This window comes from Paramormyrops kingsleyae, chromosome 13, assembly GCF_048594095.1.
Source record: "Paramormyrops kingsleyae isolate MSU_618 chromosome 13, PKINGS_0.4, whole genome shotgun sequence".
In the NCBI taxonomy this organism is placed as follows: Eukaryota; Metazoa; Chordata; class Actinopteri; order Osteoglossiformes; family Mormyridae; genus Paramormyrops; species Paramormyrops kingsleyae.
In genome coordinates, this window is record NC_132809.1 from 27,524,530 (window position 1) to 27,648,342 (window position 123,813).

The 123,813-nt window shown below is 44.3% G+C and overlaps 2 protein-coding genes and 1 long non-coding RNA gene across 13 annotated transcripts; 2 read left to right on the forward strand and 1 right to left on the reverse strand.

Moving 5' to 3' along the window:
• The first annotated feature begins 7,337 nt into the window (after positions 1-7,337).
• Positions 7,338-21,238, forward strand: LOC140578282 (uncharacterized). The gene is made up of 4 exons (XR_011982369.1): positions 7,338-7,714; positions 19,254-19,424; positions 19,684-19,876; positions 19,960-21,238. It is a non-coding gene; the product is annotated as an uncharacterized lncRNA (long non-coding RNA).
• A 24,116-nt stretch (positions 21,239-45,354) lies between these two features.
• LOC111850549 (polypeptide N-acetylgalactosaminyltransferase 18-like) lies at positions 45,355-94,084 on the forward strand. Of its 6 annotated transcripts, none has more exons than XM_023824545.2 (11): positions 45,355-45,866; positions 73,241-73,433; positions 75,591-75,757; positions 80,481-80,664; positions 83,230-83,427; positions 83,813-83,927; positions 87,589-87,774; positions 88,315-88,452; positions 88,969-89,064; positions 92,122-92,286; positions 93,426-94,084. In XM_023824545.2, exons 1-11 carry the CDS (start codon positions 45,614-45,616, stop codon positions 93,570-93,572), a joined length of 1,842 nt encoding a protein of 613 aa, XP_023680313.1. In that variant the 5' UTR covers positions 45,355-45,613; the 3' UTR covers positions 93,573-94,084. The 6 variants fall into 6 exon arrangements, with proteins under 6 accessions (XP_023680313.1, XP_072554603.1, XP_023680315.1 ...); XM_072698502.1 differs by having other exon boundaries at positions 45,355-45,495; XM_023824547.2 differs by lacking the exon at positions 45,355-45,866 and adding an exon at positions 45,872-45,962.
• Positions 93,605-121,494, reverse strand: LOC111850526 (uncharacterized). 6 transcript variants are annotated; one of them, XR_011982320.1, is made up of 5 exons: positions 121,146-121,470; positions 120,321-120,365; positions 119,121-120,152; positions 96,306-96,353; positions 93,605-93,655 (listed from the first exon to the last, which is right to left on the reverse strand). XR_011982320.1 is itself a non-coding variant. In XM_023824492.2 (4 exons), exons 3-4 carry the CDS (start codon positions 120,121-120,123, stop codon positions 118,813-118,815), a joined length of 1,176 nt encoding a protein of 391 aa, XP_023680260.2. In that variant the 5' UTR covers positions 120,124-120,152; positions 120,321-120,365; positions 121,146-121,469; the 3' UTR covers positions 118,486-118,812. The 6 variants fall into 6 exon arrangements, 1 of the variants encoding a protein (XP_023680260.2); XR_011982317.1 differs by lacking the exons at positions 93,605-93,655; positions 96,306-96,353 and adding an exon at positions 118,486-118,965 and having other exon boundaries at positions 121,146-121,466; XM_023824492.2 differs by lacking the exons at positions 93,605-93,655; positions 96,306-96,353 and having other exon boundaries at positions 118,486-119,732; positions 119,868-120,152; positions 121,146-121,469.
• Between the last annotated feature and the right edge of the window lie 2,319 nt (positions 121,495-123,813).

The following is a 123,813-nucleotide window of genomic DNA, read 5'->3' on the forward strand; positions in this document are numbered from 1 at the left end:
GATCCTGTGCTCGGCAAGGCGGTTTCACTCTTGGGCCCTTGAGCAAGGCCTTTAACACCCAGCTGCTTCATGGACTGCCTGTTCCTGCTTTCTCCATTGTACTCTGATTTGGATCAAAGCATCTGCCAGAATAAATAGCACGTAAATAATACACCATGCAAGTGTTGGAATGTATTTCTTATATGTTACTTAATCTTTTTTGAAATTTCTCTCAGTTATGACAAGAGTGCTACAAAGGATCATTTAGATTTGATTGATCCTAATTTAACATTTTGCAGTTCATTTTGTTGCCAGCTAATAATAACAAAGGCCTTAATAGTCCCCAAGTCAATACAATGAGCTAATGAACATATTAGCAGTGAAATAAATACATATGTAATTGGCCTGGCGGTCCGTGGGGTGGGTGGCACACATCATCAGCCGCCCACAGTCTCGCTGTACAGGCTGCGGGCTTCGCTCTGCAGAGGGCCAGGATCAGAGGAGAGACGTCATCTTCTCCTTTACACTGCAGCACCCTAGTGTTGTTTTGAGCATCACCACGGAGACCCTGGGATGTGATACTTACAAGATGATTTAGTTAGAACTGTGCCAAGGACTCAACACTGACCAAGCAGCTAGCAGGCAGGAAGTTACTGTGCACAGGAATCTTGGTTACTTAACAGCGCAAGAGGCTGAGAAATGGCAGATGGTGTTTCAGTACATCATGTAGTTGATTAGAAAAGTCATAAATAGCACTTTTCAGTTGTTTTGTGGATTCACACCTGAATGTTTTCTGCAGTTAAGGTTAATGTGCCTTACTGAATGGTATGAGAGGAATGCTGCTCATCGGATTGGAACCAGTAACCAGCTCAGCAATAGCCGAGCTCTGTGCTGTGTCAGTGCTGCTCCTGGGATTTGAACCAGTAACCACCTTGGTGATAGCCAAGCTCTGTGCTGTATCAGTGCTGCTCCTAGGATTTGAACCAGTAACCACCTTTTCAATAGCCGAGCTCTGTGCCGCGTCAGTTCTGCTCCTGGGATTTGAACCAGTAACCAGCTTGGTGATAGCCGAGCTCTATGCTGTGTTAGTGCTGTTTCTGGTATTTGAACCATTAACCACCTTGGCGTTAGCTGAGCTCTCTGCTGTGTCAGTGCTGCTCCTGGGATTAGAACCAGTGACCAGTTTGGCGATAACTGAGCTCAGTGATGTGTCAGTGCTGCTAATTGGATTGGAACCAGTAACCAGCTTGGTGATAGCCGAACTTTGTGCTGTGTCACTACTGCTCCTGGGATTTGAACCAGTAACCACCTTGGCAATAGCCGAGCTCTGTGCTGTGTCAGTGCTGCTCCTAGGATTTGAACCAGTAACCACCTTTTCAATAGCCGAGCTCTGTGCCGCGTCAGTGCTGCTCCTAGGATTTGAACCAGTAACCACTTTGGTGATAGCCGAGCTCTGTGCCGCCTCAGTGCTGCTTTCAGACCCATGCGACCTTGCCTTCTGGTTTGTAGAGGATAGGAAGCCTCTCTTCACTTCAGCATTGCCCGTTCCTGCTCCTGAACTGGAAAGCCTTAAGGAATCTGTTGAGAAGTTAGTTTATGTGGACTTCAGTTCCTTCACTTTCCTTTACCATTCCAGAGAAAACCCCACAGGGTGGTTGCATCAGATCTTTCTGGAAATGTCTAATTTCCTGCCAAATAATCGGAGAAATTGTACTGTTATTGTGCCACTCATTCCGTCAGGGTGTGATAAAAGCTTGCTTCGCCACATTGCAGCTCTTTTCTAACTCACACCCAGACTACGTACCATGGCACGCAAACAAGTCTTTTTGTACTGTGTCATTCACCAGCTGATGGAAAAACAAGCTGTAGATGATAAAAGCTATAATGCCTTTGCACCTCCTGTCCTTTGGCTTAATTACTACACTTTAGGAAGAAGGGCTACACTGCTGATGAGTGGAACCCCAAGCAAAAGTGGGAGAGGCTGCAATCCACATGAGGGCAGAGCCTTGTGGGGACATCATGGTATGTTAGATTCTGTCTTTGGTCTGACCAATCTGGGGCCTCTTGTGGAACCCTCAGTCAGACGGGTTGGGAGTCATTTTGATGGGAAATCGGGTTCATGTTGGCTAGAAGGCGACTGAGTAGCTGGCCTCTAAACTGGACTTAGGAGTTTACTGAGTGTCCGTGTGAAGAACCACAGAAGATGTGGTTATCTGAGAATAGCAATTAAGCAAGTAAAGGGTTAATGCTGAACCATGGTTTTATTAATCTAATAAAACCCAACAGGCAGAAATAATCCATTCAGCAGAAAAAAAATTATGTCATAGTCAAACCATTCTCAGTTTTTGTTCATTTGTTCCATCTGTTTTCTCGGCAGGCTGAGCTCTAGACATTTTATAGATATTTCATTGTGGTGGTCCCATGTTCTTTCGTGAAGCCTTTGTGATGGATCACCAGCTCCAGCCAGAGTAGAAGAAGAGCGCGCGGACATCGTCTTCGGCTCCTAATGCCACAGCGTGTCTCGCCCTGGAGCAAACAAAACAAAACAAAACAAAACAAAACAAAACAAAACAAAACAAATAATTACAGTGTCATCTGCCCAGCTCTCTGAGGTGGTCTCTCAAATGAATGTTACTTACTGCCCATTAGACATTATATCATCTTGTCTTTTTAAGGGAGTTTTCATTACAATCTGCCCCTTTATTTTAGCCATAATTAATAGCTCATGAACTAGTGGAGTTGTCCCTTCCAGCTTTAAACATGCAATCGTGCAACCTCTATTAATAAAACCTAGCCTAGACCCCAATGACCATAAAAACTACAGGCTCATTTCCAAGCTAACATTTATCTCCAAGATACTGGAAAAATTGTGTTCTCCCAGATCACCTCTTACTTGAACAAATCTGAAATCTTCGATAAATTCCAGTCTGGCTTCAGAGCTCTGCATAGCACAGAATCTGCCCTGCTGAAGGTACTGAATGACATTTTACTCACTATCGATTCTGGTTCTTGTGCAGTCTTAGTCCTGCTTGTTATAGTGCGGATTTTGACACAATTGACCATGACATTCTTTTAAAACACTTGGAGGTGGAAGTTGGTTTGCAGGGCCCAGTGTTAAAATAATTTACCTTCTACCTGAGAGAACGAAGCTTCTCAGTCAGAACAGGTAACTGTTCCTGATCCTCCACCCCCATGAAATGTGGCGCCCCCCCAATGTTCAATCTTAGGGCCTCTTTTATTCTCTCCATACATGCTCCCCCTTGGCTCTGTCTTTGAAAAATACAATTTTTTGTATCACTGTTATGCAGACGACACAGTTTTACCTTCCAGTTACAGCCTGTGTGCCTGTAATCACAAGGTCGCCGGTTCAAACCCAGCCTCAGCATGTCTGCGGGTCCTTGAGCAAGGCCCTTAACCCCCAGCTCCCTGGGGGCCGCTACAGGTGGCTGCCCTTTGCGGACAGCATGCTCCACAAAGAGCAAGTTGAGGGAGGTGTAAAAAGAATTTCCCCATGAGGGACAATAAAGGATTGATTATTATCTGCTCCTCTCGAAGAACCTGCTCAACTGCTCGGATGATATTAAATACTGGATGGTGAGGAACTTCCTTCCACTAAATGAAAACAAAACTAAAGTAATTATATTTGGCCCCCAAACTCTGCCATTAGCCTTAGCAGCTCACTTAGTGCCCTGTCAGTATATTTGCATAGTGAAGTTAAAAACCTCAGTGTATTTTTGGGTAAGTCATTGAATTTTAACAAACAAGTAAGAATCTTGTAAAGGGCAGCTTTTATCATCTCAGAACTATAGCCAAGTTAAAGCCGATTTTATCTCATAAGAAGGGATGGACATAACTGGTGCTCAAGTATGCATTCACCTTTAAAAGCGATACGTGCAGCAACCGATTGTTGTAACAGCGCAAATATGTACGTATTTTATGTGCATTTGTGCCGGTATGACAAGAAATTATTGTGCATTTTAACTTCTACACCGCAAATGAAGTACGAATTAGCGTACAAAGGTTAATATGCACGGTAATTTCTTGTCATATCCCCCCTGGTCGCTTAGGTCATCCTCACCTCAGCTTCTTTCAGTTCCTCACTCACCCCTCAAAACCCAAATGTACCCAGGCTTTCTCTGTAGCTGCCCTTAGACTTTGGAATAGTCTCCCGTCCTACATAAAGTCCTGCTCTTCTATTGATGAGTTTAAATCTAAATTAAAGACCCACCTATTTTTTCTTGCTTTCAACTCAGTTTGAGGTTCTTCTATAGTGTTTTGTCAAGTCCACTATTGTCACTTTCATTTTTTTTAGTAACTCTTTTATTTATTTGAATTTTTATTTTCATTTTATTTATTTGTTTGTTTTTTGTTTATTTCATTTTCTTATTTCTTGTATGCACATTCTCATGTTATTTTATTTTTATATTTTATATTTCACCGTTACTCATGTTATTTTATTTCTGTATTGTACAAAATATGCAGTATTTGTCAATTAACTGTTTCCAAACTGGAAAGCACTTTGGGTTTGTTCTTTTTAAATGTGCTATATAAATAAATGACTTGACTTAACTTGATTTAGTAGTAGTAGTATTAGCTGTAATAGCTGACCTGCACTCTGAAGCCATCACTGCTCATGTCCTCAGAGCCATGTCTGCTGAGCTGCTGTCACACTGACAGAGAACATGCCAGGCAAGCTGGAGCTTGTGCTCAGCCCGAGTGTCTCTCCTTTGCTCTTCATAGACTAAACATTCTCCGCTTTCCTGAATGTACAGTGTCAGGTGGGGGAGGAAGCAGCTGCATTCTGGTTGACTGCACTGGCCCCTGTTTGCCCTTGTGTGCTTTGCTTCTACGCTGCCAGTTTCTACCTGCACTTCATGGTTCCCCCAGCTGCAAGTTCCAGCTCTGAGAACCATTGCTGCACCCCATGGTTCCTCCCACCTCGATAGAACCTTCTTTAGATGCCAGGAGTCCAGAAAATATCATTATATCCCAGTAACAAACAGTTCCAATGTGCCAACATTCAATGTGTGTAAATGTTGTGTGTATGATGTTGTTGTTGATGTTGGACAGACAAACAAGACACCAGCCACATCTTCTCATTTGTTCACTTAATTATCCATTTACTCAATGTCATAGTAATTATTAGCTCATTGCTGTTATTTAATATTTGTTAGTATTGCACTTGCTTTTTTTTGTGTCAGTAACATCAATTTCATTACAATCATACCATCCATTCAGTAACACGTTACATTCATAATGCATTCTTCCTACATTGATAGAACATTCAGTTTACCTTCATAAGACATGGATAGAACATTCATAAACAGCATGTAAGTATACCTTAATATTCTAACATACTTTACCAGCTTCAATATACATCAATAACAATAATTATATGATACAAGCAGTAAAATCATATGATGTTTGTTATTGATAAACATTAAAGCTGATAAGGTTTGTTAGGATGTCAAGATATACTTCCATGTTGCACTCTCTCTCTCTCTCTCTCTCTCTCTCTCTCTCGTGGGTGACTGTCACAGATCCCGGTGAAGTCCTAGCAGACCATGACAGATGTCACCCATGGGGAGGGACAGCCGTGTGCCATTTGCATGCTCCGGGGAGGCAGCATTTGCGTGCCCCCCCACACTCGCCACAGCACGCATGCGACAGCTAAACCGGTGAAGATGCGCAGCAGGGCTGGTTCCTCGTTCCGGAGGCCCGAGGATGACACTGCGTACCGTACAGGACTCAGCCTGCCAGGGCTGCGTGAGGACGACGGCCGCCTGTAACGTCAGCCTCCCTCTCTTCACACGTCTTTCTACTTCTTGCTCTCTTGAATGCTCTGCCACTTCAAGGCCGGTACATTATTTCCCACAAATCACTGCACCTTTCTAATAAAAGGTCTTCAAAGGACTGATTGTTCCAAGTGAATTCAAGAGCCGATATTTCACTGTGAGCAAAAGGTAATGGGCTTGGTTATGTAAGACGAATGGGGCAGTTCTCTCATGCAGAGGCATTTTAAATGGAAAGTGTTTAATCCAATATGCACCTATAATAGTCTGTCGGGGTGATGTGAGGCTCAGTGCTTTCAGAGGCTGTGCCTGTGCTGGGAGGATCACTGAGTGATGTCGCTGTTGGGTCCCTGAGCAAGACCCCTAACCCTCAATTATTCTAGGGCATTGGTCTCCAACTTTTTATTACAGTTAATGCCACTACAAAGAAATTCATCTGGGAAGCTATGAAGATTTTGCCGGGGGACTGGATATTTTTTGTCGAGGAGGGACCTGAAAGTCACAGTCCCATCTAGTTGGTGGCAATAGTTCTATGGACCGCCTGCCCCTGTTTTCTCAGAGAAATTTACCTTGCTTAGACGTTGAAGGTACTGTGCCTGTCTGAGCACTGATATTAAGGACACCAGTTGGTGCTCAGTTCAAGGCTACAGGAGGTATCTACCATAGTGGCACACCAACACCAGGCAGCCCCCATCCACTGCATCCCCTGTCATTATTTCAGGGGCCTTAAACAAACACTGTTAATCTCCTCATTGATGCACACAGTCGACCTTTATAAAATATTTGTTATGGGAAAACAAGATGGAATGGGCACGCTGTTCCTGCAATCACAGTGGTGACTCCACAGACGCATGCTTGTGAATCCTTGCCTTCAATACCTCACGTGACTAAACCCCTTCTTTTTATGGTCATACTAAAACACAACCAGCAGATGGCGCCAGTATTCCTCCTGAATGTCAACCCTGGCAACTCAAAGTAAAACTTGATGGTGCTTGAACACAACCCCCCCCCCCCCCCCCGCCCCGAAAATGGGCAGCTGGTCACAGACCTTTTTTTTTTTTTTTATTGCCCACCACCACCACCCCAGACTTTACAGCAGGAGAGGATCATGCAGTACTGTGCTGCATTTGTTACATGACAATCTCAAAGGTGATTAATAATGGTCATGAGCATAAAATATGAAATATTCAATATAATTGCACATTATTTAAAGAAACCTACGAAACTGAACTGTTAGGCCATTCTCATCTCATCTGCCCAGAATTACGCTTTGAACTCTTTATCTTTCAATATTTATGCATTTGTAAAAAAAAAAAAAAAGATCAAACAAAGATCATTGCATTTGCTTAGGAGGAATTCCCTGTTAGACAATCGCATACATACTGTCGCACCCATGAATATTCTCGCTGGGGTAATTCACTCTGCCATAGCTGCTGCATCTATAGCCAGGCACCAGAGCCTTTCTGCAGAAAGAGCCCCCTAATTATATGAATGACTGGAGGCAGAGGGCGCTGTTATGTAATATGTTCTGATCAAATATTTCACAGAAAGAAATGACAAGTTGAAATGATTCCCTTAGATTCACTTAGGCTCATTCTCACTGTAATTCGTCTCGTAAGTCGGGTCATGAACCATGAAAAATGCCGCCCCTAATGTATCGATTTTCAAAGGAAAAGCGCCTTCCTGTGGAGAATCAATGTTTGCAGGGCAGAGGGAGCAAATTAGCAGAACCGGAATGTTTTTCCGCAGAGCCGTTCCCACAATTAAGTCCACACAGGAGGCGTGAAATGATGTCGCCGATGAAAGAAGGGAGTCTATTACGACAGCAGTTTGCTCTGGGAATTCTGCAGCTGGTGGGAGGAAGACGTGATCCGGGGACGGAAAGCTCACCATACGGGGAAAACCGAACCTGCGGATCCCACGGCCCCCAGCCCGGCCTAGAGGTAAATAAAGCCTCTCTGTACATCACAAACCAGCACTGTGCTGCTAAATAACTCTCACTGGAGTTTCACAGCGCACTGCATTCTGCCTTTGACCTTTAAAGCCCAGTTATTGATTCAGTATGGAGTAGAGCTATTGTGGAATGCAGATCACTGGCTGGTGAGCGTCACATGACGGTCCTGATCTTGGGACCTCCTGCTGTAAAGTAAGGTCTCTAGCAGTCCGATGGTGATAGAATGATGCTGATCTCTATCTCCTTGAGCAAAAACAGCAAATACTTTAATTACTGTTGCATTAGGCAGTTGTCTGTCTTACAGCTATAATTCCAGGGAGACAATAGTGTGTCAGGTGATAATGCAAGTGATAATGCCAGCTATCTCTGAAAATATTCCTCCCCTGCTTTACCATGACTCTCATTGACTCTCAGTGACTCTCAGTGTGTTGCTTAATAGTTTATGCCTATGCAAGTTAAACGGGACATTTCATTCAAACCAAAGCACTGAAGGGCGTTTGCAGGCGAGGCATCGAAAGACGGTATCAGCTTAACCTTGGTGGCATTAGAACAGTGCCGTCTCGTTTTATCCACATGAAGAGGCACAGTGTGACTGTTTATGCGATGAAGGATGTATTTCCTGTGATTTCGTGTGAGTTATTCAGGAAGGTTGCTAGTGAGCCCAGAGAGTACCCTGACCCAAGGGCAGAGGTGTAACGTTCAGGTCCAGAAAGTAAAAATCCAGACCAAGGTTTTGTTTCAACCAACCAGTTGAGTATAAAGAGTCACTTTCACTTACACGATTGCCACAAACTTCCAGAGCACTGAGCAAGACCCCAAAAGCCCAAACTACGGTTACGACGCGTCCGTGATCTGAAGGTTGCCAGCTGAAATCCCATGACCCATTGAGAGATTCTGTCATCGGGGCCTTGATCAGGGACTGTGTGACCCTGCCTTCTCTAATGTGTGCTGCCTTAGATAAAATCAGCTACTAAATAAAATTTCAAAGGTAACTTTAAGTAAAATTAATTTCATCCTAAATGAAACTTTCGAATAGGACAGTAAAATGGAATGTCGTAGCTTTCAAGGAGGGATTTTAAAATTAAAAATATATTCCAGGGCTGTTAAAGGTTGAAGCCATTAAGTGCACCTTTGAATTAAACCCTGGATGCCCTCTATATCATCATCTGGCCCTTGCATGAAATCTCTCTATTTTATCAGAGTCTGAGAGTACAGAGGGAGATGAACCAGAGCTCCTATTTACACTTTGTTATTAGTTTGGTTTCTTGTTATATCTCACTCCCGGGGGGCTTAACCTCAGCTCACAGAATAATATGCAGTGGAGCTTCTGATGCACAGATAGGGAGACTCTACCCCATGGGGGAGGGTTTGGGGAAAAATGGACACAGGCTAATACACTGGCAGATTTGTGTAAAGATTATGGGTATTTGGTCCTTGGTTGCAGTACCCTATATTTCCATATATTTCCAGCTGTCCCAACCAGTGTTGTAGGGCTGAGATCACTGGGAGACATGGAGGTGCAGTGATGGAGATAGGCAGGCTGACCCTCAGGTACCCTGCCTGCTCTTTGTTTTACTCTAAATGACAGTCATGACCACTTGTGGATTGTTAATTGAACAGTTAACAACCACAAACACTAGGGACTAAGTAAACAAGGAGAGACTAGGACCATAAGCAGAGCATCATTCAACAAAGGCGCGGGCAGAGTAGACTATAAACAGGGACGCAAAGCAAAAACAAAGATAAACAATACCAAAAGCTAAGGAATAAATAAAACACAGGCCTCCGGCCAGCCTTGAACCCATGACTGGATGGGTGTCAGCTTCTGAGCCGCTCATTCATTCAGGGAAACACACTAGGGACTTTGGGCCTCAAGACAGAGGAGGGAACAGGATGGTCAGCGACACCTGTTGGCCAAACAGGGACAAGACAGGCCACCTTCTCTGACATGATCCACAGAGAGGAGGGCAAGTTTAAACTGGTCAAGGATGATAGTCTGGCTGATGTGGAATTTGATCCTGCATGGCTACTGATGATTGACTGGACGGCAGAATCTATCATGGGGTCACGAGGCTGACAGACAACAGAATCTGTCACCGGGCCGTGAAGCTGACAGCAGAAGTTTCACCTTTGCTCTCATGAAGCTGATCTGGGCAGATGGGTCAGATTTCAAACATGACAAAAACTGAGGAAAGCGATTCAATAACAACTGTCATATTTTTAGACATTTTGCAAGTATTACAGTGTGCTGTTAGGAAATGTGTTATTTACTCTGCTTCATGAAATATGAATCATTCACAATTACCTTCAATTTTTTCCAAAAACAAGGATTCATCTTGACTTGCCTGATGAGATCAAGCATGATTTCATTCATGCTTTATGACAGTGAGATCAGTATTACTCTGACAACATGCTGAACCTGAGCTATAGCTGTAAAATACCATAATGTGAGTACAGTATAATGGCCGCCGTTTGAAGGCAGGGTGAGGCGAAGTAGTGGGAGACTCTTCAGAAATGAGTGATGCCCACTGACCTCTGAAAAACACCCAACCTCTCTGCAGACTCGGCCAAAATGCCCCCAGTCAGCACATTATAGCTCCTCTGAAAGGTAGTTTGTGCTATGGAAGGACATGGTTGTCACGGCAGGGGATGGATCTGACGGGAGAACGGTGGCGATCCACAAACAGATTAACAAACAGAACAGCAAAAGCGAAACAACAAAATAACAGGACCGCAAAGGGTCAAAACGCAAACAAGGAAAACAATAACTAAGCACAAGGATACAAAAGTAGCATAAGAAGGAAACAGGGCAACACAGGGAGCAGGATTATAAAGGATTATAGAGGCAAAATACCAAACACACAGAAACATGACTACAGTGACTAAAATGCACTGAACACAACGAATAACAAGGGGCAGGTGCCGCTATACAGAACTAGGAGCAACGAGGAGCAGATAAGGACAGTCTAATCCCCTATTATTCAAATCACGGTCCTCGAGGTCCGAGCACTGCTGGTTTTCCAGCCTTCCTTTATCTGTGAGCCAGGTGTGAAGCCACTGACCAATCAGAATCAGTAATTATTAAAGTAACTACCTGGGAGAACTGAAAACACGGCCTGGATTTGGAATCGAGGTCCAGATTTGAAGAACCCTGGTCTAATCACTTAAGGAACAAGACAACAGGTGGCATAAATTACAAACACAGATACTAGGGAACAACCGACAAACACCGAGGACTAACACCAGGTACCTGTACTACAAAGCGGGGTTACTGGCTTATCGGGGTAGCTTGTCGGATTTAAGATAGCCTGGGCAAAATGTAAGTGAACGAGTATGAAGTCCATTTAAACTGTGGTATCTTAAATCCGACAAGTTACCCCGATAAGCCAGTAGCTGCGCTTCATAGTTCAGGCCACTGCTGGTCAAACGGGTAGGAGACATGATGGGCAGGGTTGGACGGGCACTGACCCTGACACTCACACACTGAAACTCGGCTGCAGCGTTATCTTTTCAGGCCTGTCAGTTGTGTCCTGTGTGAAATGGAAGCTATAGCTCCCTTAAATGAGACAGGGCATGTTAGGAGGTGGCAGGAAACTTCAGACGTGAGTCTGTTATATTTGGCCTGGAGTCTGCTGGCGAAATTCCACCCTCCAGCCAGCAGGTGGGGTGTTTCACACAGCGGCTGTCCGAGGATGAGGAGTCACAGGTTAAAGTTGTTTCAGATGGGCTGTTGGTTGTATGGATTCTGTCCACCTTGCACCTTGATTCTCTGAAAAAAAAAGTCTTTGTCTCCTTACTTTCTCACTGTTTCTTGTGGTGTTGTTTTGTTGGGGTACGTCTGCTCTGAAAGCCTGGATAGGACCAGGGAAGATGTGTTCTGATGTCAGGTGACAAGACCATTTATCCACTTAACCTGTGCCATAGTAACAGTTATATAAGACCCCCTGAAATACACCTCCTGACCACGGTGCCTGAATCTGCATCCTGCTGCACTCCTTCCAAAAATCCTGTTTTCCCTGTGCATCTCTCTTTGGAAAACTGGGAAAAAACTAAGGGCAAACATAGAGCAAATACGGTGGACTGTGAATGACGTACAGAGACATGGGAAATGGGGATGAATTAGATCTGCAGAAGACGCAATATCAGGGACAGAGGAAGGCCAGGGAAATTTAAACTCTATTTAAATTCATCCAGCGATTAGAAACCCTAGTCAGTCATATTCCTCTTATTGTTCAACAACATTGTTATGAAGTAGAAAAATATCTGTATTCTAATCCTTTTTAAGAAAGCTAAGTGCACCACTGCAGGAATCAGTTTTAGGTTGGTGCTATTTCTGTGAAACACAATGTTAGTCCGTAATTTCATATCTACAGGTCAAGGGTTATTAGAAATGTGCATAATTTTTTTCTTTTACATTCCTGTTTTTTAAATGTTATTGGTCTTTCTTTTAAATACAGTGTCTGCAGCCTGTCATTGTGATGGTCACAAAATGTCACAGACTCACAAATATGCTGGACCAAAAGTAAGCCATATATGGTCCTTACTGGTGTGTGTTAATTACTAGTAATGCTTTATGTAATACCAGAAAAGCCATTTATATACATTTGAATTATGTGACATGGCTTAGTTCACGTTTCTGGACCAATGCAAGCAGGAACAAATACATCCATACCATGAGCAAATAGTGATGAAAACCTACCTGTTTTCATTGCTATTTTATGTAGGTTTGGTTTCCACGATTACAACAAAGCAAACACAATTACCAATGTTGCCTTGACTCTTGCATCAAGGGGAAAATACGGTTTCATTTAATGGCAGCTCATGTAATTGCTTATACAGGCATCACTCTTGCTGCAAACGCGTAAAATGAAAAGAAAATTAAAATTAATATCATATAGGCCTATTGATTTGTCCTGCTAGTGAAATTATTATGCAGAAAAGCTAGTGCAGTTTCTTGATAAAAGGAATTTAAAATGTGTTTTATTTGAGTACGATCTATGCAGGAAATGCATCGCTATGAGTTGGTAGTTATTTTCTGTTTTTGTAACATTTGGATATGGAATCAGATTTGTGCCAATATTATCAAGCAAAACTTTTTTGACATCAAGCAAAAACAAGGCTTCGAGAAGAAAAAAAACTAACTGAAGCAAAAGAAATGTCATCTCAAAAGTAAAATTTATAACTTGCAAACACGATTGGTCTTTTGATAATGTTTTCCTTTGTGTACGCTGCCAGCTTTCTCGCTTGCTCTCCCTTACCTTTTGCTTACAATTCTGACACAAACTTCTCGCGTGGGCGGGTTTTTTCAGGGACGCGTCCCCATTGGCTAATAAGTTTCAGCGCCACGGACATTTTTAATTACAGTTTTTCCCAATTGTTTACACACATTTTCTGAAAGCATGCCTCATATTGTCAGAACTCTACACACAAATCAAAAAACACACACACAATGAGCAAAACCCTTCAATTCTCCTGCAAAATGAAACTTTACATTCAAAACAATGTAATTTCTTTTCAAAATGGTATTTTGTTTTCAAATGACACACACAAACCATCATATGAATAGACATTTATAAGAACCAGTTGATCACTGATGTGCTTAATGTAAAACACTATGACCACTTCTCCATTCCTCATAATGACTTACTGTAAGCCTTTTTTTGTTCAGTAACAAAAAAAAGTTACACTTACTACAGATAGTACATAGGCCTACATAAGTGCACTGTAAAATATTTGAGAATATTGTTTTTATACAAAACACACAAATACACGGTACCAAATGTATTTTACTGTATTTTTCCCACAAAAACAATGTACAGTACACAGTGTTCATGCCAACCAACACAAAGTTGCACATACCGTGGTCTACATATACGAACAGAAGAATTTACTGAATACAGTTACAGTAAAAAAAAAAAAACTATGCTGCATCCTCTCTTCTGTTTCGGTCTGGCCACAGCACCTCATCCACATCACAAGCAACGTTTGCCCTGGCCAAGCAGCGGGGGAAATATCGCCTAGCATGGCGAATCCAGCCATGAAAAGCATCAACTGCTATATCTCCACATGCATCGTCCATAGCTTGGAGAAGGGGTATACGTGTGTGTGGATTTCGGTCATGCACTTTCCATCTCCAGGCAGAAAAAAATTCCTCAATAGGATTGAGGAATGGAGAATATGGAGGGAGATAAACAACTAAAAAACGTGGGTGGGCAGTGAACCAGTTACGAACCAGAGCAGCCCGGTGGAAACTTACATTGTCCCAAATGACAACATACCTGAGCTGCTCTGGGCCATCCATCTGATCTGGTGGAATGAGTGTGTTGTGTAGGATTTCCAGGAATGTGATCAGATGGGCAGTGTTGTAGGGGCCAAGGGTAGCATGGTGATGGATGACACCATGGTTGGTAATTGCTGCACACATTGTGATGTTTCCACCACGCTGGCCAGGAACTTCAACAATGGCACGCTGGCCAATGACATTCCTTCCCCGCCTTCGTCTTTTTGTGAGGTTGAATCCAACCTCATCAATGAAGATGAACTGGTGCTCCACTGCAGCCACCTCTAGCTCAAGGACTCTCTGAAACACACATGATACGTAATACAGACTTGGAGTGGTCACTATTGTGAAGCACAATCAGAGTATGGTTACTGTACAGTACTGAAAAAGGTATACTGTGATTTATACAGTGTTGAGAGTATGCATCAATTGTGGGATTGTATGGGACTTACTTGCACATAGTTATATCGCAATTCTTTGACTCTTTCTGAATTGCGTTCAAATGGCACCCTGTAGACCTGCTCCATCCTCAGATTATTTCTGTGCAAGATAAGCTTACCCTATCCATATTTTGAAATATATTGTTGTTTTCTATTATTTTTCTTTGTATTTGCCGTAATGTTGTGGCGTTATTTTCTAGAACCATGTTTATGATTTCAGTCTCCTGTTCAGGAGACAGAAGACGCCCCCTGACCACCTCGTGTTGGTAATCTTTCAGTTCTGCAATACAAATAGTATAGTGTAAAATACTGTAAATAGGCCTACTCTGTAGGAATACAAAGTAGGAAAACATTTCCCAAATACTTGAAACATACTTTACAGTATTTTCACAGTCTACAGAACAGTCCACAGGCAATACTGTACTACAGTAATGTACTCATTGAGTACAGTGAGATTTCTTACCTATTCTCATTTCGGAAAGTCCGGATGATGGATGCTACAGTGTACCTGCTCAAATTTGGCTGTACTCTTTGCCCAGCCTCCCTCACTGTTAGACCATGGTTGACCACATGGTCAACCAAAGTGGCTTTGATCTCATCAGAGATTACATTCCTTGGCCTTCCTCTTCCTCGTCCTCCCCGTCCTCCTCCTCTTACTCTCACTCCTCTGGCTCTGCCTCTGTTTCCAACGTTGGCATCCATTGCTCCAAAACTGAAGAGCTCACCTGTTGCCCTTTTATAAAGCTCTGATTTCTAAATTGCAATTATGTGTGACAGGTGTTTACCCATGTGATGAGTTAGTATGCAAAGTAGGGCAACTGACTGTACAATTTTGAATGACAGTGTGTTCCTTGTGAAAACAAGAGATTTTATTCATGAAAATTGTGCCAAATTCAGAGAATTGTGTTTAGTGTTTTGAAAAAAGTGTGTTTTAAAACTGCAATTTGAGTGTAAAGCAGGAATTGTGCTTGTAGTTTAGCAGAATTGGTTCAGGGGGTTGGTGCATCAGTTACATGTTGTAGTCATTATATCTCAAGTACAAGTAATTGTGTGTAAACAACTAAGAAAAACTGTAACAGCGGGACTGAACATTCGCTACCCACTAACTAATTTTTACTGGATCCGACAACAAGATTAACAAAGTGTAAATGTTGATGCTGTTTGTGCTGCACTATACATTTTATTGTGCTAAATTAGAAGTGAAGTTAAGCTTTTGCTATGTAATTTAGCTTTTACCTATTTAACGTTAACTAACTTGCTAACGTTAACCTTATTTTCCACGCGTCCCTGAAAAAACCCGCCCACGCGAGAAGTTTGTGTCAGAATTGTAAGCAAGAAGTCAAGGAGCGCAAGCGAGAAAGCTGGCAGTGTAAACAAAGGAAAACGTTATCAAAAGACCAATCGTGTTTGCAAGTTATAAATTTAACTTTTGAGATGACATTTCTTTTGCTTCAGTTAGTTTTTTTTTCTTCTCGAAGCCTTGTTTTTGCTTGATGTCAAAAAAGTTTTGCTTGATAATATTGGCACAAATCTGATTCCGTATTTGGAGTGCAGTCAGGCGGGCAGTGGAGAGTGGGGTCCTACAGCCCAAGCTGAGTCACTTTATCTCGCAGAGTAGTTTCTCCTGGCGCATGAGCAGACACCTCACAGAGAAAATTCAAAATATTCATGCACGCAGTTTGACGCTAAACGGAATGAGTATGAAATGGAATGGAAGACTCTGAAAAGATAGTGAGGACATAAGAAAGAAAGAAAAACAGGCTAATGAACCACAATCAGCTACCAGCCGATTGAAATGTATTACATGTGTGACTAGACCAAAAATGTGCCAGGCTTTGGGTTTTGTTTTCAATAAAAAAAAAATAGCGGACTTCTGCATTGAATTACTGTCCAATCATCTGGAATTCCTCAGTATGTTTATATCTTGACCCAAAAAGAGGATCACAATCATTATAATAGAATACTGTATATAGCGCAGCATCAAACCGAAGTCGTGTATCAAAACATGCAGACATGCTCACATCTGGTCTATGCTTCTCCTCAAATTCATGCCCACAGTCAGTGAAGCATCTGCTGTTGGTCCAGTGGGCTGGCATTCTGGGCTGAGAGAGGATCTCTGAGAGAGAGATGGAGAGAGAGAGATGCATTGTGATACAGTGAGAGCATCTTTCCAGCAAACCCACCTTCTCCTTTGTGCTTCTATTCTCTAATCTCAGTCGATAGGAGTGTTTTCAACTTTAGGAACGCGTCAATTTTTTATAAATTGTATTGTCTGTGCCGTGAAGACAGATCTCTCAACAGTCAAAGACTCCTTAATTGGTTAGCAGACACTTTGGGCACATCCGTTTATCTTCCATAATCGCTGATTGGGTGCCGCGTCATAGTGGGGCTGGAGCCGATCCCAGAGCTGGGGCCCACTTCAATTAGGATGGCGGTCCATAAGGGGGGGCCAGGCTGGGTGCAACTCGGGCAGGGAACCAGTCAGTTACTGGGAAACCCACCGAAACCACTTGTTTTGGACTGTGGGAGGAAGCCAATGTGAACGCAAGGGACAGGAACAGAGCCCACAACCTTCTGGGTAAGAAGTGAGCCCATTTGAAGGAGTACAACTGCAAGTGGGGCAGGGTTACGGTCTGAGGTTTAACCCAAAAAACATCACTCATCGAAACACAGTCAAAGTGACTACAAAAAAAAAAAAGAACTTGAACTAAAAACGTTCAGGGTTGGGTTGCCATGGTTACCATATGGTACCGGGACTAAAAACATTTCACTCTTTAGCCCTGTACACCTTCCCCTGGAGCTGGGCCAGCAACCTAAAGGTTAAAGCAGCAGGCCGTTTACCATTACTGCATGCTTCCTGCTACACCCGTTATCCAACAGCTAATCTCATTTCTGATGTTTAAAATGCAGCCCTAGCCATCCGCAGGGCTCGCAAACTAAATGAAATCTAGAATTAAACTCCCTCTCGTTACTATGAGGAGCGGGTCAGCAATCTATAAAGCGGGGGCTGAGGGTGCAGAGCCTCGAACAGGAAACCCAGCAGCGGCTGTTATTGTTCAAAAGATAAGTTCTCACGGAATTAATTTCCAGGCGTGTGTGTGTGTGGGCGTTCCTCACATCCTGCACATTGATCCCATTCCTGAGTTACTGAAGGGGGTCGGGGAGCTGCGAGGGCACGGCCTGGGATGTGAGCAGAGATCCGGCTGGGTCCTTTCAGGTCTCTACGCGGGAGATGCATAATTAACACACTGCTGCTTTGATTTGTTTTTCCAAGGCCGCAAACACGGCTGCGTGTCGCATGTGTGCGTGAGCTCTTGGCCCTGACGGAAATTAGGTCACAGGAGTATGTCCCGTTGATGGGACCCCTCCAGCATCTGCACTCAGGGGTAGGTCTGTTGCTTCTGAGGCCTTACTCAAAATGCCCCCCCCGAAATGTTTCAAGTACCACATAAATAGCCTAGCTAGCTGATTAGCCAAACATGCTGCTTCAGCATCTCCTAAATAAGGAACACGTTCATTTAATATTTAGTGAAGTGACCATTTGTAGCCAACAGGGGGCCAAACCTCGGGGCCCCACACAGATGTGTGGGCATAAATTATGGGGGGATGGGGAGGTTGTAACCACCTCAGTAATTAAAATCAGCCGATACAAACCTCCAGATCCCTTTAAATGGGTAGAGACCTCAACTCCCCCAGTGCTCAGCCCAAAGTTATGCCCTTGGCTGCTGCTGTCTGGACTCACTTGCTTAATTACTCAGACACAGCTTCAGACTGTAAAGCAGTAGCTTGTTGACCGATGACCCCCCCTCTCCTTTGTCATGGATTTTATTACTGAGATTTACCTCCATCCCCTCCCCTGGAGCAGATGGGAATCACGTGGAGTTTCCAGATGGTGTATCACCCACCGGTGACCAATGGGGGCGCTCTCTCTCTCTCTCATCAGTCTGAATGGATGAACAGCATTTTAAAGGGCTGCGGCGTGTTTGCTATTGATTGAGCTCCTCCCAGCTTTACAGAACTGCAGGGTTCCCCAGTGTGACTAATGAAATAACGGCCAGTAGGGTGACCACCTGATCCATGTCGGGGGGGGGACGGGACGCTATGAGCTACTTCAGCTTTTACAAACTACTTTAAAACTGAATGGCTACTGTTCTTAGCTCAATAGTTCAATTCTTCTTTGGCTTTTGCTGGTTCGTTTCCTTGATTGAAAGACCTACTATTTCACATTAACGTTAGTGACACATGCATGATTATAGGACACTGACCAATCAGCACACAAGATCTCAGTGCTAAAGTGAAATCCAGGTCTTTTTAATTGAAATGGTAGTTTACAAACCCTGTCCTAGCTCAAAGTGCCCCCCCCCCCCCCCCCCCGACATGGATAAGGTGGTCACTCTAGGGGCCAATCAAACGGGGGGTAACGGGGGTGATGTGGATTTAGTCAGGGGCAGGCTTGTTGCTCGTGGAACCCCACAAAAAATTTTGCTAAATAAATAAATAGCTAACAGCTCACTAGCTGGTTAGGAGAACACGCTGCTTAATCATCTCCTAAATAAGGAATCTGTTTATGTAATATTTAGTGTAGTGACCGTTCGTGGCCAACAGGGGGCCCAAAGCTCAGGGGCCCCACGTACAGGCTGTAGCTGTGGTAAATGCCACCACTGGGTTCAGGCCATCTGTCCCCTTTTCTACCCCTGGTCTTGTTGTCCCATTCCCAAAGTTCATCCTCTTCTCTGCGATCGTGATTCCAAATGGCCTCTTCTCTTTTTCCATCCTGTATTGTTCTGCGTTGATCTGCATTAAATCAGTTTCAGGCCAGTCCTCGTCGCCATGCCGACCAGAGCAACTTGTACACACATCTGACCTTGGGGAGGATGAAATGGGCTTCTGAAGACTCCGCAGACGGCGAGGTTACCGTGCCGCTTATTTCTGAACGGAGACGCAGAGAATTTCTTCAAAATATGTCTGTTTATGTCGGGGTGAGTCAGGGGTCCCTGGATGTGCCAGCAGAGCTAAACCACAGCAGAAACTATTGGAAATAAATATACAGTATAGTGTCTAAATAGGATGTCTGTCCTGCACAGTTTGAGGAGCGGACCATCTGTGATGTACCCTAAGGTGAGGTACTTAACCTCCGTTAACCAGCATTGCGTTGCTGCTGTTGTACCCTCAGGAAAGGCAATTAATTGAAATGATCTTGTGTCAGCTGAACGAATAAACCATCTGGTCCTTTGGCAGGGTTGTGCTCGGCCTGAAGATGCCCGCAGCGGGAAGCGGGGTCGTCACGTCATGGCTTGGTAGTCGCAGACCGCTTCCGATGCGGTGTGGCCGCCGTATCGCAGCCTTACGCATGCCGTCTCCCGTAGCGACCTGCGTAAAGGAAGACGGCGACATCGTCTGCCTCAGCTATTAGCAGGATTTTTTTTTTCTGGTGTGTAATTATGTCGTTTGAAATAAGTGAAATTGCGAATAGGATGCCATGTGAATAATACTTACCATTTATCATCCCCCCAGATTACTACAATCCATGTCTCGTACTTCAATGTACTTCAAGCTCTCCACAAGTTAGTAGCTGTAGAAGAAGGCTTCTCCAGCTCCAGTCCTGGAGAGCTACTGTCCAGTAGCTCTTCTTTTCTACCTGGCTTCGGTTCTTAGGTAAATACCAGGAGTTGGAGACCCCCTGCTCCTGAAGAACTAATTACCATTTTCTCTTATGTCGTGCATATCTACTAATGTGCAAATTCTGGCTCCATTGCAGTTTTGTGAATTATCTGCTTTTTGACCAAAAAAAAAAGTGAATGTAAAAACTTTTTTTTTTTTAATTTGAGTTTTTCCATTAAAATGTTTTATTTTGCAACTTCAAAAATGTGCAACACGTAGGACGACAGAAATGCCACTAGTGTTAGCATTAGCATGATGTACAGGATGCATGGGGCCAGTATGCATGGGGGGGAAATATATTCAGGCTAAATGCTTTGATCAAGGGCACTGAAATAGCTTTCTTCAGGTTAGTGTCCTTCACCACTGCGCCACCTGCTGGTTTGTTCCTGGAACAGCGACACACCACAGCAAAGCCTAGCAAAAATCAGGTAGTGCTTCCCAGGAGAGGGCAGAGAATTTGAAAACTGAGGTAAAAGTGACGTTAAGAATCAAAAAGTATCAGGTGAAAAAACTACTCAAGCTTAATGTTACTTTTCAAGTTAATTAGCAGATGATTCATTTCTGAACCATCAGGAGAACAGCAGGGTGAAACAATAGCTTAATTATGAAACTAAATTACACAGGGAACCATCAAGTAATTAGGTAGCTAATTCATGTAAAAAATCCTAACTCAATTTCAGCAAACTTTATTGAAAATGGCCAGAAATAGGCTGACCTTTAGTTCAACTGTTGATGCATGTATGGTTGGTAAACGAATGCAAAATGAAAGATGAAACTAAACAAAAAGAGGAAACCACAGCTGCCCTTTGGTAAGAAGTTTGGTAAGAAGTCGCAAGGATTATATTCCTCAAAAACACCAAACATTCAGAATCTATATCTTGTTTCTGGTCATTTGATTCACCCCCCAGGCATAAACTATCCCTGAACCCCCCAGCAAAAGTCAGTGAAATAAACGTTAGTCAACTGTTTGAAGGAAGACACGAGACCTACAGTAACAATAAAGCACAAAAAATAAATCAGGGGAAGAGCAAGTGTTACACAAAGTAAAAATCACATTCTCTCTTTGCTAATACAGTTTGGGGGCTTTGGGCGGGGATTATGTAAAGTGCTTTGAGACAATGTAGTTGTGAAAATGCGGTATAAAAATAACATTGAATTGAAATAAAACTGAATTGAATTGAACTTTGTACATCCAGCTTCTATAACGACCAATGCAGGGCAGTGAGTCTGGAGTCTGCCGTGGAAATTACAGGTCAGGAGACTTGACAGTGAAGCAAAAAAGTATCCAATTGTGCTTCAAGTACCTGCAAGCAGCTGCTCTTACCCACCCTTGGCGTTTCCTATATGATTATCAGGATAAATTAAGGTGAGCTCCAGTTACCTTCATGCATCTCTATGGTAACGCCTTGGCCCATAACATCGCTCTGCTTTGACGACCATGGGTTGCTATGGGTACCATACAGCATCAGAGATGTGTTTAGCTGAAGTCTGTCCCAGTGATTATACCCAGAAGTGCTATATTTATGCAATGCAAACCCAAGAGTCAGTGCTGGACTCTGCTGTAGTATTAATGAATTGTTGGCTTCTGTTGTTTTTCGATGAGTGGTGGTGTTCACCATCCCTCAAACCATGCGTTTGTGTGGGCACCCCAACATTTTCCCCCTGTTGGCCACAACAGTCGCTGCACTATAGCTGAAATGAACACGTTCCTGAAGTAGCATGTTTTGCTAACCAGCTAGCTAGCTATGATCTTTCGACTCTACTTGCTGGATATTTATGCAGTTTTTGAGACATCTGGGTAAAGGGTTTTGGCAGCGGGCAGGAGGGGTTTGAGAGAGGCCCCAGAAACAGCAAATCCACCCCTGCATATAAATCTGCTTGACTGTGTCCGAAACTCATTTATAGTTCGTTTATAAAGCCTTAAGCAGATTGGTAGACCTGCCAAGTAATATGTGCTTGATGTGCTGTCAATCAAGACAGAGGCACCTGAGCAGTCTGGGGTCCGTGGTGCTTTAATTAACTCCAGATGGCATAAATCAGGCCAAAGGCATCAGGCCTGTGTTTATACGGTGATACATCTCAATATCACCCTCCTGTACTGCAGGGGATTTATGCGAAGCCCGATCCAATCATCTGTGGAGGAGAACTTTCTTTCAGGGATGAGATTGGTTATTAATCACAGTTCCTCCACCTTGTATACAGAAAGTGGTGGGAGAGCGGTCACATGTCCTTTCAGATTACCGACGGCATCTGTGTACACCTGAGCACCCGGCATCATCACAGCCACATTTCAGGAAGAGTCCTCCTGTCACACGTAATTGGAATTGCTTTAGTATAAATATTCATCTGTATGAGCATGAAGCTATGAAGATTTGACTTATGTGTCTGCAGCTGAAGAACATGAGGACTCTTTAATAACATGCTTAATAGAGTGATAATAGAGGAATCCATGAACAGGGAATTACTCAGCTGCTGTTACTGTTCATCTGCACAGCCCTGCCTCTTCTAAAGGTACTTGTATTATGAACGGACATTGAATGTACATATGCTATTTGCACAACTTCCATTGCCATAATATTTTGTAGTGTCATAGCACAATTTATATTTTGCTTTTAAATTTACTTTTTTCTTTACATATAGCACTCAGCAACATCATTGATACTGTTTATCTGGGTAGCAAGTGTATATTTGCTCAGAACAAAAAACGCACTTTAATATTAGAACATATGCAAATTACCAGTAGCACAATGAAAACTAACAGGAATTTCTTGTTCACCAATAAGTGACTGATGTCTTGTTGGATGGTTAGATGAACACTGCTTCAGTTCCCAAACCTCAGCTATTTCACGTATTGATTAAATTTCACCACCAGCACACTTCATTAATTAATTAAACTAGGTTTAAAATGTTAGGGAGGTATTGATTAGCTATATGACGTGTGTTATACGCGGGTGTATTGGATGGTTGCTGCAAATCCTGGGGTGACTTTAGGAGAACTTATGAAATGGATAAGCTGACACACACTAAAAGACATATAGATTTACATCAAAATGAAGATCATTTCGGCATAATTTTCTTTGCCTGCCTAAGACTTTTGCACTGCGCTGTATTTATTACTTACTTATGTTATCCTTTGTTATAGTTATTGCATTTATTAACATCTTCATTTCATCTCATGTTGTCTGATGTTTGCGATGGCCTGCACATGTAAATGGTCGTTAATAATCTGAAGTGATGTTCTGCAGCAGTTTTTGGGATGAGGCGCTTCACCTGCTCAAGTGACTCTTTCAAGTATGGGATGGACTCAGAATCCGGATCGTTAGGAACCTCTCATTCCCTCTTACTGCATCATGGCACTTTATGTCAGAGGTTATAAGGCATCTCCAGCTTCCACTTTCCCTGTGATCTCAGGATTATTAAACATGATGAAGTAAACCAACAGCAGCTCATGGGACACTGTAGTGAAGATTAAAGACTCATGGGGGTGCTACAGTGATGACTGAACACTCATGGGGGTGTGGCAGCAATAACTGAACACTCATGGGGTGCTGCAGCGATGACTGAACACTCATAGGACTGCTGCAGCGATGACTGAATACTAATGGGGGTGCTGCAACAACGACTGAACACTCATGGGGGGTCCTGCAGCGATGATCGAACACTCATGGCGGTGCTACAGTGATGACTAAATGCTCATGGGGGTGCTGCTGCGATGACTGACCACTCATGGGGGTGCTGCAGTGATGACTGAACACTAATGGAGTGCTTCAGCAATTACTGAACACTCATGGGGGTGCTGCAGTGATGACTGAACACTCATGGGGGTGCTGCAGCGATGACCGAACACTCATGGGGGTGCGGCAGTGCTGAATGAATGCTCATGGGGGTGCTGCAGCAATGACCAAACACTCATGGGGGTGCTGCAGTAATGACTAACTTCTCATGGGGGCACTGCAATGATAATTAAACACAGGGGAATAAAGGCTGAATGGTTGGATGACTGAAAGTGTCACGGCACAAAACACAAAAAACAAAAGGAGGGCAAACCTCTGGAAGGAACTAAGACTTTGGAACAGAACGATACTAAACACTAGAAAACAAAAACTCAAAAAGAAAAAGAGGTGAGACCAGCCTCAAACCCATGACCACCAGGCTCAGTGTGAGCTGCATGCTCAGCCCACTGAGCTGTGGCGGTCAGAGAAACAGGAGAAACACACAAGGGTTTGACAAGGAATGACAAGACGGGATGGCCAGTGACACCTACTGGCCAAACAGGGAAGAGACATGAAGGACAGGACCAGACAGGACAGACGCTGACAGAAAGGGAGCAGAAGGACTGGACTCTCCTGTAATCACACCGGTGTTCCAGTAGGAAGGACATACAATACAAATCACCCTGTGAGTTTCTCATTTGGATGATGTAGCTTAGGGAATCAAATCAAACCCGGGGCTGATGAACGGCACATACCTCACTGTTGGACATTAACACAGTCCTGTTTAGTTAATAGTGTTTAGTTCATTTCATTCCCCCCCCCCCCCCCTTCATTTTCTGTTTGGATCCATAGAGACAGGCTTTGTTGTAACCAGAAGTGGACACTCTTTCACGTAGATGACTGGGTGGTTTGCCTAGTCCAGCCCTAAAGGATCCTGTGTTTTATTTTTAGCTTGTCCCACACAACCTGAAGCCCCCCAGAGTCCCAAACTCCCTCCACACTTCAGCTCATGCTGAGACCTGAACCACACAGCTGTGAGAATGAAGGAGGCCAAAGATTTCTGAAGCTACACATGATGTTTGCTGAGGCACCAGCTGCATGGACACCCAAGATGGTCGCTGAGGACTGAAAGTACAGCAATGTGACCCACAAGCATCCTACATCTCTGGGAGCAGCTGCAACTGAGCTGGGAGGTTGTGTCAGGTGAATACCTGCTGGGGGGGACGTGTCTGGTGAATACCTGCTGGGAGGGCGTGTCTGGTGAATACCTGCTGGGAGGACGTGTCAGGTGATTACTCTGCTGGGAGGGCGTGTCAGGTGAAAACCTGCTGGGAGGGCGTGTCAGGTGAAAACCTGCTGGGAGGGCGTGTCAGGTGATTACCCTGCTGGGAGGGCGTGTCAGGTGAATACCTGCTGAAACCTGTTATCCAAATTCCTCGTGTTTGAGATGTTAAAACTAAAGGGCAGCTTTTCAGAGGAATCTAAGATTTAGAGACGATTTTCAGCTGAACAGTGCTTTGCTATTTTCTGTTTCTATTGTGTTCTTATTTCAAGTATTTACAGAAAAATATATGATTTAAAACACGAGATGAGAAACATCAAACTTCACTCTGCCGCGACACACAGGCGTGTTTAAAGGCCCAGGGAGTGTCAGCCTCACATGGGGGACTTTAAACAGATAAACCTCAGTCACCATGGTCCCTGAGACCCTGCAGCCAGCGTGCTGACGGCGCGGCACTTAACACTCGTGCTGCTTTAACACTCGCCGCACGCAGACCGGAAAGCTGTGAGACGGGAGATTATGTAAGCTGGTGTCGCTTCCTGGAGCTCAGCTGCCGAGAACAGCAGAGAGGCAGCAAATAAACAAATATGGAGGAAGAGGAGAAAGAGAAGGAGGAAGAAGAGGAGGATGAGGAGGCCTTGCACAGCATGGGGTACATTACTTGTTTTACTAATATACAGTCACAGCATGATGCAAGTTAAAAAAATGGGGGATATGCATGCAGAATCTGCATCATGCTTATTCAGCCAGCAGGTGGCACTGTGGTTAAAGAACTGGGCTTCAATGACCAATTAAAGGTGTGTTTGTTGGAGGGGGGGTAGGTTCTGCAGAATTGTCACTGATGTACTTTTACATGAATTGTATAAATATTGTCATATGCTAGACCATGATTCATGGTTAAAAAGACTATAAATTAAAAATTTTGTTTCAAATTAGCTCCATTTGCCATCTGAGTTTATAATCATCCTAGTCAGTACCAACGGAGAAAAGCATTTCTGGGTGTGAGTGAAGGTTTATTATATTTTGTGAGGTGACCTCATCAGACGTGAGTAAGAAGAATGAATTAGTCCTGCAGTTCTGTGTGCAGTGCAGCCTTTAGGGCGGGAATTACCCTCCCCCCCAAACCCACCATGTGGTGGAGGCATCGGGATGCCAGGGTGATAGTCTGAAATGTGGCCTCCACTCGTGTGAGTGTGTGAGACAGTGCAGGAGCTGAGCTCTCATTTGTCTGGTGACTGGGCTCGAGAAGGGCTATGGTTCAGGTTAGGCTGGGAGCACTGGATCAAGGTTACATAAGCGTCTGGAGAAGCTTTCCCCGTGGTGCAGGACGCCTTGCCGGGGTGCTGATCAGCGTGATCAGTGGCTCATTCCTCTGGGGGACACTGCAGGTCGTCGCTTTAATAAGGCCGCTGATTGTTTCCATTCAGACATCATACACTGGAAATGTGAGGGGAGACGAAGGGGGTGCAGAGCCTGAAACGGCTTTATGGACTTTCTGTGCTGTTTGGCCTGATTGTAGCACCTCTGCGGGGAATTTTACAAAACCCCACCCCCTACAAGATAACTTTCCTGTGGGCACCTTTCACACATACTCCTGTGTCCCATTACAATTAGGTGACCCAGAATTAAACAGTGCTTGTCCATGGTTGTTCAAAACAGTAGTGATTGATCATCTGGGTCATCTGGAAGCATATCAGGCAAATTCTGCAATGATTTGGGTCTAATTGTGGAAATACAGCTATCAAAGGGATGATGTATTAGGGACCAGCCTGTTAATGTGGCCGTCAGTCAAGTGAATATTCGCGACAGTGCAGAAGCTGAGCTCTTATACATCTAGTGATATTATTGCTAAATAACCAGAGACCAGAGATATATTATTATCTACCAATGTTGAGGATTTCGGTCTGTTCTAGGTATTTACAGCACCTCTATGTTCAGACCTGAAAGTCTCTCAGGATTCGGGCAGCTGCCAAATGAATAAATAAATAAATCTGAATTTTGTTTCTTTGCCAGTCTTTGTAATGTCCACTGAGCATCTGTAGTCATCTTGTAATCACTATATTCTCTCCCAGAATGCTTATTTGCATGTCCTTATCCCCATTGCATCACCTTTTCATTGTGTTTTTACTGCTCACTTATTCTTATATTACAATGTTTTGTCTTTTTTTGCATTGCTATCTGTCTTGTATCTCCCTGCCGTCTGTCCTGTATCTCCCTGTCGTCTGTCCTGTATCTCCCTGTCGTCTGTCCTGTATCTCCCTGTCGTCTGTCCTGTATCTCCCTGCCGTCTGTCCTGTATCTCCCTGCCGTCTGTCCTGTATCTCCCTGCCGTCTGTCCTGTATCTCCCTGTCGTCTGTCCTGTATCTCCCTGCCGTCTGTCCTGTATCTCCCTGCCGTCTGTCCTGTATCTCTCTGCCGTCTGTCCTGTATCTCTCTGCCGTCTGTCCTGTATCTCCCTGTCGTCTGTCCTGTATCTCCCTGCCGTCTGTCCTGTATCTCTCTGCCGTTTGTCCTGTATCTCTCTGCCGTCTGTCCTGTATCTCCCTGTCGTCTGTCCTGTATCTCCCTGCCGTCTGTCCTGTATCTCTCTGCCGTCTGTTCTGTATCTCCCTGTCGTCTGTCCTGTATCTCCCTGCCGTATGTCCTGTATCTCTCTGCCGTCTGTCCTGTATCTCTCTGCCGTCTGTCCTGTATCTCCCTGTCGTCTGTCCTGTATCTCACTGCCGTCTGTCCTGTATCTCTCTGTCGTCTGTCCTGTATCTCCCTGCCATCTGTAATGCATTGCACTGTTTGTCCTCTTGTCCCCCCCCCCCCCCATGCACCTGCACTATGTCATAAGAATGTCACTGTTCCTTTGAAACAATGAGGCAATAAATCTTGAAACCGAATGGCTCAACATCATCAAGGTCATTGTTCACATTTAGTGTTGAATTCAGGAGTTCGGTTCCATTCTGTAGCCAAGCCATGTGCTCCAGCAGGGGGCCTCAGTAATAGGTATTGGAGGCTTGTTGTTTACCCCGAGCCAGGCGTGTAAACACAGACCGACATGTCAGGGCAGCCTGTCAGATCCCGTCTGTCTTTGTCACGGAAAAGGTCGCCCAGTGGCCTCGACAGCTCGGTGAAGTCGGCATCACATCAGAGGAACTGGGACCAGGAGTAAATTTAAAGGCACTGGGGGGGACAGTGTGGACCAGCTCTCTGACCTGCACTGTACAAACGGATGAGTAGAGGATGAGTTGGTAGAGTGTAAATATACTTAGTATGTGGCTTTATGCTTTAAATTCACCAGCTATGCAGGAATGCCGCTTGTCAAGGCTGGTGTGTCGGTCACGCACTCAGTCTCCATGGCCCCCTCAGCCCGGGCCCTCGGGAGCCCATTTTCCATATGTCTTTGTAATTTAAGATTCACACCATTAAAGCCTGTTGTTTTTTTAAAGACTGATGGATAGGAGACTAATGTGGGCCAGCATTCGTTGCTAATGGACACAGGAGAACACAGCTTCCTCATCATTTCATTTAGCAGATGCTTTTATCCGAAGCAATGTGAGATAGAGAGAACGGGGTCAGACAGTCCCTGCAGCAATTGGGGGTTAAGGGTCTTGCTCAAGGGCCCAAGAGTGAAACAGTCGACCAGTGGATTCTAACTGGTGATGACCTGATCACTGGCTGGGAGCCCTAACCAACTGGGCTGCATGAATGACCAGCTAAGTGGTACCCTGAGATCAACCAATAGAAGACAGCAGGGCTCGTCACCTCTCACGCCGGCAGGCCCCGCAGAAAGCCTGCCTCCTGCTGGTCAGGGACGATGTGTCCATCAGCACCCTGGGGCTCCTCAAGCTCCCGTTCAGCTGGAAGTGATGTCACCAGCCTTCTCCCAGCATCCCCTGCTTTGCCACCAATGAAAAAAAGAAATATCCAGGCTGCCTGCATTTGGCAGACGTCCTGGCATGAGTCTTTGAGGACCTGGTGGAGGATTTAAAACTCTCACGTTGAAAATGTGCCTGTAACAGCAGCCAGTGGGGATGTGGAAGACCAGCCCTTTCCAGCTATACAGCCAACAACTGTGACTTAACTGTATTCATTTATAGAAAATATTAGCACACAGCACAGGCCAAAACGCAACTGAGCCACACAGAGGCTCTTTATTAAAGGAGCCACAGACAGCAAATATATCTTTTAGTTCTGGTCCAGTGGTTGTATTAGAGAGATCAAAGATAATTTTGTCTGTGTCTGAATTGCTAAATAACCAGACTGCTTCTTCTGGAACAGAAACACCGAAACCCATGTGGACAGACGAGGAGCCTTTACTGTTTAACATCAATGCTGTTGTCCGTTGTTCAGTTTATGGTTACCATGCGATAACCATGCGGTCGGCATACAGTTGCCATGCTGTTGCTCTGCAAAGAGTATATGGTTACCATGCGATCACTGTACGATTGACAAGTAATCACCTTGTTGTGGTCATCATGCATTTGGCATGTGGTCAACATGGTCACCATGCGGTCGACATGCGGTCAACATATGGTCACTATACTGCCGGCCAGCATGCGAGCAGCTCTCTCAGGTTCCTATTGTCTCCTTCCACCATCTCTCTCTGTCTTTCTCACATTGTTTCCAGTCAAATGCAGCACAAATACCCCAATGGAGTCAGACCAGGGCAAGTGCAAGCGAAAGCCTCATATTTATAAACTGCTGCTGGACAAACGAAACATGGAACTTGTTGTTTGAACTTGGATCTCCAGAGATTTTATATTTTCACACTGCTCATGTGGCTTTGGCCACCAGGGCTGGTGGTTTGAATGATGATGGGTTATCACTGGGACCAGAGGTACAGTAAGTCTTTATTTTGGCTCAGGGCGTGTGAGTGAAATATAATAAAATACAGCTACTGCAGCAGAGAGCAAAGCCCACCAAGCAAAAGCATGCTGTGTAATGCAGAAACCTGGCAGGGATTCGATCCTCTGATCATCCTTACTGTGAAAATGCCCAGAACTATTCATATTCCTGCCAAGAATGTGAAGGGGATTGACGGGTATCGAGTTTCGTTCCTCTAGAGAACCTCACTGTGCACTTTTTAATGTTTTTGAGCCAAACTTTTCATTGACAGGAATGAGGTTTTGTTGCATCCCTGGGAAGCCAATTCGGTGCCCCTCCCATACCCTGATTAAGCACAGTGGCCTTAATTATAACATCGAAATGAAGCATCTGTCACATCTCAAGTGTTTTTGTTTCTTAATTGGAAACATGATTTCAAAGGACAAGCACTGGGCTAGAGGTTAGAGGTGGATCTGATCGGAAGGTTGTGGATTTGAATCCCAAGCTTGGCTTAGTAGCTGCATTTCTGTGAGGCCCTTGAGCAAGGCCTTTAACCCCCCCCCCCTAAAAAAAAATACTCCAGGGGTGCTGGGTGGATTGCTGACCCTTTGCTCAGACCCCCAAGCTTCACTCACCTCACCTTAAAAAGAACAGCATGATGGGATATGTGAAAATGAACACATTCCACTGTAGCTGTACTCATACTTGTAAAAAAGGCAAACAAAGCCTCATTTTGAGCTGGACACATGGAATGGGTGTCTCTGTCATACCTCAAATCAGGTGCAGTTATGAGCGCTACATTTTAGGCTGAAATGACGTCATATTGCCACGATTCAAAATTGCATCCTGAAGGGCGTGAGGGAGATTGAGGTATTTAATTTTGAAAGTAAACATCTATGGGTGAAAATGAGCTGTGTCTGTTACAGATTGCAGTGTTCAGGCCCTTACACTCAGTACCTATCAGCCAGAGAGCCAGGCTGCGTTTAACCACATCGAGAGCAGCCCGAGTCATAATTAAACGAGGGATTGTGCTGCTTATCGGCTCCATGCAGAATCCGCCGGCGGGCAGCCAGGTGGGCAGATTCGCTTCGCCTCGGCGTACAGGAATGAGGCTTCGTGGATCTCCTTCGCAGTCACCTCCAGCAGGCTGTGTCATATCAGTCCCAGCCTAGCATGTTGGCCTCGTGTCCCTGTGATCTTCCTTAGAGCACTCTAGAGCAGTGTATCCAAATCCGGTCCTCAAGGACCCGCGGTCGGTCCACATCTTTGCTCCCTCCCAGTTTCCTTCCGGACCGGACTGGGAAGTCCCTGAGGACTGAGTTTGGGAAACGCTATTCTAGAAGTCTGTGACCCAACCTGAGCCCAACAGGCCCCAACAAAGTATGGGGTCTCAGCCTGGGTACGAGTTTTTTATGTTCATTGTCAGGCTGGGGTCGGGCTCTGATTTTTTTTAAATGTGCAAATTGCTTTTTGTGCTTGCTGGGTCCTTTGCTCATTTGTGGTTTCCGTACCCCCCCCCCGGCACCTCCTTTCCTCTCTCATCTCCCTGCTACCTTGCAAACGTTCTATGGGAGAAACACAACAAAAGCTTTCAAATGTCCCTGTATAAGCGTATGACTAATATTTACACAATTTTGGGTTCAGATCAGGTTTGGGCTCTACATTTTGGTAGTACTGTTCCGGCCCAGTCGGGTTCAGTCTCAAGGTCTCAGGTACAGGCTGGGCTTTAATTTCAGGCCCGTACAGGACTCCAGAGCACTCCCACATCCACAGGTCAGATCCAGCTCACTGTGGGGTTGAATCTCATACCTTTTTTTTTCATAAATTTTATCCAGTTTCTTCCAGCTGCCATTAATGTTCTAAACTCTAATTGGAAAACCAGCTCCTTCGTTTGAAGAGACTCTGAGAAATGAATCAAAGCCCCGTCACTGCTGCTTACGAGCACAACACGAAGCGGGAATAAACAGCACCCATCCGTCATTAATCAAAACATAAATGACAGACAAACGAGATGCTCTCAGACCGTACACACTTCTCTTTGTTGTCTGAGGAACGAGTGGCCAGAAGTTCCATTAACGCCTTATCATGAGATGCACATTCGCTGCTGGCCTGCCTGTCAGACCCGATGACAGCGCCCTCCCCCTGCAGCTCGGGAAATTACCACCCGCTCAGCCGGCACGTTTTCCAGCTCGGAGTACGTGTTCGTAGAGCCTGACTGGCGAAGCGATAGCATGCTGTGTCCTCCAGGGGGCCCCCACCGCCCTTCCCTCTGGGATGGGAAGCGATTCTGTTTCTCGGTGTGATAAAGACACGCTCTGCCTTTTCTGGTTCAGCTTTGATTACAATCCGCCTGTTAATACATGCAGTCCCCAGAGATCTGTACTAGATAAGCAGTTGGAAGACGGATGGATGGATGGATATCTTCTCTGGTATTGCAATATCATTCAACACAGATGGGAGAATTAGATAGTCAGGGGGTGTGGGGTGAGTGGGGCCTCACAGCCAGCCTGAGAGGGAAGGTCATGTGACCTGGAAATCATTAGCTTCATCCACCCCATGCCTGTGCTCTATAAGTTCTCTTTAGTTTTGTTTTGACCCCATTAGCCCAGACCCCATACCAGACACCTGCCCAGTGAGCTCTCGCTGTGAGATCTGATGTTGATAAATGTCAACAGCTCCTTACGGCTTTCGCTTTATTGACTGTTGGAATGACTTCTTTACGTTTGTGGTCCGAGCAGAATTTTGTTGGCCCCTTCTGTATCTCAGCTCCTGATTCCTGAAAAGGAAAACCCCAAACTGCAATAAATGTATCCCTCATTGTCCAATAAACATGTAATGTGGCACTTCATCAAAGATAATTCTTATCTGACAATGGACTTGATTCCTTAGAACCATCTTTGACAATCGCTGGTTTAAAATTTGGAGACACTGGACACAAGTCCCAGGGCTGGGGTTTCATGTACCTGGGTATCTGTTCCGAGCCCAACAGAGGAGCGCAGGGGCCCCGTTCAGACCCTGACACAGGAGCGCAGGGACCTCGTTAAGGAGGTCAACAGCAGTCTGTCATACTTTCTTTCTCCATTTTGACCATAAGTGGCATTAATCACTGCATGAATCACTGCACAGCGAGTGTCCACTTCTACCCCTGATGATATGTAATGGAGAGTCAAACTCAGTAGGCTCATCAGGTAAGCAGGACCACAGTCGCTTCCTGAGGGAATTGATGACAGCATTTTACCTCAAGGGCATCTGCGGCGTGCCTGGCGCGCTCTGAAAATCATTCCCAAGTTTTTACTGCTCTGTCATTTCCTGTGTCATACTTATGAAAGCAATGTTCTCTGTTCCCCAGAGAAAAACTCCCAGGAATCGTGGATTCCCAGTTGCCAGGAGGGTTGGGAGGACTCCTGGTTTCATGTTACATCTTAAAGACAAAGCAAAGTAAGAAATCTCCAAGGATCTTCCCTCAGTATCACCACCACCTCTAAAGGGAAGCTTGGGATAGGAGAGAGAGAAGCAAAGTTTTATTTGCCATTTGTACAAGTACATTAGTATGTGCTTTTTGAATCTGATGATCTAATCTGTCCCACCCCAGCTGTGTGACATCGCTGATGTGGTACATCACCACAGCGACGACCTCCGCCGCATCCCCATCATTCCCAGGACTCGATCCATCGCCCCTGATGCAGGATTTATTGTGGGCCGCATGTGACTGATTCTCCTTCTCATTCTGGATGCACAGCTGAAATCACACTTTTACTCTCCTTCGTGCTAATGATTTGCCCAACTCAGATTCCACTCTAAAAAGGTTTGTGGTTTGTTTCTTAATAATTTAGTGCCTCAAAACATCAATTGTGGAGATTGAATTATTCATACAATAAGAAGCAGGAATCTGCAGAAACAACTTAGCAGATCTTTATTCTCCCAAGAAAAACAGCCCACAATGGCTCTGGAGGTGTTGCAGCTTAAATTGGTACAGAAGGAACGTGTCCACAAAAAGACTGTTATGGATGTGGCCCTTCCCTCCACATAATACCTTCAATAAGTCATATAACTCAAATATGGAATTTTATTTCTGATTGAGTAGGAAAGAGAATCATTTCACTTATCTCATGTAAAACTCTATTTAAACCACTAATATGAGCCAGACAGCATAAAATATAACAGCATACAGAATTGAACCTCTGATATTTGAACAGCCTGAGTTTTTAAAACGTTTTTGTGCAAATTGAACTGTGATAGTGTGTACTATCCATTTGCCATGTCGATGCTAATCACTAACATTTTCCTTAGTGACTCGCATCGTTCAGTTAAACCATGATAGAGCATTGCGTCAGATAGCTTGGACGAACAGACAAGAGCAGCGGCAGTGTGAACACAGATAACCTCTGACCCCTTGGAATGCTTTGTGAGCAGGCCTATGATTGGCAAATGGTGCTCCAGATGGGCATATTGAGTGAGGTAAGTATGTAGTAGTCAATATGGGTTCATTGTTTTTGGGGCCCCTAGTGTAGTAACTGTTTGTGGCCAACAGGGGACCCCCAAACCTCGGGTCCATCTCCACTCAGGTGTTTGAATCAGATTGTCTCACATTTCTCTTGGGTAGGTTCCTGTTACCCCAAAGCCAAACCTGTGCAGACCTAGAACCATGTTTCTCTTCTGTGAGTCTCTTTACTCTTGAATAGATAGATAGATAGATAGATAGATAGATAGATAGATAGATAGATAGATAGATAGATAGATAGATAGATAGATAGATAGGTGGGTGGGTGGGTGGAGCTATGGATGGATGGATGCACAGAAGGACAGACTGATAGATAGATAGATAGATAGATAGATAGATAGATAGATAGATAGATAGATAGATAGATAGATAGATAGATAGATAGATGGGTGGGTGGATCTATGGATGGATGGATGCACAGAAGGACAGACTGATAGATAGATAGATAGATAGATAGATAGATAGATAGATAGATAGATAGATAGATAGATAGATAGATAGATGGGTGGGTGGATCTATGGATGGATGGATGCACAGAAGGACAGACTGATAGATAGATAGATAGATAGATAGATAGATAGATAGATAGATAGATAGATAGATAGATAGATAGATAGATAGAAAGGACTGTGCAGATTTACAAAGTAATAAACAGTACCAATATTTAAACGGAAAACAATAAGTGTATAAATAATGTCAGACAAACACCTCCCTGCTGCAGGATCTCTGTATCAAACAAACCACGTGGCCTCAGTCAATGCCCCACCATCGGCCTCCTCTGTGAGATATTCAGCTCTGTTTGTCCAAGAAGGAAGCAGAGGCTGGTATTACACTAGCCCGAGAGGGCGCAGGAGGGCTCCGCGAATGTCTGTAAGTGGGGTACCAGAAGAGGTATCCATAGCTACGCTCGACCGTTTCCTTCATTAATGGACACAAGTGATGCACTGAAAACCAGACGATGCAGAATTTGTGAGTTTCTGCAACTGCAGATAATGTAAGAACAATGATTAGATTTTTCTGTGAATGAAATGCAAACTGTGTTCCTATAACTTAATTGGTTTTTAGTATTTGTACATAATAAAAGTCAGTGTATTTTTGGATCAATCCAGTTAATTGTCAAGGAAACTATATGAAATGTGAAGTAAGGTAAGCTATTAATATCTATCTATCTATCTATCTATCTATCTATCTATCTATCTATCTATCTATCTATCTATCATCCTTCTACCCCTATATCCTGGTCAGGGTTGTGTAGGGGGGATGGGCAATTATAAGGATTAATTTAAATAACATACAGCAATCAGGTTACATGTAATGATTACATTAATTTGTAGTTCCACGAGTACAAAATGCAGCACATGTGCAAACGTCCTGCAGGATTAAACCTGCAAACGACAGCTCTACAGGTCAAACTGTACTTCACAGGTGAGCTAAAGACACACTCTGTGACTGGACGTCCACCACAACTATGAGGATGTGACATGTGACCTGAAAGGTTGAAACTCTCTCTTCATTGTGACAGGATCTGTACGGATCGCTTCTTCTAGAGTCTTCACTCCAATTAAAAGCTGCCTGCAAGCATAAACGGGTTTGGGGTCTTTGTCAGTGATCCAGGAGGGGCTGAAGCTGCACTGCGACAGTGCTGTGCATAGGTGCCATCCGTGGGGCCGTCTGAACGTGATTTCATGCCTTTGTTGGCTCTTACAGCTTTTGATGTGTTTCTGTCTCTGAATGCAGCCCTGAGCAATAGACCCTATAAAAAATCAGATCAAAGCCAGCTCCTCTCAGTTTCTCCCGTTTTAAAAATCCTCCTTATCAAATCTATGTTACATCTCAAGTGTCACCTGGCCATCCATCCATCCATCCATCCAACTTCTAGCTGCTTGTCCAGTACAAAATAATAGTGAGTTTATTTTGGATCAATTCACACTGCCAGACAAAGGTTTTTGCACACTGAGATTTTCTACATTTGCATGTTTCTCACTTAACATTTACTAAAAAATACACTCAGAATTCTTTGCTAACAAATCTAATTTACAGTATGTTCACCATTTGAGTACCTTTTTAGCAAGAAAATGTCATATCTTTGATTTATCAAAGTAATCTCCTCTAGCAGTTATAAAAGCAGATAAAATTCAAAGCATTCCTTCTACAAGGGACATTAAATATTGCTCTGTTTCATGGGATGAAAGAGCTAAATAGTGTATTTATAGTTAAAGGACAGCCTAAAATTTTACTATACCGTCACCACACAACCAGTTAATATGATGTCAGACTTTATAAAAGAAGCTTGTTTATTTATTTATTTTATATTTTCATTCACCCAGCTTTCCGGTGCTTAACTATGAAATAAATAGAAAAGTTCTAAAAACTGGTTAAAAACTTTTGATTTAATTGTTGAGTTAATTGTCAAGGAGATAATATGAAATGTGACATAATCTGAACCAGTAAAACATCCATCCATCCGTCCATCCATCCATCATCTAAGCATTTGTCCTGTTTAGTGTCTGGGACACCTACAGCAATTATTTCAAATTACATACAGAAAACAGCTGAAATTTTAAATATATTTAATAATTAAATCAGTTCAGAGTTCATGTAGAATAAAGTCTGGCACATGTACATACATTTTTGTTTCCTCTCTGACTGCAGTTGTACAGTATAATTGTAATGCTGCCATCATCTACCTTCCAGCTACTAACCCACTGCAGGACAGTGAGTGGTCTGGACCCTAACCCAGGCAGCAGAAGGCCGGGGGCTGGGGGGGGGGGGGGGCTCGGGGGGGGTGCAGTCTACATGGGATGCCAGCCTCTATAATACTAACTGCTTTTAAAATCTGTGTTTTGCTGTTACTAATCGATTCAATTTATTCAATGAGGGCAAACTATACACACGTGAAAGGTGAAAAGAGCATTATACAAAAATAGATGTTAGAAATTCGAAAATAGATGTTAGAATAGGCACTATTAAAATGAATTGTGTTGTAGTGACTCACTCTGCTAGATGCTACATTTCCCCTGCTTCCATCTCACAAAAACTGAATCAAACACATTCTTTCATGTAGCTGAATATGTCACTATAACCTTTAGGTATGCGGGCAGTGTCCTTTATTACCATGCATTTCTATGCTAAATGCTGACTTTATGTGTCAGAAGTGTTGGCATATAAGCATATATTAACCTTATGCAGGAGTCTCTCTCTGCCGCCTTGAAACGTGCTGACTAAGTACAATACAGAGATCGCTGAAGGCATTGGGTTTTTTTCTCATTGTAGAGCTGCCTGGTTCTTATGATTATAAAATCATCATCTTTGTACAAGCCCACCAATTTACCCATGAATACTGTGCAATATTTTAAAGAAAGTCGTTAATGTTAATTACCTTGCTGAAGGTACTACATTAATTCCCTGCCTGAGATTTGAACCTGCAAACAAATCACTATCCAAAGAACGGACCCCGAGAACCAAGAACCTTAAAGCTGTTCTGTAACTCAGTAAAAATACATTATACTTCCTGTATGGTGAACTCCTCAGGATTACAATACCATATCTGAGGTACTGTGTGGCTCATTGGGTTAGGATGCTGTTCTTGTTAGTGGAAGGTTGTTGGTTCATATCCCACAGTTAGCAGAATCATTTCATCATCTATGTAAAAAGTCTCATTTGGGCTGCTGATGGCAACATAACAGTGCTTCTTTTTTTCAGGTGGACAACTATGAACCTCAAACTGCTTGATGGCCTACTCTCGCCTCCCAGGCTCTGTGTCAAGACCATCTCACCCCTGTTAGCGATCAATACATAAAATCCATGGAACCTTATGTTGCCATTAAAGTGCCATGAGAGCTTCAGAGCTCAAGGATACCGCAGGAGGTCTGGTTTACTCCAGGGTGGCCATTACAGAAGTAATCAAATAACTGATTAAAGAGCTTAAAGCACAGAGAGAAGCCAGCATGAGACAGACTTTAGTTATTCGCTGCTTCAAACAATCACACTCTCTTGCTGTGGTCTGTACCCGACATATCCAGTGAAGGACAGAACCCTCTTCATTTTGGAGGACTTTGTTGACTTTGTTGGGCCATTTGTTTGTTCCCTGGACACAGACCTTTGTCCTGACTTGGTCAGCTGGTTAGGGAATAATCACAACGTCATCTAATCTACATATACAGTTTCATCTACTACTCTTTTAGATGTCTAACAGGAGTTGCTGCAACTGTGAAATAATTGATGAGGTCCTTCTCTCTCTCTCTCTTGCACACACACACACACACATATGCACACAGGTTTGTAATTATATCTTTGTGGGGACTCTCCATTCATTTCTATGGGGAAAACTCTAACCCCAACATGTCGACCTTAACCCCTACCCGGCCCTAACCTTAACCATAAGTAACCAAAATACGAGAATTTTGGCATTTTTTGTTTTTTGATTGCACTCACAGATCTTTGTTGGGACCTGAGAAATGGTCCCCACAACATCAGAGTAACAGATATTTATTACATTATGGGGGACACACACAAACCTAATCCACACACACACACACACACACACACACACACTTTACAGGAACCACAATGCCTGTTTATGCTTGTATTTTATTCACACCGTACAATATATGGCCAAAAATATGTGGGCACCCCTATTAATTAATAAAATTACCCAATTAAGCCACACCCACCGCTGACACAGGTGTATAACTAAGCACAGTCATGTCATCTCTTGCAACATATATTAGTAGCAGAGTAGGTGGTTGTACAGGAGCGGGGTGACATTCCACATGGCGTCATCATAGGACGCCATCTTTCCAACACGTCAGTTTGCCACATTTCTGCCCTGCTAGAGCCGCCCTGCTCAACCACAAGTGAAGTGACAGTGAAGGTCAAAATGTCTGGGAGCAAGTTCAGCTGTTAAGTGGTAGGACATACAGGCCCACAGAAAGGGACCTGATCACCCAACATTAACATCCAACCTGATTGGGAGCAAATCCCACCAGCCAAGTCCCAACATCCAATGGAAAGCCTTCCCAGAAAAGAGGAGGGCATTGCAACTTTGCAACAAAGGGTGGACCAACTTCATATTAATACCCTGCGTTTCGGAATGAGATGTTGGTCAATTTGGCGTCCACAAACATTTGGCCATATAGTGTAGGTGATTTCTGAGAACAGTCAGAAAGCTTCAGTCATTTTAAATGGGGGTGTATTCAATTCTCAGGGACACCAGAACAGAAACAAATGAACAAATTCCAGGTTTGTTTCACCATGAAACTCTTTTCACCATGAATTTCTCTGAGTATCTGTATATATGCAGAGATACTTGCCATTTGTCTGGTCATGACATTTTTTCCCCTTGTAGCTTCACATAAATAACTGAGGAATGACGGCTTCCCCAGCAGCTGCCCAGTGGAGACCCAGCACATTCTGCAGAGGGGGGTGGCATTTGACCCTTAACGTGCTGCTCTGCCCATTTGCACATTGGGAAATGTTAAAATGGCACGCAGGCTTTAGTCTGCAGTGGACTGTGTGGCCACAGGGCTGTGACACAGCCGAGTGAGCATTGATCTCCTCTGAACGTGTCATCCAAGGAGAAGTGCACTGGTCTCCACCCCCTCGAGTTTGTGCTGGTATGGTGCAGTGAAGGGAGACTTATGATGAGATAATCCATTTTAATATGGGGGAGGGGGGATTACCCAATAGCAATAAGCAACAATGACTTTATCTGGGCTTTTAAAGACAGAGAATGTTCACATGTTAGTGTATTATTATCTATTTTGTGCAGATGTAAGCAGTTATAATAGGTGTTAAGGGCTGAGGGGTCAGCTTGTGGTCTGGTGTTTTGATTTATTGGAGGGTTATAACCCACCTTTCCCCCAGTAAATATACCCCCATAGTTGCAGGGGTAGGTGTCAAAGGGGGACAAGGGGAGATTGTAAGTGAGAGGGTGATGAGGTAGCGGGGGGGGGGGGGGGGGGGAGTGGAGGCGAGGGTTACGGTTACAGAGGGGGTGAAAAGAGAAGGTGAAGCCCAGCTCAATATCTCAAGGTGAGCTAACAAGGGACCGTGCCCCCCCTCCTCCCCCCCAACACACACACACATACACACACACACACACACGCCCTGCTAACCCAGTCCCATATGCCTCACAGCACCGTTGTTTATCTTCATTACCGGGCCTCTTTACCTCCCAGGCTCATTTTATGAGATTCTTCAGAAGCTTTTCTCACTGAATTGTGAGAATTTTACCACCATATACTTCAGTATTTATCAGTATTTAAACAAACCCCATTTCCAGAACAGCTGGGATATTTTCTAAAGCACAATAAAAATCAAAAATCTGATTCATTAATTCATGTTTAACTGACAAAGGTACAAAGAAAAGATTGTCAACAGTCTCACTGACCAACTTAATTGTATTTTGCAAATGCACCCAAACTTACAATTTTATGGCTGCAACACACTCAACAAAAGTTGGGACAGAGGCAAATTCACCATTGTGTTACATCACCTTTCCTTTTAATAACACTTTTTAATCATTTTGGAACTAAATGCAGCAATTTCGCGACAGGAAATTTTGTTTATTCTTGCATGATGTAAGACTTCAGCTGCTCAACAGTCCGTGGTCACTGTTGTCTGACTCTCCTCTTCATGATGCACCATACATTTCCAATAGGAGACAGATGTGGACTGACAGCAGGCCAGTCAAGCACACGCACTTTGTGTCTTCGAAGCCACACTGTTGTAGCCTGTGCAAAATGTGGTCTGGCATTGTCCTGCTGAAACAAGCATGGACGTCCCAGGAAGAGACGTCACTTTGATGGCAACATGTTTCTGTCTAAAATCTTAATATTCAACTCAAACTCAATGGTACCTTCACATACATGCAACTCACCCATGCCATGGGCACTGATGCACCCCTATACCATCACAGATGCTGGTTTTTACACCTTTCCCTGATAGCCACCTGGATGGTTGGTTTCATCTTTGGCACAGAGAACTCGACGGCCATTCCGAAAACAAGCTGAAATGTGGATTCATCTGACCATAGCACATGGTTCCACAGTCTTTCAATCCATCTGAGATGAGATCGGGGCCAAAGAACTCGCCTGCATTTCTGCATAGAGTTGATGTATGGGTTCCTCTTGCATAATTCAAGTTGAATTTCTGCATGCAGCAACAGACTGTGTTAAATGACAATGGTTTTGTGAAATACTTCCAAGCCCATGTGGCAATTAATATTTGTCACAGTAGCATGACGGTTTCTTAGGCAGCGTTGCCCGAGGGTTTGAAGATCACATGCATTCAACAGTGATTTCCAAATCCAAATTCTCTGAATTTTTTCAGTGTTATTTACAATCACTCTTGCAAGACCTAAATTCTCTACAATCTTACACTGAGGAATGTTCAACGTTTCCATTAACTCACAAATTATGACATTAAGGGATGAGCCACAACCCATCCCAGCTTGCAAAGACTGAGCCTTTGATGGATGCTACTTTTATACCAAATCATGATACCTCACCTGCTACCAATTAGTCTGCTTAATGTGGAGTCTTCCAAACTGGTGTTACTGGAATATTCTGTGAACTTATTGTAACTCTGTCTCGACTTTTGTTGAGTGTATATCAGCCGTCACATTCTTTGCATATATTTGCAAAATACAATTAAACACAAAATGCAATTCAACACAAATACAATATAATAAAAAACAAATGTTTTTGTTGCATTTTAGAAAATATCCCAACTTTTATGGAAATGGGGATTTTTAATGTCTACGCTAAAGGTAAAACTACTTGCAGAGAAACCACCTACACAACATACAGTAATCTGTACTTGCTTAATCTTACAAAAGTTCTTACAAAGATTTAGCAAAAGCTTTGCCACAGAAATACAGAGAAATATTGCACTTTTTATTCAGAAATGCTGTACATCTGTTGTCGGGGACCTAGAGGCTTCCCTGCTTTTTCAAGCTTATATTTGTCAAATCAGTCATCTGCTCAAGGGATTTACATATTTTGAGTTAATGAATGTGAGTGATTTATATCCATCGACTATTAAGGAATTAACTGACAATAAAAGTAACATTTTTTATGACTTGTCAGTAAGAACAGAGAAACCACCTACACAGCATACATAAATATGTGCTTGCTTAATCGTACGCATAGTACTTTCTGCTTTTTTCAGTCCCTGGAGTAAATTATTGCCCATAAAATGTCCTGGTAGGTGCTGACTGTTGAGCGATACAGTGTCAGACAGGCAAACTATCCTCGAAGATAGCAGTTACAGACAGACTGACGTGCTAACCATGGCTTAGAGCTTCGACATATACCTCCAGCAGAGCTCCTCTCACATCCCAAGGGAAGCTGGAGACATCGAGCCTGAAAGGACGATGTCCTGGGCCTCCAAGGCTGAGGCAGGTGTGTGAAGTTGTGGCCATAAGGTTCTTGGTGCCTGTCGCAGTGATAATCCCCAAGCCCAGTGGTGGACACCAGCAGTAAAGCTGTCGGCCTGAAGAAGGAGGCCTTCTGACAGGTGCTGAAGCAAAAACTCAGCTGTGGAAGGAGTTTGGTGAGGCCATCGAAAATGACTTTCAGTCGGCCTCCAAAAGGTTCTGGAACACCATCAGGAACCTCTGAAGGGGTAAGCAGGGCTTACAGGAGGGATGGAGCGCTGCTGACCTCAAATGGGCATATAGTCAAGCGGTGGAAGGACTACTTCGAGGTCCTCCTGAATCTCACTGACAAGCCTTGATACTGGACTGTCTTGACAGATATGCATCTGTAACACTGGGTGAAGGTTGGGGACAGTGCCTTTGGATTGGCAAAGGCCGAGGATGTGTTCCATCTTTAGGGGAGAAGAGCTCAGACATTGAGGAGGAGCTCAGAGTAATCCATGCCTCCCTAGAGAGGTGCTTCGGGCATGTTCACTGGGAGGAGACCCCAGGGCAGAGCCACGACACGCTGGAGAGATTATGTCTCTTGGCCAGCCTGATAACGCCTTGGAATCCCACCTGAAGAGCTGGAGAAGTTGGCTGGGGGGAGGGAGGTTTGGGCAGCCCTGCTCAGTCTGCTGCCCTCGCGACCCAGCCTTTGATAAGCAGCAGAAAATGGATGGATGGATGGATGGATGTATGTATGGATGGATGGATGGATGTATGGATAGATGAGCCACTTGCTGGTATACTGGAGTGTGAACAGTAAGGATCCATAAAATTCTGGTATTGTTCATGGGTGCCTGGCTCGGTTTTAAACATTGACTGAAGAATGATTGTGTCATTTTCATATAACAAGCTTACATTAACCATATTTTTTTCATATTTTACTCAGTGTTGGAATACTGGCATGCAGTCGATATAATTGGGAAGTTATCGGTCTTGTTTACTAAATGCCTCATTGTGTAAAACACAAGATATGTTGGCCTAGTTCTACCATTTCTGTCTGCCCTAAAACCAAAAGCAGCGTACTCATCTTAAAAGGCCATACAATCTGATAATGGAAGATTTTAGCCAGTCATTAGTGCTCTGTCACTTCAATGTGAGGACAGAATAAGCAATAATAAATCACCGGGCAGTCTGACTTGCCAAGCCATGACATCACTTTTAAATGATAATTAGCAGCAAAGAAAGTTTTCCTCATCATAGCTTATAGTTTAACTCCATCCACCAAGGGTGATATTTTAATCATTTTAAATTAGCAGTGGATTTCTGTTCGGAGCCAAGTTACCAAGAAGGGGATTAAAATGTCTTACATATTTTTAAGCACTGAATTGTACTGAATTGTTTGATAGATAAACGCAATTCATGAAACACAGCTGATGCATACGTATACTTATTCACAAGTCTACATTCTGATTAGATGCTTAATGCGAATATACGGTTTTCTTTAAAATTATGTATAAAATCAGCTCGAAAACTCCCGGCGAGACTATAATGTGTAATGCATACACGTAACCGATTCCTGGTTAACTCATCAGTAACTGGGATTAAACAAATATGCATGTAACTAATAAATGAACAGGAAGCGGCCACAATACCCGGCGTGATTATATATAGGCTACCCACGGCTGGATATAAAAAGTATGCCTTTTCAGTTCCGACACGTTTATAATAAACACTTAACTGTTTGTTTGGCAATTAAATGTTTAATTTAACACTATTCTAACAGTGTCATTTATCCATCAGTGCCCCTACTTAGCTTTCCTCGGTGCTTTTCCCGTCTCTGTAATAACGTTAATCCGAAAATATGTGAGTCGATCCAAACACACTGCAGCGCAATTACGGTACTAATCTGCACAAACGTTATTGGTGCTAAAATCTGCACTGTGATTCTCGGCCAAACCTCCGTGAAATTTCCCTTCAAACTCCAATTAATTGTTTAATTATTTTTTAATGTATTTTAAATTATAATTATCAGCTTGATGGGCGGTAGTATTTATTTGGGTGATTACCGGCGAGTCTATTGGCAAGAAGCATATTATAATTACTTTTTTAAACAACAGAAAAACAAGCTGGGATCGTCATATTAAGCTATGTACGTACATAGCTTAATATGACGATCCCAGCTTGTCAATGTCAAATATTAATAGCTTGTTAATAGCAGTCTCCTAGTGCATTCGCTCTGTCAATCTCCGGGACAAACACGATCAGATCTGGCAAGCCAGGCAGATGCAGCTGAGGAAATTTCTGTTAACTTCTCACAGATTTTTAGAAAAAAATCTGCTAGACATGCTTTGTCCTTCGAAAAAAATAGTACTTCGGAGTAATTATTTATCATTATAAGGTCCTGGGAATAACGTGGTTGGAAAAGACACCCCCGACTCTTTATTGGCTAGCCTAGTCTCCGCGCACACCTCTGATTGGCCAGAGGCTCAGCGCACGCGTCTGATTGGCCAGCGGTTCCGTATTACTTGCATCCCGGACCGCGCAGCTAAATAGTCTACATTTAGTTAATAGTGGTTTGCTTTGGAAGGCTGCTGATCTTACATCTACCAGCGCTTTCCGATGCCCCCCGACTGCTGCGCTTCCCCCCCGTTGCGAGCTCCGTAACGCGCTGATTACAGAGTCTGCCGGGGTCACACTTTCTTTCCCCAGGTGGGGTGTATGGACTCTGCCGATGCAGTAACAGGGTCTCTGGCTGTCCGGTTCCGTCCACATGAGCCGGGCTTCAGGCTAACCGGGGTGGCTGTCCGATCGGCCGGGGACTTCATGGATGTATTTGGGGATGGCTTGCGCCAGGAGAACCAAAAGTTTGGTGTCGACGTGCGTGATCCTGAGCGGCATGACCAACATTGCGTGCCTGCTGTATGTCGGATGGGTCACTAATTACATCGCGAACGTGTACGTCCGGACCCCGGAGCCGGTACCGGAGAAAAAGGCAGATGGGGGTGGCAAAGGAGGGGAAACTTTACGGATTATCGAGAGACTTAACCGACTCGAGAGTGTGGTCAACAAACACATTCAAGGTACACCTTTCCATCACCATTATCATCTCCGCATGTTCTCCTTTACTGGACGCCAGCGTTTCGTCTTCAGTAGTGATTTGGATACTTTCGGTAGGGGTAGGTGTTATGAAAGTGCATCTTCATGTTGTGAATATGTAATGTTAGGTACATCTGTGGTGCTTAAACTATGATTCTCCTGTTTTAAATTACGATCAGGTCCTCAGTGCGCTGTCGGAACCCGCTCATATGTGTAACGAGATGCCAATAAGCAGATTTATCCCAAACAGATTGTTTAATATTACATTATCATAACAAGCCTGCATCCGATTTGTTCTAAACATTCGTGTTTAGTACTTACTTATACTAAACTTGTTGGGTACTTGTTAAGTTAGATTTAATTTGTCTCTGTTGAAGTCACGAGTAATGCCTTTGGGGGGGGATACGCAGTGTGCCTGGTGCTTTCCTGATCCGTGGTGTTAATAAATGTGAGGTATTGTAATGCAATCGGAGTATCAGCATGTAAAACTAAGCGTAGCACTTTCTGGCCGCTCTACACTTGTACACTTTGGTAGAGAAATGAGTGATTACTCACCCCATATTGTGAGCATTGGTCTGCTCCTTGAGCTCTGGCTTGCTTGTGCTTGTGCTTGTATTTGCACTGTGCCCAGATTTGAGCTAAATGCAGGGAAATCTGTAGGACTAAGTCCTGGCTGAATCCACTGGCTCTTGAAAAATTCTTCCTGAAAGATTCTTTTGAAAGGTCTGCACATGTCTGCTTACCAGTGACTTAAAACGGCTGTCCTCATCATTTTTGTGAGGCAGTCAGGTCATAGTATGAGGAGCAGGTGCGTTGCCATCTGCAGCCCAGCCACTCTGGAAGGGTGTTTATGTGATGGCTGTCTGGCCGTTGGCTGCCACACATACATGTTAAGTTAGACTCCCGCTCATCTTTCCTACTTTGCTGTTGCGTAACAGCAGATGTCCCCCATGGCATTGTGGGAATGTGAGGGAGGCATCGATGTCTGCAGATCTTGGCCGATGGAGAGATGCAGAGGTGAGCAGGGGTCTGCCTGAGCCAAGCGTGAGCTTGCTGTGAATTTATTTATTGTTTGGTTTTAGTCACTGCATTTTTTTGCGTCTCCTTATGCTGCTGTTACTTATTGATTGCATTCTTTCGCTGCATTATGTATATAAACCTTTGTGTCCAGCCCCCCTGTTTCACACTGTCATCTGTTTTGCATGTTAAGTCCTGCGCAAACCCTTCCCCTGTCACTGCAGTCTGTATGCCACACTGCATTCCTGGGGAAATGTTACTTTGTACCACTGTATACCTGTATATGGATGGTATGACTGCAACACGGGTCCACGCTGGGTCTTTCTTGGAATGGCACTGCGGGTGGCAATATTAGCTCACGCCCCCCCTCCCCTGCCCAATGCCCAATAGCACCTCCCAGCCTGTCTATACAGTGAAGTCCAGCTGTGTAACTGATGATCCATAATGCTTGTGAGTGGGAAAAACCGTCATTTAGTGCAGTCTGGGTGTTTCTTTTTTTTTTTTTTTTTTTTTGGCTTCAATATGGACTGATAGTTTACGGGTGCGAATTCCTGAGGCTCGTTTGAGGAGAAAACGTGCTCCTGCGCTCTAATTACCAGTGCTAACCGGGTGAGCATCTATCTCCGGCCTGTTTTTCTGGCGTCGGGTCAAGGGGCACCTGGATGTGCAGTTAATGAAATTGTGTGGTGTGGGTGGACGACCCAGAGTGAGCAGTGGGTGGTGTTCCACGTCCTTTATAGGAAACAGATGAGCTCCGTTTAGTACTGATGTTTTATAGATCTTAGCATCCGTGGTTGAGGCATTTATATCGTCCCGTAGTGTGCTGTGCAGAATCTCGTATTGGCATGTTGTGATTCGGTCTCCACATGCTGTGCAAACATGGTTCCAAAAAGACACCGGCGAGTGACACAGTAGATCAGCCAGGTACCTCATTTTCAATTTTTGATATTTGCCTTTTCTTTTAAAGCTTGATATCCACAGGGAATCTTGATCTAAAGTGTGTACTCCTATACCTATTGTGAGAGCACTGATGCCATCCCTGTAATCTGAATCAGGTCCTTTGGTGCGTAATGACTAATGGATTGAGGGCGGCTTAAAATGTGCCCGTATAGAATTGTACAGGTGTGTAACTCTAATTCATTATCCCCTCCCTCCCCACAACTGGGTGTAATGATGCCTGCCGCAGTTGTCTGTACCACTGGCATGGGCTGCTGTCCCTATGAGATTTTCAGTGGTTGCACAGTGCTTATTTTAACATTCAGCATCCTTGGTGGGCTTGTGTCAGCTGGCGGCAGATCTGCCGCCTGTGGTTCTGTGCATGTCAGGTCATCTCGTTAATGGAGCCATGACCCGATGTGTCATTTAGCTTGACTTGCCTGACTCTGCACTGGACATGGGCAGAGTAAATGTGGTCTTTTTCGTGTGCATGATTCGTGACTGCTGTGTCAGATTTCTTCTGGCTGAGATGTCTTCATGGCTTCCTGCATTTTATTGCCGAGCGTAGTGTGCTTTATGGCTGAGCAGGAGAAGGCTCTGGACAGCAGGCTAGCCTGTCGTACTCGGCACAGGACTGAGACACACCCAAGGCGCTCCTGGTACTCCTCCTGGTACTCCTCCTGGGTTGGGAGCCAAATTCTAAACCAGGGTTATTCAAATCACGGTCCTCGAGGTCCGAACCCTGCTGGTTTTCCAGCCTTCCTTTACCTGTCAGTCAGGTGTGAAGCCACTGACCAATCAGAATCGGTAATTATTAAGCTAACTACCTGGGAGAACTGAAAACAAGGCCTGGATTTGGAATCGAGGACCAGATTTGTAGAACCCCGCTCTAAACGGAGAGAAGGTGCAAATTCAGCTCCTTCACTGGAGCTGCTTCTGCGGAGGAGGATCCCGATTTTAATGTTTCCTGACGGGCAACCAGCAGCTGTAGGGTTTCTGCTGCGGTCGCGGCCTAACAAAGGGTGGCAGATCGTCAGCAGTGACCCCCACAGGCACAATGGGGGCTTAAGCCTCTTATTAAACCCATGCTGTTACTGTCATGTCCCTGGAGCAAGATGACTGGTGTCCAGAATGAAGTATACATTTTTTTTTTCTTCTTCTTCTTCTTCTTCTTCTTCAGAATTGAGGTTTTAACCCTACATTTATTTAGTAGGCACTTATGTAAAGCAGTATACTATTTGTTTGCCTTTGTTTATTTAAAGCAGGATCAGCCAGTCCCTGGAACAATTGGGGGTTAAGGGCCTTGTCCAGGGGCCCAACAGTGAGCCCAACATTTCGATCATAGGCATAACGTTCTACCTTGTTGATCTACACACTGCCCCTACTCTTTGGTGTATTTAATTTATGAGATGGACAACTGACTTTAGCTTTCTTTTTTTTGCCGTCTGGCATGTTTGTGTAAGGTATGGATGGTGTACTCATGTTCTGCCGTGACAGCATCCAGTCTCATACTGTACGTTGCCTCAGAATGATTGGCACGATGGGAGAAATGGCAACCGAAATGGTACCCAGCTCCCGCTGGGCTGTCTGAAGCACTCGCTCTTGACCCCGTCCACCTCCTCTCAGCTTGCTGGTGACTCACGTCTGAAGGCCGGTATCTGGAGGAGAAGGCACAGCATCTCTCTGCAGGAAGCGGCCGGCTCGTGTGAGCCGAGGAGTTATGCAAATGGGCCTTCAGATGTTCCCTTGTGTCTATTGATTTAGAGGAGCAGTATATTTAAACTGCCGTGGAGTTCTGCCACTGGGAATGCGTTTTTAAAACTGCTGTGATTTGAAATGTAGTCTGTGTGCCAGTCCAAGCGGCAGTGCCTTCTCCATGGACGGAGGGAGGGAATTCCTCCGGGATTGGTTATACGATGCGATACATCTTATTTATCTTGGGACTGTGTGCCAGGCTGCTTGTGTAGAGTCTGACATGAAGGGTTCCTCCATAGCACATCTCTAAGAAGAGCAAACCTCGAGCTGTCTGTAGGGCTCCTTTGGGGCCTTGGACCTGCAACCTCTTCCTGAGGTTTCGTCCTTCATGCTAATTACAACGGGGCTTTTATGGCTCCATCCATGGATGGCTGGGGGTGTTGCGGCCATCTGTTGCTTGCCCCATGGTTGTGTAACCTTATGGGCCTGTGATCAGCGCCTGGCTTCTTCCCTCCATGACGGTGTGCTCCATCTGTGTCGTAGCGGCGCCACGAGCGAGTCCTTCTGTAGGAGAACATGAGGGCGAACGGTCTGAGGGTCTGTCGCAAAGAGCAGGCGAGAGGAGGCGTTGAGATGTGGAGGAGGTTTAAGGGGTTTAGTTGGGTTGGGTGGCATGGGGGATGTCATCTGGGTTTTGGCTGACAAAAGGAACACTGATTGGATGGGTCTAGCAATGCTGAGGTATATGACGACCACTAGGAGGCGCTCCTCCTGTACCCTAAATCTGCCGCCCTTTTAGGAATACGGTCATGGCTCTGAGGATCTGTAAAAGCCCCGTGACGGGTAGAGGTTCTGTCATCGCTCGACCATTAGTGGAAACTGACCTCTCTTCCTTAAATTTTGAAAAACTCCATAAGAACATAAGAACATAAGAACTATACAAACGAGAGGAGGCCATTCGGCCCATCGAGCTCGCTTGGGGAGAACTTAACTAATAGCTCAGAGTTGTTAAAATCTTATCTAGCTCTGATTTAAAGGAACCCAAGGATTCAGCTTGCACTACGTTATCAGGAAGACTATTCCATACTCTGACTACACGCTGTGTAAAGAAGTGCTTCCTTAAATCCAGTTTGAAATGTTCTCCCGCTAATTTCCACCTATGGCCACGAGTTCTTGTATTTGAACTAATGCTGAAGTAACTATTCGGTTGAACAGCATCCAAACCTATTAGAATCTTATAGACCTGGATCATGTCCCCCCTCAGTCTCCTTTGCTTGAGGCTGAACAGATTTAGCTCAAATAACCTTTCCTCGTATGACATTCCTCTAAGACCAGGAATCATTCTTGTGGCCCTACGCTGCACCTTTTCTAAGGCCGCTATGTCCTTTTTAAGATATGGTGACCAAACCTGTACACAATATTCTAGGTGAGGTCTCACCAAGGAATTGTATAATCTTAGCATTACCTCCCTTGACTTAAACTCCACACACCTGGAGATGTACCCCAACATCCTATTGGCCTTTTTTATTGCTTCCCCACACTGGCGAGAATGAGACATGGAAGCATCAACATACACACCAAGGTCTTTCTCATAATCAGCTACCTTTATTTCAGTAGGTCCCATAAAATACCTGTACTTTATATTTCTGCTCCCTACATGGAGTACCTTACATTTGTCTATGTTAAATTTCATCTGCCAGGTGTCAGCCCAGTCACTAATTAAATTAAGATCCCGCTGTAGCTGCTGAGCCGCTAGTTCAGTATCTGCTACACCACCCACCTTGGTGTCATCTGCAAATTTCACCAGTTTACTGTATATATTGGTGTCTATATCATTTATGTAAATTAGGAACAAAAGTGGTCCTAAAATTGAACCCTGCGGTACCCCACTATGAACGCAGGCCCACTGTGACATCGAGCCTCTTATAACTACTCGCTGCTTCCTATCCGTTAACCAGTTATCAATCCAAGTCGCTACAGTTCCTAAAATACCTGTCGCTTTGAGTTTAAGTGAGAGCCTCTTGTGGGGAACAACATCAAAAGCCTTTTGGAAATCTAAATAGATGACATCATAGGCCTTCTTATCATCAACTTCCTGAGTAGCTTCCTCAAAAAACTCCAACAGATTTGTTAAACAGGATCTACCTCTCCTAAATCCATGCTGGCTATCCCTCAAAATGTTATTTGAGTCCAGGTAATCTACCATTTTCTCTTTGATTATAGCCTCCATAACTTTACCAGTTATACAAGTTAGACTGATTGGCCTATAGTTTGACAAATTACTTCTATCCCCTTTTTTGAAAATGGGCGTTATGTTGGCATGCTTCCAATCAGAAGGTACCACACCTTCAGATAAGGATTTTTGAAACAGTAATGTTAAGGGTCGGCAAATAATATCCCTCATCTCTTTTAACACTATAGGTAAGATGCCATCAGGGCCCTGTGATTTATTTATTTTGAGCTTAGCTAGGCTTTGCAAAACATCAGCTTCAGTTATATATATATTAGTTATAGACGATGTTGAATTAGTAATAAGAACTGGTAAGTTACTAGTGTCCTCGACAGTGAATACCCGTGCAAAACTATCATTGAACTCATTTACTATGTCAATGTCGTTTTCAATTATAAGACCCTTACTATCCTGCAGATTAGTAATTTCAGCTTTTAGAGCTCTTTTAGAGTTAAAATACTGGAAGAAACTTTTAACGTCATCCTTAGCCTCCAATGCGATCTTCCTTTCGACATTCCTTTTAGCTCGTCTAATGTCATTTTTTAATTCAGCCTGTAGATTTAGATACTCTTGCTTTATTATGTCATCATCAGTTATTTTCCATCTCTGGAACAAAGCCCTTTTCCTCCTTACTTTATACTTTATGTCCCTATTAAACCACCTAGGTTGCAATTTCCTAGATTTATTCTTGCTAGAAACAGGTATGAAGTCCTCTTGTACTTGCAATAATGTGCTTTTAAAAAATTCCCATGCCTCTTCAACAGTTTTGTTATTTAACTCCATCCAGTTCACGGTTTCTAGTTTTAATCTCATACAATTGAAGTTAGCCTTCCTAACATTATATATTTTTGATTTGGACTTTGCTCTTCGGGCACTAAACTTAACCTCAAATTTAACCATGTTATGATCGCTACTGTCAAGTGGTTCTAAAACATCTAATTTACCAATCCTGTCCTGGTTATTAGACAAAACAAGATCAAGAATGGCATCTCCCCTGGTAGGGGTGTTAACAAACTGAGTAAAAAAAACAATCCTGTACTAATTCCACCATCTCAAGTTCATTTTCAGAAGAGCCAGCAACAATGTCCCACTGTATCCCCGGTAGATTAAAATCACCCATAACTACCACATCATTTTTATTGCTCATAATCCTAATATCACTGTATAACAATCTGCTTTCCTCAGCAGCTACATTGGGTGCTCTGTAACAAACACCGACAATTAGGCTATTTGAGTTTGTAGCATCTAATTTTACCCATATAGCTTCCGTACTTTTACTTATATCAGTAAGCTCCCTTGCCTGCAAGATTTCCTTTACATATACTGCAACACCACCTCCCTTCTTACCTATACGGTCTTTACGGAACAATGTGTAACCATCCATATTATATTCTTGTCCATCCTTATCACTCAACCACGTTTCAGTTATTGCTATAATATCATAAGAGTCCAATGAGATAAGAGCCTCTAAATCATGAATTTTATTCCTAATACTCCTGGCGTTTAAATACAGACAACAAAGGGTAGGCTTATTACAGTGCCTACTTATAATATGATTTTTTTGGGCTTTCCGTTTCCCCCCAGTTACATACTTAACTAACCTCCCTGCCCCCCCAGTCCCTAGTTTAAACATTCCTCAACTACTCTACAAATATGCCTTCCCAGTACACTGGTTCCCCTCCGGTTCAGATGCAACCCATCCGGCTTGAACAGGTCCCACCTGTTCCAGAAGGTCCTCCAGTGCCCCATAAACCTAAACCCCTCTTTCCTACACCATCCTTTTAGCCACGCATTTAATCTCCTTATCTCAGCTAACTTAGCCTCACTTGCGCGTGGCACGGGGAGTATTTCGGAAAATACCACCATGGACGTTCTGCTTCTAAGCTTATTGGCGACTTCTATAAATTTATCCTGCAGAACAGCCCTTCTACCCTTGCCTATGTCGTTGGTGCCAACATGCACCACGACAACTGGATCCACCCCAGCTGGGGCCAAAAGCTTGTCCACACGATCTGGAAGGTCTCCTACCTGGGCACCAGGCAGGCAAGACACCGTACGGGACCCTCTATCACGCGTGCACACATAACTGTCTACTCCCCTAATAATTGAATCCCCCACTACCACAACCTCCCTCTTTCTGGGGGGAGGGGGCTCCTCAGTGCCCAAGGGCCCACCTGCTTCCCCAGTCCCTTCCGGCTCTAAAGCTGGAAGCACCTGAAACCTGTTAGACACAGACACCTCAGGTGATGCCGCCTCTGTAACGTGTGTACGCCTTTTCCTGCGTCTACGACCTACGGTCACCCAGCTCTCTCGACCTCTCTGCTCTTCATTCTCCCTCCCCCCCGTTAGTGGCGTACACACCGTCTCCCTAAACGGCGTATCAACTAGCTCATCTAACTCACTGTTGCATTGGATGCGAGCCAGTTGCTCCTCAAGGTCGCGAACCTTGACCATGAGTGAGTCCACTAGCTTACATCGCTCGCAGATGAAGTCCGACTGGACACTAACGTCCAGAAGGGCAAACATCTTGCAAACGCAACACTGAGCTGGCCCCATAATTAACTAACTCACTATGACCCCGTACTCCCAGCCCAGTAAATTTATATAGTGTATTTAACTATAAAGATTAATTTGCGTAACAATAAATGCAGTAACGTGCGGAGTACACTAAAATAGGTTATTACTTGTGTTAAAACGGAACTTAATTATTATTTTATTAAAAATTTTAAACCTGATAAACTTACTACTACTTACCAGAAGAACTTCTGCCTGAACCAAGTATGAACTAAAAACAAGGCGAAATCGAAGTTGCTCTTGGGAGGTCGAAAAACCACAAAAACCCCCTCACAGCAGGCTACTGCCGGAGCGGGAAAAAAGTGGAAAATGTCCTCCCGGCCCTCCAGTAGTGAGTTGTACAGTAATGAGTTTATTGTAGTACTGAGTACTGTAAGCCAAAGCTGTGATGACCTATCTCACTCCAGAACAATGCTTTAAATATGGGCTTTCACTTCCTGCAAGGCTAAATAGGGCTGGATATTTCACAGAAGCGGCTGATTATGGGCGCCTGACCGAGGCAGTGTGGTTGACTGCGGAAATCCTACAGCAACATGTCAGTCTCAGGAATTTCAGGTCAGTGACGGATGGTCCTGTCCCCCTCTACCGTTTTGCCGCAGCTGGTCTCTCCTACTTGTGGAATAACCCCCTACCCCCCCACACACAGACACACCTCCTTTTGTGTGCAGAGTTAAGCTGATTATTTGACCCGAATCCTTTTTTTATGAGAAAGTCAGGCAAAGCCAAAAACTCACACATTCTTTTAGTCTCAGACGGGGGTGATGTAACTGAGCAGACCGTCATGCGTTGCCTGGGTCGTTGATCTCTCTTCCTTTCAGATTCTAATCGCATTTTCCTGCTTTCATCCTGATATCAGGCTCCATTCAGCAGCTTCTGTCAGCCTTGGCCAGATGCCTTCTCCCAGCTGGACTGACGGTCGCCTTTTGCATGTGGCTCGTCATGCCAGCACACTGTTAGGGTATCTCGCTGCTGGCAAGCTGCAGCACGATTTGTCTACAGCAGGTGCTTATGAGTTTCTACAGCTGACTGTAGCCACTCTGTCGCTCACGCACCCCCTCAATCCCCCTCCCACCCACAAGGAAGCTAGCAGTCCCAAACCTCTGCAGAGCTTCCAGTCGCAGTCGATGGGTGGTCCTCCTCGGCCAGCCGGTCTCTGCCTGGCAGAGCTGCTCTGCTGGGGGACAAAGTCCTTGTTAGTGGCTGGAGGATCAAATTAAGCTTCATCTCTGCAGGGTTCCTCACCCAGGAGCTTCCTGCCGAATGGGAAGAAACAGGCAGGATATTATATGAGTTATGAAGGGAGTTAGAAGTCTTCCACAGCATAAGGTCAGGGGACCCTTCTGTATTTTGTGATACCCGTGTTTGGATTTGAATTTCGGGAGGCAGCGTGTTGGGTCAGCAGGCTGGGCTTCTGCTTGTGATCAGAAGGTTGCTGATTCCTAATTTCTGTACTTGGTATAGTAACCACATCTCCTTTGGGCCCAAGACCAAGGCCCTTAACCTGCTGCACTCAGACCCCAAGTTTCACTCTCACTTCTGCGTGCGTGTCTTAAAAAGGAGAGCGTGATGGGGTACGTGAGAACTGAGGCATTCCGGTGTGGCTGTTCTCATACTTGTACAAATGGTAAATTGTTTCATTTCGTTTTCATCTGTCCCAGTCATGGCTTGTGTGTGAAGTGTTTTCATGTATGGCTTCCTCACGGATGAAAGTGCTTCAACAAACTGCGAACCTGTGAGATGCTTAGCAGCCTGCATTTCCCAGAAACGCTCTTAAAGAAATTAAAAAGAAATGGGGTCAAAACCTATACATTATTCATGGTGTTTTGCAAAATAGCAGAAAGTCTCGGCAATAAAGGTATCGCAACTCAGGGGGGGAAAGATGCGGGAATCTGGGCCAGTTTTGCTATGTATAGCTTTCGGCCCCATTATTACCGGGACAAACATGATGTGAGGTGCGCTGTTTAACATGATTTACTGAGAGCAGAGATGGGAATGTGAACAAACAGGGAGAACACCTCAAACGAAAGATGAGACGTTCTTTCAAAAGCACTCAGTAATTTGAGGGGTATGTTAAAAATGTGTGTTCAGTTTTAACATTGATTTTGTGAATATAAACAGGGAAACAAACCTTCAAATGTGGTTTTTAAACCAGCAGGACTTCTGCTGGGGTAAATTGGAGTTGCAGTTAGATCGGCTGTGGGGTCCAGGTTGGGGTCACCCTCAGAGGCTGAGGGAAGGGCCAGCGTGTGTAGGTGTATTGAGGTTGCGCCATAAAGGAGCAATGCATTGTGGGAGTCCTGCCAAGACCCAGAACACTCCGTTGGTGATGGACAGTGAATTCATGATAGGTGTATTTTATGTTACGTTTTGTGGTAATAGTTTTGTCATTTTCTGCAAGGGCTTTTTGTGAGGTTTTAGGATACTTCACAGATCAGTTCAAACTTGAATAACTTGGCATATATTGACACTTTTCATTTTCCACACGCTTCCCGTTACATAAAATATAGACGCGCTATGAAACAACAGCTTGATGGTCCAAGAGTGATTGCCATTGCCATAGCAACTCTTATTTTCTAATTTGGCTATGGCTCGTGTTTTGCCACAAGTTCCGGAACCATCTGAACTGGTTCCCACTGATTTACTTGACTGCTACCCACAGGGCCCCATGGTTTGTCGAGGCCAGTGCCGCAGTTGGATCGCCTTGACATCATCTGGAATCATGTCTTTAAGCAGCAGAGAGCGGCCGGAACCTTCCGGAGCCACAGTGGGCAGCTAGCTAAGAGTGTCTGTCTGGACGCTGTTGCGAGTGATGAAATCTGGGCCTCTCACTCAGCCCAGCAGGTGTTCTGACCTTTCCTCTTAAAGGACATCAGCGCTTGATATGTCATACACCGTGCTCACATCGCCACCGGAGCTGGACTTCAGCTGTGCAGGGACAAGTTTGCGAACCACTGAGGTGATACTTTCCTTTTCAGAACATAAATCCATATGTAAGCCACTTGAAAGCTTCAACAATGAAATATTAAAACTGAAATCAAACATTCACCAGAATAATATAATTGCTTAGTGGGGGCTTTTATCCAAAATTAATTATATGCTGTATAATTAACCATTTCTAATCTATTTAGGTTATATGTCTTGTTCCAAGGTACAACCCAGGAGTGTTGTTCTTGGGACGTGAGCCTACAACCTTCTGGTGTCGTAACCTAGCCACATGCTACTGGAAACCAACCCAAGTTAGACCATGAAAAAGTCACAGGCTGAGCACATATAACGCTGTTACCAGGACTTGATTACAAGGGACAGGTGACTGTTCCCCCCCCCCCCCCCCCCCCCATTGGTAATCAAGACACCAGTACACCAGTCTTCCCGGGGATTTGGTAACACTATCTGGATTTGATGTGACTTGGTCCGTCGGGTGGAATGACACTGAGCCCCACCCCCAAACATTCCTCTTCCAGCCAGGACGTGCCAAGAGATGTGACCCACGGCCGGAGGAAGTAATTATTCCTTTTTTCTGGGTGACTAGTGAAGCATGAGGCCTGAGTGTGTTTGGAGTTAGACACTCTGCTTAGTGACAGCGAGTTCCCCTTCTGGTGACGTCTGTGAACCTCAAGGTCTTTCAGAGGTTTTCAGTCTGTTCCCCTGCCTCGCACTGGGGTCCTTCACCACATAGATGAGGGCTATTCCAATCACAGTCCTCAAGGGCCGAGCACTGCTGGTTTTCCAGCCTTCCTTTATCTGTGAGCCAGGTGTGAAGCCTCTGACCAATCAGAATCGGTAATTATTAAACTAGCTACCTGGGAGAACTGAAAACAAGGCCTGGATTTAGAATCTAGGGCCAGATTTGAAGAGCCCTGACATAGATGCTTCCATGATACCTTCTGTATCTCCGAGGAGCTGGCAGAGTGGACCCGGGTCATGCCCAGATCCGTGATGACCTTGCCAGCCGTCGCCTCCTCCTGTCTGGGCTAAACCTCAGCAAACTAACTGTGTTTGGGCTACTTTTCTGTATCCTCCTTTGCTTCATTACTTTATCCCTCATAGATAAAAGCGTTTCAGGATGGCCAACGTAATTTAAGTGTCTTCAACATGATGGTGAAGCCAGACTAAGAGCCAGACTGATTCAGGTTCCAGAAGTGAGATTCTGAAGCAGAGTTGAGTAGCGTAATTGAGTACACCTTGAGACCTGAACCTGCAGCCAACTGCTGCCCTCTGGCCTAGTGGGATCTGAATCTGAATGATAGCAGTTCACAACAGTGCATTACTGCAGTCCAATGGGTGCATTACTGGACTCCAGGACTGGTGCAGTACCATAAATTCAGGGTTTGTCTATTCCAGTCTGAAGCAGAAGAACCTGATAACGGTGATATCGGAGTTTGATGCTGGCAAGGTCTGATGTTACCCTTCGCAAGCAGTGGTGAACAGTCCGGCACTGCTGGAAGTGCACTCAATGGTGTGAAACTGAAACTGGGGTTGGGGCGGTGGATGCGTGGTACTTTCTAGAAGTTCTGTCATGTCACGGTCTGGAGGCTGGGTTGGGATGCTGAGGGGTTTGGCAAGCTGACTTTGATGATAGGAAAAGTTCAGCTATTTTGAGCCTTGATTCTGTTAAACGGCACTTTCCTCCTGAGCACATTGCGTTCCGGGACGCTAAAGGGTGGATTGGCATGTTTGCTTGCTTGATTGGCCGTTCCAATTGTATTTCCTTCAAGCTGTCCCATCTCACTAATTCATTAGTGTCATCTGCAGTGGTAGGGGTGTCTGTGCAACTGTGTTTATAATTACACACTGTAATTGATTTTCAGCTGGGTAAATTAATTGTGGAAACTATGACACAAACTAAAAAGAATTAATTTACTCACTGATTCTGGGAGCAGCTTAAGAGTTCAGGCCATTAACCTGGAAAGCTTCGACATGTATTTGGTGAATCTTTGTGCTGACTGACTGAGAGAGTGTAAGAGTATTAAAGAGTATGAGAGTGAAAGAATATTATTCTCAGAAGAAACACCTTTCGAAGGAAGAAAATAAGACTGTTCAAGTGCAGCATTAAGAGCATTTGGGGAACATGGAGTGGTGTAGGATCGTAATGGCGCTCCTGGAACTGCTGGATGATGAGCGGAGCTGCTGCAGAGCTGGCTTATGGGTGTGAGCATGAGGTGAGGTGAGCTTTCTCATTCCGAATGAGCTGTAAGAGCAGGTGACACAAGTAACACTGGCGCCTCACCGCAAAATGCCAAGGCAGCGGCTGCGTGACGAGATGTGTGCCGCTTTATAAATGCAGACAAATGCGTTTTCTTTGCAAAGCTCTGCCTCCCGTTTCGAAAGCTGTAAACGGAGCTGGAGGGCGAGGAACTTCATCTTCGCCAACGTTTCCATTATGTCTTCTGACAGAGCGCCGTGGGCACCCAGGCGTGTGATTCGCGGACATCCATCTGGGAAATGGGTTTGTAAACACGCAGTTTCCAAAAGCTAAATGAGTGGAGTCCGGCCTCCAAAAATAACTTGGCAGTTGTTTCCGGAATGTATGATAAGGAATGCAGGTTTGGGGACCTTCACAGGAAGAGAGAAGAGTGCGAGGACGTCACCGCCCCTTCCCGCTGGATCGCTGTTTGGTTTTAGGTGACTCCCTGATGCAGGGGTGGTCAGTTACCTGCCTTTTCCATCTCCACAGTCTTTTGCCTGCAGAGATGAGTGAAGAACCAACAACAGAACAGCACAGAAACTCCGCGGTAACGGTCCAATTTAGAGCAGAACACAAAATATTAAACAAAGGGATGTCAGTCACAGGGCCCAGTCATGCTTCAGGCGGTCAGCAGGTGAAGAGGCTGCAGATCGGGTAGCTTCTCCAGCACAAAGAGTCTCGTCAGGCCCTGGCAAAGGATCTCTGCTGCAGCTCTCTGTTGCCATGGTGATAAAGATGCTACAGGTACATTGAAATAGGCAAATTCAAGCTTGATAGATTCAACTCCAGAAGCAGTTTAGAGGTTTACTTCAACCGTTTCTGTTCTTCGGTTTTGACTTTGGGGTTTGTGTAATACGCTTTGTGGCTGACACCTGTGGTGAAAATGTTGAGGGTCGGCATGAATTAAATATTGCATTTCATGCAATGCCTGCTGAGGGCAGCATGGTGGCGCAGTGGTTGGCACTGTCGCCTCAGGGGGCGAGATAAGGAAAGAGAGGTGGAGCTGAACGAGGGAGGTCGGTGAACCTCCAGCGATGGTCTCCGAAGCCCTCAGAGAAGCAGATCCTTCACTAGTGGGGAACTGATGTGAAGTTGTTGATAACTCGGGTTCTGCGGCAAACAGAACCACATGACTGAGGGTCGAGAAGGGAATGAACAGATTGTGAAAATTTCCTTGCAGGCTTGAGTATATAAGGTATAACCCACTACAGCTGATGAGATTGAGGTAGGGACACTTAGATATCAGGTTATTTACTGTACATGTTGTGAAAAGCTGGGGCAGTCGTCCAGTTCCTTATTCAGTCTTTGATATGAATATATAATTAGGTCTTTCCGTTATTTATCAACACAAATACATGTATAGTACTGCCTGAAAGTGTGTTGATTGTCTTTCATATGTCCTAGAGCAATAATCACACTCTTAATTTAATTGTCAAATGCAGAAACCCTGAATGACTGACAGTTTTCTTATTTATGAAAACAAAATAAACAATGGAAAATCAATGCTCAATGTGGAGCAACCTTCAGAAGCCAGAAGTTAGACCCTAAACTTCTCCTAGATACCAGTACATCTCATGACTCATTGTAAAGAATGATTGTTGCACAAACTGCCTGAATAGACTGTTTATGTGTTGATACAACATTTCTGATCGGCTGAGATCTTAAATCAGTTAATAAATCAGTTCTGCCATTTCTCCTCTTAATATATTCTTTGGTAGATTAGCTGGGATGTTTAGGGTCGCTGCTGTGATCCATTACTCATTTTCCTTGAAAAAACTCGTGGGTGGAGGACTAGTCGTTCTTCCAAATATGGTGTTCTAATGATGTTGAGTTATCTGTGTTTGTAAGCAGAAAAATATCCCCAACTCAAGACATTTTAATGGTAGCATTGTGTTGTCTTTGTTTTTTTTTTTGCCACAATCAAAAATGTCACTATCTCTGGACCTTTTATTCTTCGTAAACTCTGCAGGATCACCCAGGCAGTCTTTGTAAGCTTAAGATGAGTCCCAGTCTTTTTTTTTTTTTTTTAGAAAGAAAAGATTTCTATCCTCCCATGAATGCCATCGATTTTCAGCTTACATTGTACTGTTGAGGCATGAACATGGACAGCTATAATAATGGATGTCAGTTACAACAATGGTCTGCAGATCGTAGGACATAGACCCATGGGGCTGAGGTCCCACTGTGGACATCTTATGTGGTTTTTCTGTTTGCTCAATGTGCATATTTCCTTAAATGACCACATCTAGTGACAGCCGTCTTGAGTTTTCTCCGTAAGTAAAAAGCTTTGCATTATGATGAACTGAGGAACCTGAAAGCATCCTGCAATGGAATTGTAACAGACTGACGTCTGAGGTTTCTTTAGATGAGAGCATGGACTATTGTTCTAATATGTGCAGATAAGACCTAGGTGACCTCATCTCCTTTTAAAGAAAAGGGCCATCCACCCAATTCCTGTTGACTGCCTTTTTGTTATTCATTCACAAACATACCTCGTTAACTGAGCTAATTCGGTTCACCTATGCACCGTTATTTGCTTGTTTTAACATCTCACATGCAGTGGCTCCTCCAAGGAATGCAAATTAGCTGTAGACCAAAACGTCCAGGAGGCTAGGGATTGGTTTCGATTGGTAAAAATGTGACATTGGCAGAATGTGTGGGGTTATTCTGGTGCTGTAGCGCTGACAGAGATCATGTTTCCTGGTGCAAAATAATGCAGCATTTCCTCAGCCACTGTCGCAGGAGCAGCTGCGGTGGGTAAATCTTCCAAAAATGCAGCGGCGTGGCCCGTTTTTAAGGACACATTGCCAGCGCGCCAGGTAACTCCGGCCTCAGTCGGCGATATATCGTATCGCGGTCAATCAGCCGCATAATGATTCAATCAAAAGAGCCAGCAGAGGTATTCCTGCCCCTCAGGTTGTCACCCCACCTAGAAGATTGCTGCTTAGCTTTTGGAATTTTAAGACCTCGCTACCTGCTAATTCCATCTGGGTTGTTAGCTGGAAATTCTGGGAGCTTCACTGTCACTTGAGCTTTTGTTTTTTCAGACCTGCTCTTTTTTTTTTTTTCTCCCAAGGTGTTGAGAGTGAGAGAAACGGTGTTGAAGGGCAGAAATGCATATTATTGGTTAACATATCAGTATATCATGTATAACTACTAAAATAATGGAGATTATGGCATTGGCTGATCAGCCATTTTCCGTAATGGAGGATGAGGGATTCTGTCGCCTCGTTCACCACTTAGAACCTTCCTACAGGCTCCCAGGTCAGCACTGTCTCACTGGCGTCTCACTGCCTGCAGTGTATGATGTGGGAGCTAAACACAATCACAGTAACATCACTGACTTCAGTTTCACTGCAGAACTACGGAGCTCAGAGGTTGGCTGGTTATCTGCATTGGTAATATCCATCCATCCATTTCCTGTAGCTGCTTATCCAACTCAGGGTCGCGGGGGGGTCCGGTGCTTATGCAGGAGACTGTGGGCGCAAGGCAGGGAACAACCCAGGATGGGGCACAAACCCATCACAGGGCACAGTCACACACCAGGCACTCACACACGCACGCCTGTGGGCAATTTGGTAATTCCAGTCATCCTCAGTATGTTTTCGGACTGTGGGGGGAAACCAGGAAAGCCCACAATGACATGAGGAGAACATGCAAACTCCACACACGGAACCATGGTTGAAACTTGAACCCTGGTCTTGAACAGTGCTAACCACTGCACCACTGTGCTGCCCCCACCAGTAATATTGCACAAAAATTTATAGTTTCAGCAATTTCACATCAGTTCCCCACTAGTGAAGGATCTGCTTCTCTGAGGGCTTCGGAGACCATCGCTGGAGCTTCACCACCTTCCTCGTTCAGCTCCACCTCTCCTTTCTTATCTCTCCCACCCCCAGCCCATGCAAGTCCTTGGGTACAGCCTCCTTCCATTTAAAAATGCAAGTCTGAAGAGTAAAAATAGATGTGGCCCGTTACATCACAGTGATTCACGCTGAAATAAAATCATTAGCCGTTTTGCGAAAAAGGCACGTAAACGCCTAATGCTCCAAGCAGCTTAAGTGAAGGATTAAATCAGACGTCTGCAGTGTTCACATCGACAGTTATTTCGGTGGCAAATTAAAATACTTAACAGCTTAATGTTTCATAGAAGACAATGAAAGTAATGCACTTGCATGTATTAAGAACAACCACTAAGCATTAACAGGCACGGAAACACAAAATAAGCCATATGCCTCTTAATGCAGCAACTGGGTTTTCTGTTATTTCTCATCCAGAAAGAGGTACTTAGATTCCAGCCAGTAGCCTAGTAGGTACCCACTGACAATTTTTTTTTTTTTTATTTGTCTGTGTTCTCTTCAAATAATGTCCCTACCTTTTATTTGAAGGAAACCTACTTACAGCATCCCTTCCAGTGTTTCACTGTGTAAATCAAATAAGTGATTCTAGAACCTAAATGCATTACAAAATCAGGTGGAAGCATGAGATGTTTGCTATGGTTGGGGGGGGGGGTACTTTCAGGAAACAATTCTAGTTGCAGATGGAGATGAACTGGAAGTCGTGGTTTGTAAAGGCTTTGTGAAGTTTTTCCCCTTGGTTTTGAATAGCACCCCCCCCCCCCCAGCCCTTATCGGGTCTGTACAGCCGTAGCCCCCGCTTGCTGCTCAGTGCCATTGGTCAGGGACTGGCATCAAGCCCAAGCAGCATCCCCTTCCTGTGCCAAACAGCGTCCTGTGGAAAGTGATGACAGAATACCCAAAGTTATTCTTGATACCTTTTCTTGTATATATAAATAACAATAAACAGTAACAATAAAATGTATATATGAGAAATATGTGGAGTGCCTCTTAATGGGTTTTACCGTTGAGATGCGAAACACTGTAAGCGATTGACGCAGAAACTCCTGCACAACTCGGCCTGCTAATGGTCAGGATCCTGCCCAAAAATGTACATCTCAGTTTGAAGTTCTCTCAAACACTGGGGCAATGGAAACATGCAACCTTTTCGACTCTGGATTTTTCTTGTATATTGTACGGCTTTCCAGCCCGGTCCACCTGTGTTTTCTGGAGACCTAGTCCGCACTGGTCGATGTAATTCACATTTACTGTGTTGATTATCTCTTTGTTCTGCTTTACAGTGGGGTTTCCTTCCCTGCGCAGGCTCAGGAGCCTGTGTGACCTCCTGTCAAAGACACCCCCACCCCCCAGTCTCTCCCCCCACCTTCGCTCACTTCCCAGCCACTGTAATTTTAGTTATTAAAGGCTAACTGACAGGAGACTGTCAAGCCTCTCGCGAGCCAGGCTTTCTGGGAAATCCGCCAGTCTTTCGCGAGTGTCGGATGAGCGGCGGAGTTGGCGGGGGCTGGGGGGTTGTCTTTTAATCGGATGCAGCACGGCCACAGACTGCTGTCACGGGGTGACTCTGGCCCTCTGAGTTCTCGGCACCCAGCTTCCTGTCTGTTCCGCACGCTGCCAGACCATCAGCCTCACTCCCAGCCACTCACTGTGTGGCTGGATGCCCAGAGGAGTTTAAAGGCATAAAATCCCACGATTTATTAGTCTTTTTTCAAACAGAATGTTCCACAGTTCCCTATTTTATCCTGGGTGTCCCCTGCTTTATGCCCCACGTCTCCTGAGATGGGCTTCAGGCTCCTCTAAACCCTTCGCTGAAATTTGAGGTCACAGAAGATGGACATGTGGATGTACTGCGGTCTTGCTCTTCAAAAGATAACACATGGATAATTACCACTGGCATCTGAATAATTCCTCCCATTCAGGGTGACCCCAGGTACCCGAGCCCACGTTCGTGACCCTGACCAGGCTAAGCAGTTGGAGGGATGGATGAATATGAATAATTGGCAGTGTGCACTTTGTCACAGCTTAGATTGGTCTTTATGTATCTTCACATCTCCTTGTCACATGCCCTGTGTGCTGGTTTGGGGAGTATCTGTGAGCGTCTGAGTTTATCTGAAGTTCAGGGTGCCGACGCAGACTCTCTGTTGTTCTGGCGGCAGTTCCACTGGATCGCATTTTCATACGATTACTCACGTTAAGCTGCGCAATAAATTAGACTAACGATTTCTGAGGTAATGAGTCCCATTTGAATCCCGGCCAGGGAGCAGAGGCAGCCAACACTGGGAATGGCACAGGTCTCCCTGAGGATCTGTAAGAGGGATATATGCAGTATATCACTGCAAATGGTGAGGATGGCAGTGAGCTCCTTATGGGCAGTGCAGTGTCAGGTCTGTGAGCTGTAAGCTTTCTCTGAGATGGGATAGCTCCAGGTTAGTCTACAATATGGGTTGTCACACTGCTATTGAGATTAGCCTAGGTATCATTTTCTTAAATATCTTAATCATCGTGTTATGATTGGTTGATTGATTGACATACATCATTTGGATATGATAATTCTGGTTGATTGTTATATATATATTTCTGATCAAGGACATTCAAAATGATTCCTTCCAGGGTTGTGGATGTAACCAGAAGAGTCATCCTGGTGATACCTAATACTTCATCCGGAAATGGGCTTTATAAATTCCGGCTATACTGAGAACACTGGTATCATTCGAGGGTTGCTAAGCGTACTTTGTGTAAATTATCGGCATTTCCAGTCAGGCCATCTTTTTTTTTATTGTCCAATCAGGAAGTCCAACCATTGGGTCAGACTAGGTCGGCTTATCAGGAAAATCACTGAGGCTATTTAGACCTCCAGAGAGTCATATCCTGTCAGGAATGCAATGACTTCTGAAATATGCTAACAGGTTGCCTACAGGACATGTCTGCCCTTTCAGTGAAAAGAACAGAGCTTATACTTCCTACCATAGTCCAACAGCACATGCTTAAATAGGTCAGGTAGCGTGGGGACCAGACTACGGGCACCGCAGTCGTTGTCATTCCCCAGCTGTCCTCGCCTGTTTAGAGCCACAAACAGCCCTGTCACATCTGTGAGCAGCGGCAGCATAGCTGGGTAACGAGGGGGCGCTTTGTTACCACAGGTAGGCGGGACCAGGTGGTGGGAATTAGGAGAGTGACTCAACATGGCCAGTAGGTCGATTTGCCATGACTGTCATCCAGAGGTTATGGTGGGTGCTGAGCAGTAGTGTCAGAGGGTCCTGTCTGCAGTTTCTGTGCTTGACAGGACCAACTGTGGCATTACCTGTAGCATTAATGCTAACATGCTGAGATGGCTACTATCTGTGAAGGCAGAAGCATTGGCATTAACTTGGACCTACAACATCTAGAGAAACATTCCATGCTAGCCCTGATGGTTAGACCTACAGCATCCAGAGGGAGGTCCCAGGATAGTCCTGATGGGGGCAACATGTGATCTTGTGGTATAGAAACAGAATGACCCAAAACAGAGGCTTTGGATTTATGTCCCTGAAATTGCTTACAGTGCAAAAGGGCCTTTTCTACTGAAGCTCTGTGCTAATAGCTATGTCGTCAGAAGCATTTTTAAATTTGTAAGCTAATGTCTACAACGTGGATCCAAACTCTTCTGAGGCGTAAAGAGGGTGGCCCCCACTCTCAGGGTCTTCCTGAAGGCCCACTGCAGTATTTTCCTTACTTCAATATGTTATACCATCACCCAGTCTTCTCTGAAATATAATTTAAGGAGCTATTTGCTAGGATCCCCAGCTGTTTGATTGCATTGCAGATTTGATTACATTCCAGCAGTACACAGCTATGGATTTTGCTGTCAGTTCAGCCCTATAATGTTGGGTTTTGGGGATTATTTTTGAGAGATTGTGTATGAGGGATTATTTTGAGGGATCATCTTGACTACAGTGAGCTTTATAAGAGTCTTTCAGCTTCTCCATGAATGATGTAATTGGACTACAAACATTTCACTTACATTCACCTGATTGCCATAATTGTAAGTACTGTCTTTGGCTAAGAAGACACGATTTAATTATTTTTCCATCAGCACAGAAGCCGTATGGCGGCCCCTGTCACATCACCGAGAAGCCTGAGCCAGCAGCCCCCATCCACGGGCAGCAATCTTTGACCGCACATTGACACTAAGGGCAAATAGTACGGCTGGGCTTTGCACACTGCAGCTAGATGCTGCTCAGAAATCCTCAGTGCAGCCAAACTGTAGAAGGATCTTGTTAGTGTCACCTTCTGTCAGCGAACCCGCCTGTGCTGTATTCCTCAACCCCGTTGGTGTACCTCGGTAAACAATGGGTCTTCTGTGAACTAGCTGTAGAAGATAAGAAATTTCCTTAGTGGCCTTCGTGTGCTGCTCGTTTTGGTGTTTCTAACTTCATTCCTTCAGCTTTGCTCTCTTGTGCAACACGCTACAGAATACAGAGCTTGGCGGTGCAGCCTGTCCTATGCATGTATGCCTGCATCTCCTGAGGATTAATCAAAAGCAGCAAAAGTCTGCGAGTGCTGGTTGAAAACAGGCCTCCGCTGTTTTTGAGAGTTCCATCTGTGGCTTCTTGTTTTATTTTATTATTTTTTGGATCTTGTGCTTATGGGAGGGTAACACCCACATCCATGGCCTATAATCTGACAAGTGAAGTGACTCTTTATGTCACAGGAATTAATGAAAGATTAGGGTGAATAAATCACCCTCGTAAAAAATTTAAGCCCCTACTGGCTTTGTGCTGAGCAGCTTATCACAGCTGGTTATCCAGACAAAGTGTTGCAGAAATCTCCATCATAATGAAGAGTCATATCACTAGAGTCTCAAGGATTTCCATATTTATTACTTTGAATATTTGTAGGCTTTGATCTAGAAAAGTATAAACATTCCCTAAAATATATTGAAAAGCATTGTCTAGACTGCAGTCTCTATGGAACCGTGGTCTCAGTGGAGCTGTGGTCTCAGTGGAGCCATGTTCCCTGTGGAGCCGTATTTGCTGTGGAGCCGTATTTGCTGTGGAGCCGTATTTGCTGTGGCGCTGTATTTGCTGTGGAGCCCTGGTCTTGGGAGATCTACAGTCTTTGTAGAAGTGAAACATTAGTGGAGCTGTGGGTTTTGTTGTCTCCAGACTTTATTAGCATGTGCCAGCAAACAGTCCTCGTGACTTAGTCTGCAAAGGACTGAGGACGACTAACTGTTTCATCGTTTGAAAAGAACTAACAAAAAGAATAGTAATGAAGACATTCTTTTATTATTATTATGTTAATCACTCAGTGCTTACCTGAAGCAGCTTGGATTTGAACCTTTATCTTCCTGTTCTATAAGAACCCATGTGGGGTCCAGCTGGAATAGCCCTCTGTGATGTCATTGGAATCGCAGGACGCTTACCTATCCTTACAGCATCCGTGGAAGGACTGTTTGTGCAGCTTCAGCTGTCGTTTTGGGCCCGGTAACATGTGAGTGATTAACAGTCCCTCCCACGCACCTTGCGGAAAATGTGATCAGGTGCTGAAACCTGAAGGTTTCAGCTATCTTTAGTTTCTCAAAATGGTTAAGGCCACACTGTTTTGGAAGCTGCCAAACATGTGTCCAGAGAGTCCTAAATCTGGACAATGGGACACCGTGGACAAAGGACACTAACCTCAAACTGTCCCCATTATTAAGTGTGAACACAGTTTGAGATCCCTCAGCTTGAGTTTGGTCTGTAGCTGTGTTTACATGTTTTTTTAATATATATATGAAAATATTTCCGATGTAATACTTTGTGATAAATATATTTTTCATAATTATCTGAGAAAGCTGAGAGTCTTCCACGCTGTTCTGTCTTCCTGCTGGTGCATTGATAGCCAGCAGCTGAATACTTTGCTTCTGAGTTCAGGCTCGCTGCCTCTGGGGCCAGCAGGAGGTTCCCTGCTTTATCCCTTTTTTCGGTGGCCTACATTCAGCTAACTGACTTCAGAAGCCAGCGGGAGTCTTTCCTTTGCAGTTTTCCCCCTGCCCAGCAGCAAATCACTACTTGAAATTTTAGTTTCTATTGTATTATCTACTAAAAACCCATTAGAGACTCTATAGACACGTGATCTTACATGAGGTAAGACATCATTTCAGCTGTTGTTTATTTTAACAATATGCACCGATAAATCCCCCGATATTGTACTGGGAAAGTTACTGGAATATGGATGGTTGCATCTTTTAATATCACAGTGGACACTTCATTTACTGGGGAGTTGTACAGTTGTGCTGTGTCATTTTAATAATCTGTTAATATTTAGATATGCTAATGTCAGTACTTAACCCTACCCATTAGCGTTTGCTCATTACAACTTACTGATTCTCCAGTTATACACTGAACCGGCCAAGACAGCATTCCAAATGGCTAAGGACTGGGAATCGCAAGCAAGCAGTCGGTTAGAGCTGTTTGCTGGGAGAGTTCAGTGGACGACTTTATCCATCTGCAGATGCAGGATAGAGAAAGCTGTATCCGTCTCCTCTGTGTCTGCTCTGATATCCATTTTACGGTTCTGTGTAGAATGCAAAGCACAAACGGCTGGACATCCTGCCTTTTCTGGGCCCTCATTGGCTGTAACTGTTTACCGAAACCCCGCCCATTCTGGAATCTTTTCTTTCATACAGCAGATGACATTATAGTTCTTTGCTGCGGTGACGTTACATCGCAGGATGTGCTCATATTTTTATGGAAATGAATTCCAGAAAATTCTGTCTGATATTTTCTCTTCATTCCTTTCTGCCTGAAGCCCTCCGTAAATGACATGCAGACACGGTCTACACCGAGTGGCGTTTTTCTGTGACCATACAGACCAAACGCCTTCACTGTGTGTCTCTCAGCCTTATTTTATGCCATCTCTGTATTAAGGTGTTCTCTGAGAGCTCTTGGGATTTGGCGTTCTGAACTGACCTCATTCTGACCTCGCAGTACATCTGAACTGAGTCTGTACAGACACTGATTTGGCTTTGACTTTAAACTAGATCAGTTCAGCAGCTTTTTTTTTCAGATTTTAAAGCCAAGCCCTATGATTTTTATTATAATTTGGCATAATCCAAATAAAATACAAACCCCATTTCCAGAAAAGTTGAGATATATTCTAGAATGCAATAAAAACAAAAATCTGCAATATATTATTCACGCAAACTTTTATTTTAGCTGACAAAAGTACAGAGAAAAGATTTCCAGCAGTTGTATTGAAGCGTTTAATTGTTTTTAAATTGTAAATATACACAGCTGAAAATCTTTTCTCTGTACTTTAGCATTAGCATGTTAGCAACATCACAAAGGAACTCAGCAGAAGTTGAGAGAGAGTTAAAATAAGTGCACAGAATATTCCGGTAACAGTGGTTCGGAAGACTCCACATTAAGCAAGCTAATTGGTAGCTGGTGAGGTATCATGTGAGGTATAAAAGTAACATCCATCAAAGGCTCAGTCTCTGCAAGTAAGGATGGGTCACGGCTCCACCTTTCTGTGCCAAAATTTGTGAGAGAATTGAAAAAGGAACATTCCTCAACGCAGGACTGTAGAGAATTTAGGTCTTGCGACATCTACGGTACATAATATTGTGAAAAAATTCAGAGAATGCAGAGACATCGTGTAACGGGCAAAGTCGGAAATCGCTGTTGAATGCACGTGATCTTCGAGCCCTCAGGTGGCACTGCCTAAAACCGTCATGCTAATGTGACAAATATTGCACCTGGGCTCAGGAGTACTTGGGGAAACCAGTGTCACTTAACACAGTCCGTTGCTGCATCCAGAAATGCAACTTGGATCTGTATTAAGCAAGGGGGAAGCCATACATCAACTCTATGCAGAAACGCCAGCCAGTCCTCTGGGCCCGAGCTCATTTCAGATGGACCGAAAGACTGTGCAACTGTGTGCTGTGGTCAGATGAGTCCACATTTCTGCTTGATTTCACAAAAAACGGGCGTGGAGTTCTCTGTGCCAAAGATGAAACCGACCATCCAGGTCGCTATCAGGGAAAGCACCATCAAGCTGACGTCACTTCCTGGGACGTCCGAGAAAATGTCCCAACTTTACTGAAATGGAGTTTCAATGTACATCTACCATAATATATGAGAACCAGATTTGGCTAATTACAACCAGAGCCATATAATCACACAGGTACAGGTGCTGCTTATGAATTAATGTGATGCATGAATTTGCTTCTTTGTATGAAATATAACAATGAGTGAACAATAAGCAATAAATATGATACAATGGAGATAAAGACAGGTAGCCTGTAAGTCATTAATTAAAAATAGACCAATCAATATTTCTGTGTATAATGTTTGAAAATGAACATGATTTTTTGTGAATCCAGTGAAGGCTGGGGGATGTAGAGGAATGTCTAGTGAATCCAGTGAAGGCTGGGGGATGTAGAAGAATGTCTAGTGAATCCAGTGAAGGCTGGGGGATGTAGAGGAATGTCTAGTGAATCCAGTGAAGGCTGGGGGATGTAGAGGAATGTCTAGTGAATCCAGTGAAGGCTGGGGGATGTAGAGGAATGTTGCCTGGCTCAAGTATGTCAAAGGACGTTGTCTGGTGAATCCGGTGAAAGCTCAGGGATGTAAAAGGACGTTGTCTGATGAATCCGGTGTCAAGTTTCACTGCCAACACTGGCTATTTAATAGTAAAATGTATCAGCTATCGATCAAATTTTCTGATCAATAAATATGCAGACGCAAGCAAAAAATTCACATTAAGGTATGTAATGTAACTGAGATACAAAAATAATTCCACAAACTTTTTTTTTGCTCCACCACTCCTATTTTCCCCACACTTCCACATAACCTCCACGCTCACCCCAGTGCTTATGTGGTCAACCAGTCACCATGTTTACTATAAGCCCAACCTGGGAGTTCTTGGTTGTGTAAAAAGTACCTACCCCAGAGTAGGGACTTAAAAAAAGGTTCAGAAAGTACCTCAGAGGAACTAAAATCTGTGGGAATGCAACAGAAGTTCCTGGTTCTGGAAAAAAGTTCCCGTGGTGGGAAAGCACCCAGGCTTGAGGAATCATAGCTGTGTCTCCGGCTGAACTGTAACCTAAAGGTCTACATCTCAGGAGGACCCCTGCTCTGGTACCTGTACTCTCCCACAAATTTCTACAGTTCAATAAAAAAAACAGCTATAAATGTTATATATGGGTAGATATTGGGTTTATTTGGACAGATATCCTCTGGCATCCTCCCAAAGTGGAAGAATGCTCACTCTGCTGGGCAGATTTATTGTGTAGGTATGAAGTGAGCTTCCTCACTGTTCCCTGAATCCTGTTTTTTGTGCGTTAATTCCAGCTTTAATCGCTTACAGTACCGAGACATTCCGGATCATGCCAATTAGCGCACGGATCCGGCCACGCAGAGGCTGCATGTGCTGTGTAATGACATGTAGCTTAAGCTGCCGCTAGTCAGCTGGTTTTGAGCGCTTCACCCCCCCCCCCCCCCAGTAAATCGATGCCTCCGCTGATACCCCATCAGCTGTTACGCTGCTTAAATCCCTGAGGGCCGCAGTGGAGGGAATCGCTGACACCCTCAGCCAACTCCTCTGTTCCGTGGCGGGGAAAGTTACTCCTCAAGACACAAACTAGGTGGCGGGTGGAATTCAGCTGACGGATTGTCTGCAAAAAAAAGAAAATGGATACCCGAGCATTTCCACTTCGGCTTACTTGCATTGTGCTGATTACCGGGATGGTGAGAGAGAAAGTTCTGGAAACACTTCTGAGTCTAGCTGGAGAGTGAACCAGGCTAACACCTCCCCCCGTATCACCTCCCCACCTGTGTTCAAGGGAGCTCGCAGCAGTTTTTAATGCTTGTTCTCCTGCTCATTTACCGTTGCCTGTAGAGACTCCCCAAAAACCGGACGAAGGCGGCGGCAGCTCCTTGTCGGACTCCTCGCTGTTCACACGCTGGGGTCGCGACCTCAGCCCCGATGGCCGGCGCACGGCACTGATGCAGTTCCAGTACTATGGGTACAACGGCTACCTCAGCGACCGGCTGGCGCTGGATCGGCCGATCCCGGACCTCAGGCCTGACGGGTAAGCACGGGAATGTTGGATAAAAAGGAAGTGGAAGACAAGTTTAAAGTCCAGTTAAGAAAAAAAACAGCTTATTGGAGTAATCGGTGTCTGTTGGCATTACAGCTCTGCACCTGTGAAGACTAAAGGATTTCTGAAAAATAATACTTTAGAAAGCATTAAAAACCAAACAGTTAACTCTGTACACCTCACGGTTAATAGAACTTTTCCAAAACTTTCTCCTTGTTTCTGGTGTCTTGATGTGTAGCTCGTTGGGATATTTTGCAAAGTCTTTATACAAAAGTCTGTGCTTTGCATCTGCTAAGTTTAATATTGCCAGTAGGGCTAGGGTGACCAGATAATCCATGTCAGGGAGGACACTCTGGGCTAGGACATCGTAAATTACCATTTCAATTAAACGGACCTGGATTTCACTTGAGGACTGAGTTCTTGCTGTGTGCTGATTGGTCAGTCTCCTATAATCATGCATGTGTCACTAATGTTAATGTGAAACAGCTGGATGAGTCTTTCAGTCAAGGAAACAAACCAGTCAAAGCACAAGAAGAGCTGAACTATTTAGTCGAGCGCAGGAGCCTTTCAGTTTGAAAGTAGTTTGTAAAACCCGAAGTAGCTCAAAATGTCCTCCCTGACATGGATTATGTGGTCACCCTAAGTAGGGCGGCTACTCTAGTACTGCTGCTGAACAACATGTTAGCATGTTAGCCGTGCTGCAGAACAATGTTAGCATTAGCATGTTAGTAACATCACAAAGGAACATGTTCGTGTTAGCAGTGCTGAAAAGGAACATTGTGTTAGCGTATTAGCCACGTTACAAAGGGATAGTTTATTAGCAGGAAACATGCTTGACAGCCTCCTGCTGGAAATGTTTTATAGAAACGGCATGTTCTAATGAGTGTAATTCATGCAGATATTTAAAAAGTAGAGATACTCAACCAGAATACCTGAATTGTTAAAATGACAGGAGAGGCACCCATGAATATAACTGACGTACCAGCATTTTGTGGTTTGGATAAAAGACAAGTGGACCACAAAAGTTAAGAAGATGAACTGTTACCATCACCCATCATGAATGACCCATGTTAGTAGGGTTAAAGCGAGTGGCATTTTGTGGAGAAGGAAAGCTATGCTAACCCATGCAGTCAGGGTTACATGTCCGACATAGCCCAGTAACCCCGAAACAGATGAAATAAATCATGATGGATAAACCTGTCAATATGATTAGTCCTAAAAAAAAGTAATTCCATGGAGAAAGTAGGCTTAATTTACTTGAAATCTCCTCGCTGGCTCTGCTGTTTGCTACTCCGCAGTTGGCTATGTACCAGTGCCCTCGCTAATTAATTTAGCCGCTGTGCTTGGGTCTCCGGGGACCCATGTATTAAATCTGGCCGTCTTGTGACACGGCACTGATGCCCTTTGCTAATGAAGTTCTAACCTGCTTTAAGCTCACAGTGGCGTTTCTTAACGGGTCCTGTGGACGTCCCCTCGCCAGCACACCTGACGTGTTAAAGGCTTGATGAGAAAATTAGCTGGATGGGAGGTTCTAGTGGTAGGATAGAAAAACTGGGCATATACAATGACTATATATATTTTTTTATTTATTACATGCCTGTAGCCAAGGGGGTTCAAACTCATTATTTTGCTACAGGGTTCCCCAGTTCTGGTCCAGGAGGGCCAGTCTGTAACACAGTTTGCAGATTTCCAACTGTGTTGCAGACTTGCCCCCAGGACTGGAATCGGAGAACCCAGTTTCACTTATGTGGCTATGTTCCAGATTTAGCAGATTATTATATCCAGAGCAACATACTTTTTTGCTTGTGGGAGTTAATTTACACAATGTTCTAAGGGCAGAATGAAAAATGATTGGTTCAGAGGTCCAAGCAACTGGAGGGGGCATGACCAAGACCTCTGATTGGTTGGTCCCACCTCCTCTAGTTGCTTGGACCCACCTCCTCTACAATCTAATTGGTAATCTCTGATTTACTGGGCGTTAGGAGCCTTGCTCAAGGACACAAAGGTGGAATGACTTTGCTGGTCATAGGATTTGAAGCAGTGACCTTCTGATCACAAGCCCTACATCCTAACCTTCTACACCACATATCACCTCCCCAGTTGGCTAATGGACCTCGGTGGGCCTGAATGCTGCTCTCCGTTTCCCAGGTGCAGGAATCTGTCGTACGCTAGCCAGCTCCCCCAGCTCAGTATTGTCTTCATCTTCGTGAACGAGGCCCTGTCAGTGGTGCTGCGCTCTATCTGCTCAGCCATCCGAAGGACCCCCTCCCACCTGCTCAAGGAGATCATCTTGGTGGACGACAACAGCAGCAACGGTGAGGCGACCCTCGCTTCTGCTCCCTGGGCGCACTCCAGTACTGTGTTTTGAAAGTTGGATTCTAGACCCACATCGCTGCAGTACTGCTTCACTGAATGAGACGAACACGCTGCGAAAATAAATTAAGGACACTCTGGGGAATTGCGTGTAATGAAGTGTTACCCAGAACAATCAAACTAAAGACTAACTTTTGGAATATTTAAATGTCTATTTCCATGGAGAGATCATCTAAAGTCCAGTGGTTGTCATGCCAACAAGTTTTTGTTTTTCATTCTTTTGCAGACCTAAGTGTGTGACTTTTAGGTGCCGTAGGGGGGAGGGTAGGAATCTGGGGCTGTATAATGTTTTGATTAATTTAACAAACAGTTTTGAAAAGAGACGCTTGTCTTCTTTAGAAAGTAGGGTCAGCCTTGCTCAGGAACCCAATGGTGAGATCACTCTGTTGGCCCAGGGATTTGACCCCACAACATTCTGATTAAAGAAACTCAATTTGCTGAGCCACACACCTCTCCCAAAGATTATAAAGCAGTCCTCAGATACCCTGGCTGCTTTTATGCGTTTCACAGTCTTCTGTTTGCCAAAGCACTCCCAAAGCACTCCCAATGCACTCCCTTTCTGTGGCGCTTTACTCGTCCCTGCCCTAGCACCCAATAAAGGACTCTTCCCAGTCTGATCCCAATGTCACATGGTTCCTTGCACCTTTCTGAATGAAGGGATTCTCATATATGTGTAGTCAGCAGAGATGATTACCACTCAAACCTGGTCCCCTGTTGTCCAGAAAGGGTCACTACACTGAATATAAAATAAACACATTCTTTATTTTGGAGATGCTGAAGCAGCATGTTCTGCTAACCAGCTGGCTAACTATGACCTTCTGATTCTCTCTGGTTGCTTATTTAGTCGTTTCAGTTAGGGGGGGCTGAAGTGACTTTTTCAGTGGTGCAGCAGACCCATCCCTGCATGTGGTAACCAACAAGTATAAAGGAGCCTGCACTATTGCTTACACTTTTCTTGTAATTCTGTTTGCCTGCTGACCTTGGTTACCAAGGTGATCTTGGTTATGTAGGATGCCAAAGAATGTGTTTTTTCCAGTTTATGGAATTTCAGCAGATAAGCACACATTTTTGTGTTCATAGCTTTACTTTTATTTTTTATTAACCAGAACTCCCATTTTGCCTGTTATCGACATGCTAAACTCTTATAGCGTCATACTTCCCATTCCGCAAATGAAAATACACCATTTTTTCGTTCCACGATTTGTCGTTTTTGGTTTAGCTTTAGAGATGAACACCAACTTCAGCTCCCACATGTCCTCCAAAATCCAAAGAAAATCCAACTTCAGCGCCGTTTGGAGGGAATTATCGTGATCAGCCTGTATAGTACACGCCAGTCAGCCATGTTTTTGTGGTTATGCCGCTCTTTGGTGCTGCCACAGTGAGTGGGTCTATTAATATTGCCTTTCATTCATAATGCAGATGTTCCCCCAACACGCTCCCTTGATGATGAAAATATACAATAAGCTCTTGGGAGGAAACTGGAACATAAATTGCCCGGAAGGAATACCGTGTTGTAGCTGCAGCCTTCCCGGACCCCGCTGTTTTCAGTCTGTAGGCCATGTCTGTGATTTAGTGTCTGTTACACTGTAAAACCTAATCTGGCTCCGCTTTGTGTTTTTGTTTTCTAAGCCCGAAAGCGCTCTCGCTTCACTCCTAAGTGGCATTTTAATTAATGAAGAATGTCATGCGCTCATCTTTAATCCTGTCGCCGCAGTTCGATAGCTGAGATGTGCCAAAAGGTGAGAACATTCTGGAGTGTCTGCCGAATGATAAAAAGCAGACTTCCTGGTCGGTTTGGAGCTCAAAACCCACTGATACCGATGCCAACGGACAGAGGCTAATGTCCATCAGCAGCAGAGATCCTGCTCACCTTTTGATACAGCTGATGATTTACTGGCCCATTTCTTTCCTCTCACCCATTGTGCGGTAGGACCAGCGGAACTGTGCACATTAGCCCTATTACCCATTTGTCATTAGCCAAGCTGGGACACGTAATTTTCACAGCCTAAATGTTATGGCTGCCATCAGGAATCCGCCATTTCTGTGTTGCTAAAGTGCAGTAAATTCCTGGCTTTACCATGATGACTGACAATTAAGGCCCCGCTCCGTCTGTGGGACTCTGTCCTTCATGGTAGGTAGGATCTGTGTAGGCGGGTGTGCTGACAAGCACTAACAACCGGAACAACAGGGACGCCTTAAGAGAGAGCGGTCCCTTGGTCTTACTTTCAGGTATAGCTGGTGCAACATAATCACGATCACATATCGCATTCACAGTAATGATTTGTGACTTATGACTTATGTTTATTAAATTTGGCTAGCAGAGCACACAACAGATTACTGTTTTGGTAAATCGTGTAAGTGATTTATAAGCACTTAAGTGGTGGTGAAGAAAGAGACAGCTCAACATCTTTTAAGAGAGGAGATCTTGTGTGTAAACAAGGTAAGAAGACTACTTTTAGTAGTTTCAAGTCCAACACATTAACCATAAGGATACTCTGAATTTATACGGATTATTAACTTTTGGACGTCACAATATGCCTCTCAATATTTTAGGCGCACTACTAATCTGCTTACCACATTGTGGCCGTTAGTAAACATCTGTATAGTAATGAAAAGCTGGTGTCTGGACAGTTGTTTATGCCCATCCTATTAAGTTCTGGTGATTATTGCGTGTGCGCCATATGATCACGATTATATCACGACAGGGTAAGGTTACAGTGTGATTTGACTGGAATTTAGAAAAACCCATGCAGATGCTTAAAGTGGACTTTTGCTGACCTGTGTAAAAGGTCAAAGGACTGCTCACACAGACATGTAATGGAAGGCAATGACTTCTCTTGGCAAGCCAAGTTCTGGTCATCACTCGTATTGCAAAGGACTCTGGGAGAAGGTCTCTGAAAGGTGAATGGAATCATGCGATACAGGGAGCTGGCAGCAGGGAGCAGGTTTATTGACGTTAATCTCCCGTTTCAGGGCTGGAAGGTTTGGTTGGGTTTGGGACCAACACAAGAAAAGCATAAATACTAAATCAAGGAGCTGGATTGACAGTAGATGGTAAACAAACGCAGGGAGTGATGTGTCTGGGCTGAACAGAGAATCAGCATGAGATTCGCTGTCTTGGGACTGATGTCAGTTGTTTTATGCCTTGATGAGGGTTTGACTTGGAGAAATGCTAACTCCCGTATTTGAGCAAACGCATCGATTGGGACACATGCAGCCAAGTCATGAGCCTGCTGTTAATGGACTTTAAGAGCTGCCCATTTTACGCTACTTGGTAATATTACACTGTGCTGTGTGTCTGAACAATTTTATTAGCTGTTTTGTCTTTCAAGGACATAGAAAACACTTGTGCTACATCAAATGAGTTTAATACTGTATAAAATGCACGCAGCAATTCTAAAATCCTACTGTCTGATGTCATACCAGAAGTTTCTGAAAGTGAATGATGGGTCTATTTATTATTTATTGATTTCTCTATTCCCTTCAAACATTTTGAACACTTTACAGGCAATAACAGATATCTGCTAGGACAGGTAATAAAATCATTACAGTATTTTTAAATAACAGAAAAGCGTTTGTTCAGTTTTATAACGTTTCCTAAGAAATTTCTTGGATCAATGAAGCCATGTAACCAGTGGAGAGCAACCAAAACAAAAACTAAATGAGTATGAAGAAGAAACCGTGACCTCTTCTGCTGTAAGCTGCTGAATTCATAGGTAGGATTAGTATTCTGCATCAAATCAGAGCTGATGAATGACTTGTGGGCTGCATGTTAATACAATCAGCCGGCCAGTGCAGACCACATGCTCTGTCGGCATGGTGCTCATACCCCAGCTAGGGCCCAAGCTGCTTGAGACAATCCTGGCGCCAGACCTAAGCGAATTGCTACATCTAATTCTGAGTTGGCTAATCTGGAGCAGTGTGTTGTTTACTGGGGAAATGTCAAGAACACTGGGACTAGACCTCCACAGCACTGCCTGCGACCAACTCAATATACATCATTAGAACTTAAATATTCTCTTTTACCTGCCGGAAACAGGCAGGTGTGTCCTGCCACCTGCAGGGTTGGCCCTGTGTTCGGGCACCAAAGTACACAGTGAAGCACCAGTAACCCTGGTGAGGTACTGTAAGTCAGGATGTTGGGGGGGGGGAACCCCGTGATGTCACATGGCTTCAGGAGCTTCAGGAACGTCTCCCTGCTGATGCTTTTTTTGCCATGATGGTTAAAGCACAGGAGCATGAGTATGACAGATGTCCCCTGAAAATGAGGTATTGAGCGAAGGAGGCTTGGGGTTGTCATGTTACTACCAAACAAAACTGCCCAAATTAGACTTTTTTGGCATGCCATTGCCAGGTTTAGAGGTCAAATGGTATGGGCGATACCAGTCAGGTGTTCTGTTACAAGTAGTTAGTAGACTAGTGCTAGCTATACACGTGCCACTTTTCCGCTGACTACTACTGCGTAAGATATGAAGATCCAGTGCGAGGCAGCCAGTGTAATACATGGCATTGTTAGAAACATTGCTTGCTGTGTTTGACAGCTTGTGCTGAGAGATTTTGTTGACAGAGATCAATTCTCTGCCGTCACATGTTTCCCTAGACTTTACCAGAACCCCAACCCTAACCCAGCCCAGATGCTCATGCCCCGACCCCTTGTACCCACAGAGGACCTGAAGGGGAACTTGCAGGCGTTTGTTGCCGAGACGAACAGCCAGCGGCCCGGCCTCATCAGAGTGGTGCGGCACACGAAGCGGGAGGGGCTGATCCGCGCACGGGTGAGCGGCTGGCGTGCGGCTACTGCCCCTGTGGTGGCGCTCTTTGATGCCCATGTGGAGTTCAACGCAGGCTGGTGAGTAACGAACACCTTTGCTCATGTCGCCATAGGAACACTGTGTGTTTGGGCTATAGGGCAGTACTGAGTATTGCAGTGATGGGTGCTGCACTTATGATTGATGGCCTGCCAAACTGATGATGTCCTCTTGAGAAGTATAGTTAACTCCTTCTCTGTTTGTGTGGAGTTTACATGTTCACCCCATATCATGTGGGTCTCCTCCTACAGTCCAGAGACATGCTGTTAGACTAAAAGGCATCTGTACAATTTTTTGTTGTGTGTATATGGCCTTCACCCACCTAGGGTGGAGCCCAGCCTTGTGCCCTGTGATGGACTGGCATCCCGTCCAGGGTGTTTGCAAGCCTGTGCCCTGTGATGGACTGGCATCCCATCCAGGGTTTACCCCACCCTGTGCTCTGTGATGGACTGGCATCCCGTCCAGGGTTTACCCAGCCCCGTTCCCTGTGATGGACTGGCATCCCTTCCAGGGTGTTTGCAAGCCTGTGCCCTGTGATGGGCTGGCGTCCCATGCAGGGTGTACCCAGCCCTGTGCCCTGTGATGGACTGGCGTCCCATGCAGGGTGTACCCAGCCCCGTGCCCTGTGATGGGCTGGCGTCCCATGCAGAGTGTACCCAGCCCCGTGCCCTGTGATGGGCTGGCGTCCCATGCAGAGTGTACCCAGCCCTGTGCCCTGTGATGGGCTGGCATCCCATGCAGAGTGTACCCAGCCCTGTGCCCTGTGATGGGCTGGCATCCCATGCAGAGTGTACCCAGCCCCGTGCCCTGTGATGGGCTGGCATCCTATCCATGGAGTACACAGCACTGCACCCTTTGCTGCCAGGGATGAGCTCCAGGCTTCCCGGCTTTGGATAAGTGCTTGGAAATTGGATGGATGGTAATAAGATAATAAGATAGTACTTCTACTTAAACTGTGAATGTGAAAGCTATACAGTGAATCAGCAGGACAGGAAGAGCACTGATTAAGGTTTAGCGAAGAACCTTTTGAATATCATGGGCCATAAGAAAAGCACTTGATTTTCCTCATCAGATCAAGACTGAACTTTCATTTGAAGCACAAATGACCAGACTGAAGCAGTAAGACAATGAACATGTCATTGACAAGACCCAAACATGGACTGTCTGTGTGGTTGCCCGGAGTTGATACTAGCATAATAACTTCTTCCATCCACAGATAGTCATGGTTATTATATCAAAGACAATAGCATTCTAGAAACAAGCATAAACACACACCCTTCTCATTTGAGAAATGTAAACATAAACACACACCCTTTTCATTTAAGAAACATAAACACACACCCTTTTCATTTAAGAAACATAAACATAAACACACACCCTTTTCATTCGAGAAACATAAACATAAAGACACACCCTTTTCATTCGAGAAACGTAAACATAAACACACACCCTTCTCATTGGAGAAACATAAACATACACACCCTTCTCATTGGAGAAACATAAACATACACACCCTTCTCATTGGCGAAACGTAAACATAAACACACTTCTCTGAGCACCACATCATTCTGTACTGTAACACTGTGAGATTTAGCCCTTCACTGTATACTGTAAAGCTCTGTTACGCTGCAGATCACCTTCGATCTGCATTGGTGCTATACGTATTAGCATGGCTGCTTTCCAGCTGGTTGACCTGTGTATGATACCTGCGGCCCGTACTACAAAGCGGGGTTGCTGGCTTATCAGGGTGAGTTGTCGGATTTAAGGTAGCCTGGGCAAAATGTAAGTGAACGAATATGAAGTCCATTTAAACTGTGGTACCTTAAATCCGACAAGTTACCCCAATAAGCCAGTAACCCCACTTCCTAGTACAGGTCACTGGTCCCTGCAGGTTATTTGGTCATTAGATTCCCTCTCCACCTTCAAAAAACACCACAAGACCCAGGAATTCCTCTACTAGCCTGATACCACTCCATGTTCCCTGGATGCTCTTAGTGTCGTACTTTCTGCTGACTGAGTGGTTGACTTGTTTAGGTTCTTGCTTTGTTGGAAAATGTTGTGTAGCTCCTGCTCTGATCCTGCTAACACCTGTACCTGGGCATTCATTGGACGCTCAGCCTAGCTTCACTTATACCTAGTCAAGTCCATGACAGCCGTATGTCTGTAATGTGCTATTTGCCTCAGTTGTACATTGCCTTGGACATAAGCGTTTTCTTAATAAAAATAAAGTAAATATGTCAAGATGAGCCCAGATTGCTCTTCATTTAAGTTTCTCAGCAGCCGCCATCCTAATACCAGAAGGAGTGACTGACTCCATATTAATCACAGCGCTGCTTCGCCAAGCATATAAAAAGACAGTGATTGGCCTCCGGAGGTTTATTTAAGCGACAGTGATCGATGGCCTCTGTGGCCTTCAGGAGAGCCGTGATTTGTTCTCCACCAAACCTAATCCACAATTTATCACCAGAAGGGATGAGAATATGCCAGTTTCTTCAAACAGCAGCGGGTCACCATGATTTGTCATCACGCAATATTAGCCCGGCTCTCAGTCGAGATGTGTGCCGTTCGTCTCGCGTTGATGAAAGCTGTAACCTCTCGTATGTCAGGGCGGAGCCCATCCTGCAGAGGATTAAAGAGGACCGGACCCGTATTGTGTCGCCGTCATTTGACAACATCAAGTACGACACGTTTGAGGTGGAGGAGTACCCACTGTCGGCCCAAGGCTTCGACTGGGAACTGTGGTGTCGATACCTGAATCCGCCCAAGTCCTGGTGGAACCTAGCCAATCACACCGCCCCAATCAGGTATGTGGGCCTTGAGATCATCTTGTACTCATGACCCGAATGCCTTTTCAAAGACCTTTTTCTAAAATAGTATTTACTAGCCCAAGGATACAAAATTATTGAGTATCAGTTCACGCAGAATTAACAGGCATACATTTCAATGTAAATGTTTCTACAGGCTGTTCATCATACCCTATACTCCTGTCTAAAGGAACATGTCAATGACTGAAGATGTCACAGGATTGTCTTTCCAGTATAAATTGGGCTGTGCGGGGAATTAAGAACATTTGTGAAGCCTGTGTAGTTCCTTATATGATCTCATCACCCATTGTTCTCATTGAACATTTCTGAGGAGACACTGAAGGTCCGTGGTATGTTCTTCTCAATCCCACCTCTGCCACTTCAGGAGTCCAGCTTTGATTGGATGCTTCGTGGTGGACAGGGAGTACTTTGAGGAAATCGGCCTCCTGGATGAAGGGATGGAGGTCTACGGAGGTGAAAATGTGGAGTTGAGTGTGAGGGTGAGTCATGCTCACCACTGAGACTCAGGCTTCCTTTATGTGCAGCAGTCATGTCTGATAGAACGTCCCCCAAAAACTGGTTGAGTTGAGCTCTTCACGTTTTGTCTTCATGGTGTATAACATCCCTGCCATTTTGGATTGACTACTGCCTAATGAAGAGAAACCCTCTCTGTCACATGAAATGGATGGCTGGCTCTTTGAGTCTCCTCCTGTAATTGTGGATTCACTGTTAAGATCATATAGATCAATGTTTCCCAACCCGGTCCTTTGGGCAGTCCATGTTTTTGCTCCCTCCCAGCTCCCTGCCAGACAATTCACATTTTTGCTCCCTCCCAGCTCCCTGCCAGAAAATTCACATTTTTGCTCCCTCCCAGCTCCCTGCCAGAAAATTCACATTTTTGCTCCCTCCCAGCTCTCTGCCAGGCAGTCCACATTTTTGCAGAATCATGGACCGTCTAGGGCCCCTGAGGACTGGTTAGGGAAACAGTTATGTTGTGTTAAGTTACGTTGATCACCAGAGTTTCCAGTGCTGTCAGGTTTCAAAACAGTACCCTATTAATGTGGCCCATTTTTCTGTTCTCCTGTTGTCTCCTCTCCTTTTATCATACAGTAGAAGGTACTCACATATGTCAAGACAACAGAAATCCATCCAGTCTTAAAACTTAGAAGATCCTGCTGATTTAATTGCTGAAGAGCAACATGCCACTTTACTGGGATTAGTCTGTAATTTGACAGCATTTCAAGCCAGTTCACATATTTGCACGGACAGTAATGAGGTGCTTAACAGGCGATGCTGTGAGGTGACAGCTGGAGGATGGATATCGGCTTAAAGCGGCACTGAACCTCAGAGCCACAGTAACATATACACCTTAGCTTCTTAGCATTTAGCTCTACAGACTCCTACAGACTTATGCCATTATTTGGGTGGATCAGCTAGTTGACCCCTTTCACATTGTTTTGCATTCAGCCTCTTTCCCGCATCTTATGTGATGTCAGCTGGCACTTTTGTGATTGGTAATTGGTGAAGACGTGGGGTTTGAATGGGATGCATTGATAGGTCAGCTGTTCCATGATGTACTGCTCTCAGTAACCTTGTCGGGGTAAGCAGACCTGCAAAGACCTTGGGTGTTTCTCAATACCAAGAACACGAGGGTCGTACTTGTGGTCTTGGCAAGACTGGTCTTGCTAAATTGCCTTCCAAGAAGGAACTTGGGCCGCAATGAATCATGGGATTAGTATCATTCAGCGTGGATGCAACCGATGTATCCTTGATATTTGGTTGGGGCAAGAACAACATCCAGTGATTTTTACCATCCTCTGCACTTCTATTCTTGAGTATTGGAACTGGTCTTCGACAATGGAAGATGACGTGAAACACAAGTAATGGTCAAGTACGCATATTGAGAAAAATACCCCTACTCACTACAGGACACTCTAGTGACTACAAAAGGCTGGGTGGAGCTTAGAATGACATTATGCAAAATAAATGCAAACAAACGTATGGCCAATCAAGAGTGAGCAATTCTGTACTGTGGGCCGGTTCTCCTTGCCTCATTTGCTGTCGTCTTTCCATATGATTAATGATTCAGATTAACAAATGGCATGTTCAGTCTTACCCCCACAAATGGATTGCTACACACATTTCCACATCCAAAACCTAATTTTCCAGCTACTTCTGAGGCTGTGGTGATACGTTATCTTTCTGGTGAGTGATTTGTAAAAACAGAGTAGGTGCCAACCATATTGCACTCACATGCAAGCCTGACAACGTCTGCTGTTGACTTTCTCATGTTAGTAATTCAGCAGTCATTAATAGTTCCGGAACTGCTTATCAAATACAGGGGAGCAGTGAGTCTGAAGATTTTCCCAGGACACACAAGTCAAAAGGAAGCAGAGTCAATAAATGGGATACCAGTCCATCAGAGAACATACACATCACTGAATATAATTGAAATGAACTGAATTGAATTGAATCCTGCTGGGGTTAGCATGGTGGGGGGGGGGGCTGTACCCTCACTCCTTCAAGGTTGAACACCCTAATGTGCTTCTGGCTCTGTGTGTGACACTCACTTTTAGAGGTGATTTTTAGGTTTCCCCATGGAAACCATAGGCTGTAGTAACACCAGACTATTAGGTTTGGCCTGTTGTAACACCAACAGGATTATCGTGCGCATTTTGGGTGGCATGACTGTACTCTTACTGCAGCGGTGAGTACATGTAGAGGGTGTTCTTCATGCTGAATCACCCACAGCAATTGCTACAGGTGATAACCCATCCGACGGGCTGACTCACAGCGGCGTTCACTGATGGACTGATGATAACGACCTACGACAGGAAAGTGAACAAACAAACTACATAAGCAGCTTGATTAGAGATAATGGATGTTTCGTCTCCAAAAACACGCGGGATGCACAGACACTGTAATTAAAAGTAATTAAAGCCATATGGTAATTTATGAAAATCTGGAATATATTATTGTATTGCAGCATTAGCTTATTGTTTAGTGAGGCGTTGTTATTAATGAATAATGCTGCTATTCTTATAAAAATCAGATATCCTTCTCTTGGCGGACAGTTTTAAAAGTACTCCATAATTCTAGGTCAAACCTAGAAGTAGTAATATATAATAATATATAATCTAGTATCTGTCACCCTTTCTGCTCTAACCTTGGAGTTAACCTCCCCTGGGCTCATCTGTCTTTTTAGTATTTTTTCTATAATTAGTTATACTATTGTTTTTATAGTCATGATTTTATTTATTTATGATTTATACACAATATCTGAAGCACCTCGATTGACAGTACTGCAGTTTGATCGCATCCCTGAAGCAGCCAGTTAACGGAGCACACCACATAATACTGTTCTGGTATACTGTGATTTGATATACTTCAGGGCGATATACACTGTAGCGGAGCACACCACATAATACTGTTCTGGTATACTGTGGTTTGGTATACTTCAGGGCGATATGCACTGTAGCGGAGCACACCACATAATACTGTTCTGGTATACTGTGGTTTGGTATACTTCAGGGCGATATGCACTGTAGCGGAGCACACCACATAATACTGTTCTGGTATACTATGGTTTGGTATACTTCAGGGCGAAATACACTGTAGCGGAGCACACCACATAATACTGTTCTGGTATACTGTGGTTTGGTATACTTAAGGGCGATATGCACTGTAGCGGAGCACACCACATAATACTGTTCTGGTATACTGTGGTTTGGTATACTTCAGGGCGATATGCACTGAAGTGGCGGTGAAGAAAGGCACAGCGCAGCAGCCATGACATCTTTTAAAAGAGGAGATATTGTGGATAAACAAGATTAAAAGACGTCAGCGTTGTGGTGGTACCTTTTGCGGTTTAAGGTCGGACACGTTTATTAAACATAAGGATATGTCGAATTTATACTTTTGGGCATCATAAAATGCCCCATTAATATTTTAGCTGTACTACTAAACTGTTTACCAAATTGTGGGCGTAAATAAATGTCCGTATAATACCGAAAAGCTGGCATCCAGCCAAATGTTTCCACTGTCATCTGAAGCCCTGGTGATTGTTGCACATGTATGATATAATATCGACATGATATCGCCCGGCTCTAGATATGGTCCTTGACCACAAATCTTCCTTCTTTAACTTGCCTGCAATTCCAGGTGTGGCAGTGTGGGGGCAGTGTTGAGGTGCTGCCCTGTGCCCGCGTCGCCCACATCGAGCGCGCCCACAAGCCCTACACGGAGGACCTGACGGCCCACGTGCGCAGGAACGCCCTACGTGTAGCCGAAGTCTGGATGGATGACTTCAAGAGCCACGTTTACATGGCCTGGAACATTCCGCAGGAGGTGAGCACCCCACTCCCATTTCACCTGTGTTTTACCTCCACTCAAACCACACGTCTGACTAGGGCCCCCAGTCACTGCACTAAATATTAAATAAACACGTTTCTTCTTAGATGTTAACGCAGCATATTCAGCTAACCAGCTAGCTAGCTATGATCTCCTGACTCTACTCACTGGCTGTTTAGTTTTTGAATCATCTGGGGGGGGGGGGGGGCAGGGACACCGAAAGTGACTTTTTGAGTGAGGCCCCAGGAACAATAAACTGACCTCAGCCTAAGCACTGTGCTTGTTCATTGACTGCTCTGTCAATCTTCTCAAAATATCCTTGTTCACTGCATGTGCCCATCTAGATATGTCACATCCTACTTTACCTGTCTACTCCCCCTGTGTCCCCCAGTGACGCGTTTAGCCTGACAGAGCCCTCGCTCTCACTTCCTGTCCCCTGTCTGTCCACATCACCATCCAATTGCCTGGCTGGAATGTGTTTTCGAATCTGTGTAGCCTATAATGTACATGTGTGCATTGTTGTGTGTATGCATGTAGGACTCCGGGATCAACATTGGCGATGTCTCTGAGCGAAAGGCCCTAAGGAAACGACTACAGTGCAGAACGTTTCAGTGGTACCTGGAGAACGTCTACCCAGAAATGAGGGTCTACACCAGCACCGTTGCATATGGTGTGGTGAGTATGATCCTGGCCAGGAGAACATGGCCGGTGGTCTGTGTGTGACAGACTGAACCCTGCAGGTTGAACTGTCAGTCTTTTGTGGCTGAGAACCATTGGATCGGTTATAGATCAGAGGTTGGAAGATGGACAGAAGGACAGACCGACCAACGGATCGACCAATAGATGGACCAACAAACCTTCCATCCATTGGTCGGTCCGTTTATCCATTCGTCTTCCAACCTCTGATCTACAAACTATATAGCTCATGAGGACTTGTGGTCAGAAGCTATACCTGATTTTTTTTAACACACTGTATAATCCTGTAGTTCAAAATTAGAATTTCACAGAGTAAAAAATCCTGCTCGGTAGAGAAGCTGTGACTTTAAACTCCTTGGATCCCCAACTCCAGCCTCCTCAGCTTATGGCTGCAGAATGACTAAGCTGAACTGGTTCAGGGCTGGGGGTGGAGTAGAGTAGTAGAGTATTTCCATGAGGCTCTGATGTTCCTCTCTCCCCATCTGCTTCCCCTAGCTGCAAAACTCTCTTCGGAGTGACCTGTGTCTGGACCAGGGACCGGATACCGACAACATCCCGATCCTGTATGTGTGTCATGGAATGACTCCCCAGGTTAGTGACATGAATCATGGGATAACACCCCCCTCCCTCCAGTCAGTGGTCTGTCACAATCCTGTATCCGTATCATGGGATGACCCCCCAGGTCAGTGGTCTGTCAGCATCTCACACCCCAGGTAATAGTGGGAGTCTGACAGCTGGAGTTTGTGTTAACACCCCTCAAAAGTCTCACCCTGTGTCACTGATGCTGTGCACCAGCAAGGGGGGGGCCAAAGCTTCTCAGTATGAAGTACCCACAGAGACTGACTTAACCAGTCCATTCAAATGACTAAAAAAAGAATATTCATTATGTAATGACTTAATACTCCATATCAAATTAATATGCTCAGCTTGTCAATGATGAAGAATAAATAGAGAGAAAGAGCATTATGTTATCTGGTGACACATCCATGACACGAGGAGGTGAAGGAGAAAGGAGCGGCTGTAGCCAGAGGGACGCGGGACGCCGTGTTTGGTGCGCCTGCACGGCTCTGGGGTCACAGCTGTTTAGTTTTTACTTGATGTTCATGACTGAATTTACATGGAGACACATTCAGGACCCCTCCCTCTACAAGCGGGCCAAATCTGGGACTGGCACAACGAAACCAGTGCAAGACTCAGGATGTATGTCTGCAGGTATGCCTGTCTAAAAAACAGGAGGCGTTGTCTGGAAAAGCGGATGGATGGATGAATGAATGGATGGATGGATCTCACCACATTAAACAATTAGCAGTTATGAAGGTTCCTGGCAGGGAACTCACTGTGACTGTAAGGTGATCTCACTCTGTGAGGCCCTCCTCTTCTTCCTCCTCCTGCTCCTCCATATTTGTTTGTTTGCTACCCATCCGCTGTTCTCAGCAGCTGAGCTCCAGGAAGCGACACCAGCTTACATAATCTCCCGTCTCACAGCTTTCCGGTCTGCGTGCGGCGAGTGTTAAAGCAGCACGAGTGTTAAGTGCCGCGCCGTCAGCACGCTGGCTGCAGGGTCTCAGGGACCATGGTGACTGAGGTTTATCTGTTTAAAGTCCCCCATGTGAGGCTGACACTCCCTGGGCCTTTAAACACGCCTGTGTGTCGCGGCAGAGTGAAGTTTGATGTTTCTCCGTCGTGTTTTACATCATATATTTTTCTGTAAATACTTGAAATAAGAACACAATAGAAACAGAAAATAGCAAAGCACTGTTCAGCTGAAAATCGTCTCTAAATCTTAGATTCTTCTGAAAAGCTGCCCTTTAGTTTTAACATCTCAAACACGAGGAATTTGGATAACAAGTTTCAGCAGGGTAATCACCTGACACACCCTCCCAGCTCAGTTGCAGCTGCTCCCAGAGATGTAGGGTGCTTGTGGGTCACGTTGCTGTACTTTCAGTCCTCAGCAACCATCTTGGGTGTTCATGCAGCTGCTGCCCCAGCAAACATCACGTGTAGCTTCAGAAATCTCTGGCCTGCTTCATTCTCACAGCTGTGTGGTTCATGTCCATCTCAGCATGAGCTGAAGTGTGGAAGGAAGAGTGCCCCCTTCTGGTTACATTGAGTCCTGTCTTGGTGTAATCATTCTGAAAGTGACAGAGAAGGGGGCAGTTGAACTAATTCGTAGTTCCTGTGCAAATCTTCTCAACTGTGTCTTATATTTTATTATTTAGGGTGGTGGTTCCAGGGGCGGCTTTGTTGTTTTTTGGGCCCCAATCAAAGTCACATTTTACGTTTAACCTGAATGGATTCAGTGCCGACTGAGTCACACAGCGGCAGCTGAACCGGCCGACTCCTGACAGCAGAGCTGCGCATGTTCGACTTCCCTGTGGGGTCTTCTGTGTCTCTTTACTGGGTTCGTCTGTTTTAACTTTAAGCCAGTAGGTGTATTAAGGAAATGCACACGTGCCTCTGATTCTAAGGGCAGTGTTTATCTCTTTAGTTCGCTATTGGAATGTGATGCAGTTAGCACGCTATTGTGGATTAGCATTCTGTCTGTGTAAATCTGCAAGCCCCCCCTCACCACCCGTGGCACCCCCGGCCCTCCTGGGCTTCCAGAGAAGCTCCCAGAGGACCTCCTGGCCCTGTGTTCCAGCTGAGTAAGCCCCTAATTAGCCCCCACCGAGCTGTTAATTGAATGAATTGCAATATTAAAATCGCATTAGAAAGGCGGAATGTTCCGGAGCATAATTATGGTAATCAATTGTTGAAATAATTAACACATCATTTAAATGAGCACGATTTTCTCATTTCAAGCACCAAAGAAAACATCCACACATGTCTCTCTACACGCGTGCTGCTGAACACGCACACACCTGGTTTGGCGTGTGTGAAAAGCTACAGTGTGTCTCCGGAGTGTGTTTGATGTTTAATTCAAGGTGGAATCTGAGATTTTCAATAAAATGTTCAGTTGAGGCCATTTCTCTAAGCGAAAACCAGAAAATAGTGGAGGTGGGGACCACTGGGGCTGGGGGGGGGGCTTTATATTTGTCAGGGTATGACTGTCATCTAGATGAAAATACACAAATATGTATCATATTCATATGTGACATACATTTAATAGACACATTTGTAATATAGCTGTAATGTGTAATGTTTCATGCACAGTGAAGTTGAAGCAGCAGCGGTCCTGTGTACCATGACAAACAGTGGTCGTCCCTTTGGGGGTCTAGATCACTGGTCTCCATGGGCTGGTCTATAAATCTCCCGCTAGCAGCTCCTGTGTTCCCATTGAGGCTGATTTCATTTTCAACTCCATTGTAGCTCTGAATTTGCTCAGATATAAACACAGTTGCATTGTCACTGTTCTGGGAATGAAGTCTGCTGCCAGGCGTCACGTCATCTTCAACCCTTTCTTTGAAAAAGCAGGGTCAGCTAATCCCTGCCGCAACTGAGGGTAAAGTCCAGGCACTGGGATTTGAACCCACAACCTTCCGAGCACATGCATAGCACCCTAACCTGCTGAACAACACACCACCCCCATAATGCCAGATGTTACTGTTTAGTAACGTCCTAACTGCTGGAAGCCCTTGCGTTTAGGGACGTCATCTCCGCCGGCACGCTTGGCGTTCCTAAACGCTCCCACTCTCCGTGTCCCCGCAGAATGTGTACTACACCAGCAGCCAGCAGCTGCACATGGGTGTGCTCAGCCCCACTATCGACGACGACGACAACAAGTGTCTGGTGGACGTGAACGGCAAGCCGCGGCTCCTCGAGTGCGGCTACGCCAGGGCCCGCCGCATGAAGCTCGAGTGGCTCTTCATTCAGGTCAGCGAGGCTGTGGGGGGGGGTATGGGGCAGAGGTGGAAAGTTCAGGTTCAGAAAGTACAAATCCAGACCAAGATTTTGTTTCAACCAACCATTTCACTACTCTTTATGCTCAACTGGTTGGTTGAAACAAAATCTTGGTCAGGATTTGTACTTTCTGAACCTGAACTTTCCACCTCTGGTATGGGGTGTGGTGAATCTCACGCGGAACTCTCTGGGGGCTTCACCATCTGTCTGCATGTCGCGCTTTCTGACCCCAGTCAACCCACTGTGCTGTGGATGGGGGTCTCTCTGCTATCAGAGCTCCTCAGATTTAGACCTTCTCTGACACTTAGGCTGGTCCTTAAATAATAATAATAATAATACATTTTATTTATAACGCACTTTTCATTAACAAAATCTCAAAGTGCCACATTTAAAAACAACAAAGTTAAAAATATCCATAAAATCAAAATAATATCACTACTACTAAGTATGACATCTTAGCAGTTGTATGCTTTCTTAAATAAAAAAAAAAAAAAAGCCTTAGTCTTTTTTTAAGCCTTAGCCTTAGTCCGATTCCTGCAGCTTGATGTGTCCCTGATGGTCCTTTTAAAGCAGGGCTCTTCAGATCTGGCCCTTGATTCCAAATCCAGGCCATGTTTTCAGTTCTCCCAGATAGTTAGTTTAATAATCACTGATTCTGATTGGCCAGAGGGGCTTCACACCTGGCTGACAGGTAAAGGAAGGCTGGGAAATCAGCAGTGACTGGCCCGTGATTTGAATAGCCTTGTTTTAAAGCTTTCAATGAGTTATTATTCATGGGTCAGTGGGTGGGTGGGCTACCAGAGGGGCATTTGGAAGGGGGCTGTTTGTACGCTACATGTACAGATTCCCAGCCACTGTTACTTTGCTAATAGTGCATGTATCCTGAGCTCCGAGCTACACTCAGTGGTGATGTCACCGCTCAAGCCATTTGTGTAGGAGCCCTTAGGTTTGTTGGGGGGAGCCCTGCTGGCTACAAACAGCCACTACACTGGGGGAGCAACCAGAACCCCCCCCCCCCATCAACCTAAGGGAGCTGGATGGATGAGTATGGCATAGTGCTGTAGGTACTGGGCTCAAACATGGGGTGATGTTATGCACCTTTTGTCCACTAGGGAGGCGCCATCCAGAACAAGAAGTCTAAGCGGTGTCTGGAGTTGAAGGAGAAGAGCGACAGCGAGTCTGGGTATCAGCTGGCCCTCCAGCAGTGCTCTGGTCAGAGCTGGAGCATCACTAACCTGCTGGTGGACAGGTCTTCATGATGAGGGTGCTCTGGAGGTGAGGCCCTCTGCTGGTGAGGTCCTGCTACTGCCATCCCTTGGATGAACAGGGATGCCTGATCCATCTGAAGTCCCAGAAAAGACTGATCATGATCATGAACATCTACAAAGGTGGTCATGAACATCTGGTGGTCCTTAAAGTCTCTCACATAAAGACATGAAATAAAATGTTAACTTTTTTTTCCGGGTATTTCAGCATCTGATCGACCACGCTTGGTTGACATTTTTAAAGGATCATTTTGCAGTTTATTTGCAGTTTGAATTCACTGTGGACTCAGCTTACCTCTGCTACCATGTAGCATGAGGTTTAGACAGACGGTTGTTAGTAAATCCTTTTGCCCCTCAGGTCAGTAAGGCGGTTTGCTACAGATTTGCGCTGTACAGTTTCAAGGAAACAGCAATATGCTGGAATACTGTATATCAGACCGGATATTTTCTATTTGTAAATTTGAAATTTATTTATAATACCTGACAGTAAAAGTACTGATGCTGGATCACTGGGCTGGCCTGCTGTGTTTCTTCTGTGAGGGGGCCTCTTAGTCCTCCCCAGGCTACCTCAGACTGTACCCTAATCAGATGGGTGGCCGTGATGCAACACGCTTATTTGAATCATGCCTGCAGTCGGAGCGGATTGGCTGAATTCTGGCGCAAGGGATAGCAATTCCACCTGCAGGCTTTTCAGTGTCCCCCCTCCCCACTGGCAGAGTAATGAAGGGGAACGGATGTCTCATACTGTTCTATTATTATTGCTGGTATTGTTATATGTTTAGCAGACGTTTTCATCCAAAGCAACATAATTTTTTGAGAAAGCAGAGTCAGCCAGTTCCTACAGAAATTGGGGTTAAGGGTTTTACTCAGGGTCCCAACGGTGACATCACCCTGCCAACCCTGAGATTTGAGCACTCTGAGCCACACACGCCCCCCAGGCTTGAATGCGGGTCTCACTCTACCACTACGCAATCGCTAACCAATAATAACTGTCCTGCTTGACCACCCCAACCCCAACCCCCCCCCCCCCTCCCCAAGTGGATGAACCCTCTAGAAGTGCACTAAAAAACAGAGGAACAGCAGTAATATCCCCCACCACTTTACTGTGTAACAGTCTCCACCTCCTATTGGGACTTGAACATATCACCATCTGGAATCCTGAATATTTTAATTTAGGTCAGGGCAGTTTTGTAGGATGAAAAAGCCCCGCATTTTGTAGGAGGTCCGTCATGTGGCGATTCTCTGTGCCTCACCACGTCTGGAGAGGGATGTTGACTTCTCAGTTAAAGTCAATTTAATAAAAATGTTACCATGGTAACTTAAACACCGTATATGTGCTTGAGGTTTAACAGTTTAACGTGCGGCTGCTACTCTTCTCATTAACTGTGTGACTGCTGGAAGGTGGGCTTTGCTGGCTGGCTTGCTTGCCATGTCATTAAATATACGGGGTGATCATCGGAGCCACACAGGTCTGCAAGTGCATCACGTGAGACGTGGAGGAGGTGGAATTCAGCCAGCATGAGTAACTAAACACCTGGCCAAGTGTCCACCAAGCTTGGTTACTAAATTGTCTGTAACCTGTAACTCGTGAGCGGGTTACTGATAAGTGTGTCCAGTGCCAACACTGTGTGGGCAAACCGTGCGAATCACCAGCACGTCCGGATCAGCACAGGCACCCGGCCGTCCCTGGAGAGCGAGAATGAAGCGGCACACCATGGATTCCACGCTGCATACTGGCGATCGGCACTAGGGACACCTCGGAAGTCCTAACGCACCCACCAGCCAGGGGAGGGCAGGTCCACAGGCTGTACAGGTGTTTTTTTTTTGAGTTCCAATGTTTAGTTTGTTGAAGTGAGTGATCTGTTGGATTGAAAACATTCATTTATTTATTTATTTAGCCAAAGCAAAATACTGTGCAACTGAGAAAGCAGGGTCAGTCAGTTCCCGGAGCAGTTGAGGTTAAGGGCCTTGCTCACGGGCCCAACTGTGATTCTTTGCTGATCCTAGGATTTGGACGAGTGATCTTCCTATCATAGGTAAAGGTAAAGGTATCATAGGTATGAAGTCCTAACCCACTAAGTCACAGACTGCGCCCAGAACTGAAAGCGAGCACACAGGGTACTGTATGGTCTGGTTTGTACTGGTGTGAATAATCTGCTGGTTGGATCTTGCTCCAGTCAGCAGCTTAGAGGCCAGGTGATCCGGTGGTATGCAGCACAGCCTGTCGACCCCAAGGCCACGCGGAGAAAGCCTGATACACACACACACACACACACACGTAGGGTAAACATATCCTTATGGGGACCGCTCATTCATTTCAATGGGAAAAATGCTAACGCTAACTATGACAACCCTAACCCTAACCCTGCCCTAACCATAACCATAAGTAACCTAACAAAATACAAGAGTTTTTGCATTTTTAGTTTTTTCATAGCAGTCACCGATTTTTATAAAATAGAGTTTTCCCTTATGGGGACCAGGAAACCGGTCCCCATAAGGGGAAAAAAACAGATATTTATCATGTTATGGGGACATTATGTCCCCATAAGGATAGGTAAACCCACTCACACACACACACACACACACACACGTTTCTGTTATTTAAATCAGCAGATGTTCTGTTCTCAATAGGTCTCACTGTGTCACTGTGCATTTCTGCCTTGCAGGCAGGTGCAGTGAGGAAGCACAAGCGACAGACATGTCAGGATCTATCAGGGTCCACATTACCTCCATCCACTAGCTGTGTCGCTTGGCCTCTGCACCTTCAGGCTGGGGCTGAGGGGGGAAGTCACACGAATACATTCTCAGCCTAATTACTGAACACTTCAACTCAGGTTGCACTTTTTAAAGTCTATTATATGGACTTTATATTTTTTGTCATACAGTACCACACAGTCCATTACATTACATTTAGCATACAGATGCCAGATTGCAAAATAGTCCCAGCAAATTGTTTCTTTTCCACACAGGTGGTGAACATCCAGTCAATGGAATTCAGGTGCACGTGCTGAGGTGGAGCCACCACTAGTCATATAAGAGTGGCCGTTTCCACGAGAGGACACTATATCTGTGCAGACACATGACTACCATTTCCATGACAACCAGATCTGAAGTATTGTGATGAAAGGTGTAGAGAGGCAGCCTGTCAAGAGAGAAATAATGGCTGACATTTATATGTTCAAATTTATTTTTTTTTCCCGTCTGTGGTCAATGACATAGGTTGCGCGTTCTCTTGATGTGGAACCAAAATAAAACATTTACATCTCCATGTTGACATTTATGTCACTCTGCTGACCCTGGGATTCAAACTGGCGACCTTCCAATTACAGGCAGTGTCCTAACCCGCTGAGCCTCACACCCCCCCATGTGGTAATAAATAGCAGAATATGAAAATTTGCAATTTTTGGGGAAGATCTTGTGTGTTCTGTACAACATACCAGGTCACTTCAAAATATCCTCCAGTGAGAACCTCCCAGTGCAAAGCAGCAGGTCATTAAGGGTCATGGTACAGGGTTGCATACATTTTAATTTCTCTTGGCCGTCAACAGTAAATGCGCAGGAAGTCTCTGGAGCGCAGTGTGCGGTTCTGCTCTGGCAGCTGGGAAACGCTCTGCGGCTGACAGCTCGTCCGGTATCGGTGCAGCACAGGTGCCTTTGAAGCAGCCTCCATGTCCTCTCCCTGAACCCTCTCTGGGGTTCCTCCCGAGGTGTCCTGCTTAACACCATGTGATCCAAACCCCGCAGCGTACCAACCTACCCCCCCGCTCTGCACACACAGCATTCCTGCAGGTCTCATCTGTATAGGCAGCCGCAGAGGAATCATGGCTAAATTTTCAGAACATTTTTTTTTTTTGGAACACGACTCCCTCTTGGCTAAGGGTCATGTATGGAGATCTGGGACACTCACTATTTTAAAAGTCTCAAGGTATACTGAAACAGAGATGCCCTCCCTTGGTTACTAAATTGTCTGTAAATTTGATCATGGTACTACATGAAATTTTTTTACTCATTTTATCCAAGTGACATAATGTTTTTGGAGAAAGCGAGGTCAGCCAATCCCTGGAGCATTTGGGGGTTAAGGGCCTTGCTTAGAGAACCAATAGCAAAATTACTCTACTAACCTAGGGATTTGAACCCACAGTCTTCCAATTATAAGTACAGTAGCCTGACCTGCTGAGCCACCCCCAGCAAATGGGGATGGTACAAATTCTATCCTATTAATCCCATGATGCTTTGCTACAACACAGGAGGCTATAAAAAGTTTCATTCACAGAACACAGTCTGCAAAATGACTAAGTCTGTGATTCATCTGGCTGTGAACATCACGTAACCACTGGAGTCATAGAGAGGAAGGATCCCCCCCTCTGCCCAAGACCACCCACCATGTGCAAGAAAGCCAGCCGCTGAGCAGAAAGGTGGTTAAAGTTCTCAATGATATCTGAAATACTCATTTGAGAGATGTTTTGGTAACTGCAACCAGTGCTGGACCCATTTCAGTAATCAATCTCATGCTCACTTTCCGGGCTAATCAAATTTCACGCTTTCTGAGTGAAATCCTGTGAAAAGCAAATTCATTTTTAATGGCTATGGTGATTTTGACCCCATTCAGAGCAGCTGTCTGTCCCACGTTTGATCATCTGCCCCCCTTCCTCCCACACAATCTCTGTGTGCATCAGTCAGAGGCTTATCAGTCACACTGGGGTTTTCTAAGTATCTTAGATCTCTCTGCTTCTCCACGGAGGGGCCTATGATCGGTTTATCTGGGACAGTAAGGAGCAGACACGAGGCCCGGACTTCAAGCTGCCCTTTTGGACCTCAGTTTTCTGCAAACACGACACCGAATGTTGCTATTTGTGAGGTGAGTAGGGAACAGGGCATATTTGATGCTTAGTTATGAAGGCTGGTGTCACAAAAAGCACAGTGACGCAGTCCAAAGGCTGTTTGCCAGGGATGGCATGCGGCTCAGCCAGTCAGGCCTCTCTGCCAGTGCGTGGAAAGTTTGCTGGATCACATCCCATGCTCTGTACAGTAGCTTCACAGTTGGGCCCTTCAACAAGGATCTTAATCCCCAATTGCTCCAGGGCCCAGCTGACTCTGCTTTCTTTATGTACATCACTTTGGCTAAAAGCATTTAATAAATAAATATAATTCCTTTTTGTTCTCAGAGAGCAGCTAATGGATGGATTACCTTTTAATGAAATGTGACACTTTTCGCATGAGGATGTCAATGAGGTTTCCTCTCTGTTTTAGAGTCTCTTCAAAGCATCCAGCAGGACACGTATGATTATGCTGTGCTCCTCCTAAAATGTGTATATAAAAAGCATTTGGACAGTGCTGGGGTGGGGGGGGGGGGGTTGGTCACCTGTGAAATATGGAGGGGAACCCACAGGCTGTACGTGGAATGAAGACGAGACCCCTTTGCTGGCTATCTGAGTAAGAGTTGCTCATGTGGGCATCTGTGGATAAGCAGGTGATAAATCCAATGAAAGCACATGCAGAACATCTCGATCGTATGTTGGCAGAAGGCGGCCCCAGGCCATATGCAGCCCCATTAGGAAAATATTTGGCCCCCTGAAACAGGTTTCCCTTTTAAGTTTTCGGTTAAAAAATAAGATGGTATCTCACAAAAATAGTCTGATGTAAACAACTAATTATTAATATTATTTATTTAAAAAATACCATTCTTAAAATAATTAATATTCAAACATCCATCCATCCATTTTCTGAGACTTCTTGTCTTAGGGTCTCAAATCGTCTGGAGCCCATCTTGGAAGCTACGGGTACAACCCAGGATGGGACGCCAACCTACCTAATATTCGAACAAAACTTTATTTAAAACATATAGCTGCCATTTCATGCGTCTGTATAACTACATTGGTCCCTTATTGAGCGCTGCTAAGAACAATTGGCCCATGGTGGAAACTAATTGCCGAGCACTGATCTAGATGATTCTGTCTGGTGTGATAGAAAGACCCGGAACAGACATGACTAGGTGTGCACGCCTGCTGCTGTTTAGTGTGTTTGACGCCTTTTCCACCTGAGCATTGCCCCTCTCCCCATTTGCACTCCTTGGGTGTAATGACCTCCCCCTCCTGCAGGGGGCCCCCCATGCCCCATCCCGCCATCGCCAGTAACGACTATGAGTCATACTGCGCCTGACACACTAATGACGATTTAAAGGCCTTTAGCGCATGGGGATCAGCCGCTAATTTGATGGGGTATTACAGAGGCCATTTATCAGGGTGATTTCTAGCGCTGAGCTTTTAGTTAGCCTCCCCAGGCTGGAACCCCCCCCTCCCCAGTTACAGTATACTAATAAGAAGCTGTCTGTGCATTAACCCTTAACCGCCCCTCCCTTTTTAAAGTGTACTGCCCTCCCCCTGAGGCCTGCCATATTGCCGTGAAGCTGTCTGTGCATTAACCCTTAACCGCCCCTCCCTTTTTAAAGTGTACTGCCCTCCCCCAGAGCCCTGCCATATTGCCGTGAAGCTGCTTCCACCTCCTTTGACTTTCGCGCGTATGAAACGCTCACACCTCGCACTCTTTTGTTAAAGCACATTTTATTGGCTTCCACAACTGGCCCAAAAGTCTAACACAAGTGGAACACTGACAGCTGGAATACTGACCACTCACTACTGAGGGAGGAACAGACATGATTGTGTGTATATACATATGAAATAGATAACATGCGGTACATAATGCAACAATCAATCATAGCATAGAATATAATAATATCCATCCATACATCTTCTGGAGGCACTTAATCCCAACTGGGGTCAGAGGGAACTGGAGCCTATCCTGGGAACAATGGGCACAGGCAGGAACCAACCCTGGACAGTCACCAACACACCGCAAGGCACACACACACTCACAGGCCCAATTCAGACTCACCAAACAACCTATTATGCAGGCTTCTGGACCGTGGGAGGAAACCGGAGCCCGCAGCGGAAACCCATGCAAACACGGGGAGATGCGAACTCCACACAGAACCCACAACCTTCTTACTGTGAGACGTGAGGCAGCAGCGCTATATATATAAATATTAGTGCTGTCAAATGATTAAAATTTTTAATCAGGGTTGCTGTGGATTAATTTCGATTAATCACGATTAAATATCCTTCATTTTTAATCTATATTAATCGCATTTCATTTTGCATGAACAAGCAGACTCAAGAAAAAAGGGAATATATATGCATTTGGATGCATTCCATCTGCCACAGAAGTGCAATACCATGAACCCATATCAAAAAGCAAGATTTTTTGCTTAGCTGGACAACTTGTCGGATTTAAGGTACCTCAGTTTAAATGGTCTTTATCTTTGTTCACTTACAATTACTGTAAATCCGACAAATAATCCGACTAATCGTGAAATCCAATTCAAAGCCCGGTTAATTGCCATTGTTTGCAATATCAGTTGATAACATATTACGCGTGGTGCTTTACGTATAAAACTCCGTAGTAACACGTCCACAGATAAGTTGGACGGTATAGTGTGTGCGACCGATTTAATGAGCCACAAATGAGAAGTAGTGCTTAAACAGGATAAAACTACAACTTTCCCTTCTGTTGATAAAGGGTGCAGCCATGTTGGATTCTGAACTCGGGATCCTCTGCGTTATCCGAGATATTTCTCGGATCTCCGAGAAACGAGAGCACGCCTGTCATCACTTCCGGCTTCGAAACTCGGAATCCGACTCGGAATCCGAGTTCCGAGGGCAAATGGAATGCACGAGAAGCATCCGATTCCACACATTTAAACACGGTGGAGAACAACAGATTCCATCACCTACTTTACAAATGAGAAGTAGTGCTTAAACTGTTATGTAACGGCTTGCAGGCGAGCAGGAAAGCAGGTACGCTGAGCCAGGAAGTCCAATAACCAGGGTTTATTGGTCATAGACGGGCAGACAAGGACAGGAACAGGCACTACGTAAAACAACATTAATGATCGAACTGGGGAAACTAACCGAGACGTAGACTAAATACACAAGACAAGCTGAGGGTAACGAGCAACAGGTGAGAACAATCAGGCAGAAACAGGAGGTAACGAGGTGGGCGTGGCACACACGAGGATCGGACGGAGCTGGACGTGACATAAACAGTATAAAACTACAAGTTTCCCTTCTGTTGATAAAGGACGCAGCCATCTTGGATCCTCTGTGCTGCTCCAAGACATTTCTCGCATCTCAGAGAAACGGGAGCGCGCATGCCGTCACTTCCGGCTTCAAAACTCGGAATCTGACTCGGAATACGAGTTCCGAGGGCAAATGGAACGCACCAAAACTGCCGGAAATGGGTTGACAGAGACATTTCAGGGATTTTGAGTCATTCTGTGCTGCAGATGGGTTAATTGTGTTAAAATTTTTAATCAGATTAATCATGATGATGGATTAATCCGCGTTAACCTGCTAATTTCGACAGCCCTAATATATATATATATATATATATATACACTCACCTAAAGGATTATTAGGAACACCTGTTCAATTTCTCATTAATGCAATTATCTAATCAACCAATCACATGGCAGTTGCTTCAATGCATTTAGGGGTGTGGTCCTGGTCAAGATAATCTCCTGAACTCCAAACTGAATGTCAGAATGGGAAAGAAAGGTGATTTAAGCAATTTTGAGCGTGGCATGGTTGTTGGTGCCAGACGGGCCGGTCTGAGTATTTCACAATCTGCTCAGTTACTGGGATTTTCACGCACAACCATTTCTAGGGTTTACAAAGAATGGTGTGCAAAGGGAAAAACATCCAGTATGCGGCAGTCCTGTGGGCGAAAATGCCTTGTTGATGCTAGACGTCAGAGGAGAATGGGCCGACTGATTCAAGCTGATAGAAGAGCAACTTTGACTGAAATAACCACTCGTTACAACCAAGGTATGCAGCAAAGCATTTGTGAAGCCACAACACGCACAACCTTGAGGTGGATGGACTACAACAGCAGAAGACCCCACCGGGTACCACTCATCTCCACTACAAATAGGAAAAAGAGGCTACAATTTGCACGAGCTCACCAAAATTGGACAGTTGAAGACTGGAAAAATGTTGCCTGGTCTGATGAGTCTCGATTTCTGTTGAGACATTCAAATGGTAGAGTCAGAATTTGGCGTAAACAGAATGAGAACATGGATCCATCATGCCTTGTTACCATTGTGCAGGCTGGTGGTGGTGGTGTAATGGTGTGGGGGATGTTTTCTTGGCACACTTTAGGCCCCTTAGTGCCAATTGGGCATCATTTAAATGCCACGGCCTACCTGAGCATTGTTTCTGACCATGTCCATCCCTTTATGACCACCATGTACCCATCCTCTGATGGCTACTTCCAGCAGGATAATGCACCATGTCACAAAGCTCAAATCATTTCAAATTGGTTTCTTGAACATGACAATGAGTTCACTGTACTACAATGGCCCCCACAGTCACCAGATCTCAACCCAATAGAGCATCTTTGGGATATGGTGGAACGGGAGCTTCGTGCCCTGGATGTGCATCCCACAAATCTTCATCAATTGCAAGATGCTATCCTATCAATATGGGACAACATTTCTAAAGAATGCTTTCAGCACCTTGTTGAATCAATGCCACGTAGAATTAAGGCAGTTCTGAAGGCGAAAGGGGGTCAAACACCGTATTAGTATGGTGTTCCTAATAATCCTTTAGGTGAGTGTATATATATATATTAGTGCTGTCAAACGATTAAAATTTTTAATCAGATTAATCACAGGGTTGCTGTGGATTAATTTAGATTAATCACGATTAAATATCATTCATTTTGAATCTATATTAATCACAATTAATTTTGCATGAGCAAACGGACTCAAGAAAAAAGGGAATATATATGCACTTAACATGTTTATTGAACATCTTGAACACTAGTCGGATGCATTCCATCTGCCAATACCATGGACCCATATCAAAAAGTAAGATTTTTTGCTTAGCCGAACAACTTGTCGTATTTAAGGTACCTCAGTTTAAATGGTCTTTATCTTCGTTCACTTACAATTAGCCAGAACTACTGTAAATCCGACAAATAATCCGACTAATCATGAAATCCAATTCTAGGCTGGTTAATTGCCATTTTTAGCAATATCAGTTGATAACACATTATGCGCGGTGCTTTATGTATAAAACTCCATAGCAACACGTCCACAGATAAGTTGGACGGTATAGCGTGTGCGACCGATATAATGAGCCACAAATGAGAAGTAGTGCTTAAACAGTATAAAACTACAACTTTCCCTTCTGTTGATTAAAGGCACAGCCATCTCAGATTTTGAACTTGGGATCCTCTGTGCTGCTCCGAGATATGGGAGTGTGCATGTTGTCACTTCCGGCTTCAAAACTCGGAATCCGACTCGTAATACGAGTTCCCAGGGCAGATGGAATGCACCAAAACTGCCCGAAATGGGTTGACAGAGACATTTCAGGGATTTTGAGTCATTCTGCGCTGCAGATGGGTTAATTGCGTTAAAAGATTTTAATCAGATTAATCACAATGATGGATTAATCCGCGTTAACCCGTTAATTTAGACAGCCCTAATATATATATATATATAAATCCATCCATCCATTGTCCAACCTGCTTATCCTACTGGGTCGCGTGGTGTCCGGAGCCTATCCCGGAAGCAACAGGCACAAGGCAGGGAACAACCCTGGACAGGGGGCCAGCCCATCGCAGTATATACATATATATAAATATATATATATAAATGACATTAAGGGTATTATACTGTTGGGGTAAACAACCTGATCTATAAACATAAGGTGTAAATAAGACTGTATTGTACTGTAGTTCACTGACACAATTCAAATGACATCTTTGGAGCTCTTCTCTTCAGGCTTCTACTGTACCAATGGAGGTGTTTTTTGGAGACTGGTCCTAAAGGATCATCAGTAGATCCACCCATTTAAGCCCCTGGATCATCTTCATGACCGCGAGCGAACGTCCGGCAGTCTACACCGATAGATGGGCGGAGCAAATACTGTGAGGTCAGAATGAAAGCACGGAAAGTCGGGAATAATAAATCTAATAAAGGGGATGTCACCACCCAGGGTCAGTGACCTGGCAGAGAAAGACAGTGGCCATGTCGGTGCAGGATGGAGGGTGATGTAGACATTCCTCATGAAGGAACATAAATCATTACTCTGTGAGGAGAGGATCAGCATCCTCTGCCCTCTATTCTCTCCATCACCTTCTACTTCACTAACACGAGGTGATTCTAGTACCACCGATCAAACCTCTGTTGTTTCAGAAGAAAACAAAGGTTGTTGTCTTCTTCATTGGGTAGCTCCAGAAGTCAATAATGTTACCCGTTTGATTTTCTTCTCACAAAATAACCTCACAGAAAAGTTCTGGATTTATCGTTCCGTGCCCTGCCTCGCTGATTTACATTTTGACACAATGAAATTACAGCGAGTGTGCTCACTGTCCCATTCCCTCGAAGAATAGCCTACTGATGCTAATCGACAACCCATTAAACTTTGGTAAGGAAATGGGTATTAAACACTTAGGGGGAAAAAATTGATTGAATAGAATTTAACTTGCTGCAGCTACGTCAGGCAGACACTGGGGATTTTTCCTCAACCCTAACCACCCTGAAGGTTATCCTCAAGTCCAGCTATCCAGTGGCCTAACTAACACTAACTAGCAATCTTGTTACTCCAGACAACTAAGTCCCCCATATATCACTACCAGCAAATCAATGAAATTTTATTTATTTAACACATACTTTAGTCTCAGAAGCAATTGGGGGTTTAGGGCCTTGCTCAAGGGCCAAAAAGCAAAATCACTCTGTCAGCTTGCAGTACCACACATTGGCTGGCCCAAGGTCCTTCATCACCATGACACTGCAAACCAGTGACCTTTCTGCCACACACCTTGTCCTTAATGATTACCTTCAGCAATTTTTTTGACAATGAACTGAAATTTGGATTCCTCACTCAAGAGTATCTTGATTGGACTTTAAGAACCAAGCTGGTGAAGGCTTGTCTCGCTGAGGTGTTCCCGTTCCTTCTTCCAGCTAGCTGGCTCTCTAAATGCAATAGTTCAGCCAGGGTTTCTTCAGCCACACCTTGATGAAATAGGATGTGATCCAGCCCTTAGATCTTTTCATCACTGACAATGTTCCCGCTAGGATACAGCAAAGACCAGCCAAACCACCCAAGGCTTACAAAAAAAAGTCACACTAGCAATTAGGATCATTGACAGACCACTTTGTGGATGGGACAGTATTCATGTTGATGAATGAGATGAACTCCCTCCTTCTTTCCTGCCTCTAGGAAACAAATGGAGGAGTTCCAGAAAGCGGCACCTCCAGTCACGTCAGAAGTCAACACAGGCGTCCTTAATTCTACCTGTCTGCATTTGGCACCTCGGCCTGCCAGTTTAAATGCCTGCGGAGATCAGGGTGAACATCACAGGGAGGACGGGCACCCTCAGCAGTTACAGATTCATCGCCGCGCTCTCCCACAAATCTTTTTGGCAGCGTTTACGGCTTCCCCAAGCCCCGACAAATCTCGATGACAGCACTAATAGTAATAAAAAAAGGTCCTGAAGCAGAACGGCGTGGGGGACGGCGTTCATCTCCCAGACCAGCACCTTCTAGGGCTGCCTGTTGTTGCTCCGGTGGTTTGTTCATCCATTTTTGTCCGTTGGGGACCTTTGGGGGCAGCGTTGATGGCAGGATACTGTGGGTGAGCCTCCTGTTTGGGAAGGGGATGAGAGAGGGACGGCTTGTCATCGGGTCTGGACAGTCACATCGCTCCCCTGGGTAAATACGGTGCATCCTGCGTCTCTGAGCACATGGAGAAGCAGCTTTTAGAGGATTTTGTAGGGTTGCCCAACTAAGGGCTCCTTGGTGATTGACAGCCGGCACTGGGATGCCCTTTGGCCGGAGGGAGGAGGGGAGGGAGGGAACCTGTTCACCCCACAGTTGGCACGGAGACTGAAGCCCGGAGCTATCATCGCCATCATCTTCTTATCAACTCCAGGATCACCTTTGCTCGGCTTTCGGTGTGATCTCAGAGCTGAGATGCATAATTCAAAGAGCTGCCAGTCTTCTGCTGGCAGCCGGAGACGTGCCTGAGGTGTGTTTCAGCCCTAGCAAGCATGAAATCCTACTGCCTGCCTCAGCAGCCCTGCCGTTTCCACAAAGCCCCGGCGTCAGGGGCCTAGAGGAGGACGCAAAGGCCCTGGTATCAGTCACCCAGCCAGGCTCGCTGCTACTCTGGCCAGTAGCCCTCACACTAATCTTAATGCTGCTCTGCACACTGGTATCCATGCTGTGAGCGAAGGTGGCTGAGATCTCCATGAGGGTCCATGAGATCTCCACAAAAACTACCGGAAGGTGCCACGTTCCTCCATAGCTGTGGAATATCTGCTCTCACCAGTCAGACTCATGGACTCCACACTGTCCGTTTATCCATGTGTCTACCGCTGTGGACTCCACAGTGCTCCATTTCCAGGTCGTAACTCCATACTAACACCCTGATGATCACCTTAATGGAGAATGAATAATTCAGAGGGTCTAGGTACCCGACCCACTGAAGCGGGGAACCTCACAGACACCATGACCTGTGCTACCCTCTCCCCGGTTCTTCATGGTAATAGACCCTGCTCTGCTCCTATTAACAAATAGGAATGTCTACGACAGGCACCCAATCCTGGCTAAATTCAGCCCCTGGCACCTCCTGGCAAGAGCTGAGCAGCTTTATGTGAAGACAAGCAGAGGATGAATGTGAATGGAACGGGAGGAGAGTGAATAATGAGGTGAAAGATAATGAAGAAAAATGGATGGTACTAACTGAATGTAAATATACAGCAGTGTCCTTCTGTTGATGTTGGTCATTATGATTGTTTTCCGGTTGTTCTTTAACAATGTGACTGTTGTGGGTGGAAAATGAAAGGCAATGAAATTCTTCATTATACCCTATGCTAATTAATTACATAATATATCATCAATACATATTTAATGTAATTACATGGCATGTGAGTGACTCTCGCATCCACACCTTGCACAGCTCCCAGCTGTCACTGACTGGGGTGATGATGAGATATCATTGCCCCCTACTGGCTAACGCAGACAATGCAGTGACCAACCCTATGTGACTCCTCCTTGCCGATCGCTCCTTCAACACTCGGACCCGTGACGTTTATCCCTCAGACAGGTTGTATGATCTCTGACTTCCGACAGTAAAAATCTCTACAGAACAAACACTGAGGTGTGTTTCCAGTAGCCAGCATCTCCACAGGCCACACGTTTCAAATTCTTAAAGTTAAACTCAAGCAGATTCCTCATGCATTTTTCATCAGGTGAAGATTCGCACGTTGCTCAACTGATGTGGGTGGGATCGGCTAGCGAGAAAATGCAATTGCCTCGGTTTCAAATTGCTGGATGAATTTAAATAGAGTTTAAATTTCCCTGGCCTTCCTCTGTCCCCGATATTGTGTTTTCAGCAGATCTAATTCATCTTGCACTCACCCCCCCATCTGCATCAGAGACTCTCTGTATAGAGGCTACTAAACCCTGTTTCCCGTGTCTCTACATTTCTGACTGATAGCTTTGGACTCACAACTCTAAAACTATTTATTGCCCATTCTGCTTCAATGCCAAACTTCTGTACCATTTTGAACAATGTTTCCCCTTCAGTCAGGTGATTAACTGTGCCTCTCTGTCTTAATGTCATCTTAATATTATATAATATATTATATGTCTGAGTATTTATATTCTATTTATTACTTTGCTCTATGACCAGCGAGAACGATATTTCAGCTGCGTGTCACTCCACGCATCACACATCAGAAGCTGACAATAAAAGATACTTTAACCTTTAACTTTACTTCATCCCGTCTCTCTGTTTGCTCACAGCAGACCTGCCAATAAATCCCTCATAGTGTGAAAATCACCCAAGAGAATTATTTCAGTCACAGATACTGTGTATTTATAGTGCACCATGTATACCAGTGTATAGACGTACATTCACCAACTGTTTATATATCACGCTCGTATATATTGCCGGTGTTTCTAGCACTTTTGCAGAATTTTGCGCCTTCAGATTAGATGCCAAAGTGCATTTTGTTATCTGAGTACTTGCATTGATAATGAAGGTGAATCAAATCTAGATTAGTGCGTCTCAGCTGGGATGCTATACCTGTGATTGGAAAGTCACTGGTTAAAATCCAGGTCACCGCGCTTTCTCTGAAATGTATATCACTTTGGATAAAAGTATCTGATAAATAACTACATGCAATCCATAGATGGAGACTTGTTGTGGTGGCCCTGCTTTGTCTCGTACCGACTGCCGTCAGATTCTTGGGAGTTTGTAGCAGCAGAATCCTGCTCGCTGCCTGTCAGTTATTACCGTGATTAGTATTCAGGCAGGTCACCCTCACGCCGTCTCGACCGCGTCACACGCCGTTTCCCCTGACCACCGGGGAGCATCAAGCGAAGGTCAAGCAGACGCCTCATTTACAGCTATATACGGGCAGCCTGCTTCCGGGTCACCTAGCCCTGAATGAATGCCGCACCAGGAACCATAATGTTCAAGTGTCTTAAACAATAGGTCACAGGATTAAATCCCCAGGCAAGGATTATGTCGTTGGAGTGGTGTGGCTCTGCTGGTTATGACTCAATGCTTGTTGAGCCCTTGAGCAAGGCCTTTAACCCCATTTACTCTATCTGTCTTGGGACTTAGACTGCACCTGAGCATCAGCCCTTGACACTATTAGTGTCTAAGAGAGAGGGTCAAAGAATCAGAGAACATGTCTTTCTTAGTCCCAGATGGTCCACCTTTGGGGTTCACGGTGTTTGCTGACATCTGTTAGTTCCACTGACACAGGACTGGGCGCAGTCACCCAGTGTCAGCTGTGAATAAACCCAGACTGGCAGCTACATCATATGATCAGCATGTGACTCAAATGGAAAACATTCGTTCTGTCAGAGTCCTTGATGTTCCGAAGTAAGTTTAGTGATTGAATTGATGTTTAATTTTCTAACTTTATTAATATATCCTTTTTGATACATGTGACATTAATATTTGATTATGTTTTCCCCCTGGGATCAATAAAGTATATCTTATCTTTAATACATTTGACGACAAAGTCACCTACAACCATCCATTTATCTGTCACCAAGGGCAGATGGTAAGGTAACTCAGAACAGCACTCTAGTCAATTATATGACACACACACCCACACACTGCACTCAGTTTTGGGACAAACCAATTCAGCTGTATTCACTCTAAGACTTTGGACTAAAGCCTAAATCATACTTTACTGTGGATGTAAAACTACTTAACAGATGTTGGCTTTGTTTCACAAACAATATAGGCAGTAAATATGTTTAATATTTACTATTTACCTCCTGCCCGATCATGTTTCTCATTGAAACTGCTATTCGATTTGTGTGATAAAATGTGATTTTTGGGTAGAAATCAATAATAATCAAGACAAAATAATTATAACAAATATAAATAACATATAAATGAGACAAGGTTTCCAGCGCTATTGAAGATAATTGTTTTGAACTGAACAAACTAAAGGACAGAGTTTACATACATGCCCACCTACTGGATACACCTAGTCAATAATCTTGCACATGCGCAGTCGACGTACGCAGTTTCCGCTGGACATCAAATTCTGGGCTACACGCGCACCGACCGCAGCCAGCCCCAGATGACAAGATTTACGTCACTTCCTCCTTCACGCAACCGAAAGTGCGTGTGGAAGAATGAAGCATGAGCTGGCCTTAGAAGTAGGAAACCCACGGACAGCGAGTCAGGGCAGGAATGACCCCACAGCTCTGGAGCCGTGAGGCTACAGTGGTCAGCCATTGCAGGGTGAGGATCAATGGGTTAGCAGGCTGTCTCTGTGATCGGAAGGTCGCTGGTTCAAATCTCAGGCTCAGCAGGATGATTTCACTGGTGGGCCCTTGAGCAAGGCCCTTAACCCCTAATTGCTCCCACTGGCTGATCCTGCTTTCTTTAATGTACAAGGATTGTCTGGCCCTGTTACACAGATAAATGTAAATTGACAGCCCCTGTGTTTACTCGTTTGCTCGTCCTTCCCTGGTCAAAGCTGCCGTTAAGCCTCCGTGTCCCTCTGCTTGATTCCGCTGATGCACATTGTCAGACGTTGATGTTGGCTTTATGTAGCTGTCCCTGATGTCGCACATCAGCATCGCAAGCTCACGGGATTTCAGGACTGCAGAAACACCGGCGATGCGTCTCTCTAATCTCAGCAATCTTCCAGGGGAATCCTGAGCCGGGGACATGGTTCGGGGGGAGATGTGTCGACAGACGCCAGATGATGAGGCGTAACAGCGCGAGTCCTGTGATCACATGACACCCTGTCATCTCCCTAGAATTACGGCTCTGAGTCAGTGAACTTCACATTTCTACAGTCATTAAAGGATTTGCTCTTCTTTACATTATTTAATTGTCGCTTTTATCCAAAAAATGTAACGTGCATTTCAGACAGTCCCTGAAGCAGTTGGGGGTTTAACAGTAAATTCGACCTGCCAACCCTGGGATTTGAACCAGCAACCTTCTGATCGTAGACATAACTGTCCAAATTTTTAACAGTCTACGACCCCCAAAATAACCCCCATTTCCCAGGATATGTTTCACCATAGACTTATCAGAATCAACCACTGAGCTGCACACTGACCCCTTTGTTACTGAAGGAGACAGTGATCACATCACTCTATCACCATCGGATGACTTAGCTTGAAGCCCAAGGAACAGAAACACCCAACAATCTGAGCTTCAGCAGGAAGTCCCAAGATCAGGACTGTCATGTGACACTCACTGGCCAGTGATCTGCATTCCACAATAACTCTACTCCATACTGAATCAATAAGAGGGTTTAAATAGCCAAAGGCGGAATGCAGTGCGCTGTGAACATCCAGAGAGGGCTGCTTTGTGATGTGCAGAGAGGCTTTATTTACCTCCGGGCCGGGCTGGGTGCTGGGTGCTGGGGGCTCCGCAGGTCGGGCTGGTGTGTGTGGTGGAGCCACTCAGGATGATCCTCTGCCTCCCGCTTTCAGAGCCAGCAGATGGCTGACACAAACGGGCCCCGGCAGCGGCTCGGATGCTAATACTGCTTACCGTCTGACTGGCCAGATCTTTCTCTTCACTATCTGAAGAGCTGGGATATTTTTTTTACCTCCTCCAGGGTGTATGATGGTCTAGTGTTGTGCTTAAATCGTACTAACAAATTTTGAGTAATAACTTTAAATCATAACACGTATAATATGTTATGTAAAGTGTAACATCAAAGGGACTTTTTAAATTTACATTGGGACTTCTATAATATATGACCAGCTCTTAACTGCTATTTGGCAACACTGAAGTAATTAGATGCATCTTTGTTTCAGATATCAAGGCCTCTCTTATTGGCAGTACCTGTAGCTGCAGACAAGAAATCACAGAGAATCGATTGATGTTTAATTCATGCTTTCTGCTGAAGTTCGTATTAGAAAGCCTGCCCACATATAGCCTGTATCACAATGATTTTGTTTGTCTCAATTGTACCTTGCTGCTGAATTTTAAACTACTTGACTATATATTACCACGTCAGCTTTTGTTTGTCTATGTCTGTCAGTCTGACTGTCTGTCAATGTTTCTGCCTGTCTGTATACCTGTCTGTTACTGTGTCTATCTGTCTGCTTTCAGTGTCTGTTTCTGTCTGTCTGTCTCTCTATTCATTTGGCTGTTCATCTGTCTGTCTGTTCTCGGTGTCTATGCCTACCTGTCTCTCTGTCTGTCTGTTTCTGTCTGTCTGTCGGTCTATCCAGCTGCCTGTCTGTCTGTCTTGGTCTGTCTGTCTGTATATTCCCACCCCACTCACTATATCAGTCCTTGTCTCTCTCTCTTTCTCGCATTCCAGTATCAATCCCTATCTGCCTGTTTTTTCCCATTCAATTAAAAATTTCCCATTGCTATTAAAAATGCATATTTAAGTTACATATATAACACAACATACTTTAAGGAATTAGTTAAACAGAACTTTCTTTCATGTCACCCATCTGAGCAGCGGTGGTGTTTACTAATACCCAGACCACTCATTCCCCAGGGCCCTCAATCTTTGTGCCCCCTGTTGGCCACAAAGAGTTACTACAATAAACATTAAATAAATGTGTTCCTTATTAAGAAGATGCTGAAGCAGCATGTTCTGCTAAACAGCTAGCTAGCTATGATCTTCTGACTCTACTCACTGGCTATTTATTTAGTTTTTGAAACATCTGGGGGGGGCAGAAAAGACACACGCCCCTCCACGCCACTCCCACTGAGGTCCATCCAATCCCAGCTACGAACCAGATCACAAAGGTTACAGTCCAACATGCAGGATGTCAGCCGTCGTGATTGTGGGAACAGCATATCCATTCCAGCTTGTTTTCTTATGATAAATGTTTCATGAAGGTGGACTGTGTGCAACAATGAGGAGATTAATACTGTGTTCAAGGCCCCCGAAATAATGATGGGGAACGCAATGGATGGGGGCTGCCTGATTTTGGTTACTTTTAGTTTACATTTAGTTTACAGTTATTTATAGAAGGTGACATACAATTGAGAAAGCAGGGTCTATCATTCGAGCAACTGGGCTTAAGGATGACCTTTCAATCACAGGCACAGCATCCTATCCCATTGTGCCACACACTGCCCCCTAGTGGTGTACTGCTATGGCAGCTATCTCCTGTAGCCATACGTGGAGCACCAGCTGAAATCTGTGTGCTCTGTTGAAACCATCTCAAGCAGAATAGTTTACGGTGAGCCGCTAATAGCCAGATAATTCATAGCTTCATTTCGGTGGAGCAGTTTCCAGTTAAAATGAATCTGCATGATTGCTGTGCTTTTATTTGAATTAATTACGTTGATTAGCCTCACTTTCCTGTTCTTAGCTGACAGGAGGAACAGCCAGTGTGGTCTTCTGCTGCTATTGCCCATCTGCTTCACGGTTCGTGTTGTGCATTCAGCGATGCTCCTCTGCATACCCTGAGTCACGAGTAGCCATTTGAGTCACTGTTGCCTTTCTATCAGTTTGAACCAGACTTGTCACCCTCCTCTGATCTCTGCCATCAACAAGGCACTTTCACCCAGAGAACCGCCACTCACTGGCTGTTTTCTTTTTTTCTTCTTCAGCCCATTCTCTGTAAACCCTAGAGATGGTTGTGCATGAAAATCCCAGTAGATCAGCAGTTTCTGAAATACTCATATCAGCCCACCTGGCACCAACAACCAAAGTCACATAAATCACCTTTATTCCACATCCTGGTGTTCAATGTGAACATTAACTGAAGCTCCTGACTTGTATCTGCATGATTTTATACATTGTGCTGCTGATATATGATTGGTTGATTAGATGTTTCCTTCAACAATCAGCAGAACTAGTGTACCTAATAAAGTGGCCAATGAGAGTGCAGTATTAGTAATAAGCCTTCTTTCCTTAAAGGCTACCAGTACTCAGTCCATCCACGTTCCAGTATTATTTATCCAGTTCAGGATAATACTCGGTGCATACTCAGGTAAATTCAATCATTCCTACACAGTTCTCTTCCAATTATAGATTTTTCAGATACAAGTTGAAACAAACATTAAATGTCAGAGCAGAAAATATGTACGAGGAATCACCGTATCCCTGTTTGCCTGCATTGCATGGTTAGACAATACATTAATTAGCCTGAAGCCTAGTTCCTGCTTGTAACAGATGGTGTGAGTCTGTAAAATAGGATGGGGCCGAAGGAACGGGAACTGTGACCCAGAGACACAGCGGGGGCTGCGTGTTTCCACCCGGTGACAGGGCCGGCTAATTAAGACATACGCTCACACCCCAAAGTATGCAGAATTGAATTAGCGATGAGCATGAGCATGTGCAGTGAGTGAGTGAGTGCTCTTAATCATTTTAATTTCATGGCAGTGTGTGGCTCAGCAAGTTAGGATGCTCTGTGTGTGTGTGTGTGTGTGTGTGTGTAAGAGAGAGAGAGAGAGAGAGAAAGTGATCAGAAGGTTGTTGGTTTAGATCCCATTGTCTGCAAAGTTATTTCACTTTCGGGCCCTTTAGCGAAATGCTTAATCCCCGATTGTTCCATGGATTGGCTGCCCCTGCTTTCACAATTACATCCCAACTGCAATGTTTAGCAGATGCATTTGTCCAAAGCAACATACAGGTGAGACAAATACCTCATTGCAAACATACATGCTGTCAAGGAGATGACTAGGCGTACGTACAGCTTGGCTGAGCTTCAAGTGAATTCCCAGGTACAGGTGTAAGCAGGACTAGAGCAGGAGTTATACAACAACTATTCAAAGACTTTTAACAAAGCAAGAACCTAATAAGTCTATTCAAGGACCATATGCCACATAAGAACATTCAGGGAGTATATATAGGATAAAAGCAACTGCTCTATAAATGAAATGTAAATCTTTTAACTCTTCCTGTGATGTTTTGCTTATATGGCTCTTGTCCAGTCTTCTCAAAGACTCAGAATTTACTGGAACATTAATGCACGAGCCAAGAAAAGAAGCTAGTGGACAAAAAACGAGAACTAATGAGCCCAGCAAGGGCCCTGGGAAATAACACCCATTCTTTGCATCTGTTCTGTTAAGAGCTAAAGTCTTGGCTCCACAGTACACATCCCCACAGCTGTATGTGTGTAGCAGGCCTGGCTAGTCAGGAGGACAAGAAAGGCCAAGGTCAGAGGTCATTTTAGAACACCTGTGCAGCCATTTCATTGGTTCCTGCCTATAGGCAGGTGCCTGTTCATATTTCTTCATTGGTACAGTGTTGTGGCAGGACTGTACAGATACCTGAAACACTGTACCTATAAAGAGGGCTTATAAAACTGTTTATGATTACAAACAGTTTTATGGTTATAAAAGGAAGTCTGAGGTAATAAAAGAAGATTAATTGCATGTGTATGAAAGGGTAAAAAAAATCGATCATTTCCACCTATTAAATAAATACAAATATTAAACATTCCTGTAGAAATTCTCATCATTTTTATACCGAAGTCAGATAAAACAACCACAGCTAACAGTTTGATGTTCTCAAAACCTGGCACAAACTAAATAACATGATAATAATCTGGCCAGACAGACACAACAGTGGAGCCAGAAATCATGGCACCGTGCAGGCAGAAAATCAGGTGGGACAGTCCCATAGCAATTCACTTGGCGACAAATTCTCACTACAGACTCAATTGCATCATTTTATCAGTTTTTAAATGACCCGTGACATTACTGGAACCAGGGTAGGTCTGATCTCGATCTTAGTGGGTCGCGGTAGGATAGACATCTAAGCTGAGGACTGATCCATAAAAATAACCAGAAACCAAAATGATCATGCAAAGGCCAGAGCTTCAAATAACTAGCACTGATGGAAGACAGTATAGCATCATGCTCAGTAAATGGATAAAGTGTAAAACTGAATTCACCATAGGTCATATAATATAATGCAATACACTTTGCGAAGCTGACATTTAATTCAGTGTTGTGTGACTCCAATTTAGATCATTGCTCTTAGATGACAGAAAATAGAACCTATTCGTAAGAGCTGATGGGATTTTAGGTGAACAAGGAACAGTTAAACCGCAGAATTTACTCTATGAGTAAAGTAAAAAATTAGACATAATTAATCAATTAATTAATTAATTAAGTCAAAAGTGGGAATATAATGAGGACCCGTGTTTTACTATTGTTTAAAAATTATATTCTTTGCTATGGACTGTTTTGAACAAAAAAAGGAGTATCACAAATCGTTTTCAGTCTTCATTTCAATTTTCCTAGCGCGAAGACAAAATTATATGTGTGACTATACCGCCACCTAGTGTTAAACCGTGGTATCAAGAGATCTCCGTAGTGAAGAGTTATTGTTATCGTAATAGTAGTAAGATAGTAGTAAGAGAGTAATAACGTAATGTGCTGTACTAAATTAATCTGAGACTAGTGTCAGTATGTCACAAAAAACATGGTATTAATTTTAACATTAATATTAGTAATACTATGCTGTTTTTTCGGAACTTATGAACACCAAACCTTTGGAGAGAGACGGACCTAAAAAGTTGACGCACAGCGCATGGTGTCTCATGTCATACTGATCGGCTTATTCGGTGTCTGAGTTTGCCTACATCAGGTGTAGGTTGCGTGTTCGCTCCTTAGTCTTTGTGAACATGTTCAGCAGTGCCGTGAGAACAGTCTTTTTAACTCGCGGCCACCCCAGGTCCGGTAGATGCTGGGCTCGGTTAAGTCGCGTTACTCCACTGCTGGCTTCTGCCAGGTCTGTGCAGGACAGCGCAGAGGACAACGGTGGCCCCAAGGAGCGCTTTGACACCTCCTTACTGGAATTCCTCGTTTGCCCGCTGTCTAAAAAAGCGCTACGGTTAGCTACAGTCATGTTATTTTATTTACATTTATACCCGATGTCACCCGTGATTATTTGCGCACTTTTATCCACATTGCATCGCCTCTTTATGGGTTATTTTTTGTGCACTTGTTCTTATGTTACACTATCTTGTCCTGTATTTCGCTGCCAGTATTGCACTGCCGTTACTCCTATTATAGGACCGTAGCCAGAAATAAATTTCGTGGGGGGTCCGGCAATTATGGAGGCGGTGCCTGACGGATAACAAAAAGGTTTCGGGGCGGAAGGAGGTGTTTAAACGCGTTACTTTATTACGTGGCTACGTGCCTGTCGTATTGCCTATAAACCTTCCCCTTCCCTGTAACTGGCATAAGAATTTAAGTGTTCTTCTGAACACGTGACAGAATTAAAAATTGTCTCTACTCTGCACATCAGGGCCGCAGTGTGATGTAGGATGATTTTGAGAGCTATTGATAGGTCACCTGCATGCAGTGCTGATTGTTCAGCTGAAGGTGTATAGTATTCTGTATGGGTGTCCTACGGCTTACACCATCTCTTTGCTCAGTTCTTAAATTGCACTGTCTTGTCTTTTATTCCACTAATGTTTGTCCTGTTGTCCCCCCTCCATGCACTTGTCCCCTCCCCCTGAAATACAGCATGAGAATTTAACCATGTTTCATGAAACACCCTTTGCAGTAAAACCTGTTCATCCTTTAAGTTCCATATGTCATCACTTGGAACATTTTAAAGGCATTGTTATATTACTGCTTGTAGACAAAATCAGATGTTGTAGCCCAAAGGGGCTCAGAACTGTTGTTAATGCTATCAGGATCACATATAATATCTTGTAATAGTGCTTTAGAAAATCCCTAGTGATGCTTTTGTCCCATCCCATCTCCAGGTATGATGAAAAGACCAACGAACTGATCAACGACGACCTGGGCATCGCCTACCCCATCATCGATGGGATTCCCAACATGATTCCTCAGGATGCTAGAATGATCCAAAGGAGTTCTGACCTGGGGGAGTCACCCCAGCCATAAAACAGTGACATGTTCTTCCCCAAGATGTATTATGCGGGCTCTGTCTGATTTGGGTTTTGGTTTGATACTGTGGATGACTTTATCCAAAGGGAAACACTTACGCCAATAAATGTCAGCCAGACCCATTTCTACAGACAGATACATTTACTCAGATAATTCAGGTAAATCGCTAGAACTAAGGTACAACAGCAGTGTCCTTCTGAGAAAACATGAAGCAGCAGGCAGTCAGCTGCAGACTAGCATCACATTCAGGTGTCCATGTTTCTGCTGTCAGCCATCATCCTTATCTCTGTTTTCTACTTTAAAACTGCACTGCGTCAAAGGAAAATTCTCGCTGATATGGAAATGTCTTTCCTTTCCAGTGAAATATGCAGTGACTTCCCTTGTGATCTTACAGTTAAGATTAAATATGTCTGTATGACACAGACCATTTTGTGGAAATATTTAAACCTGTTGTGTAAAACCAACTACTTGTACATTGAAGTTTCTGATATTACTGCCAGTTTTTAGAACCTCTGGGTTTATTTTTCACTTAAGTCAACAAATCAAGAAACATCATTAATATTTGAGATTAACACGGACATTCATTTCAAAATCTAAAACCTTGTAGAAGAAAGTATGAGTTTGAAACACCTTTTGTTCTGGACCGACAAAATTAACTTTTACACTTTCGCAAAAATGTTAAAACTGACAACAACTGGAGACAACAATGAGAATGCATCTTAAAATTCAAATTAATTTTTACAAACATTTTTTTTGGCCACCTGATGTATTTCTATAGCCTAGATCAAATGTAACTTTAACAAAGTGAGCATATTCAACACCATATTTTACATCGGAGTGAAATCCATGCGTGTGTCATGGAAGATGCCAGGTGACACTGCGTGTTCGTTGGTGGTCTGTAATTTTGATTTAGTCACACCGGCATCATGAAGTCTCATCAGAGGAGACTGTGGTTTAGTTGAGTCACCATCTCCTTTCACCTTGAAGAAGAAGGATTCGTTCAGCTTTGTCTGAACCGCTTTCAGCTCATACTTACCCATGTTACCTTTATTCTTTTCCGGCACATTTTTCTCCTTATTCCTATTTATAACACATCCATTCCTGTGAGCTGACATGCAACAGTCCGATTTCTCACCTTTTGCTTTAGAGGGCATCTCCAGTCCTGTTTTTCTGGGCAAACTTAGATCAATCGGCTGCTCCAAGCACTTGGGCTCTTGGTGCTTTCGCTGGAACGCCCATGAGACTGACATTGCCTCGGAGCTGAAGAAATTTTCAGTTTGCGTGGCTTTCTCCACAACGGCCTGGGCCGGCACAACTGCCCGCACCTGTGGGCGCCAGGCTGGGATGATGCCGGCTGGTATGGCACTCATGCTCTCTTCACTTGAACTGTCCTGGGCCACAATGAAGGTCTTTTGAGTGATAAAAAGGTCTTGGCTGCTGTTTCCATTAGTCTCTTGCGTGTCCTCCTGGTCATTTTCAATTTTTGGCACGCAAATCGCTTCTCTCTCCCCACAGCACACCTTGTGTGAGACAACACTTGAGGAACATCTGTCTTTGCAGGTGGAGGCCCAGGCTATAGCTCTTGCCATTTCTCTGTGTTCCCCTCCTACACTGGTCCTCTTTACACGAGCGCATTCTGCATTGCGGGAATGCGTCCAAAGGTCCAAATCTGTTTTATGCCCAGGTGTCTCCTGTGTCTTCTTTTGAATGCGACTTTGCTTGGCCTGCTGCTGTGAAAAATATGGCCCTGCAGATACAGAGGGAAAGTTCTGGAATTCCCTACAGCCAGCATATTTGATATCTTCACATGTGCCCAGCTGTGTTGTAACAGGTGCGAGTTTGCTTTCATTCAAACAACCTAGGAGCTCATCTTTGTATTTACCTTGCTGTGGCGGAGAAAGAAAGCCCTCCACTGGATTTAATTTCACCTTCTTGCGTTTTTTATGTTTGTTTTTTTTAGCTTTCTTGGTATTTTTTTGAGTCATGCTTGCAAAACAGTCTTCGGCCTTGTCTGCCCAGGACAGCTGCTTCCCCGCCTTCCTCAGCTTGTCTTTTTTGCATTTTTCACTATTCTTTGACTTTTTCTTCTTTCTTGCCAAATCCTCAAAGAATACAGGGGCTAGTTGGGAATCCGCCATCGCTTCCCTTCAGGGATCTAGCCAGCATCCTTCATAAAAACAAAAATATTTTATGTAAGAAAAACTGCTGACAGATAGTGACTCATAAATTGTTCCTTAAAGCAGTGGTTTTATGAGAAAATATACAAAAGAACTACAGACATGTATGAAGTAATATGAGAAAATGGTTACAATATTTTTAATTATACATGCCTTACCAGTTTACACCGAGTTCAGCTCCTCAGCTGATGACTTTGTAATGGCTACAGATACAAACCAATATATGGATGTAAATACAAAAAAACGAGAAATTCTTAAAACTACACAGTAAACTTTTTTGATGTTCACGGCAATGCACAAAAAATATATTTAAAAGAAAAGGAAAATCAATCAACTAATGACTGTAAAATATTACGTACAATTTTGTATTACGTCAGAATTTCTGCTCTTCGTATCGTTCGTCAAAGTACAAGTTGTGAATTCAGGAAAATGGCGTGTATAGGCCTACTGTTATTTCAATGTATAATAAAACACATTTTATGCCCATTAAAATTACACTTCACGAAAAAAACATTCGTATATATAATATGAAGACTTAGGCCTACGTATGCTTCCTCAATATCGACGGCAGTCATCATATGGTCAGTAACAAAGCAAATCAATTTAGCAGATGTAGAAGTACCCAGGGTAAACTGAGAAAATGAAGAGTCGGACAAGATATCCCACAGCCTCTGGCTTATTAAATTCTTGACATAAATTTAACTGATTATTGAACTGCACGCTGCTCACAGTCGTTTTCCTAATTACGAGGAACAGAACTGCAAACCAGCTGTACAATAGCTATTTTTTTAAAAACTGCATTCTGTTCATTTCTTGTAAGAAAGGCATAATGTGGTTGCTTAAGTTAAACACTGTGTAAACTGATTTTGGTTACTGAACTGAATCGCAACATTATTATACTATAATATCTATGAATCATAAGATGTCACACCTGGTTACTTCTTAACTATGCAGTAATGCCGCAGGTTATATTAGTTACCCGCCTTCTCGCACGCGCCGTCCGTTATCTGCCACGCTGTGACACACAAGTGGCACTTGGCCTGAACGTGCTTCTCAATAGTCCCGCGGCGCGTGCGCTTCATGAACGCCGGAAATGAGTTAAACCTTCTGGAAGATTCGCTATGTTCTCAAAATGAATATCATTTTTACATTTTGTTTTGTTTCATGTTTTGGATGTACTTTCGAAGACAAAAGAATGAGAGATTTTAGTTTAAGTAAGCCAACTGTTGGGTGACAGCAAACTGAATTTTGAATGTTTGCTGAAATAAGCCAATATGTTTAATATTCGATGTATTATCAGTCGCGTATTGCAAAATAAAACCCTTTTTACATTAAAGAATCTGCTTAAATCAGCTATTTCAGTGTGAGGAGAAGTCTGTTGGAGTTTCTGAAGGGATGGCCGTAATGTTAGTTTGTTGAATTAGTCTCCTGCTGAAAATCAAATTAACGTCTCGATCTTTTCGTACAGTAAGAAAGATAAAATTATTTAGCATGGTTTTCACGCTAAAGCATTTTATTGCTTTATCTTTCTTTCGTTTTGCTTTTCCGAAAGCGCATAGGGGTGTTTTGTTTTGTCACAATTTTGACAAGATTTAATGTTCACACAAAATAAATGAGCCGTTAAGGGGGATTTGATCGATGCACCTCCACCCCTCCCCCCCCCCCCCCAAAAAAAAAAACCAGTCATAATACCTGTTCTTTAATTAAATGCAGGAATGGGAAGTCTACCAGTCTTCAATAGTGTCATGTCTTTTCTTTCTGTGATCTACAGCTTGTATTGCTTATTTCCTTTTTGCCATCAGTAAAAAGACTGGCTTTGTTAAGAGGTATCAGGATCATGACATACAGCTTCATACATTTCATAAAAAATAAAACCAAGGAATTATGAGAAAATAAAAAAATCACATTTGTCAATTACATTTACAGCATTTGGCAGACACTCCTTTCCAGAGCGACTTAGAACAAGTGCAATTACATTGGGAATACATGTCCTGTAACTGGACAGCTATATCATAAAAGCATTGATAGTTTGCAAATCATCTCATTTTAATTTCTGTAGCCTTTTTCCACGAAGCAGGCATTTTGTTGTATAAGCCTACCCTGACTGGGCAAGAAGAAAAGAACTAATTACTCTGGGTGATCCTGTATGGTGGCTTTTCGTTGACTGTAATAAATTCTGTGTGACTTATCAGCTTCAGTGGGTCAGTGGGGTCAGGATTCGCACATATTCTTTGTCAAGTCCATATAAGGAAGCAATTCAGTTGGGTAAATAGAGTAGCAGCAATACAATGTGACTTTCTGTCACCTGCGTGTCATGGATGGACATGACAAGGGCATGTAGTGAATGTAAGGTATTGATATTTGAAATGCATACCCCTGATGACATGTTTATTGGATATGTGTGTGTGTGTATATATATATATATACACACACACATATACATATGCATTAGGTAAACAGCATTCATAAATTTGATCTTGTATTAGCAGGAAAATCGTGATATTATGGAAGGTTATTTGGCACTATATAATGTAGAACATAGTCTTTATGATATTATCAAAAAGCATGCCAAATACTCAATGTAATCATTACAATGTAATCAATTGGGTATGTATCTGTCCCTTATGTTAGCCTCAAAGTTTCTGTTAGCTATTTTACGTTGGCCCTGGTTGTATGAATATCCACCTTTATTAGTGTTGCAGCTTAACACTACGTTGAAGGACAAATATATTATGAACCCTCTAGTCAGACAATGTGCAACAAGCTGAAGCTGCCAAGGTTTGCTGCTGAAGGGAAGGGATTCGCCTGAGTTCACTAAAAGTTCACGGCTGAGTAGAGATGGTCGCGCCACAGTTATGTTCAGTCGAGGGACCAAACAGTAAAAGAAATGATTGACAAACTTATGACCTAGGGGTGTGGATCAAGGGAGAAAACAACGATGGTGAATAAATATTGGTGTAAAACAGTAGTGGGCACACTTGCAAGTGTCCAGCTTTGGTTGTAACCTCATTGTTGCAATGAAGACTGAATCTGGATCTACACAAGCAGCTTCTGACTTCTGATTTGGCAAGGAAGGAAAAACCACAACAATAGCGGTTTCACTACTTTGTCTGTTTTACACATAATGTGGACATTTGTAGTCTATAAATAGAAACAAGATTTTTATCCATTCTGCTATAGTACTTGAATATTATCTCTAAAATCTGAATTTAAAGTATTTTGGCATAATATTGTGCTGGATAAATGAAAAACAGTAAAATAATAAGATGGCACATTGCAGTATAATTGTGTAGTAGAAATGTCTACTTAAAGTATCCTAGCAAAAGGTTAAACTCATTATTGAAGCACTTTGTAGCTGCAAATGTGGTCAATCATCCTACTTATTAACATTCTTACTGCAGCACCAATTACTGCAGGAACTTTTTGAGCTAGAGCGTGAAAATCTTCTTCATAAAATGTTCTTTGGCCTTTACGCTGTATAGTGATATTACAAACATTATTAATACACAATTATTCACGGAAAAAGGACATGTTTGGCATTATACGTTTTTCAGGTGAATTTGTATGATTGTGTGTATGGGTCTGGATGAACCAGAGGATTTTACGGGAATGTTCAACATGCCCAGCAGATCTGGTTGACCCTGTGGGAGC

What these genes read in the sequence shown, in the direction of transcription:
- LOC111850549 (XM_023824545.2), top strand. Translation starts at nt 45,614, where the DNA reads ATGTATTTGGGGATGGCTTGCGCCAGGAGAACCAAAAGTTTGGTGTCG. An exon ending in AATCACACCGCCCCAATCAG is followed by an intron (nt 83,428 to 83,812) that starts GTATGTGGGCCT and finishes CTGCCACTTCAG; the next exon opens with GAGTCCAGCTTTGATTGGAT. An exon ending in GTCATGGAATGACTCCCCAG is followed by an intron (nt 89,065 to 92,121) that starts GTTAGTGACATG and finishes GTGTCCCCGCAG; the next exon opens with AATGTGTACTACACCAGCAG.
- LOC111850526 (XM_023824492.2), bottom strand. Translation starts at nt 120,123, where the DNA reads ATGGCGGATTCCCAACTAGCCCCTGTATTCTTTGAGGATTTGGCAAGA. An exon ending in TCTTTCTCCGCCACAGCAAG is followed by an intron (nt 119,733 to 119,867) that starts GTAAATACAAAG and finishes CTGTATCTGCAG; the next exon opens with GGCCATATTTTTCACAGCAG.